Genomic DNA, 144,179 nt, shown 5'->3' with positions numbered 1-144,179 from the left:
CTTTGTCTCAGGATGACCAGTCAATAGAGTTGTATAGTTTTAATTTCATCTGAAGTGCAGTTGGGGACCAGGCAACAGAGTCGGAAGCTTTCCCCACCCCCTCTCCTTCATAGTTACTATGACCGTTATCTCAGTATTTTCAGGTTTTATTAAATCCCAAGAATGATATGACATAACATTACATTATGGCCAAATTTTTGAGTGCAATGTGGAGTTTTTAATTAAAAAAAAAAAAGTGAAATGAAGAGGTATGAAGATTAAAGTTTTACCTTCACTCACATAGAGTGTCTAAATGTGTAAGCTTGTGGGGAGTGGGGAGAAACACATTTTAATATAAAATTTTAGGTCCCTATCTTTGAACATCTGTTACTATGGCAACTGATTCAAATGCCGAAAAGACCAAAGTACTTAGGCAACTTAACTAGATGTTTTTGACAGTATGGGAACTAAATATATTTTTTAAAAACAGACACAGGTAGTCCCCGTTCAACTGACCTGGCTGACTCAGCGTGAGACATTGCTGTGACAACCAGAGGAACTGATCAAAGGAATATAGTTTAGAAGCTACAACTTCAGCCAGGAGAGCCGGCACTGGGGTGGCCTGTCTCTGTGTTGTCAGGAAGATTCCAGCTAGGTGGGGCCCATAGCAGCCCTGCTGAACACACGCGAGGGTGCTACCAGGTTTTTCTTCTGCACTTTTAAGCCACACATGAAGTGTCAGGTTAGCAGTTCCTGGGGCCCAAACAGGAAAAGCAAAAAGGGAATTTCTTAGCAGAAACACAGAATGCATCCTGCTGCAGTGGCTTCTTTTACTCATTGTGTTCAAAGTTGCTTTTTTTCTCCTTTGGGAAAATGATATAGACCTCCAGTCTTATCTTCCCATTCAGTTAGAATTGTAAACTCCTAGAATTATTTCTTATCATTAGTGCTTTAGGTCAAAAGTAGATAATAAAAGAAACTTTCTGGTGTTTTAAAGCAACAAGGTCCAGGTTCAGCAAACGTGGTGGTTCTTCAGTACATATTTGTGAACAAATTATTTGAAGAAAAATCACAAAAGGGAGAGGAGACGGCAGTCTCAGGGGCTCCTTCCCTCTGTTACACACAGACTTTTAGGCTTCTAAATGAAATCGCTTCCTCTGCACTGTGATTGGGTAAAGTGATCTTCTCACTATCCTGATGAAAAGATTAAAGCAGATGATGTTATTTTAAAAACAAGACCTACAAAACAAATGATCGAACAAAGGATTTTCCTAGATTGTTCTTTAATCAAGTAATATGTAAGAAGCACCCTCAAATTTTGGAGATATTTCTAAGAGAAAGAACACAGATGGGTTCAGATGGAAGAGGGATACCCCAATCCTGTTTCTAAGATCTGGTTGTAAACCTCAACCTTTAATCTTACTTGATTTTCATAGAAATACAGGCAGTACCACGAACCCAGGCAGATATTGGAGGAGGTGCTCAATGTTAATTTCCTTTAGGTTTGGTTAGTGGTTCTTTTTTTCTGTTGTCTGTGTTGCAAGAATGGTAAATAATGACTGAAAAGTCTTCTTTTCCTGGTGCAGTGAACACAGCAGTTCTATGGAGTTTTGATTTTAAATCTTAGTTTAATAAGTCAGGCATGGCAAGTTTCTACACCAGCTTTTGACAAGCGTGGAGAAACCTGTTTAACTTCCATAAAATGTCTTACAAATGTCCAAAGACTTTATATTCTAAGGGACTCTGTTCAGAGATATCAGTGACTACCATCAGATCCACCAGAAAAGGCAGGACAAATCCTGAATGATCTTGGTGACCCAGGTCTTCTCCTCCTTCTTGCTTGTGGGTTTTCAAGAATCACTATAAAATCAGAATCACTACAGAATGTTCTGGAAATGCATCATCCTGAGACAGGAGAAACTGGCTGGAACTGCCTGGGCAACTTCCTGGTCTCTCCTAGAGCAGAATGTCCTGCTTTGCGGGGGTGGGGTCTGTCAGTTGCAGGGAGATGAGTGGGATTGGTAGACAAGACTCCATCTGCCCTGGGAAGACTTTCTGAGCCTTGGAGGATCAGTCTAGACTTGACTAGACTTCTGTTAATCCTAAACTTCTGTTGCCCCCCTCTGTCTATGTGTGAGTAATGAAGTTGCTTAACTTAACTCGGGTGGGTGTTTTGTCGAACCCAGTTCATACGAGTGATAGGGTAACTGGTGTATGGTGAATGTGCCTCACGGCAAGAATATGTAGGCCTGGGATTCTTAGTCAGTGAAGTTAATCCTGGATGGAGGGAAAAAGAATACTGCTGCAAGTGACTGTTTTCAATCAAAAATAAGTAGATGTTTAAAAGTCTTCAGTTTATCTCCTGAAAAGTTAACCTGGATAGGATAACAATGAACAAGTTCACATATTTTTTCTACTGCTTTTTAGGGAGAGAAAGGACAAAAAATGAGAAGATAGGAGATTTAAATAAATATTGCTTTTGACCAGAATTTTGAAGTTCTTTGAAACTTAAGAATGTTATAAAGATATTTCTGCCTATGCAGAAATAATGCCTATCCTTAAAAACCGTATCACTCCAAAACAAGAATACAAGATCATTGCTTTATAAGCTTTATGCAGGTTATTCAGGAATGAGTTCAACTCAAAGAACATTTGTAGGTGAACTCAGTTCATTTTGAAATAGAAGTCTCCATGGCTTTCTTTCACACTGTTTCTGTACTTAGCCATTTGTTATTTTATAAAAGGAATAGAAAGATGGGAAAGACAGAGTCCTTCCCTCTGGAAATGAATGATCAAGTAGAAGGATTTCCTTGTTATTAGGTCAATGACTACTACATTCACTAGTAACAGTTACAATCCAGTGCTGTTCTAACTGCTTTGTGTGAGTTGACTTAGTCAATCCTCAGGAAAATCTATGAGGCAATACTAACTTGTAGTATCCCCATTGAAGGATGAGAAATGGAGACACTTACAAATGGTCAGAAGTCATTTATCTAGTAAATGGTAATGATGGGGTACCTAAGACAAGTCTGAGGCAAGTGCTGTTCCTACAGTCTTAAGGCTGTGGTGACATGCCGCGAATATGAAGGGGGAAAACTACTAATTTTAATTGGTGGGTGTGAATTGCAACAAAAACGAAGCTGTATCAAAATTAGGCCTTTGACATCTGGGTAATTTTTGATGACATTTCAGACATGTTACAGGAAGACAGATGCAGAAACTGGAAGTGGTGGGTCGGGAGTGAATTGTGAAGTGACCCTCAGCTACTCTTAGGAGGTCTGGTGGTGATAGGCAGGAAAGAGCTGGGACAGAAACCTGAGGTCCCTGAGGACTTTTTAGGATAGAGATTTAAGTATGTTTTTGGTTGAGGGGTATAGGAAAGAAAGACATATCAGAAATAAGGGAGAAATAACATATCTTCCAAATTGTGTTTCATAGTTTCCTGTTTTCCTCAACAGAGGATGATAAAGATTTAAAACATTTGTTTTGGACTTAAGATTATCATGGTGACAACTTGTTTCTTGTTTGCAATAAAAAAAAAAAAAAAAAAGATTATCATGGTGAATTTTGACCACTGTTCTGTTGTAATGAATGAAGTTCTCGGGACCCGTTGGGATGCTGATGTCTCTGGTTTCATGCAGTTAACGGTTCTTGCATTCTCCGAAATCTGTGGGGCTTGTGTTTCTAGAGGGTGGACAGAACACAACCTATAGGTCTCCCTCCTAAAATAAATCCTTAGAAGTTAAAGAAACATTATCAATATGCAATTGTCTTAGGAAATAAGGAGAATAGATTACAGAGGACCAGGTCAGGTAAGAATTCCAGAAAGAAGAAACTAGACAGGATCAGATTAGGGACACCAGCTCAGGACCCTCTCTGGTGGGGCGTGGCTATAGAAGTTGGGAGCCAGGTTGAGTCTAGGGTACTTAGATGAGATATCACAGTGACAGCATCCAGGTGGCTTAAAACTGGCATTTTTCTCTTCTTTCTTAGATCAGGCAGCAGTGGTAGGTCTGCCTCTACACAAGGACACTCAGGAAGGAGTTCTTGTTAGAGATACAAGGTGGTGACTAAGACAGAGGAATCTGTATGTTTAAGTGACCAAACTTTTGGCAGAACAGGTATAGAAAGAAGGTAGTGTAATAAGGAATCTAGATTACTAAGAAGAATGGAAAAATGTGGAATGAATGCTTAAAAAAATCATGTACGTGCACATATAAATCCACTGCATGGGACTTCACCTTTAAGTGGAAGTAAAAAGAGCCAAAAAATATCAATAAATGAAGAAAGTCTAGCAGAGTTGGCAAAGGAGAACAGAGGAGGGGAGAGAGGCTGGGACGGAAAGGGGCAGGGAAAGGGGACATCGTGAACTGAAGTAGGATTTCATTGATGGTTGAGTTTGTCAGGATGAAGCCAACTACCATGTTTGAATAGAAAGCTCTAGGAAAAAAGTCATTCAATATTTGAAGAAAGTTGCAACTAGGAAGATGTTAAAAAAACTTAATAAATTTTGGAAGAACTTATATCCAAGGAAACGAAGCTTTAAAGCAATGAGAGCAGGACCTTATAATACATATTAGAGACACAAGGGAGAAAATATTATTAGGGAGAAATCATGAAGAGTGGAAATTAATACCATAGAAAGCAAGCAGTTGTATTGAATTAAAGATTCAGACTTGTGAAAGAGGAAGACAACTGCAGAACCCTTGCCAAGGCTGGTAATAAGAGAAATAAAGACTAAATGAAAGAAAAAATCAAAGTGCAAATTAATATTATTGGGAATAAAAATAGGATGTAACTAGATACAGAAAGTAGAAGACTATAAGATAACAAAAATAACTTTATGTCAATAAATTCGATAAACAGGGAAAATGAAAAAACTCTAAACGAGATAACTTATAAAAACCTTTTACATAAATATAACTTTCCAGAAACCTTTACATAAAATACATAAGGAATAATCTAAGAAAAATAGAAAACCTGTCTGGTCATCAGAGAAAGTAAATAAATATAATAATAGATACTTTAGTTAAACCTTCCTAACTAGATTAAATAATAGGTTATTCCCATCTTATGCAAACTCCTCCAGAAAGTCTGAAATATTCCTCATATCAAGTTGATTGTAAATAATTTTTCCGTATTTCCAGTTCTTCACTCCTCTCTAAATCTATGCCATTTGCAATATGATTTTGTAGCTTCCCCCGCAAGAGGTGGAGTTTATTTCCTTAGTGCTTGCCTCTGGGCTGTTTCATGGCTTCTCCTGGTGACTAGAATGTGGGGGGACTGATGGGACTAGAAGTGTTGGCGTGCCAGTGGTCAGTCTGTGTTTTGGAGATCTTACGTGTTTCCAGGCCCTTGGAATTCTGACACTGTCCTGTGAACAAACCCAGTTAGCTGGTTGTAGTGGAAAGCATGAAACCCGGCCTCCCCACCATGTCAGGCCCTAGCCAAACAACGGCTAGGTGGGTGGACAAGGACCTCCCAGAAGAGCTGTTCCCTGCTGAAGACAGACCTACTTGTGACCTCAGAGAAGGTCATCTGTATCTGGCCTCCATCATGGAAACTTCCGGCCAATCCATGAACTCATGATTAGGAAGAAATGCTTGTTGTTTGAAGTCATTGTTTTTGGGGTAGTTTGTTACACAACAAAGGTTAACTGATAGAGAAATTGGTATCTAGAAATGCGGTGCTACCATAACGAAAACCCGAGCACCCTGGTGTTGTTTGTGCACTGGGCTATCAGTGGAGGCTGGGAATATGGAAGGCACGCTGGTGGCAGAACCTGGAAAAATGGAAAGAACACTGTTATTAGAGGCTGCAAAATGGTAACATAGGTAGTCAAACAAGAGGCAGCAGTATTTCCTGCTTTAACTTGGAAGAGGAAAAATAGACATAATGAACATTTGCATCTGGCTCAGTTGGTTTCCAGGAAGAATGCTGAAGGTGTCAGCTGACTGCCCCAATCTGTGGATGACACAGTATGGCAAGAAGGGGTCGAGTTTAAGAAAGAATTGACCAGTCTGTAGGCAAAATTTAGAAGCATAGGAAAAGACCAGAATTTTTTGGTTTAAAAAGTTAAATGGATCCTTTAGTCTATTTGGCAATGGATACTCAGAATGGAAGCTGGAGGCATAAATTCAAAATTGTACCTGTAGGACTATTTGTTAAGACTCCTGAAAGAATCCAGGGGATGCCTAGTAGATGCTTTAACTACACAAAGGGTCTTCTACCATTCTTGAGAACATCATCACATAGCAGTTGGACACCCCCAAAGTAGATGTCAGTGGAGAGAGAAAGGGTGGGGGGGGCGGATTCTGAAAAACAATTGTGGGTATGACATTTTTGGCAAATGCATTTGCATGGAGTCAGATTCATAAACACATCTGCTGAGTTCTTGAGTGAGTTGTAAAAGAAACGCTCCATCCATCAACCTGAAGGGAAGTAAACTGAGATGGAATGTATTTTGCCATGGCTTCTGGGCCCTCAATTTGCTACAGACAGGAACCAGGCTGACATAGTTACTCAGTGGCCAGTACAATCCATTTCTTTTTCAAAAGAGACCTAGACTGGTAATGAAAAAGGCATCACAACTCAGAGGGCACAACTGGGGACCATAAACAGGGGGTCACTCCCAGGACAAAACTGGACCTAATCCAGGGAATCTTCCCACTGGCAAGGGATGGTGAGGGTCCAGAATAGAGGTGGAGCATGAGCAGACCAGCCCAATGATGTCCCTCCCTCTCCCTCTGAATTTTTTATAAGGTTAGGATAATCAACATTGAAACCAATCAAAAGAAACTGAAAAGTTATAGAATAATTTCATGAACATTGATATAAAAATTTGATCAAAAATATTAGTGTACTGAATCCAGAATATTAAGTTTATCCCAATAAGGCAAGAATGACTTAATATCAGAAAATCAGTTAGTATATGATCTTGATATTAAAAGTTAAAAGGATAGTGCCGAAGAGGAAAGTTATAAGCCAGTCTCATAAATATTGATGCAAAAAATTCTGAATGCAAATCTTGTGAACCAAATCTATCACATAATCACATTAAATTTATTTTGGGAAAATAAAGGCAGATTAATATCTTTTACCACACAAAAGAATTAAGAGAGAAATCTAAATTTAGTATTTAATCTAAATATCAAGTCAGCATATGCAACTAATTAGTTTATATACTAGCAAAAACAAAGTTCAATGACACAATATACCATTTACAAAATCATTAAAAGAGCAAGAGATGGTTTTTATGAAATAAATTACAAATATTGATTGAGACACATCAAATAAAATTGAAACATAAAAAAACACAATGTGTTCATATTTGCACTATTATCATGATGGGCTTTCTTCCTGTTAATTTCAGAGTTGAGGCATTTCCACTTAAAAGCAATTTTTTTTTTTTTTTATAAAGAAACTAGAAAAGCATTCTAAAGTTTAGATGGGAGGACAAAAAGTCAGGAATGACTAAGATATTGTGGCATAAAAACATTGGGGAAAATTGCCTTATTAATAATAAGGGTTGTTACAGATGTATAGCAATTAAAGCATGAATATAGAGAAATACCTAATAAAATGGAAGATTGACCTGTAACTATGGAAACCTGATTTTTGATGGAGTTGGTATTACACAGCAAAGCACTGCAGAGAGCTGGCGTTACATGTGAACCACTTAGAACTTGTAGCAAGCACTATGAAAATGTTAGCTGCTGTTACTATGTTTTTGTTAGTATTATAGTTACTGCAGGTTGGTGATGAAGCCATGGACTAGTCTGTAAATATAGCTAGGACAACTGATTATCCCACAGAAAAATAAGAAAGTTGACTCTTACCTCACACCATACACAAACATCAATTCAGGAAGAATAAGAGGCTTACATATAAATGCAAATCTACAAATCTTTAAAAAGACAATGTAGAAAAGGACATCTTTTTGACCTTGAACTAGGAAAGATTTTCATAAATAAGACCCAAGGAGCACTCACCATAAAAGAAAAGTCTTAATTAAGAATTAGTCCTATTCATTCAGGTACCATAAGGGAAATGAAAGGTTCAAATGAGAGAAGATATTTGCAATGCATATAATACAGGAAAAATTAATATCCAGCAACTACCACAGTGAAAAAATTGGCAAAGGGTTAGCACAAGCCTTTTACAGACTAGCCTATGCCAATTAGAATATGATGATGCTTATCCTCATTACTAAATCACAGAAATATAAAATAAATTTTAAAGGAGAGAGCAATACAGATACCAAAACAAAACAACAACAACAACAAAACCCCATAAACCCCATGTTTGTAAGGATGTGGAGTAATTAGAACCAATACAAATTTGTACATCTCTTTTGAATAACAATTTGGTATTATACGGCCTATTTAAATATATGCATACTTTATGACCCATTAATTCCACTCCCAAATATACACCCAGGAGCCCCTTACATATGTACAAGGAGTTTATGGTCAAGTATACTTACAGAAGCTCTGCTCATAAGAGCAAAAATGAGCACATCCCCACTGGGGACCATGGAGTGAGAGCCTGGGATGCGACTCCACCTCTGCCTCCCAACAGCAGAACATCCCCCAGTCTCTCCTCATTTGCAAGGTGGAGGAAACATCAGACTTAGAAAGTGGTTGTGGAAAGTTAATGGATGTTGGCTAAGAAAACAAATGTGAAAATATCTAGCTGGAGTTCCTGACCGGGAACTCTTCCTGTATCAGTTTCCTCTTCCGTACTTTGTTGTTCTCTGTAGGATGAAATTGCTGACACCAATGAATCATAACAACAAGACGAGCAATAGGATTATCTTGACAAAATATTCAGTATAACTAACATCCTCTGCTTAGGTCTTTGAAAAATGAAGCTCATGCTGTTTGATACCAGCTTGATCCCCCCCCCTTTATTTATTTATTTTGTTCTTTTTAGTCATACATGACCGAAGAATGTATTTTGACATATCATACATACATGGAGTATAACTTCCCATTATTGTGGTTGTACATGATGTGGAGTCACACTGGTTGTGTATTCATACATGCATGTAGGAAAGTCATGCCCAATTCATTCTACTGTCTCCTATTTCCATCCCTCCTCCCTTCCCTTCATTCCCCTTTGTCTAATTCAGTGAACTTCTATTCCTCTCTTCCCCCTGCCTATTGTGAGTCAGCATTTACATATCAGAGAGAACATTAGGCCTTTGGTTTTTGGAGATTGGCTTATTTCACTTAGCCTGATAGTCTCCAGTTCCATCCATTTGCTGGCGAATGTCATAATTTCATTCTTCTTTGTGGCTGAGTAATATTCCATTGTGCATATGTACATTTTCTTTATTAATTCATCTGTTGAAGAGCATCCAGGTTGGTTCCATAGCTTAACCATTGTGAATTGAGCAGCTATAAACATGGAAGTATGCTGATTTTAAGTCCTTTGAGTATATGCTGAGGCGTGGAATAACTGGGTCAAATGGTGGTTCCATTCCAAGTTTTCTGAGGAATCTCTATACTGCTTTCCAGAGTGGTTGTACCAATTTGCAGTTCATCAGCAAAGTCTGAATGTACCCTTTTCCCTATATTCTTGTCAACATTTATTGTTCCTTGTATTTTTTTTTTTTTTTTTTTTTGGTACCAGGGATTGAACCCAGGGGCGCTTAACCACCGAGCCACACCCAGCCCTTTTTTATGTTTTATTTAGAGACAGGGTCTTGCTGAGTTGCTTAGGGCCTTGCTAAGTTGCTGAAGCTGGCTTTGAACTTATGATCCTCCTGCCTCAGCCTCCTGAGCCACTGGGATTACAGGCATGCACCACTGTGCTAGTGTTCCTTGTATTCTTGATAATTGCCATTCTGAGTGGAGTGAGATGGAATCTCAATGTAGTTCTAATTTGCATTTCTCTAATTGCTGGTGATGTTGAACACTTTTTCATATATTTGTTGAACGATTTAATTTCTTTTTCTGTGAGGTGTCTGTTCAGTTACTTTGCCCATTTATTGATTGGGTTATTTCTTTTTTATTGGTGTTAAGTTTTTGAGTTCTTTATATATAACCTGGAGGTTAATGCTCTATCTGAGATGCAGGTGGCAAAGATTTTCTCCCATTCTGTAGGCTCTCTCTTCACATTCTTGATTGTTTCCTTTGCTGTGAAGAAGTTTTTAGTTTGATACCATCCAGTTTATTGATTCTTGATTTTACTTCTTGTGCTTTAGGCATCTTGTTGAGGAATTTGGTTTTTTAAGCCCACATGATGGAGAGTTGGGCCTACTCTTTCTTCTAGTAGGTGCAGGGTCTCTGGTCTAATGCCTAGGTCCTTGATCCATGTTGAGTTGAGTTTTTTGCAGGGTGAAAGATAGGGGTCTAGTTTTGTTTTGTTACATATGGATTTCTAGTTTTCCCAACACCATTTGTTGAAGCAGATATTTTTTTTCCAGTGTATATTTATGGCAACTTTGTCTAGTATGAGATAACTGTATTTATGTGGGTTTGTCTCTGTGTATTTCTATTCTGTACCATTGGTCTTCATGTCTGTTTTGGTGCCAAGACCATGCCATTTTTGTTACTATAGCTCTGTAATATAGTTGAAAGTCTGGTATGTGATGCCTAATACTTCACTTTTCTCAATGATGATTGCTTTGACTACTCTGGGCGTCCTATTTTTCCAAATGAATTTCATGACTGCTTTTTCTATGTCTATGAAGAACATCATCAGAACCTTAATAGGAATTGCATTAAATCTGTATAGTGCTTTTGGTAGTATGGCCATTTTGACAATATTAATTCTGCCTATCCAAGAACAAGGGAGATCATTCCATCTCCTAAGGTCTTCTTCAATGTCTTTTTTAAAAGAGTTTTGTAGTTTTCATTGCAGAGGTCTTTTACTTCTTTTGTTAGATTGATCCCCAAATGTATATATTTTTGAGGCTGTTGTGAATGGGAGAGTTTTCCTAATTTCTCTTTGAGTTGATTCATTGATTTATGGGTGTTAATTTTATATCCTGCTACTTTGCTGAATTCACTTATGTGTTCTAAAAGTTTCCAAGTGGACTTTTTTGGGTCTTCTAAATGTGGAATCATGTTGTCAGCAAATAGGGATAGTTTGAGTTTCTTCTTTTCCTATTTGTTGATAGCAGCTTAATCTTATCTAGAAGTTGCTGGCCATTCACCTCCTCCCTGGTCTACAGCCTCAAGACTTTACTTTCCGGGGTGACTGTCTCCATTGGTCTGTAAGCTCCCTTTAGCATCTGTCCTGGTCACTACTACATTTTTAGCATCTAGGGCAAAACCTGGAACCTAATAAGCACTAAATAAATATTGGTTGAATGAGTGATTATGAATGAGAGAGAGAGGGAGAGAGAGAGAGAGAAATATGTATATATAATTTCCGAGGCAAATTCTCTATAAAACAATTACATTCCTTTACTCTTGAAGACATCTATTTTTCTTTAATTTATGTTCTCTTTCATTTTCTCTATAAAAAATTCATTTATAACGCATGGAAAGCGTGTGGTATGTGTCTGGCACACAGAAGGTGTTTAACGTATTTGTGTATTCAAGAAACTTATCTACATTGTTCCAATCACAAAGCACTGTGATTTGGTGTTTTGTTTAACAATGATAATTCAGCGTATATCAGGATGGGAATACAAACGTTTATGCTGGGACATTCAGGGAAATTGGTAGAGTGGAGGCTGGTTCCCATTACACCAGGAAGGGTTTTCCAAGGAAAGCCACCTTGTCATCAGCTCCTGAAGGTCTTGGGTGCCCAAACCAGCAATCTGGTCACTTGTACATCTGTGCTTTCCAGTGCTAGAAAATGTCATTGTCCACAAAACTGCCATCCCTGTGAGACTGTGAGACCAAAGAGTAGATGTGGGATCATCAATCACAATCCCTCCTTGCTTTTTTTTTCTTCAATATTTAACAAACATTATTTAAAAACATTGGGACTGGGCTAGGGTTGGTCTGCAGGCCACAGTCTGTTAACCTCGCTATAGGGAAAGAAAATACCATAAACATATGAAACTTCTGAAACTAATAACTTATTTAAAGAAATCCTACTTAGGAATTTAGTATCCTGAATAGATTTGGTTTTTTAATTTTTTAATTTTTTCTCATTAGTTGCACATGACAGTAAAATGCATTTATACATTTTGAGAGGTCATACATAAATGGAGTGTAATCTCTCATTTTTATGATTGTACATGTTGTAGGATCACATGGATCATGCAGTCATATATGTACATGAGGTAATAATGTCTGTTTCACTCTACTCTCCTTCCTACCCCCATCCCCTTCCCTCCCTTCACTCCCCTCTACCTAATCTAAACTAACTCTATTTTTCCCTATCTCCCCACCCCTTGCTTTTGTGAGGAAATGGAAGTTATGTGCATATTGGTTATGATTGATGGCTGGCATTATCTTATTGTGAAAATCTAGAGAACTGTGTATACCTAAGAGTTCATGTGACAGAACTTAATAATAAAAGCGATGATATAAGGTATTAACCTTGAAAGAGGTTAAGATGTGAAGGAGGAGGAAAAGGAGTGCATTGTGAAAATGTTAGTGAAAGTTTTTAAAGGTGATAACGAAGACTTTTGATTTTTAAGAAAGAAGAAAAGTCTTTAATGCATAACAAGTTCAAACTGGAATTCTATCTCTTCCTTTCCCAAAAGAAGTTTCTGTCATTTAGAGGACACATTTTCTGGTGTCACATCTTCCTGAAGACCTGGCTTGCTTTCACAGCCCCACCCTTAGCCCACCATTCCTGCTTCTGAGGGCTCTTCCATGGTGAGTCTCAGCCCGGGAGGCTGCTGCTTCAGTGTGGCAGGTATATCAAGATGTCTGAGTAAAAATAGGGGACAAATAGGCAGGAAGAGGTGACAAGTTTATAGTTACATATAAAAAGCATTTCTTAAAATAACCTAGTTTGAACTTGTTGCTTCACTTTTTCTTTTTAATGATCAAGTTTCAGTTTGAAGGTTTTGCATTTGGAGGAAAAAAACAATTCATCTCACCCATTCCTGTAAGATTTGATCCAAAAGCTTGAGCTCATATCAGTATTACCAGCGGAGTAGCATTAAACTGTCAGGTTATCTGGCAAAATGTAAATTTCCTCCTTTTCTATCCATTCTTCTGGAAGATGAACTTTACCCTGAACTTGGGTTTAGGGAGGGGCCACCTAAAGCCTCATGAGTTCTTTGGAAAAGTACAATATTTATGAGGAGTCTAAACTCTTGAAAGGAAACCATGTTGGCTTCTGACAGAGTAAAATCAATTGCTTTTCAATGAAAATTGATGCTGGCCAGAGTCAACTATTTGCTAAATATGTTATCTTGTCCCTTTTCCATAATAATTATGTTGCGCATTAACATTTTCAAATTCAAACATGGCAGAAACATGGTAAGATTTTACCCAGTGTCAGCATGGAGCAAGGAAGAATTTCTCACACGGGTTCTGTGGGCCTCTGTGTGGTAAGGGTGATCATTGGGACCATGTTGAAAATTTGAGAAACGCTGGGTAAAAGAAGTTAAACAGGTTGTTTCACTGTGGACCCTGGACTAAGCTAGTATACTCTGCGGTTCTCAAGAGGGAAACTGCAGTGTGCGTGGGTTGCTATCCATGCAGATTTGGCCTGATGACCTCATTTGACATGGAGTAGGCAGACCTGGGTTTCAATCCTGTGTCCTTTTGGGCAAATCACATTTCCGCTCTGAGCTCTGGTTCATCAATAAAGTGGGTCTAGCAACACACATCTTACGGGTCTGTAGTGAAGATCAAATAAGATAATCACATAAAACACTTGGTAGCGTTAGTTGCATAATAGTGTTTAATTTATGCCTCTATATTTGCTTTTGAAGTGAGTCTGCAGTGAAATACCTGGGTGTGCAGGACTGAGTCAGACGATGAAGCTCCTACTCCTCCTTAACGGAGTGACCTTACTAAGCCCCTTAACCAAGGGAATTGAGTTTTCAATGCCAACTTTTAAAAATCAAACAAATCCTCCCATAAAAAGCTGGGTGTTACCCTGCACACCTGTAACTCCAGTTGTTGGGGTCTTTGGCCCCCTTGCTGTTCTCAACCAGTGACAAGGGAAGGGGACACTCTCCAACAAGGCCAGACCGGGAAAGTTAGGGCCAACTGACCGCCTGCACCCAGCCCTCCGGGCGGAGGACAATCAGACACGTCAGGGAGACAGTCACAGCAGGAACTCGTTTATTGAGGAAGTCACACAGCTTTTATGTAGGGTGAAGGCCAGGTGGGAACCAATCAGCTTAAAGGTCAGCAAGGCACAGGGGTTCACGCAGGTGAGTCCCATAGGACTATATGGCAAGCAGGAGCTGATCCGTCGCTGAACTGTTGTTAACCAGTCCCTGATGGTGGTCTGATTTATGGTCATTAACCTTTGAAACCGCCTTTGAGCCTTGATCTTGCTCACTGGCCAGGGAGTAAGGAGTCAGCTTGAGTTAGTTAACGTGTCATTAGTCCCAACATTCAGCTACACAGGGGGCTAAGGCAGGAGGATCACAAGTTCAAGGTCAGCCTGGGCAACTTAGCCAGACCCTGTCTCAAAATAAAATAAAAAGGGCTGGGGGTATAGTTTTCTGGTAGAGCAACTTCCCTAGTAAATGTGAGGCCCCAGGTTCCATCCCCAGCACCACAAACAAATAAAAAACCCTGACATAGAGCATTTGTGGAGAATCAAGTTAGTTTTAAAACTATTATGGAAATCTCATACAACAGGTCATTTTATGCACAAATCTGTCATTGTCATTGATTGCTAAGGCTATCTATATCCATACCTAGATTTGCATCTCCATATTTTTACATTCTGACTAGGTTGTTATTAAGCTTAGCAAAATAAACAGCAGTTCATCAACACAATTAATGCTACTCCACATTTCTCTTTCTGAGATTGTTTAAAAAATGTCACATTTACATTTGGTAGGATCGAATCAAGATCAAAATGAGGTGCACATTCTGCATTTATTTTGTCTCAAGTTCACATTAATTTATAGCAATTTCCCTCCCCTCTCCAGAATAACCCATACCATGGTTTTGTTAGAAGAAAATGGGTCATTTCTTTGTGAAATGTGCCTTCCACCTCCCAGATTTTGCCAATTGCCACACCAGTGTACTATTAACTTGGTCTTTGTTCCCTTTATTTTTGTCAAGAGGTAGTTAAAGCTAGAGGTCCATTTAGATGCTGGTATAATTTCTTATGGGATATACCTCAAAGATGTTGCGATGTCCTTGTCACTGTCTCAAGGCACTTTGTTATCTACCACCCACATTTTATACATCTTGAGATGGAGCAGATGCAGTCAACATGACTCATTCTTTGTAAATTCCCCACCCACCATTCACTAATACGTTAGGATTCACATTTCATCATTGGCTTGATCCATTTTTGCATTAGGGTTTCCAAGATGGCTATTGCCTAATTCTGCCATTCTGTCTGAATTTATTAGGTATAGTATTTCCATAAGGAAGAACTTTCTGTCATCAACTATTTGACTACCTTGAAACACAGGAAACATAAAGACTTTCTCAGGGCTTTTTATTTAATAAGTATGTATTGGGTGCCAGCAAACATATCCATACCCTACTTTTGGAAAACTTTTGACTTGGATAATACAGTTGAGTCAACAATGACCTTGTGATGTGAGATATGAAGAATGTGCCTGGTTCTATGAGTCCTCTGGCTTTGGGCTGATTTGTTATGATTACTTTATCTATTTGTATAGTGGAGAGTGTGCTAGAGTTGCTGTTAGAAAATACCCCGGATTGGATGGCTTAAACAACAGAAAGGTGTTTTCGCACAGCTCCGGAGGCTAAAAAGTCCAGATCAAGGTGTCAGCAGGTTGATTTCTGTTGAGGCCCATCTCCTTGACCTGTAGATGATGGCCTTCTTGCTGTTTCCTCCTGTGGCCATCCCTCAGTGCATCCTGTGTCCTCATCTCCTCTTCCTATAGAGAGGATGATTGGATTAGGACCACCTATATGACTTCACTTAACCTAATTACTTCTTTAAGGACCTCTACTCCAAATGGTCACATTCTGAAGCAGTGGGGCTTTAGGACTTCGGCATGTGGATTTGGGGGAGCAGGGGACACAGTTTAACCCATAATAAATAATAAAGTTGAATATTTATCCATCATATCCCTTGCTAGACTGCAAATCTATTTAGAGAGCGGGAGCTTTCTTTGACACCTCAAAAATCCCTTAGCACACCTGACAGGGTTCCAGTAAGTTCCTATAAAGAGATTTTTAGAAAGTCAAATCATAACAGAAAAAAATCATTAAAAACTGGGTGGATGAGAGAATAATCATGCAGCTCTTATATCTGGAACCCTTTGATGGGCCAGGCTAAAGAGTGAATGTGTATATATTATGCTATTTCATCATGACAATGACTCTCAGAGTTGACTGTTGTTATTACTGCCATTTTCATTCCTCCTTGAATTTGTGAGGCAAGAGAGGCTAAGGTGTCTGGGTTACCAGACAAATAAGTGCAGGATGCAGAATTTGAATCCATAGCTCATGGTCTAACCCCAATATTTTGTTGACCATGATACAAAGGAAATTGTTTTATAAATGGCAGATGTCTTTAAAAGTTTCCTATTAATATGATTTGATGGAAATGACATGAACTCTAGCATGAAAATGGCCTCTATTTAATTTTCAACCCCATCCCTCCTAGCTGTGTAGTACTGGTCTCTTAATTCCTCTGAGCTGCCATTTTCCAATCAAGAAGATGGAAATGATGATATCTCCTAGTTGTGAGCAATTGGGAGATGTAATGTGGACACCCTGGCAATGTTTGAGAGATTCGTTTCTTGATAAATAGCAACTGATATTATCATCTCCTCATGGTTCCTGGACATATTTTTATGCTCAGTGACGTTCTTGTTAGATGCTGGGACTAGCCACCAAGGAAGGAAGACAAAGGGATGGTAGTAACAAGTTGTGTTGTTACTGTGGAGTCGAGAGATGCAGATCCAGCTTGTGGATTCATTTATTAGCTCATCTCCATGGCATTTACCGTATGTCCACAGTGAGTGACAACCAGATGGGGCACTGTCTACAAGCCCCACCGGTAGGTAATTACCTCCCTGGAGTCTGCCCTAGAAGGGCCTCACTTCCGTGGTGAAAGGTGTGGGTTTGTTAGTAGTAAGAAGAGTCACGATACTCTATTCATCCATTGCCAAAGTGACCTTAATATCATCCAATATGAAAAATTAAAATGAAAATATCAACCGGACAAACCCCTGGTGTCCTGCACTTACTTTGAAATCCACCTTCAGGTCAAGGAGTTGAATGAACTTTTATATTCAGCAGTGATGAAATTTTGCAATGGGTTATTTATAACTGTTGGTAGAACTATCCAGGATTATAATTCTCAGCTTGTTATCATTAGAGAGATGTGAGAGAGCTCCGACTTCATTTGGAATCTTAAATTGCCATAATTCTTTTTTTTGGAAACTCATTAAATTTTAACTAGATGCACGCTCTTTCTGCTCAACTTGGGGGGAAAAACATATTTTAGATATCTGTCAAGTCTGTTGTTGTGACTCATGGAAATGTGTCTAATTTTAAGCCTCAGAATGCTGATCCGCTTGGAGGAATGCTGCAAATGTCACTCGGTGAACACGCGGTGGGAACACATGTACAAATAGTGCAGAATCTTCAGAAGTTTCCTGGTGCATTAATACGGGAAGGCTTGATTTGGAAATTTCCCATTCAACTCGACTAAAGAGTTGGGGGGTGGGATGGGGAGAGAGAAACCACTTATCTTAAAGATTCATGATTCAAGCGCCTGATAGAATCTGCAGTTTCCATAGTGCTGGGCCCTAGATTTCCCTTTAATGTAATTAAGCCTCAAGATTTATGAATACAACAGGCCAGAACTTGATCCGTGTTCATTTTCAATTACTGCAGTGAAAGGGTTCTATCCAGATGTCTCTATTTACAGCATTCAGGCAGGCTGGACCCGGGGCCGAGGGGGGAGGGCCCACAAATTGTCACACTTGTTAATTCTTCACAGAGGATACTCAGCTGAGGTCCTGGCTTTGACCCTGTGACAAAAGGCTGGGGGCCCCGGGGCAAGGGCATCAATGCTTCCAGGGACAACATGGTGACCCATGGGGGTCACTCCCTCTGCTTTGTAGGTATTTGTGTAATAATGGGGTCCATTCCTTATTTTTATTTCTGTTACAGTTCTGGGGGCATCGAAGGGAAAAAAAAAACTGGCTCTGATGTGGATGTGAAAGACAAACATATATAATGAGAGCATCAAGTGTCCCCTGGCAACAGTAACCACGATAAAATGCTACAGGGGAAATACACAGAATGCAGTGACCCACATAATGGGGCCTATTTTGGAAGCATTGTTTTATTTTTCTTTTGAAGGGTGTTGTGTCTTTTTTTTTTTTTAATATTCTCAGGTCTGCAATTTAGTTTTGTTGGGATTATTGGAACACAAGTGTCTTTTCTCCTGCTACAGTTACAGTCTGATTTGTTTTGGAGGCACATTTTCAACCACCAGATACCCACCTGCTAGGACAGCCTGAAATATTCCATTTGATTCCCTTTATTTATTTATTTTTTCTTTAAAAAAATTTCTGGGCTTTCCATGGTCATTCTACAGGTTTCTTAGACATGTGCTAAGTGTTTTCTTACACGAATGTGGGCATTTGCATTGAGGTATCATTTTAAAAGGAAAATCCCACACAAAAGGCTTAAGAAATAAGAGCCCAGCAGGAGACGCAGACCCACTAATGAAATGTACCACATCCAGTAAAAAGCCCCAGATCCTACCGCACTGTTTCTCTGAGGCGTGTGTCTAGTCCATCATTTCATTTTCTCAACTCCCAGCCCAGAGTTGTTACCTTGTGAAAAAGAATGAATTGGGATATTGCTTTTGTGGAGCAATAACTGGCTGTTATATTCATGTGCGGCCCCATCAAATGGAATGGTCGGCCAATTCTCTTCCATTTCGGAAGGTTGTTTTCTTAAAAGTAGTGCAAATCTCCTCCTTGATTAGCCCCTTTAAATCAATTTTGGGTTTTTCTTCTTTGAGTCTTGACCTTTACAGGACTCAAATTCATTTCAGTGAATTTAAAGAGTTTTGAATAGAACAAGGGATCCTTCCAAAATAGAGCTTTCACTCAAATTTGTTCCATTCTTTCCTTTAGAGAGCACCCTTTTTTCTTTATTTAAGAAGCAATTTAATAATTCACTGGCAAATCTAATCAAGTTCGATACTTCTTCATAAATCGGTGTATCCCACTGCCGCCCATGAATGTGTTTTAGGTACAAATGACATCTTTTCTGGCCGTCTCACTTCATTCTTTGGAAGGTGGATAGGCCAGGCATATTGAAGTATTTTGCTGTTAGTCATCCTTTGGAAGGTGGTTGTCTGACAATTTTAGCAATTAATTTGTGTCTTTCGCAGAAAATTTTGTGTCGCCTTCAGGTCTTCATTCTTCAGTCAGAGGGAGTTATAGCCCAACAGTACACTTTGGAACCATTTCCCTGGAAAGTTGAAACAAAGCTACTGTATTGGAATATTAGGTTTTTTTTTTCCTCCAAGTTTTTCAAGTTTATTTAGTTCTTTTGCCACTTCTGGTTGGTAGATCATATTCACGTAGTAAATTTTGTTTTGCTAAGAATTCTTAGGTTTGCATTTATTTGTTCTTTCTTTTTGCCTCCTTACTTCTCTTCTGCATTCTTTTCCTCCCTCAGCCCCCACCCCCATATCCCCTTCACCCCCATTAACAGAGGAGGCACTAATGTGACACAGGTTGCAGAGAAAAATAAGAGAAGCTTCTTGGTCTCGGTCACCAGGATGTTATTCCCAACCACAAAGCCTTCTCATTTGATGCCCTGTAAATATTTCAGGGCACTTTTATAAGTAATTTGTATGATTTAGTACAAGACTTTGCAAATATTTTTGGAAATGTGTAGGAATAGGTTCAAAATCTTCTTACTTGAACTCTCATTATGGTATGCTTTCTGGAATGGGAGAGAAAGAGTGGAATTAGTGCTGTTTTGTTGGGGTTTATTTGAAACAATGGTTAACCCATTGGTTGTGTTGATCTATGATGCACAGCCTGCCCGAGAATCGGATGCAGGACTCTGGGAACCACTGCTTGCCAAAAGGTGGAGTTGTCACATAGTCAGTCCATAAGCAACCAAGGGGGGCACAGAGTGCAAGGGGGCAGCCCTGGAGGCTCATCATTAGTGTGTAATTTTGCAAAGATATTTGCATCAGTGTCTTCAAGCCGTGGCAAGAAAGTTCCCCAATGCATTGGTTGTTTTTGTTTGTATAAAGGATTCAGTTAGGAGGTACGGCCCAGCTAAGACAATGGAACTAAATTTTTTAACTATTAAGCCATAGACATTGGAAAATATTTACAATATAATGTTCCATGGAAAAATGTCTATGGTGATAAAACTATGTAAAATGTGTATTTATAAAGGACAGCAAAAAATTTTCCCTTTTACATTTCCCTGGTTTTGGAAAATGTAATTTTATATGATATATATTTAGTTACTGGTATTTGGTATTATATAATTTTGTGCAGTTAATAATAATTACAGTTTTTTTTTTTGCTAGAAATCTTCTGCACAAATTTAGTTTCATGGCAGAAAATTCTCTGTAAAAAGTTCCTGCACAGGAGACCTGGAGGGAATTAATATTAGGATTTGGATCCCAGGAGGTCAAATTATGGCAAGGTATCCACCAGAGGGAGCCAGGGGCAGAAATGACCACAGGGTGATGGTGAGCTGATAATCTCTGAACGGGCCAAAGGTGAAGTTGGGGAAGTCAAGTTCAGTTAAAGGAGTGGACCCAGGTCTGAAGGACTGGCATGAATGTTGAGAAGAATTGCAGAATTTGGAATTCAGACTGGAGGGCTCTGGACATGGGTCATTTGGAGAGTTGGAGCCATGGTGGTCTTTATAAGCATCCACAGCATGGTCCGCACTGCAGCAGACTGCATTACAGGAGAGGGCCAGGAAGTTAAGGGCTTCTCTTCTCTGAGATTTCCTTCCTCACTATTAATCTCTCCTGCGTCCTGCCTCTGACTCTTATCTATTTAGCTACATTCCTTCCACATCGAGGCCCAAGTGACCTTTCTAAAATGTGCCTTTGCTTAAGAATTCCCTCCTTTGCTTAAAAACTTCTGATGATTCCCCATTGCCTCCAGAAGGAACTTCAAACTCCTCTACGGGTTCTTAAGGTCCTTTTGTTGTCTAAACCCTGCTTCCTCTACACCTTGTATCAGCCACCAAACTCCCTTCCCTCGGTATAGAGCCATCTCACTGAACTTCTGGTAGCTCCTGGATGCACGGTCATCTCTCCAGCTACTGTGAGTGCAGTGCCCCTCCACCTGCGTCTGACCTCCTGTTCTCACCCATCCCCCATCAGGGTCCAAGTTTGGGTGGCACTTTCATGGTATCCCAAGACCAGGTTAGGTTAGGTGTCTTCCCTCTAGGACAGCTGTTGGGGACTCTTTAATCCTGGCTGGGCTCAGGAAGCACATGCGACATCCTTTTGTCATGGTTGATGTAAGCAAGCTGATAGTATGGCGAGAAAAGAAAACCAAAAAGCCCCAATCCCCCAATGATCTTCCTGAAACAGTTTACAGTAGAGTTTCTGGCCCCTGCTCAGCTGTTGGTTATAAACAACTAGTACTTACTGCATTAAGCACACAGGTCTGAGCCAGTCTCCTCCTCCTGTATCAAAGTAGCTGTTTGCGATTTGCTGCCTGTTGGAGATTAGACTATCTCCACATTGCATGTTGGATAAGAGCAGGTTACGTGGTCCTATTTAGGAAGAATGCATGCCTGTTGGTGTCTGACTTTCATGGCCCTTGTTTGGATATGAGGAAATCCGTGCTTAGGCATTAATGGCTCCAAAAATCTGGATTTTTTTTTTTTTTTCCAATGTGAAGTTTACTGCATTGAGAGAAAATATTTTCTAAGTCATTGAAAGGAGGAAATCTTCCAATATGTAGTACTTTAGAAATAGAACTGGGTTGAGGTTAATTTAAATACCATCTCTGTGTAAACTGTAGAATAACTATTTTAAATGGCTCTTGGTCATAAGGCAGGGGAACAAAGATATCTTTTAAAAATGTTTTTGTGAGCAAAGTTGGATTAGGCCAGAATCAGAGAACTAATTGAAGTTCTTTTCCAGAATTTTTTCTAGTGTCAACTGGCTTTGTAAAATGTGACTTCTGTTGTATGCATCTCATGTGAAGATATCATTCATACATTTGTTCATCCAACCATTGGATTATCCACTCCTTCATCCAGTTGTCTATTCATTCACCAACCTGCCACCCAGTCACCCATCGGTCTGATCTTTTTATCTCCCCTCTATTTCTGCACCCATCCCTTCATCTAGCCAGTAAATCTTGTGTAGCATCTCCCTAGTATAAGACATTTATTTACTAAGAATATTAAAATAAGCAAGATTGTCTGTCTTCCCAAAGTGCTTAAAGGTTAATATCAGTCTCTTGGATCATTAAGATGGCAGATAAGGAGGAAGGCCAATGACTGAGTGTGAATACTGACCTAAACCTGGGAAAGTTATATTCCACCTTCCAGAACTGGCATGTCCAGGTAGCTTTTATTAGTGAGATATGAAGGTTTGGGGGGAAGCCACAATTATTAAAGTCCAAGTTTAATAGGTAGGGAAGGATAGGCTCTTACTCTTAGTGAAAGTAGCATCAACATTAGAAACCAACCCACTCTCCTTGCAACAGACAAGTTGTGATATCTTTTGCACAATGACCATGAAAACCAATATTTAACTAGGTGACAGAGCTTGCTTTGAAAACAATGCTCAGGGTATAGAAGGCGAAAACAGAGGTGTAGAATTCTAATTCAGTTCTCAAGGTCACTGATTTGAAAGGAAATGAAATCAAAATCATGCAAAGTGTGGAACAAAAGATCCCATTCACCCAGTGGATAGAGTGGCAACGTCTATCCACCCAGGGCAAACATCCACCTTTGCATGTTCAGAACAGACCGCCTTAACTGCCTGCCTGGAGGAGTAAAGAGCCCTGGGCCCCAGCACCCTCAATCCTTGTTTGGGGTCGGTGGGTGCAGTGCTTCCTGCTTTCTTCAGCAGTAAGAGTATCTTATTTCTATGAACCCATCATTCCTGCCCCGTCTTGTTGAAAACCACCCATCTGAATCACCTTTCTGCAGAGATGCCCTCTGACGATCCCCGGCCAGCAACCTCCCAAGGAAGTGTGTGCATTTCTAATACATTGAGCTTGAGCCCAGACACATGCCACCCACTGCTCTTATTTCCTTTAAAGCACTAAAACTTGGTTTAGGGAAGGTTCTCTTCCGTGCCAAGAGTTTCATCAGCTCTAGGGATCATCTGAAAAACTCTGGGGATCACAACTCTTTTTTAAAAAAATCAACATTGCTTTAATGTAAAATTTTGTATTGTTTTCTATACATGTGCCCTTATTGGACAGCAGGATGTTTGAATATAATAAAGACAGGCAAACAAAATGACACCTCGCCACACACACATACACTGTCCACACAAAGGCCAATAAGAAAACACTTTGAAAAAAGACAAAGGTGTTCAGTAATCCCCTGCTAAATCATGTGGACCCATGTGAGAAGAAGGAGGAAACCTGCAAAGGCAGAGGGGTTTTCTCTTCTTGGAAACAGGAGGAAAAAAAAAAAAAAAAGAATAAAATTTGGCACTTTCTCAGTGTGGCAGCTGTGCCTGTCTGCACAAGAAAACACCATCAAGCAATTCGTGAATTCTTGTTAAATAATTGCTCTTCACGTAAGGTGACTATTGTGTTCTGTCCCTCATTATGAATATCTTGAAGTCTGATGTTCAGCACATTTAATCCTGTTCAAAACCAAATTAAAAAAAAAAAAACAAATTAAACACTGAAAGCATATGTTACTGTAAAGCTCCCGTCACAGACTGTCATATTTTGCAGAAGACTGTCCTGCAGCTGTCTTAAAATTATAAAGCAAAGAGCTGCTACATGCTTATGATGTGCCAGAGTCATATTAACTGATTTATGAACCAGAGTTAGGCAAATACAGTGGGAGAGGAATGAGCTTTGCATTCAGGGGGATCTGAGATGAGCCCCCAGGTCATTGCCTCTTACCAGATCTGGCATCTCACTGGATGTAGGATTCCTGATTTTCTAGATCATTCAGGCGATGACTCTTTGTCTGACCCTCCTCCAGGCAGGTATGACATTCTTGGGTGGTGCTTGAAGTGGAAGTCATTGAGGATTAACCTTCCTGATGGTTCTTATGTCCCAGTCCAGGGCTTTTTTCCTCAATAGCAGTGCTGACGTGTTTGAGGGCAGGTGAGACATTGTGAACAGGTTGTTAAATCATCACTGATTTCATCGACTTGACCAGAATCTCAAAGAAGAGAAAGAGCATGCAGTTCTTTTCAGACATTCATACAAATTTAAACAAGTTATTCTCTCTTACATATTATTTTCTTTACCCACTCTTTTGGCTCTTGTGAGGTCTATACCACACATGTCCAGGGAAACTTCCCAGGTCTGCCTGCTTTATGACTCTATCGTCATTGTACCTGGGGCCATATTTAATGCTAGCCATGAAGTCCTCTCTTGGGAGAAACCAAGTACAACAACTCTTAAGCTTCTGTGTGTTCAGGATCACATATGAATCACTCATTTAATTCCAGGAAAATATAAAAAACCTTTTTATTGGTACATATTAATCACACAGAATAGTGAGTTTCATTGCGCCATATTCATAATACGTCAACATAATATGATCAATTTTACTTCCTAGTACCTCTTCTTACCCTCTCCTCATGATCCCCTTCCTCTCCCTTCTCCATTCCTGATGTTCTTCGTCCCAGCTTCTACATAGGAGAGAAAACAGACAGTACTTGACTTTATGAGTCTGACTTCGCTTTACATAGTGTCCAGTTCTATCCGTTTTTCTACAAAGGACCTCATTTAGTTCTTCTTTATAGCTTGATAATATGCCATTGTGCATATACACCACATCTTCTTTATCCATTCATCTGACGGTGGACACCTAGGCTAATTCTATTACATTTTGTCGATATCATTTGGGATTAATGGACCTCCATAGTTTTCCACTGTTCTTGTATATTTTGTCCCTCATGTTTGGGGAGGGCTGCCTTTTCCTCAGATTGTTAAACTGGTGTATTTCTAAAACACAACTTTCACTTGATCATCTATGTATGTGTGTGTATACATCAGATTACATCTATATGTGTATCTGTAACTGTAAGTCGTACTTCACACTTTAATCCTCTAATCCCTCCTTCAGCAGACAGCGATTAAAAGGCCTAGCATATAGGAGATGCCTGGCAGCTCAGGTGTTTGATACATGGCTGCTCTTGTCATTATTTACTGAAGGTCACAAAACTGGCACAGGGAGGAGGGGAGGAAGGCAGCATGGGATGCTCGTAAGCCCGAGTGTCCCCAGTTTGCTCACAACTCTCCTACTGTGTGAAAGGGAACGTCAAGTTCGCTCTTTGCTGCGGGGAATTAGTCTCTCTCAAATTTTATTCCAGTTTATCTGACAAACGGCTTAGCACATGTTCGTATTAGGGTACCATTTATTTGGTTTAGTTGAGTTGAAATACTCTTAGTGTTTAGTCCAAGAAAACTAAATAAAAATGGTCTTGGTGTTCAACATAGTTTCCATTTTGATTTTGAACTATGACATTTTACTTCACTGATTCAAAGGTTAAAAATTTGGACTGGGTGAAAGTGTTAGTCTGCAGAAAGAGTTCCAGAGCACGGGCTTTATCCTGGTGTATCCGATGGTGTTTTGCTGCCTTGGTAACAAGTCCAGATGTAGCACACACCTGTGTTTTAAGTGTGGTCTACTTAATTACACTCTACAAACTGAGAGCACGGTAGTAGCAAGTGCTTGCTGCATAGGCCACTTGGTTTGTTACCAGGGGACACAATATTGAACTCCCTTTGATTTATATTTAGAGTGGAAGTAGGGATTCAAATAATCTTTTTTTTTTTTTTTTTTGAAGTTCATCTCTTTGGCTCTCTGTGCGTATATGTATGTGACTGTGATATATAATTGTCTTAGTATGTTCAGGCTGCTATAACAACATTACCTAGACAAGGTAATTTATAAACAACAAAAATGTATCGCTCATGGTACTGGAGGCTGGGACGTTCAATCAGCAGATTCAGTAACTACCAAGGGTTTGCTTTCTCTTTAAAGATGGTGCTTTCTCACCGTGTCCTCACATGGTGAAAGGGGCAAAGAAAAGCTCTCTCAGGACTCTTATAAGGCCACTAATCCCACTGATGAGGGCTCTGCTCTCACGGCCTGGTCACTCCCAAAAGTCCCACATCTTGATGCTAACACATTGGTTTTATAGATTTCATCACAAGAAGTTTAGAGAAAGAGAGACATTCTGACCATATTGATACTTGTCCATAAAGAATTTACTTTCTGTGATTTTATATTTGGGTGATGACTATATTTTCTGGAACCCAATGATACCATACCAATATGGAACAAAAGCAGAGGATTCTGGAAAGAATACATTGCTCTAGTTTTGTATAATAAAACTGACAGCAAGTCCTCCTTTGATCATTATTCCTTTGAAAGCTTTTGCATACTGAGAAATATTAATAAGATTAAATATAGCCTTATTAGAATAATGTTAATACTAAAAGAGATTGGGGTTTTTTTTGGATATGTAGCAAATTAATTAGTTACCTGTCAGCTTGATAGCACGGAGAAAGTTGGCAAATGAATCTGCAGATGTGCAATGCGCCACAGAGTGGAGGCCCAGGAAAGAGGCAAGTGCAGCCGTCTTGTTCTATATTTTATCTTAAAGGGAATTAAATGCAATATTAAAAGTTATTGGCATGTGCTGGGAAGCACACTGGACCCAGGTCTTGGTTCAAATCCCCCATATTTGGCAACTGAGTGTCCTTGGACCTGGCATCTTGTCTTTCCTGTGCTCTCCTCTGACTGGAGATCATAGTCCCTACTGCATACGACTGTAGAGATGTGCTCAGTAATGTCGACCCCTTATCTTCCCTTCTCACTGGTTTTCAAGAGGGTGAGTGGACAGAAATGTGCAGTCTTCTACTATTAACCTACTTGCCTGATTAGAAACAAAGGAGGTCAGCTGCTCAGGTCCCTAAGACTAGAGCTACTCTGGAAATAACTATTCTGTTTCCACCTGCTCTGTTCTCCCTACTATTCTGGTTGGAACAAAGTTGCAGTCCCAAATGATCTTACAGCTCTTTTCAAGTCATGACCTAGAGCAAAATTAGTAAATATGGGTATAGGTTCCCACGCACCCTGGGACTTGCTTGTGGCCATCCAGATAGCCATGCACAACTAGAATTAAAATTTGGGGCTCTGGGCCTCAAAGCTTATCTCCTTAGCTTAGGCTTTCAAATTTTTGTTTATGAAGAGATTGTCTCCCTGGAAGTGGGTGGCCACAGGGAAGAATGAATTTAGAATTTTTGAATTATCTGACTACAGACTGGATGTCAGTGGGTTGGAAGTGTGATGGGGATTCAGATATCGCTGGCATGTTGATCATGTGATCTTGAAGATGTCTTTTGGGCCCTGGATTCAAGATTATTTTTGCTGGGTCACTTAAATTTATAATTTCCTAAACATGGGATGTCTTAAGGAAGTAAGTTCCATGTCTGGGACTCCTTTGTAATTAAATATCCGAGACTTTGAAATCATTTGTCTTAATAAATTTCTGTCTGGTTTCCTTGAAAAACGTTGAGAACTTCTGGTGATATCCTTAGATGCTCATTCTAAGATTTGTTAGCAGACTTGTGAAAATTATGAAACTTGGAAAATAAGGATCATAAATATTTAATACTTTAAAGTCAGGGAGCTGCTAAAAGCATGACCGGACATACTTATTTTGGGGTAGAGAAGAAGAAATCCTATTCATGTGTATATATCCCTTTTGAAAAGGATCTATAAGAAAGTAAACAATTTAAGGTAATTCTAGCATGTGAGATTTCAGACCTGCACATCTGTCCATTTTTGACCACAATGAATGTTAAATAGATTTTCAAGTTTTTTTCTATGGGTATCAAAGTGATGTTCTTATTGAACCTTAAAAGCCATAGTGAGCCTCCCTTGTCTCCAGCCTCCCCCTTGCAGCGCCGTAAATCTAACTTCTGCCCGTCCCATTGTTCAGAAAAAAGCAGCCATATTGTCCTGATTGCTATTAAATTAAAGCAGAAAGGGAGAGACACAAACGTGGAAGCCCGTCTTACCAGCGGGGATACCACTATCTTTTATTTTGCATTTTGGGAGGGTCAGAAAGTCATGACAGGCATCTGACCTCTGATAACCTCTTTGATGCTTCTGTGTGCAGTTTTTTGGGGAAGAACTTAATTAAATACAATTGAATTTCCCTGCTAACATTGCCACTGAAAGAACTCTTTTTAGATGGCTCGGTGTTTGCTGGTGAGGAACAAACAAAGATGCTTCTTTTGTTCCTTAAAGAAAAGTTAGCATATGTTAGTTAAGGATTTGTGATTTCTTTTGACTAAGGCTGGTGGGTTTCTAAAAATTCAATGAGTCTTCTGAAATGGTAACCATGTCAAAAGATGAAATATGCAATTAACTCAAACCTTAACTCTTTGTAGTCCTGATATTTATCGCTAAAGTTAGGTTAATCACTGTAAGAGTCCATCCACACTTAAAAATCATGATCGTTGGATTTATAATGAAGTTGCTGATATTTGGCCATATGGAATACTACTTATCCATCTCCTGGATTTCCTAGCAACCAAAGGAAGAGAAGAGCTTCTAGCAGAAATATTTTGGTGTGTTTTTCTGCAAAACTGTTAACGTAGGAGTTAAAAAAGAATATGTAGCTTTGGTTTTGCACGGTTTACTGTGTGTTTCCAAGGTTGAACAAGGAACTTACCTATAAGTTATGCTTTAATAAAACAAGGAATAATTATATAAACATGTGGGTAAATCCATTTTCCCCTTGTCATCCTTGAGCTTCTGATATCAGTGGCTGACAATGAGAAATTGAGAAATCAATTTATAATCATGATACACACAAGGAATGAGTTATTTTATTCAGACTGGGGTCTTAGTACTGATTCGGTGGGGAATCAGGTTTACCTCTTTTTGGATTCAGAGAGTCTTTTAATCCTAGATGATTTTGTTTTCCTTGAAGAGAGGATTAGAATTAGGAACTGATGCTTTTGAATTTAAAGTTGACCATTGTGTGCGTTAAGCCTACTTCCTCACCTCCACACCCCCTTCCTCTGTGTCCCAGCTTTCCCAAATCTCTCTAATTATTTAGGGGGAGAAAAAGTCAACACTTGACCCCGCTGCCCTGTCTGGCTTCTGTCCCATCTCTTGTTCTCCATTCATGGCTGAACTCCTAAAGGTAGCGTGTACCATACCCACAGCCTGTATTTCCGCTTCACTCTCTTTCTGGAATCTGGTTTTTATGTTCACCCTTGTACTATGTACTCCAGCTGAAGTTGGTTACCGCCAGGGCCACCATGTGAGGTTGGAAGGCTTTGCCCTACACAAGGGTATTTACTGACCAAACCATGCCCTGTCATGGGGCTGTAGCTACCAAGAGAGGGTGCCATTTTATTTTATTTTTTTTCTTTTTAATTTTGTCCATAGAGGTCTCCATAGAACTAGCTGTGGCTTGGTCAACCAACTCGTTGGCTCACTTTCAGGTTTTCTGTCTGATCTTACTTTTAAAAATCTAGGCCTTTTATAAAAAGGCAATACATAGGCAGGGGCCCAAAGTAAAATCTTAGTTGTTTAGAGAGTTCCCAATTCTTTATCAATAGGAGATCTGCCTAAGGCCATTAAAATCCTCAGTTACCTGTGGATTGGGATAAATTGTTTCTCCCAGTAAATAAAGTACTAGTTGAGGGAAGTAAAGATAGAGGCTCAGATCTTTCTAGAAATGCAGCGCCAATCTCTTGTCTTGTTACTTGCTGCCACACACTTCATGTCTAGTCATTCTGAAATACTTACAGAAGACAATAGAACATTGGGAAAAGAATGCAGGCTTTACAACTGGGCAGCCTTATGTTGGAATAGCAACTCTGCCTCTTAATAGTGGTGTTGCCTTGGCCGCCATTAAATTCGCTGGGCTTCAGATTTCTTACCTACAAACTATGCAATGATAAAAATAGTCACTGTTCAATAGTCCTTTGGGGACTCAAAATCAGCACACTTCAGTGACACAGTCACTTCCATGTTTATAGCAGCTAATTTCACAATAACTAAGCTATGGAACCAACCTAGGTGCTCTTCAACAGATGAATGGATGAAGAAAATGTGGTATCTATGCACAATGGAATATCACTCAGCCATAATAAAGAGTGGCTATATGACTTTTGCTGGTACGATCTGGAGACTGTCATGCTAAGTGAAATAAACCAATCCCAAAATGCCAAAGTCCAAAAGTTCTTTCTGATATGCGGGTGCTAGTACACAACAAGGAGGGGAGGGAAGAATAGAAATTCATTGGATCAGACAAAGGGAATGAAGGGAAGTGGGGGATGGGAACGGGAAAGACAGTAGAATGAATTGGACGTGACTTTCCCATGCTCATATATGACTACACAACCAGTAAAACTCCACATCATGTGCAACCATAAGGATGGGATCCTAATTAGAGTAAGTTTTACTCCATGTAGTATAATATGACAAAATGCACTCTACTGTCATGTTTATCTAAAAAGCACAAATAAAAAATAGTCTCGTGATGGAGGATTAGGGGTGCTATTGTAGGGACACCCTACAATTGTGCCTGGCAGCAGCTGCCATGGGAGAATGTTCTTCCAGTCCATTTTCTGCTACTACACTTTCACTCCCCCTTTTGAGCTAGATACATAGTTTGCTCTTGTTTCAAAATTCAGCTCAACTGACATGGCTTCCAAGAAGTGGTTCCTGATGCTTCTCATTTGTCTGAACCTTCTTCAGCTTAGGTCTGGAGAGCAGATCCCCTGGTACCATACACCCCTCCTGCCCTGCACTTCAGGAGTCGTGGAGTCAAGAATGGACAACGAGAAGGGCTTCGAGGTAAGCCAGCGAGCAGGCATTTTCTTAAAAGGGAAAGTGAGAGAAAGATTCGGAACTCTGGTGAGCACGCCCAGGAGGGGCAAGAGTGCCATTTAAGTCTGGCAGCGATCCTCCTTTTAAAGGCAGATGAAAAGAAGCTGATAAGCTCCTCTTGATTGTGTGTGTGTGTGTGTTTTTTATTTTTTACAGACTGCGGTTTGATTCATTGTACACAAATGGGGTACATCATTTCGTTTCTATGATTGTGCACGATGTAGATTCATACCATTCGTGTAATCATACATGTACACAGAGTAATGATGTCTGTCTCAATCCACCATCTTTCATACCTCCTTCCCCTCTCATTTCCCTCTACGTAATCTAAAGTTCCTCCATTCTTCTCTCACCCCCCCCCCCATTATATATCATCATCCACTTATCAGGGAAAACATTCAGCCTTTGGGTTTTGGGGGATAGGATTATTTCACTTAGCATGATATTCTCCAATTCTATCCATTTATCTGCAAATGCCAAAATATTATTCTTTATGGCTGAATAATGTTCCACTGTGTATATATACCACCATTTCTTTATCTGTTCATCTGTTGAAGGGCATCTAGGTTGGTTCCACAATCTAGCTATTGTGAATTGAGTTGCTATAAACATTGATATGACTGAGTTACTGTTTTATGCTAATTTTAAGTCCTTTGGGTATAAACAGAGGAGTGAGATAACTGGCTCAAAAGGTGGGTCCTTGATTTTTTTTTTTTTTTGATATTGCAGTTGTGTCGGGCCTGATTATGGATTATGCAGTCACTTTCAGGAAGATGGAGATATGCCCTTTCTGGAAGCAGGAACTGTCTTATAACATGTAGGGACATGTTAAAGTGGCTGTCTACCTTCATTCTCCCTTCCCTACCTACTCTCTATCCTTTCTCTCTCTGCTGTGCTGGTGTCATGCTGGAGGATCCTTCCAGGGATTGTGCTGCATTTATTTTTGTGCCTTTGGTGTTGGGCATATTGCAAGGCATAGCAATAATTATTTCATAAATGGAATTGTCTTGATTTCAACAACTAGGCAAGAGAACAGAAAAGACTCAGCAAAGCTAGAGCAGCCAGGAAGCCCCCAGTTGCTTAGGAGTAGTGACTAGACACTTCCTTATGTACTCCATTTCTAGTGGATGTTCCTCGATTGCTTATTTGCTGGATGATGACACTTTCCAGGTCTGTCATTGGAGTGGAGCTGATCTACTTCCATGGCTTCAGTTACCCCTAGTCTTGATCTGAGGTCCTCTTTACATTAGTGATTTACTATAAGATGCGTGGATCAGTGCCTTGCTATCTGAGAAGCAGCACTGTCTGCAGCTTGTAAAAGCAGAGTCTCAGGACCACACAAGGCCTCCTGAGTTAGAATCTGTATTTGAACTAGTTGCCAGGTAACTTGAATGCACAATATAGCACTGGATTAGTAGCAGTTGCCTTTGAGAATAGTGGATCCCCTGAATTTCCTGATACAGAAATGTGTTTGTCTGTGAAGACTCAGGAAAAATTATTGGGACTGTTGCCAAGAGAAAGAAATAGTGCCCAGGTCCATAGATGGGATCTTGATCAGAATCAGGAAGGAATTCCCTGACCAAGGAAACTGCAAGAGAAATATCCCTTCTTTGTTAGAACTAAGTAGACGATCTGAGTATTTCCAAAAGGGTTCAAATAAGTGAGAAATGAGCTTAATATCTTGATCCTCTTCTTAGAAATAAAATAATTTATCTTTTTAAGAAGGGGACCCATCTTCCTAAAGAAATGCACTACTTCATCACAGCAAATAGGTTTTTTGTTGAATGCAGTAGCAGTCCAATGACTTAAGAGATGATTTCAAAAGCTATCTCCTGGTTTCCGTTCTCCCTTCCAATCCCAGAGGCAAAGCAAGTATTTGCTTTTAGCATAGTCTACACCCAAGCACTTTGTAAATGTTTCCACAAAGCCAGCTGCCCTTTGTGGATCCCCTGGGAACTTTTCTTTTGGTTACTAACCCTCGAGAGCCTGCAACCCCTTATATGCTATGGTATTTGCCTAATGGGAAGGGCTCATGAATCTTCAGGCCTTTTGGAGGAGGGCGATCAAGACTTTGACTCCATTTGAAAACCTCTGTCCTTTTGCTCAGACCTATGGGCTCATCTGAAGATTTTCTCCTGCAGCCTAATTATTTTTTTAGAACCCTAGGGGGGACTCCCTGACACATACACTTAAATAGTATCTCTCTAGCATTTCTCAGCTAAATATTATAAGATTAAACATTCTGAAAATATTACCTCATCTCCTGAAAGCTTCTGTGGAGTCTGCATGTATTTTGGGAGGAGCTGCCTCTGCGGACAATTTTGTGACCGCCAGGAGTTTTGTCTTTCTTTCCTTTGCTTTATCACCAGTTCAGCGAGGTTTTCTCTCCACATCCTTTTAAAAAACATCTACCTGATTCTCTTCCTTTTAAAAAACAGAGTCCCTGAAAGTGGAATGAAAGACTATGGTCTGGAGACCAAGTTGTGAGTGACAAAGCCCTGCACCAGGATGTGTGGTGGTCCAGGTACCTTACGTACGTTAGGTTTTTATTGTTCACGCAACTGGTAGATAGCTGGACATGTAAGCATGGTGGGCGTGCCTGTGAGCTTGCAGTGCACACCACCTGGTTTCACAGCTTTGTGTTACACAGAATTTTTCTTTTCTTTCTTTCTTTTTTTTTTTTTTTAATTGGCTGGGCTGTCCTAGTTTTGGGTAACTCGCCTCTTCTCAAACACACAGGCTGCAACTCTGATTTTTTTCATGGGACCTGAGTCCTGCTTGTCGTTTATACTTTTGCCTTTCTCTTTCATCAGAAGGAAAGAGAGGCTTCCATTATTATTATTATTATTTTAGAGCAAAGCACCTCAGGTTTATGTGGCGACTCTTGTGGCTTTCTAAATGCACTTGATTTAGCTTTCAATGTGTAATTACTGCCAAACAAGCTAATTGCTTTATAAGTGTCCAAAATTCCCTGGTTTAATTTTGCTTTCATTTACCAACCTTCATTATACATCCACTGTTCAACATAAACACAAATGATTGTTAATGAATGCCTAATGCCATATTCATTAGAAAATCAGGTTAATGACTGACAATGAATATCCCAGCTACTTTATTCTTTCAAGCCTTCTTTTTTTGCTTGTTGATTACAATAGCTTTTTTGTTTAAAAAGAAATTTCACCTGCATTTTAAAGTTCAAGGTAAAGCTTTCCTAAGGAATCAAATAACTCTAGTTTCTGATTTTTTTTCCTCCTGAAGATTCCTCTAGACTTATCAAATTATATACATTAGAAGATGCAGTTATTTGTTTGTCAACTGTAGCTCAATAAAGCTGTATAAATTTTAAAAAACAAGCCAATAGGGATGCATAAGATTTCCTTAGTCTATTGGCTACCATGAAGCCTTATTGTTTAGAAAGCAGAAATCTTACAACTGCTGTGTACGAATGTTCAAGTGGTGTACTGAACAACCTTAAAAGGTATTGTTTTTTCATCATGGTCTCTGAATGAACCCAAATGTTGTACCATCCATGATGTTCCCAGCTCTGAGCAGTGGTACTGAAGAGTTGCCATAGAACCTGTCAGCGCAGTGCAGAAGGGCTGGGATTCAGTGCTTTGTGCTGCCCACCGCAGGCACAGGTGACCTTGTTAGAAGACACTGGATCTGTGAAAGTGCACAGCTGGAGAGCGGGCAGGAGCCCACTGAGGGTGAGAACCCAGATTCAGGTTGTGGGCCGTGCCTGACTCCACCTGGTGATTCTGGCTTTCCAAATGAGATTCCTCTCCTTCCTGCACACAGGTGTTCGCTTTCCCAACAAACCAAATGGCTGCCTTTTGATGGTTGCATGTTCTCTTCAGCAGAGGGTGATGGGGTGGGACAGACACTCTGGGCACAGCACTGTCTTGCCACTGCACAGTTACGTGATGTCGGACAGTGTCTTCATCTGTCACGGGCGGATGTGGGGGATTTCGATCCCCTCGAGTTCTTCCACTCTGTGATTGCTTTTGGGATCTCAGCAGAGTTCACCTGCTTTCCTTAAGCCTGTTGATTGATGGTGCTTGGCAGCTATCTCTGCTTCAGAGGCTGAGAACTGAGAGGAGAGGTGGTGACAGGTTTGCCACTGTTGTATGACTTCTGCTTGTGTCCTTGCCTCCAGCCTGTTGGCCTTCCCAGGCTCGTCAAAGGCCACGTCATGATTTTAGCAAATGTCGGCAACAAAATGTCAAGGACCCTGAGCATTGTGACTAGGTAGGTAAAAGGTGTCAAATTTAAAGCCAGAAGTCTGAAAACAAATTCCAGTATTATCAAGGTTTGATATTTTAAGTCAAATGGCAAGGTTCTCTACCTTGGGCAGGTCCTTGGGGGAGCCTTGTCTGACCTCTCTGAGCATCATCTCTTATGTATCATGTATTTGTTTGGGTCTTGTAATGGTTAATTTGAATTGTCAACTTGGTTGGATTAAGAGATGCCCGTGATTAAGAGGCTTCTGGGTGTTTCAACAAGGGCATGTCTAGGAATGATTGGCATGTGGGATAGTGAACTGAAGTGGAGACCCTCCCTAAGTGTGGGCATCACTGCCCAATAGGCTGGTGGCTTGGATGGGATAAAAGCTGGAAGAACAAGGAAGCAGCTGCAGATGCAAGCTTGGCTCTTCTTGAACAGGTTGTTGATCGCTGCTTTGATTGTCTGAGGATATTGGACTCTCGCTTCTTCACTTTTCCAAAGTGGATTCTGCCAGTGATCCTCCAGGTAGTTTACAGAAGCCTTGGTCTCAGCCTAGGTTAGCACTGTTGATCCCCTTGTTCTGGGGCTTCTACCTCTTGGGCTGTGCAGCTACTAGTTCTTCCAGCTCTCCAGCTGCAGACAGCCATTGTGGACTATCCAACTTCTGGTCGTGAAGCCAATCTAATAAATCCCCTTTTTGTAATCATACTTCCTGTTGATTCTGTTCCTCTAGAGAACCCTGACTAATACAGGTCTCTGCTAATTCTGCGTAACAAACAGCTTCAAACTAGCATTCAACAAGAAGTATTCATTTCTCAATTGTGTTTGTGGGTCTGTGGGTTGACTTTGACTATATTTGGCAGAGCTGGGAGATTGACTCAGGCTATGGAAGGTACATCAAAGTCACGTGACAAAGAGTGTACATGTTTGATTCTACTTCATCCTATCAATCACGGTATTCTCAAAATTCTTTGTCTTTTGCCTTCATGTATTAACATGACACACAATGGTGTGTATCACAGTTGAAATTTTACATTTATTTATATGATTCTTTAGTTCCTACCTGCAGCTTGCTCTGGACTCTTGAAGGTGGTGGCTGTGTTTTGGGGTCACCATGGTTCTCTTCAGGTACTCAGTGAATGGATAGCCATTGTTGGGATCACTTACCTCTGATCTGCCTCAAAGCCATCGCAGGAATGAAAGTGAGCCTAATGCCTTGTTTCAACTTTTGCAGAAATTCTTTTGCTACCTTCCCATTGTGAACAGTGTGACCCTGTGGGAGAGAAACATATCACCTTCAAAGGTGAGTAAGCAGGGGTCCTATCATGCAGGGCTGCTTCCACGCTGCCGACCCTTTGGGTTCTGGTGCTGGATGCCTGAGATTTGTCCCTTCATGTCTTTTTGACACTATAACTTATAAAAGATTTATTTTTAAAAATCACGAAATAAGAAGGATGTTGAAAGACATCGTCTATAGTGCTTTGAATCCCCGTTTGAGAATCGTGCTATTTCTTTATTCTTTACATACAGATATGTATACTGAGAAAACCTGCATCACTCATCCAATAGCAGGACATACAGCGTATGGGGCACTTTGTTAGTGCATGTCTGTGGCCCAACATAGAGCAACTAGGATGAGCATCCTATCTTACTATAACCAATAAAAATAAAGAACTGGCTTCATCAGGAGAAGGATGAGCCGCCTGGCCTGTGTATACTGCTCTTTCCCATCTCACTTTCCACTCATTGGCTAATGATCTGCTCTTGGTGAGAGCCAAAGTGAATGTCTGTCCCTGCAATGAATATGTGAGTCTCTGTAAATGACTGCAATGTGCACATGGAGATGGTCGCCATGGCCGACTGGCCAGTCCAGTTGTCATGGAGCTGTGGTAGCTTCTCAGATTTAGTCCCACTGGAGCTTTGTTTACAAAAGCAGGATTGGGGGAAAAAAGAACCTTTCAGTCAATGCTGAAATTTACATACCAAGGGCTCTGATTACCTTTATTTCCTTCCTATTTACCATGAAGGGCTTTGCAATGTCTTCTAAAGAGGACCACATAACCCAGAGATACTGATGGAATCACTAAGTCTCAAGCATCCGGAGAGGAGGTGACTCCAAGTTAGATACTTTTATCTTCTCCAGCGTTCCCTTTCCAACATTTTTGAGGAGGTCAAGTTGCGGCTTGCTGAAAAGTAGTATAAGGTTACTTAAAATAGAATTCAAGAGTAGAAATCAAGAGATGTGGAAACTCACATTTTAAGTTGGAAGGAAAAGATCAAGTGTGGAAAAGATGAAAAACTTGGCCTAGTTTTAGAAAATATGACCTGGTTTCCTAGTGGTTTTTGCTCACTAAAGCAGAAGAATGTATCTAAATAAGGCACCTACACTACACTGTTTCATTATTAATCTTCCATTTGGACTTCAAGTAATTGGCCTCTAAGGATTCCATGCAGCTAAGGGATTCTGTGATTCCCAGCATGGACTGTTGGAGAGGGAAGGATACCAATGCATTCACCTTGTTGGAGCCATTTCATTGGGTGTCAAGGGCTCTGGAAGGCAAAGCTTCCTGAAAGAGGGCTACTGGCCCCTTCATTAGGAAAGGAGTGACAGAGGTGACAGAGTCAGATGTCATCAGCTTACACTGATACAGTGATATCATGCCTCTGGAACTTACCAACAAGTGACACCTGGGTCCCACTCTTCCTGTGACAGCTGAAGGGAGGAGAGGAACACAGTTCCATCCTATGTGCCATCAGAAATCCGGAAATTTCTATTGCCCCCCAAAAAGCATGCCAAGAGGGGTTTGTAGCTGAATCTTATTAAGACTTCAAGTGCCAGAGAATCCTAATCTAAAGAGAAAAAGCCACATAATTCAGTTTTTGAGGTTAGTAAACTTTGAGAAAAAATGAGAAACTAACTATGGATCAATCTAATTTGTGAAAAATATTAAATGAAGTGTTTGCAAAATACATTCAGTGGTGTATATAAGTAGAGTTAATTCTAGCGATGCAAAAATAGTGTAAGGTAAAAATAAATTTATGAAATGCCTATTAATAGACAAAGGGAGTAATTTATTAATATATATTAAGGGATGTTTGAACTTACTAGTGCTGGGAGAAATGCAGACAAAACCACAAAGATCATTTCACATCCGTGAGTTGACAAAGGCGTAGGGAAGTAAGACGTCTCACATGCTGTGCTGCAGAATCACCTTGGAGAGCATTTTCAAAATCGAACGTGGTTGTGGAATGCAAACACTTTTGACTCAATAATTTCCCCCGGGGTATGAAGTCAGAGACTGTACTCAGTGAAGACATGTAGAAGATGGCTTTCCAATGCATCAACTTTATACTGGGAAATTTATAAAGCATAAATGTCCATTGGTAGGAGAATGGATAAATACACTGCGGCATATTTATATACTGAACTATTGCAACTTGCTTAAAGGATGCATTGGAGTTATACGCACCATCAAGGATAAATTTTGGTGACTTAATGCTGAATGAAAACAAGTTAGAGAGTTAAATTTAACATGATAGATAATATTTTGGGGAGAAGTTTATGCTCCTTTGCTTTTCCCTCCCAGTTTAAAGTTATTTGAGATATAGATACACAGCCAGACAAAGGGTGGGAGAAATAAATTCCCCATCAAAGTTGGATTGAAGGATTTAATAAGGTCTCCAAAAATACAAACATGATACCATTCTTCTGCTCGCAAACCTCCAGCGGGCTCCAGTTTCACCGACGATCAAGTTCAGAGCCTTTCTTATGGCTTTGGGGGCTTCCTGGCCTCAGGGCTCATCCTGTTCTTGCAGCCCCTCTTCTGCCCAGCCCCCTCTGCATGCCTCCCTCCCAGGTCCTTTAGATTTGCTGTTCTGCCCACCTGGAATGTTTGGTTCTGCATCTACCTGGATGCTGTTCTGCATTTACCTGGAATGTTTGGTTAGTATTTTGCTCAGGTCTTCTTGCCTCAGAACCAGTAGAACCTGGTCTGATGGGGCATTCAGGGTTGCGGTCTTCCTAAGAATCTTGGCCTGGAATTGCTCATCAGCTAATTTGTGCCTAAATATTCAAAACAGTGGTGTCCAGCTTATAATTGCAAACTTTTAGCAACAATAAGAAAACCTGAGTGCCCATATTCAATATATTGTGCATGTATATCTACCACTCTACTCATTCGAATGTTAAGTGCTATATTATGTGTATGTTATAGACGTGAAATACACATCCCATTGAACTTAGAATACATGACAGTAGAAGTGAACATATTCTTTCATATCAAATCACGATGGTTTCATACTATTTTTAACTGGAATGACCAAAAAATTATACATGAAGGTCATTGTTAACAACAGTGAATATAAAGTCACATTTCCGTTACTCTTTTTACTATATTTCAAACATTAGGGACAAATTCTTAACAACTCATATAACACTGTCATCCTTCTCACCTTGTAATGGGGCAGATGAAGAAATCATACTAGAAGAGAGAGAAATATTGGCTCAGTGTTTTATTAACTGATGACTTCAATAATTTTAAATTCAATGGGATGTGCATTTTATATTTTCAATGGGATGTGTACTTAACACACATGCAGTATAGTTCATAACTTCATAAACAAATATTTACTGAGTGCTGCTGGTCCCAGCATGTTCGCTCCATGAGGGCGGGGCCCGGTGTGCCTCCCTTTCTGTCCTATTCCCATCTCCAGCAGAATGCCTGGCACAAAGGAGATGGTGACTTGGTATTTATTGAACCAATGAATGGACAAGTGGGACCCATGATAGGTGCCAGGTGTGCTCTGACAAGCCTCTGTCCCTGCCTCTCCACCGATGCTGAGCTCCACTTCCTGTAATGACTTGGTTCTGCTCTGGAAGCTCCCACGTCTGCACCAAAGCCCCCTCTGATCTTTGTTCCCCAGCCTGTGGTCCAGTACTGGATGTTTTTGCTCAGCTCCAGCTTGAAGTCAGCCTCAGTTGTTGGGTCCTTCTTGTGTACGGGGCTGGAAAGGGGACTCCGACTGTACCTCCCACTGAGCTGTCCAGTTGCACCACTTTCCAGGGCTTGCTTTCCTTTTGCTCTGTTGGATCCTTTCCTCATAGTATTGTTGAGAAGCAATTATTAGTATTCGTGGGGTAAAATAAAACACACCACATTTCTCTTTGGAAAGAATGATTTCGAGTAATTCTACATTTCAGATACATAGCCAATCAGTGATCCCATATTAAACATGTATTTTGAAATCTTGTGCCATTTAAGGTTTGCATACAAGTTGTGTTAGTGTGGGGAAAACACAGGAAAGTTGGTTAGAAGCTGCTTAGTAATGCTGGAATGCATCTTTTCCACAGCAAGTGTTAAAATGGACATTTAGAGGCATGAACCAAGAGGCTTCCATGCTTCGGGTGTTCTGAGGACCATTAGGGGTCAGATAAGTGTAGAGCTGTAGGTCATGTGACTCGTGTTCTAGAAAAGAGTGTCGTTTTCTTGGGTAGGTGTAAGTCAGTCAGATGTGGACAGGGAGACATTGTAAGATTTTTTTAAAATTCATTTTTATTGTAAACAAATGGGATACATCTTGTTTCTCTGTACATGAAGTAGAGGCATACCATTTGTGTAATCATACATTTACCTAGGGTAATAGTTTTTGATTCATTGTTATTTTTTTCCCTTCCCCTCCACCCCTCCCACCCCTCTTATCCTTCTATACAATCCCTCCTTCCTCCATTCTTGCCCCCCTCTAACCCCCCATTATGTGTCATCATTCGCTTATCAGTGAGATCATTTGTCCTTTGGTTTTTTTGAGATTGACTTATCTCACTTAGCATGATATTCCCCAATTTCATCCATTTGCCTGCAAATGCCATAAATTTATTATTTTTTTATGTCTGAGTAATATTCCATTGTATATATATACCACAGTTTCTTTATCCATTCATCAATTGAAGGGCATCTAGGTTGGTTCCACAATCTAGTTATTGTGAATCGAGTGGCTATGAACATTGTTCTGGCTGTATCTCTGTAGTATGCTGATTTTAAGTACATTTTAAGATCTTTATGAGAGTAATTTGAGAAGGAGAGTGTCTTCAAGACTTTCACATGAGCTCAACCTCAGTCCACTCTGAGTTCAGTAGGGAGTTAACGCCTCCTGTGGCCAAGGTGATCTGGGGACACTATTTATATAAAGAATGACCTCCAAAGATTTTGATAAATCTTCTCTTCTTTAGTATCCAATATGTGTGTCTTAAACAGGGGCGAATGTTCATTTGATTTGGCAAAACTAGTAATAATTGACCCAGATGATAGCTAGTAAGTCTGTGTCCTAAAGAAATGACACAAGGGTCATATTTGCATATCAGGGCAGGTCTCACTAGGGTTCCTTTGACCTCCTCTGCCTAGAATCACAGGCACAGAACTGGAAAGTGTTGCTTACTAGAGGTGGAACCATGGGCATTGCCTCCTGGATGAAGGTGATTGGTTTTGGTTTCTATCAGAATAATCTTGAGGGTTAAATGGCTCAATAAGTATTAGATGTTTCATCCATGCAACAAATTGTATTAAGTACCATGTATCCCAGGCATTATTTTAAGTATGTGGAAGTGAACAAAACAAAAAATCCTGACCTCATGGATCTTTCATCCCAGTGTGGGACCTGGATGATGAAGAGTTAAGTCAAATTGTGATAAGTACTGCAGAGGAAAAACAGGATAAGAACAGAAGGGCACATGCCATTGTCGATAGTGTATTAAGTAGGACTCTTACTTAAAAGCAAGAGAAGCTGACTCTAGTTAATCGATGAGAAGAGATTGAACAAAATAAGATGAAGTAGTTCATGATATCATTTGGAGAGTTACGGAATTAGAACTAAGGGTAGGCTTCCAGGAACAGGGTTCAGTGTTTCAAGAAGGAGCAAAAATGGCCTTAGTTAGATCAAAGATGTAAGAAGATATGGATACTGAGAAACCGGGAGGGCAGCTGGTATGACCACATGTTGCCTAGCTTCAGACGGGCCTCGTGACCTTGCTGGGCTGGACATCTTTGTCCACATCAAATTCCCTGGCAAATTTCCCACCTGCGTGCCCTCCTACCCTGAGTGAAACCTCTTCTGGGGTCAAAACTAATCGGGCAGCTTGTGGAAGGAAGAGGCATCCTCAGGGGAGGACCACATATTTCATTGATGGAAAGAAAAGGATGGAGTTGGTGAACTGTCTTTGGACAATCGAGAGAGTTTAGAAAAAAGACGTCAAATGCTTCTAGTACCTCAAAAAGAGTAACGAGGAAAAGAAAATCTAAAGTTATTCACCTGGACTCGATTCGTAGAAGTGAAAGATCCTTTTCCTCCTTTCGCTTGGGCTGCTTTCCCAGGGAGGACAGATCTTGAGAAGATACATCTAAGGATGGAAAACAGTGTCATGGTGGATCTGACTCCTAAATGATATTTTTCATATAGTCAAATCCCACTTCCACTCTCACATACACACGACGGGACAATCTGCAGTCTTCCCAGCCTTGCTTCTTAATCTTTCTCCACCCCTGTTCTAACCCTGTACTTTTCTACATAGTTCAGAGATGGGAAGGCGAGTACAATGCCCCTGGGCTCAGCTCCCTTCCCCAACAGCTCCTTTCAGGAGTTCCCAGGTCCTGCTCTAGCAAGAGGGGTTTGGGGAAGGTGAGGTAGTTCTCCTGGCTGGGTCAGGTTTCCAGAACTGAGCTACCTGGCAAAACTGTCTACTGCCTTTGTTTGAACCAGAGGCTGAACTCACGCCCCAGTCTGCTTATGTGGGGCCTGGGTCACCTGTCCTCCCAGAATCCTCTTGACCCCCAATCAAGACCACCCACCAGCTAGCTGCTCCTTGACCTTCGTCCATTCTGGTCCTAAGAGGAGGGAAGAAGGTGGCAGGCTTGACCAAGGTTAGGAAACCATGAGTGTTTTTTCAATGCTAGATCCTATGTACCAGAGATAATATAATAACGATTCCTGTTGTGTCCCTTTAGTCCTGTTTGAAATTCTGGCAGATCCTCAGCAATCTGAAACAACAGCAAAAGAAGTTAAATTTGGTGCATTCTTTCATTCCGGAATGTTTTGAAATATTTCAGGCACCTAGAGGTCTGGAGAAGACTATAAGCAACACTGGTGTATCTGTCATTCATCTTAAGAATCAGTATTTTACAGATAGGAATGCAGCAATTTTGCATGTGGGGAAGCAGCCCAGTTTCCCCACAGCTTACCAGTGGCCTGGGGCAGGGACCCAGAATTCCTTGCTTGATGCAGAATGGGTTGCAGTAAGGCTGACAGGAGAAGGCCTGGAAGTAGCCTGGCGTTTATATGCGGAAACTCCAAGCTGCACAGACCTCCAGGCTCAAGACCATAGCAGAACATCAGCAGCAGATGTGCCATAGTCTCTACCATCCTAAAGGTCCACTGGGACCAGTTACATCTGCTATGGAGGCAGCAGAAAAGGAGGTCACAACAGAAAGACCAGGCAGGAAGAGACTGTCCTATAGATGGCACTCAGAGTTATCACCACTTCCCAGGGCCGAGAAAAAAACACTTCTTCCTGCAAAGCTCCATCCCAGGGGAGGGAGCAGGGTGCATACTTCAGAGTAGAGGATGCTTTGAAAAAGACTTTGAACTTGGAAATGATTAGGTTAAATCCTGGACTGGCTGAGCAATTATCTAAGAGACAGTTTTAAACTTCCTAAGTTGCCTTGACATGTGAAGATAAATTGTTCACTGCAAGTTGAGTTTGAGCAAGAAAGTAAAAAAAAAGAAAAGAAACAGAGAGGGAAGGGAACCTAGAAAAGTGGAAGAGCAGCTTAGCACTCGGAGAAGGCGTGACTGCAGAGCTTAGACTTATTTTCTTCCATTTGTTTATTTGACAGCTGTTTTTCAGGTCCCTATAAACACTGGGCATTGTTGTAGATTCAGGAGATGACGGTGGGCCACCAGAGTGTACCTTTCAAGTCTTCGAGGGAGGAGATGAGGGTCAGTGCTCAGAGGTAGGGAGTCTGCACCAATTAGAAAATGGTGCCATTAGTGGAAGGGCATACCTTCTCCGGGATGATGCAGCACCAAGTCCTGGCACAGTCCTGATGAGTGGAATGTGGGCTTGAGGGCACCCCACCCTTGAGGCTCTTCCTGTTGGCAGGGCCCGACCTGCCCAGGCATGTGTGCAGGTCCTGGGGAAGCTAGACAATACAGTGAATAAGCAAAATATATGGTAGTTCATTGATGATAGGGAATCCAAAGGGGCTAGGTGTGTGTGTGCGTTGTGTGGGTTGGTGGTCCCTTTTAAAATATGGTGGTGATGGGAGACAAATAATTATGTTTAGTAAAGAGCTGAAAGAGATGAAGGATCAAGCCATAAAGATGTTTGGAGGATGGGTTTGAGGGAGGGGGAACAGCAAGCAGAAAATTCCCAAGACAACACTGCCCTGGGATATTGAAGGAACAGCAGAGGGGCAGGAGCAGAGTGGAGAGAGAGGAGATGAATTAAGAGAGGTAAGGGATACATCCCTCTTGCCTAAGACAGTTTGGGTTTATACCTGTTGTTCTAGAATAATTATTAGTGGGCTCCCCTTTCCCACTCAAAAATGTCCCCAAATGATCAAAGCCCTCGTGGATTTTCTAAAATATATAATGTACAGACTAGTCAGTTATGATTCAGTGTTGAAAACAAGCACTAATTTGTAACTCCGGTTTCAGGATCTGGAGTCCCAGATCCTGGTTAGCTTGGTGGGAAGTCACTGGAGACTGCTCTGAAGGGGATGTGGAGTTGTGGTTGGGCTGTGGGCTGCGGGATGTGACTTTGGCCTAACAGGACCCTTCGACATGACTTATTGGAGGTGGCAGAAGAACTCGGGGCTATTTCCCCTGGAATCAGGTTTCTGGTGCCCGGACAGCTGGCCTGGTCCTGGGTGCAGCTCCTGGAGGTCTCAACGCCACACTCCAGGGTGCACGTGGGTGCTCAGCCCACCTCAAAGATCGTTTGCTTCGTGAAGCTGCAGGACTAACGATGGGAGAAGTGAGCGCCATTTCAGTTGCTTCTGTCCTTGAGCAACCCCACCCTGCACTGCGGCGTGCTCGCTGGAGTTTGAATCATGCTGACCCTCTGTATCATAGACTCTCCTGTAATACCGGGATCAAAGGATCACACTGCAAATGATTTTGGGAAGGCTGCAAGTGGCAGAGAGCTGTGAGCACTCACCCAGGTTCTAGGAGCCTCATCCACCCACATGGACATGCCACCGATGGTGTGAGTTTTAGACCATAGAGATCTGGGAGAGGAGCCTAAGTCCTTATCAGTTAGCTGAAGATAACCTGGGCTCAGGCAGGATGGATATTCAGGAGACCAGTTCTCTGCCAGAGTAGAGTCTGGAATGATCAAGATGTGCTTGACTGTCTTCCAGACACTGAGCAATGTGATACCTGCTTTCAGCTGGCTACTTCTGATGGCTCGAGGGGCTGGGAACTAAAAAATGGTTGGGGACAGTGATGATATAGACAAATTTGGGACCAGACAGCCTAAGTTCAGGGTCCTGGCTTGGCCACTTTCTGCCCTGTGACTTCGGGAGATATCGTCTCATTTTGTAGACGTCACCTTCCTCATCTGCAAAACAGGGTCAGGTTAGCATGATATTCACAAGGTCGTCGTGAACATCAAGTGTGTTCGGTAAGAAATACCTCACGTTGCGCTGCCATTCATGTTAGCTCTTAATAGCATTTCTTTGACCTGATATCCTTTTTATTTCTCTCTCTCTCTCTCTCTCTCTCTTTTGTGGAGCTACTCCTTTTAGTGATTGGCATGCTGTAGTCTTTTTGCTTCAGGAAAAAGGTGAATTATTTCCCCTGAGGTTCTCTAAATCCATAAGCCAATGTGGTTTTAAGCCAAATATGTGGGTGGTCTCCAAGGCAAGCTTAGCTTTTATCTCAAGTTTTCATTTTCCTGTTAGGTATGGAGAAAACAAAACAAAGCTAAACTTGGTTAAATTTTAAAGTAATTAAACAAGTAAATGCATGTGTATTTTTATATATATACTATTTAAATTTGATTAGGCAAGCGAAATTTAGAACTGTGATAAACAGAAATGGATCATTCCAATAAAAATCAGGCAAAATTCTCTAATAAAGAAGATGACACCATTCTAATTTTTTAGAATCATTTAAAAACTTCATTGAGTATTATATGGATGTAGGTATGCATACTGTTCTACCTGAGTAGCTTTTTTTATGCTACTAATGGGTTACTTATCACACAAGAATGAGTACATCTCAAGGAAGAATATACTTGGATTCATTACTCATCATAAGTATAATTATTGTTTAACAATATTATGAAGGGCTGGTGATGAGATGCAGGTGTTTAAACACGCAGTGCCAATAGATTTGACACGCCATTCAGTTCCAGGCGTATACATTTTTAAAGGCTCTATTCACCAGGGGGACAATGAAGCCCACACAATGGTAAGTGTGTTTGCTGAAAACATGAAGTGACTGGTTAATTTCTAGTCTTTAGATTTTTCAAACGGGCTATTTTTTTCACCATTGAGTGTTCCTTAACTTACTAGTCTATACATTATATATTTTAGAATGGGAGATAAGACAGGGCTACATTGATAAAGTCTACCTATTGGGGGACTGCACACCACGTCTGAGTTTTGGAAGAAGCTGTGCACATTCAATTTCAGGGAGAGCAAACAAACTACACCCTGGGGACCTGAGGCTTTGACACATGTTTTTTATTTTTATTTTTTAACCTGGGATTACTGGTACTTAGGAAGCAGGTAGTCTAACCCTCTAGCCTCCAGATGAGGAAACTGAGGCCACAGAAGTTTTGCCTCCAGTCAAATGTGGGGCTCTAATGATCTGAACTCGTGATTTAATGTACCTAGTCACTCGACATGTCCTGTGCCAGGTTCTGTGTCTGTTCCCACACTCAGGATCACTGTGAAGTTCCTGGCCGTGGTTGGATTCTGCCCTTTGGTCCCCTTTTGGTGAACACTTTCCTTGACATATGTGTGTGAGTGTGCTGATGTTTCTGCAGCTTGTCTCGAGGAGTTTAAGGGTCAGAGAGGAGATGGTAGGAACCAAAGTTTACTATATGCTATAGACTTTACATGTGTTACCTTTGTTTAAAAAGTTATGAAGCCGGTGTTGCACCTAGTTGAAGGCCAGCTCCATCACTTGGTAAGATTCAGTATCTTTTAAGTGATGGTAGAGAAGATTTTTTTTCAACCACAGTTTAATACAGTGCCTGGCTGGCGCACAAACCACTTAAATTGCATGGAGTGAATGAGTAAAGGAATAACTGCTGAACTAGGTGGCTCCAAAGTTTCCTTCACTATATTTATAGTTGCTGTGTTGTATCTTCTAGGGCCAGAAACACTGCTTTTCTTTGAATATCACCTAGCATGGAAGAAGTTGTTTAATATCGTTTCCTTATGATGGCAATTAAATTGCCCAAAACTTAGAGTGCTTATGTAGCTGCTATTCTAGGATTTTTTTTTTGAGAACCATGAATGATGTACCTGTAAAATTAGTTTTGAAGTTGCCATTGGAATATCAAAGTACACATCAACACCTTAAGATAGTGTCTTGAGTTCCATTCAAAGTGCTAGGGTCATGAAGACTCAAGTTTATTAAATGATTTACATGGATACATGTTGTTTGCTTATTATCATAGCTTACATTGCTCTGGGGTAGGTACCTTATTATATTTCATTTTAGTCTGTGTAACAGAGTTTCAAAAATACATCCCTGTTTTAAGTAGATGAGAAAAACTGAATTCAAGAGTGATTAAGAGGCAGAATCCCATAACCCAGGTTGAACTGGTGCCTAATCTGCATCAGCTGTAGTTTATTAACACTCTCAGTTATTTGCTCACTTATTCATTTGTTCACTGATTCATTGATGTTTTTTTGAGAAATATACATTAGCTGTTATTATGTGAAACCACACCAGATAGACACAAATCAACATTTGCTGAAAGCTCATCTGTACTTCCTCATGTGTAAAGAAATACTGGCCTTTGAAAAGCAAAGGGGCTTTGTGTCTTGGACCTCCCGGTCATGCCTGGCCCTCATGAGGTTAATCCAGTAATGGGTACAGAAAAGAACTGAAAGAGTTCTAGAAAGGTTCCTGATGATTTTGGAAAGGACAGAAGCTACTAAGGGAAAGAAGAATATATAGGCAAGGCAGGAATTCGGGGAAGACCAGGGCGGGGGTGGACTGAACTTTGAAGGGACAGTTTTGGGAGAAGGAAGGAAGGGAGATGGTGGGAAGAGAAGAGGGATAGAGAGAGAACCATGTTATAAAGAGTGAGGTTTGGCCAAGTGCAGGGGCTCATGCCTGTAATCCCAGTGGCTCGGGAGCTGAGGCAGGAGGTTGGAGAGTTCAAAGTCAGCTTCAGCAACTTTAATGAGGCCCTACACAACTCAGCAAGACCCTGTCTCTAAATAAAATAAATATATAAATATATATGTATATGCATACATATCTATATATGTATGTATATATATATATATATAGGGGCTGGGGATATGGCTCAGTGGCTAAGCGTCCCTGGGTTCAATTCCTGGTACCAAAAAAAAAAAAAAAAAAAAAAAAAAAAAATAAGGTTTTAGGGAGAAAGGTGAAAGATGAGGAATTTCAGAGAGCATTGCTCTGTGCCATGAAAGGTAACACGTTCTAACGACTTCAGTAAAGGTTTTGACTGCTTTCTAACTGGGTTTTTGGAAGCAGGGCTTACTTTCTTTTAAATGTGGTACCCACCCTGATGTGAGCCATGAGGAAACAGCTTTATTTGGTTACACTGTCATCTCGTTTGTGTAAAAGAGAGTGCATGTCTTAGAGCAATACATATGTACCACAATTTCCTGAAAGCACCCAAGAACATTTTTAAATCTTAATTGCTTCTTGAGAGAAGTGAAATCTTGAAAGCTCTTCTATACTGTTTAAGACTTTTAGAATGAGCATTAAAAAAGAAAACATACTTTACTGATGTAGTTTGTATTTTTCATAAATAATTTCTCATTAACTGGAATAGCAATATTTCTCTTATGTGCAAGAGCTATGACCAAGAGATTATGTTCTTGCTTCAAATGTCTTTAAAAATATAGGATTTTGGGGAAAATTGCTTCCAATGCCTAATTTAAGTTGAAATAATAAGATTGAGACTCTTTGGCAGGAAAACAATTCCCAGACCAAAGGGAGGATCTAGATAAATCCCTGAGTGCATTACTTCCTCACAGTAGCTCTGGAGACGACCAGAGAGGACTCTTCCGCTTTCTAGTCGCAGACAGGATGTCAGGGCCTCCTAGCATTTGGGGTCTAGAAAACCAAGTGTGGAAACCAGCATCCCAGGCCCAGTGCCAAGCATCCTGGGGCCCAGGGGTCAAGGAGACTGTGGAGGGTCTGCTCCTTCCTGGTCCACTAGATGCTGCTTCCCGGTGGGGAATTTCCTCCCCACACAGCAAGGATCTGGTGGGATACCAGGTAGAACAAAATACCAAACCGAGACACCAGAAAATATACCCATGTGGGGATCTAAGCTGTCAGTGCTTAGTATTATTCTTTTCTTTGCATGAATTTCAAATGAGAGGGACAGAGAAGTTGGCCACTGGAGGTCAAAATATCAGATAGGCTGGGAATGTGATCTAGGAGCGTGGCAAAAGGCTTTCTATCCTGCCTCCCAGAATGGTAGACATTCCTGATCCACCAGGGCAGTATTCAGGAATCCCCCGCGTCCCTGTGGGGAGGTTCTTCACCTGATCAACTTACCTTAGGACTAAAGGCAGAAGGTAGACCCCAAAGACAATGGAGCCAAGGTTGCTTAGTTTTTCCCCCAAATTCCTTAACCAGGGAAAGCACTGTGCCTCAAGCAGTCCATAAGAAGGTAGGAGTGATTTGCAGGCAGGATTTTCTCTGTAGAGTAAAACTAGAAACTGTGTGTGTGTGTGTGTGTGTATGTGTTTGTGTGTGTGTATATATATATATATATATATTTTTTTTTTTTTTTTTTTTCCCTAACGAAAGTAAGGAAACTTTTAGGGGAAAAACCCAGACTGGTGGTTCAGAAATGGTGCCTGAGAACCAAGTCCTCTTATTCCGGCACCTGGAAGTGTCCTGCAAGCCCATACTCACCCTTGAAATAAAGCCAGTCAATTCTAGGCCTGACCCCTCCATCAAGCTCACTGTCACTGGGAGAAGCCCTGAATTCTTTCACAAGAGAATCACATCTGCAGAAAGAGAGAAGAAACTCATCAACCTTAGCTATTACTCAAAATATCAAGGACTTCCAGGATTCAGGGAAAGCCAATTACATAAAAGAGAAGGATCAAGAAGTTTGAACAGAGAAAGCAGCGTTGGAGGGCATCAACCTAATTCCAAAACCAGAAGCAAATTTTCCTTTTAAAAAGATGTCTAAGGAGTATCCTGTGGCGGGGGATTCTCAGAAAATCATAAACTAAGAACAGCTGGGTCCTTAAAAAAGAAGCAATCAACAAACAAAGAGTTCATGGAATGGAATATGTGATTGCTGAAAGTAAGAAGCTTTAGTAGAAGATTGTGAGAAGTCACAGAACATCTCCCAACAAGGGTGGAGCAAAAATTAAAAAAAACAAATGTATGAAAAATGCAAGAGGAAGTTAAGTCATGGGGAATCAGTGAAAAGGTAAGGGAAGTCAACATGAGCTCACGAGAGACCCACAGAGTGGATCTGGTCCGAAGCACCGAGGCATGTGAAGCAGGAGCCGGAGGAGCGTGGGAACCACAGTGCCGATCTCAGACCTCTGCTTCTTCCGTTAGAGGGTCCCGTGTCATGCCCCCTTCTACTCCTCCATCCTGGGCAAGGCCACGGGATCCATTCTGGACAGTCCAGAATTGGATTGGATTTTAGTTTTTGTTTTCCCTAGTAGAATTTATTTGATTTTAAATTCAGATACACAACCTAAAATTTCCCATCTTAACCATTTTTAGGTGTGTTAAGTATACACATTATTTTATACCAGATCCCCAGAAGGTTTTTGGTCTTATAAAATTGAGATTCCTCCCACCACACCACCTGGAACCCACCATTCTGCTTTTAGTTTGTGTGATTCCAACTATAAACCTATGCAAGAGGAATCTGACAAAATTTGTCTTTTTGTGACCATTATTTTATGAAGCATCAGGTCCCCAAGGTTCATCCATATTGAGCATGTGGCAGAATCTACTTCCTTTTTTTAAGACTGAATAATATTCCACTGCAAACATACAGTATTTTGTTTTTATATTCATTCAACAGTGAACATTCGAGTTGCTTCCACCTCTTGGCTATTATGAACTGCTATTAACATAGTTCTACAAATGTCTGAGACTCTCCTTTTTAATTCTTTTGAAAGTGGGATCGCTGGGTTATATAGTAATTCTGTTTTTTATTTTTAAATGATTTGCCATACTATTTTCCATAGTAGTGGTAACATTTTAGAATCCTACCAACTGGCCAAGGGTTCTAATATCTCCACATTCTCTGTAAAACCTGTTATTTTCTGTTTCTGTTTTGTTTTCTGTAGTGGTCATCTACTGGGTGTGAGGTAATATCTCATTTGGGCTTTGGTTTACATTTCTTCAGTGGTTAGTGTTGTTGAACAACTTTTCATATGCTTTCTAGTTATTTGTATAAACTATTTTGAGAAATATCCATTCAAGTCTTGTGCCTATTTTTAAATTAAATTATTTAATTTATGTTGATTTTTAGGAGTTCTTTACATAGTCTAGATGTTAAACTCATCAGATATTCGATTTGCAAATATTTTCTCCCATTTCATGGATTCTTTCACTCTGCCGATTATGTCCTTCGGTGCACTGAAGTTTTTAAGTTTGATGTGTCCCATTGTCTATATTTGCTTTTCTTGCCTTTATTTATTTCATCTCAGAAGTTATTGCCAATCCCGATACTACAATGTTTTTCCCTTATGATCTCTTCTAGGAGTTTTAGAGTTTTTGTTCTTTTATTGGTTCCTTTAATCTATATTTATTTAATTTTTGCATGTGGTGAAAAATAAGGTAAACTTAATCTTTCATATGTATGTATTCAGTTTTCCTAGCACTGTTTTTTAAAGAGTCATCTCTTTCTCATTAAGTGGTCATGATCACTGGACTATATGCAAAGTTTTGTTTCTGGGATACCTATTGCCTTCCATTGGTGTGCATGTCCATCTTTATGCCAGCACCACACTGTATTGATTACTATAGATTTGTAATATATCTTAAAATTAATATATGTGAGTCTTTTAAGTTTATTCCTCTTCTTCAAGATTTTTTTGGACTATTCAGTGTCTCTTGAGGTTCCATATGAATTTTAGGATGGATTTTTCCATGTTTGAAAATGGAAAAATGTTGGGATTTTAATAGAGGTTGCATTGAATCTGTCACTTGCTTTGAGTAGTACTGGTATCTTAACAATATTAAATCTTCTAGTTCATGAATATGGAATGCCTTTCAATTTATACTTGCATCCTTTAACTTTCTTTCTTCTTTTGCTGGTTATTAAACCCAGGGTCTTATGAATGCTAGACAAGAGTTTCACCATTGAGTCACCCCCCCATCCCCTCTTTAATTTCTTTGAACAATGTTTTGTCATTTCAGACTACAAATATTTTACCTCCTTGATTTGCTTCATTTATTAATATTTTATTATTTCCAGTGTTAGTAAGTAGAACTCTTTTCTTAATTTCCTTTTCAGATTGTTCATTATTAGTATATGGAAATGCAATTAATTTTTGCATGTTGAATTTACATCTGGAAACTAGCAGAATTTATTAGATTTTTGTGTGTAATCTTTTGGGTTGTCTATATATACAATCATATCACCAGTCAATTAAGATAATGTTACTCTTCCTTTCCAATTTATGTCTTTTTTTTTTCTTACCTAATTACTATACATAGGGTTTCCAATACCGTGTTGAATAGATGTGGTGAAAGCAGGCACCACTCTTGTGTCTGAACTTAAAAGAAAGGGTTTTAGTCTTTCACCATTGAGTATCCAGTTAGTTGTGGGCTTTTCATATATGACCTGCATTATGTAGAGGTAGTTTCCATCTATTCTTAGTTTGTTGAGTGTTTTTATCATGAAAGTTAATTGAATCTTGTCAAAAGTTTTTTGTTTGTTTCAGTTGAGAAAATCATGTGAATTTTGTTTTTCATTCTGTTAATGTGGTTTATTGCACTCATTGATTTTCATACATTGAACCATCCTTGCATTCCAGGAATAAATCCCACTTGCTTTTGATGTATAATACTTTCATTGTGCTATTGAGTTTGCTTTTGCTAATACTTTGTTGAAGATTTTTGCAGCAATATTGCTCAGGGAAAATGGTCTGTAGTTTTCTGGTAGTGTCTTTGTCTAGCTTTGGTATCAGGTTAATGCTGGTAGCTCACTTTGTTTCAAACAGAGTTGACATTCTGTTAGGAGGAAATCTTTAGTTTGGATCTTTGATTGCTAAATATCCAGTTCTAAATATTTGGCAAAAATACTACAAAAGTGTGAAAACTTTTGAGCTGCTTGGTACTGAATCATTATGTGTGATGTTGAACCATCAGTGGTGTGGAACTCTGAGCTCCCTCTTCAAATGCAAGTAGTCTCTCCCTATGGCTCCTTCCCACTCCTTAAGAGTTAATTGACTTTCAGTAGGTTTAGTTACTTTTAGCCATAATTTCTGCACCTGTAAAGTGAACACAGTATACTTTATGTCATGGTGTTGTGGCAAGCATTCAGTGAGTTGATGTAAACACCTAGTTTGAGTCACAGGGACCTCTGTACATTTCTGCTTTGTTTATTCTTCTTCTGTAGCATGTCCCACTAGAGTCAGAGAACTAGTAGAAGGACTAGGGCCATAGATGTTGGAGTTAGAAGATACACCATTTGTCATTTCTTTTTTCCTCAGAGTTTGCTTGCTATTGCCTTGACTATTTTGTACTCTGATCTTACTGCCTTAAGTATTTCCATAAACAGTCCCCATGAACACCCAAAGTCCCAAAGTCTAACATAAATTGTAAACCACAATTTCCTTCTGTAGTTGTTTGGTCAAAGTAGAAAAAAGAATCACTAATTTTTCAGTAAGATAGAAAGTAGAAACAAAGAAAAGCCATGATTCCATCTTTTAACCTAAGTTAAATAACATACAATAACTGATGAACAGATGGCACCTGCCACCAAACAATTAGTTATATCATGATTCACCGCCCTTGGGTGTATATAGAGAGAGCTGAGGCTTTCGGCCAGGCTATATTAAATCCTCTGCTTACTGTCATTGAATTGGTATAACTACTCAATTTTATAGGTGAAACAATGGAGGCAAGGAAAGGTGAAGCAATTTGCCCAGGTGGTAGACCCAGGGTTCCTCTTGGGCTTTGTAGCTGCAGCATTTGTGCTGTGGGCCGCTGCACAGATTGCCTCTCTGCCAGCACTGTTATCATTGTCCTATTTTAGCTGCTCTCCCCCTTTCCTCTCCTCCCTCAGATAAATCTAGACTGTAAATGTGAGTGAAAGGGAAGCACGAGGAAGCTCAGCATGTGCTAGCTATGAATTCTAAGAGCTTTACCTCTGATACCTTCACCTGTGAACCAAGGAGTCATAAGCCAGTTTAAACTAAAGCAAAGAGGTTTCCTTAGGGTGCGGAATAGATTTGCAAATCAGGACACGTTCTCAGTCAGACTGAACCAGCTATTCTGCTGAGAGAAGGTGGGCTTGGACTTGTATCAAGTCCAGCAGAGGGGAAACTCACTGAAGCAAATAAGGTGGGTTCCAAGTTTTGTAAGTCCATGTGAGTGTCCAAGTCAAGAGGAGAAACTGGCAATTCTCGAATCTTGCAAGATATTGTCAGATTCTGTGAAATGACTTCCTCTGGCAGATTCAGTTCTCTATCTGATGTAGGTGAGACAGTCTTCCTCCTCCATTAATCTGTAAGGCTCAGGAAAGGACTTTTGCTTTTTGTGTGTGACCATTCTGAAGCCATCTCAACTTTCCATTTTATCAGTCCTGTGCCCCTGACCTTTACCAACTGCCTGTCCTGTCGGGGTGTTCACTCCTGAGTAGTATTCCATCCTTCCCAAAATTTTTTCAATTCCCCATACTGTCTGAAGAACCATGGGAAGGAACGAGGCAGGGATGGGAATCTTTTCCCATTGGATTGCTGTTTGCAGAGAGAGCTCCGAGGTTGGGAGCTAATGGTCGGTTCCTGAGCCAGCAGGGTGTTACCTTCTGGTCTTCAACTGCCATTTCCTTCCCTTCAGGAGGGTGTCTGAGTGAGCCTGGCTCCCACACAAGCCACCTGAGTGTAAATGACTCTGGGAATCTTGATGGGAAAAATGATTTCAACTACAAGTTAGGCGTTGAGAGAGAAAACCAGCTCTAATGAAGAAGATGAATAATAGGACCAGGTGCCCTCGTTATACAATTTGAGGTGCTGGGAACCAGCTGGGAGAATTATTTTAACCTCATCTGCAAAATGTGGCAAACAAAATACTGATTTCACAAGCTTCTTATGAGAAGCCGATGAGTTAAAATATCTAGAGTGTTTCTAACAGGGCTTGGTCCGTCACAAGAACTCAATAACATATTAGCCACTGCTGGTACAAATGAGTAGGAAAACAAAAATTCACTGTTAAAGAAGTAAACATTTCAAGAATCAATAACTGGGATAGATTCAAACTAAAAAGCTTTCTCTCAGCAAAGGAAACTATCAGCAATGCAAAGAAGGAGCCTACAGAGTGGGAGAAAATCTTTGCCAATCATACTTCAGATACAGCACTAATCTCCAGAATCTATAAAGAACTCAAAAAACTCTACACCAAGAATGCAAATAATCCAATCGACAAATGGGCTAAGGAAATGAATAGACACTTCACAGAAGAAGATCTACAAGCAATCAACAAACATACAGAAAAATGTTCAACATCTCTAGTAATAAGAGAAATGCAAATCAAAACTATCCTAAGATTCCATCTCACCCCAATTAGAATGGCGATTATCAAGAATACAAGCAACAACAGGTGTTGGCGAGGATGTGGGGAGAAAGGTACACTCATACATTACTGGTGGGGCTGCAAATTAGTGCAGCCACTCTGGAAAGCAGTGTGGAGACTCCTTAGAAAACTTGGAATGGAACCACCATTTGACCCAGCTATCCCACTCCTTGGCCTGTACCCAAAGGACTTAAAATCAGCATATTACAGAGATACAGCCACATCAATGTTCATCGCTGCTCAGTTCACAATAGCCAGATTGTGGAACCAACCTAGATGTCCTTCAATTGATGAATGGATAAAGAAACTGTGGTATATATATACAATGGAATAATACTCAGCCATAAAGAATGATAAAATTATAGCATTTGCAGGCAAATGGATGAAATTGGAGAATATCATGCTAAGTGAGATAAGCCAATCTCAAAAAACCAAAGGACGAATGATATCGCTAATAAGTGGATGATGACACATAATGGGGGGTGGGAGGGGTTAGTGTTAGGGTTAGAGTTAGGGTTAGGGAGGGGGGCAAGAATGGAGGAAGGAAGGACTGTATAGAGGGAAAAGAGGGGTGGGAGGGGTGGGGGGAAGGGAAAAAATAACAGAATGAATCAAACAACATTACCCTATGTAAATTTATGATTACACAAATGGTATGCCTTTACGCCATGTACAAACAGAGAAACAACATGTATCCCATTTGTTTACAATAAAAAAAAAGAAGTAAACATTTATGGTCAAGGACAATCCTGATACCTTTCTCTTTGAAAAGCATTTGCTTCTTTCTGGTTTGGAGAATTGCCGCAAACTTACCTTCAGAATTTCCCAGCTTGACTTGATTTACTCTCATGATTAGATTTGGTTTTGTATACCTAAGTTCTAGCTCTTGCTTCACGTCCCTTTCCCACTCTGGGTTCCCAGCACTTATTCTCTGTGTTATGTGTCAGTGCTGCTTGCAGTTGGCAATGTCCACTCTGTCACTATCCTGCTTTTGCCCAGGAGTGCTTTTCCAGTTTCAGATTTTTCCTGGTGTTTGGTAGGAAACATTGTAAGCACTGCATTTATAGTCAATATCATCAGACTGAGAAGTAACAGTTTATGAAAGATAAAAATAAAATCTCATTACAGAAGCTTAGCATCTGTTTGTGCAATGACCTCAATAGGTAACTCTGAGTCCCTTTCAGTAAATTTCTTATTGAAATTCTGGTGGCTGTACTACTTACTTATTTGTTAGAAATAACTTTCACCAGAGGAAATTGGGCTGAAAACCTTGCCAGGCATATTTAACTTCTTGTCCTTTAAGAAATTATACTTTGATTTTGGAGGTTTGACTTAGCTAGATAATGAAATTATTGTGGTGGAAGAAGCCATAGAAATAATAAATACAGTAATTCTTCTTTGCCCATTGTGTGCTTTGGCTATTCATAAATTTTAGGGCCTGAGATATTAGATGCACTTACGTAAGGCCTCACGAACGGTAATTATCTTTTGACCAAAGAAAAAGCCCAAACGAATGCTAAGCTGCATTATCGCTTGGCTTCTGACATGAGCTGATAATCAGATTTTCTTGCTTAAACCCATGGTGCTCGAACAATGCTCCCCACTGTCCGTGCTTCCCGATATTACCCTTAATTAGAAAGAACAGAAACACAAATCTGAATTATTTCAAAATCTGGTTTCCATGGTCAGTGGTTTGAAGGGCTTAACTTTATTATACATAAACCTGGCTTTATTGGCTAATGAAATCTGAAATGCGAAGCCCTGGCTGGAAGCAGGGACCAGCCTCTGATGTTTACCCATCCAAATATCCAGTATGAGCAAAGTGTTTTGTAACAAATCATCGGATAATTGAATTATGATTCCTTTGTCCAAGTATGATTCCAAACCCCATCACTCAGGAGAACCTGGGAGGAACTTGAACTTGTGCTTTCTTGTTTCCGTTTCTATCTCGAGGGCTGTCAAGGAGATGTTGACCTATTTTACATTGGCTTCCATTTTTGGTCCTCCCCCACCCTTGACACACGGGGGCACACGTCTGGCAGTGTGTGATGGTCTGGCCCTGCACACTTACACGTTCTCAGTCTACTACTCCCAAATATTTACACAGGGCTCCCAGCAATATAGAATAATGCATGGGCTGACATCTGAGCGAGACAAATGACGAGAGGAGAGATCACTTGTAGTTTTATGTATGGTCTTTTAAAGAGAAGGTCTGTTGGGAAGGCTGCCTGACCCCATTTGGAAGGCCAATTAATAACCATGTGGAGATAGTAACTTTATTCTTCTCCTGGGAAACAACACAAGGAAAGAAGGACTGAGAACTGTGATCGTGTGTGTGGATGCCGATGGTGGGGACTAAGCGTCTCTGTGTACCCTGACCTCTTTTATTTTCTTCTTAATGTTTTGCTAAGACTCTCTTTTTTTCCCCCCTTGCAATCATATCTTTTCCTGTTATTTTTCATTGTCATTGCTATTTTCTTCTCACTCGTTTCCTCTCTACCTCTGTGCTAGGTGCTTTGCTGTTTCTTCCCCATTTAAACATGCCCAACAGGGACTGCTCTTGAATCCCACCTTCCGGATGAGGGCATTGAAGCTAGGTGCAGTGATTTTCCTAGGATCGCATATCCAGTGAATGCTGAGGCAGAATTACAACTCAGGAACTATTAATTCTAAATCTGTGGTCTCTGGTATGGTTATACTCTCTGCCAAACTGTATGTGAGCTTTTGTCAAATTATTTTCTTTGTTTTCATTGCAGTTGTGTTCATGGATGGGGGTAGAAGCCCCTTCCTTCTCAGTCACCAGGGTTCAGGCTGAATGTGCCTGGGGTCCAGGCTCCTGAGCTGTACGTGGTTGCTCCTAGGGCCAGATGTTTGCTTTATGTGGTGACAGGGGCATAAGAAGAGTGGCGTTTATGACTTCCATGGGGAGCAATCACAGACAGCAGTTGCCTGTGGTGTTCCTGCTAAAAGATATTAGGGAGATGCCTTTTGAAACAGCTGAATGGACACTGTTGAACCATGAGCTGGATTCTACAAGAAAAATAATCTAATCTAGACAGTGTAGACGAGAGGGGTGTCTCACCACATTCAGTATGGTAGACAGATCACACTTACATACCTCTGCCCCTCACCCAAGCCCAAGACCTCCGTGGTAGGACAGAGACTTCTAAATGTCGTACTGTAAATAGGCTACAGGGAAGTAGAGAGATGAATTATTTAGCCTTCTTAGTGGCCTTGTGGAGCCAGAACAGACCGGGCTGGTTGCCCTTGGCCCTGAGCGGCCTCATCTGTTTGCCCCAGTGGTTCCTACAAGAACTGTCCGTTTTTTATTGTCTCATGTGATTCTACAAAAGATGGAGAAGTGCTGCTTTAAAGCAACATTCATTCATGCTCAAGGATAAAGACAAAGAGAGGAGACCCAATCAGATGAGCAGTTCAATGATTTTTTTGAAAGCTGAGAAGTTGATTAAAAAGTAATAACTGACAGCAGAATGGAGTGACTCCAACACACGTTTACACAGGGGCCTGACTAGAAGTGAGTTCGTTTATGCTACCCCCAAGAAGCCTGGATTCTGAAGGTTCCCATACCCTCTAAATAGAGAATGGGTACAGGGGGCTGTTGAGAAGCAGGGTACAGAGTTCCCTTTCCTCTTGGCTCACCCTACAGGGTCAGGACAGAATTTAGTCTCTGGAAAAACTAAGATAGAAGACTCCCAACACAGGGATGACGAGGACACTCTAAATAGGGGTTTCTTGAAATTTTATCTAGTGGCCTGTGGGATCCTTAGGCCATTTCTTCCCGCTGTGTTCCCAGAATACTTTTGCAGCCTGACTTATCCCGGGCTGTTTATAAGCCAGGGAAATGTCTTTTGCATTTAGCCCTCAGGAATCTGTCACTGGAAAGACAGGTGCACTGTGAGACCCACTAGCCAATAACCCACCCAGTGAATCTGGAGCCAAGGCTGGCAGGTGCCATTACAGAGCAGCAGGTTGGTCTCAGCTCTCCAAGACCCTGGAGGGAAGCCTTTAACCTGCAATAAGCCAAAGCACACGAGGAGAGGAACTCAGAGGACATGGATGCAGAGAGCCAGACCATGCGAACAGAAGTCAACATACCAAGGCAAACCCAAATCCAGAATCAAGATAGAGAAACCAAAGAAGACAGAACAGCCATAAGGCGAGAGTAGGGTGGTATATTTAAAAAAGAAAAGAGATGCTCAGACCAAGAGATAACGTTGGAAATCAAATGTGTAATAAGCAAAATGTGTGATAAGCCATACGAGGTTGAGAAGATAAGGAAGTCCTTCTAAAGAGGAAAGAAAATGGAACAAAATGGAAGATGGAGTGGAAAGAGTGAAGGGGGGAGGGAGGGTGGGAGGGACAGAAAGCAAACAGAAGGTGGGAAATTATTTCCACCAAAAGAAGAAGAAGGAGAAGGAGAAGAACATTTCCTGAAACCACAAAACAGGAATTTCCAGGTTAAAGGACTTATTTGAATGTTAAGTATAATGAAAACAAACAAACAAACATCATAAAAAACCTCACACTAAGACACTTTACTATAACATTTATTTCAACTGTGACAGAGATCATAGAAATTGTCAAAGATGTATGACATCCCCGGACAGACAGCAGAAGAACATCAATCAGTAGGTTATCAGACGACATCAGTGTTTGATGCCAAAAGACAGAGAAATTCTAAAAAAAGTACACATACTGTACAGATAGTCTTCTAACTTGAGACCACATCTGATCAAAGGAAGATAGTAGATGGTGGATGTTATTATTTTCTTTCCAAGTGGCAAGATATTGATTAGTTTCTTTATTAAGCTTGGGTAGGAAGTGTTCTTTCAGGACAGAAGGGCCACTTTCAAAAACCAAAATCATTCATTTGTTTAAGAACTTTTGACCCCGTCCATGTGACTGTAAGAATTTAAGATTTAGTCTGAAAACTTATATAGATAGAATCAGGGCCAGGTCTGTAATTCATGCAGCCCAGTAGAAAATAAAATGCCAGATTCCTTGTGTAAAAAGCAGGAAATAGGACAGTTAATGGTAATAAGATATAAAGTTTATTTCCCTTAAAAATAAATTATTTATAAAATGTAATAGGGGTCATAGCAGTACATGAGTATCAATATGAACTTACAACCTGAAAAACTTCAGTCCCCTGCACTTCCTCCCCCCACTGATCTTTTTGTAATTTATTTATTGTGGATATACTTGATGTTGGTATTCACTGTGGTATATTCATGTAGGCACATATGGAAGTTGGGTAGGATTCATTTCACTGTTCTTCCCTTTTCCTGTCCCTCTTTCCTCCTCCTCCTCCTCAATTACCTTCATCTACTCCATGGATCTTTTTCTATTTTGATGCAATTCCTTCTCCCTTTGTTTTTCCTTTTAGAGCTGATTATTTTTGCAGAACAGTTTCTCTAAAAAGATTTAACTCTTCATACAAATTGGCTTTGTGTAAGTCCAAATTTACCTTCATTTAAATTTATGCAATGAAATTTTAATATTTCCTCTGACATTTCTTATAAGTTTTGACTCTTATAAGAAACTGAAAGTAGAGTCATGAATTGTCTTTCAGAACACCTGCTGCACCATCCTATGGAGATCTTCCTCCACGGAGTAGAGGGAGTCTGTTCCTTATACTTTGCCTTGCTAACATTGGTGACAACAAAATGCCTCTTTGTTTGAGGTATGAGGGTTTTATAGCAAGAATCATCTCTTTTATTTTTAGGATGAGTACATTACCTAGGATTTCTTTGTCCCAGTTGGTTGGAGAATGATGTCAACTAAGGCAAAGTGGGTATCTTCCTTATCCATATCATCCTTATCAGAACTGGTCACTTTTATCTGGAGTAAAATAAACTTCCATGAACATAGTCAGCTTTTTGAACCCTGATCTCACAAATATAGATCTATGGGCACCAGGAAGAATAAGCAAGAGAATGCAGCTCACCCAGTTCAAGATGTCTTATTAGAAAAGTGATTCAAAGTCAAGAGACATTTGCCTCCTGGTGGTAATATAGTTGCAGCAGCCCCAGCCTCTGTAATCTTTCACTGTCAAATCTCCATTCTGGAAGTGTCAACAAAATCTCAAAATACGACATGGGTTCCATCCCTGTTGTCAAAAGAAGATAATGTGCAGATGTGTTCAGGTCTTTGTATTTCTTTTATGCAAACTATATGAATCAAGAATTGGAGAAAAGTAGATCTCCAATTCCTGTACATGAAAATAAAGAGTATGTAGGGCAGTATCAAGTGACAAGAGTCCTTCCAAGTGGTGGCAGTAGTAGAGACTACAACTTTCTTTTCGAAAGAAAGAATTCCACTTAGGGTAAGAGAAGGGGCTAAAATTTCATACACAGGCTATGTTTCTCTGAAGTCAGTTTGGCATCTCCATTGATCAGCACTAAACTGATCAGCAGTTTATTTTATTGTAACTCTGTATTGCACACAGCTCAGTGGAAAAAGATTAAGAGCTATGATCAAGACCACACAGGGTATACTTGCACTACCTCACATAGATAATGATTCATATCAGAGAAATTATAATTTTATTCAACACTTATATCTGGACCCTGGGCTTAGTATTCTAAGTGGCCATTCTCAATCACCATTTGATTTTCCACTTGTTGAAATTCCAATCTTATTTCTTATTGTTTGGGTATGAATGTTCCAGGCATGGATGTTTCAGAAAAACCAATTTTTAAAGCTTTCTACCAACACCGAGACTAATGGAGACATTCACATGTACTTTGGGTCTGCATTATCAGATGAAACAAGTGCAGAAAGAGGACTCTAATTTCTTTTCCAGACTCCCCATGTCCTCTAATTGCAGTTGCTGTTGCTTCCTTTACACATTGCCAAGGGAGGAAGAAAATACACGTTCATTGGTGTATGGTTCCTAAAACCAGGCAAGGAAACCATGATGATCTTGGCAAACAAGCAATTGGAAAGTACAGGTGCTGGGAGCATGCACAGCCCCTGAATCAACAGGACTTGGGAGGAGAGAGGGCGAGATAACAAAGAAAGGTGCTTTTCATTCAGAGAAATTTATTTCTTTTAAATATTTGCAATCTGCAGCCGATAGCACACGGGGCCACTTGGCATTATTTCCTGACAAAGGGGAGGGCTGGGTGGTAATGAGCAGATGCTGGAGTGGCCTGTGGCGTGAGGTGCACCATTTGTCAAGAAGATCAATATTTGCAGTTCTTGTATCTTTGTGGGGAAAGTTTGCTCTTCTGAAAAAAAAAAAAAAAGGAAAAAAAGAAAAAAAAGGTGGGGGTTGTGCTTCATCGAAGAGGAAGGATTTGATGCAATCTGCACATCAACCCAAAGCTGCAGTCTTCAGAGAGGACTTTGTACCTGCTTCCCCTGCCCAATGGCGAACTGTTGTAAGGAGTGAAATCTACCAGCTAATGAGACGGCCTCTTTGCCTTTTCTTCTTTATATTTCCAGTTAAGTCCTACCTTGATAAAAGACACAATTTGAATACAATGCTGCATTTCAGAATGTTTTAACATAGATGGATTTTGTTCATTTTAAGTCCACATTATGGACAAAGCAGTCTGACTCACTTAGGAGGGACTCTGTTGGGCACTAGGGTGATTAAGATGAAGAATATGGTGGTTGCTGCCTTAGCTTTGGACACCTCCATTTCCCTGATTTGTCATACTTTGATCACAGAGGAGAGAGTTATATGAGTGTTCACCAGCCTCCTAGATGAGAGAAAGGATTTTATACTCGATCCTTTAGATCAAATCAAGGTCTACATCTTTAATATGCTTGGAGAACAAGCTGGGAGCCATGTCATAATTCAGATTCTGATTCAGTAAATGTAAGATGGAGCCAGAGGATCTCCATTTTTAACAGGATTCCAGATGACATGAGTGATACAGGGTCATATTTTGAATCAAAACAAACTGCGTATCACCTCCAGCAATCACTTGTGATGATGGTTAACATGTAGATCTCTAGGCTCCACCATAGGCATTTTGCACCCAAATTTACATTTTGACATGTTCTTCAGGTGATTTTTATGCATGGTAAAGTTTGAGAACCAATGTTTAAATGATGGGAAACCACTGAACATTATTAAGAAGGCAAGTCTCATGCTTAGACTTGGGTTTTAGAAAGAAACTGTGAAAAAGGGAATCCCATGGAGAGACCTCAAGATAGAAGGAAATGAAGGAAAAAGAATATTCATAACTTAGATATTATAACTGCTCACCTAGAGAAGATCTAGGCATGACCACCTTGGAAGTAATAGTTGAGGGCAGGAGTTATGACCCTTGATGGTCTGTGTTCAACCTTGTGTTCACTACTATGAGAATCCCATGGAAGTGAACTGCAAATAGGGTTGGGAGGCACAGCTAAAGGGTGCAGAGGACTGTAGAAGATGGAGAGGGTCTGGAGGGACTTGAGAGGTGGGACTGACAGCATTCTGTGTTGAGTGGATCTGGGGACTAAGTGGTGAAAGAAGAGGCCAAGGGTGACCTCTCCCATTCTGGTTTGAACATATGAATTGTTGGTTGAACCAACTAAGCCAAAGAGGTCATACGGTATGGGGTTAAGAATGTGATCTTTGGAAAGAGTGGATTTGAGGCTTATTTCCAACACTTACTACTTACCAAGTTTGGGTAAGTAACTGAGGTTTTCATCAGCAAAATGGGGATAATGGTTGTTGGGAGATAGCAGAGAGGGTATCACCCCAGTGTGTACAAAAAAAGTGGAGATGAGATTGGGACATGGACCATCATGATTTTGTAGTTCCTGCCCTCAACTCTTACCTCCAAGGTGTTCATGCATAGATATTCTCCAGGTGGGCAGTTGTGAAAACCAAGCCATGAATATTCTTTTTCCCTCATTTCTTTCTCTCTCAAGGTCTCTCTTATCACCTGTGGTACCTCTGTCCCTTAAAAATGGTAAAAATTCCCTTCCTTCCACTTCTCCTAGCTTATCTGTGATGATTTCTTAAAAAGACTTTACTCTATACCAAGAAAATAAAAATGAAACTCTGGCAGAAGGCGTTATAAAGGCATATAAAGTGCAGAGGTTTCTAATCCTTCCTCAGTCAATGTCTACTTTCCATCACTGGATCAACTGGTCTGGCTCACTCAACTCCTAGCTCTCTTTCTGTCATTTAAGTGATATGTATCTTTTGAAACTTCTAACCCTGCTTCCGTGGTGTGTAGTTATGGCAAAGGGAAATTCATACTCTGGGGCTGTCTTGGGATCCTCCCACTCAGCTCAAAGTTTCTGGCTGCAGACATAAGCTTTTTCCTCAGGGAACAGGTGAGGCTAGGTGAGTGATATGGCTATGTGAGTAACAGAATGAAAACCTCACACTTAGGTAAGATCCTGTCCTTCATGCAGGGATGGTTTGATCTCTTACAGGCCTAGCAAGTTAATTCTACCCTGAATACATACTAATCATAATCTCTAAACAATGTTGCCTATACAATAACATCCAATATCCTCTTAATAATATTCATGTGATATCCAAATCAATACTATCCCATCATATCCAAACAATAAAGATGGCACATGAACATTAGTGGGAAATTGCTGATGACTGTACATTTAGTAAGTTGTTTTTTAATTAAAATGAAACCCAATTGTCTTTTCTTGTGATCTTATTTCATGTTATTTATACAATACCTTTGTAGCTCCTTCTTCTCTTTATTTTCTGTTTTGGTTATTTCAAGGTGACAAAGTCTGACATGATAACCTCCATTTCCCACCTTCGGGCCCCTCCTTTATGTTGTTTCTCTCTACTTGGACACATAGCTGTTTGCTGGGCTCAGAATGACCTCCTCCCAAGACATCACATGGCTTCCCTTTCTTTGCCTGTGAGTCTGTGTTCCAATGGTACCCTATCAAAGAAGCCATTCTTTACTTTGTTATTTAAATTCCTTTCATAATTTCCCCAACCCCTTTAACCTTGTCTTTTCATTTACTTTAGCAACATAAAAATTACCATATGATACATTATAGATATATATATATTTTTGTCACCCTCCACTTAAATGTCTATTTCTTGAGGACAGGAACTTCATCTCTTACATCCCCAGTGTCTAGAAGACTGTCTGGTACACAGTATATAAACTCAATAAAGATATTTTGAATGAACAGAAAATATATTAATTAACCCTTTAATGAAATACCTAGGAAGGAAGTGCTTGCTTTAGGTAGCTTGAGTCAATTGCAATTGTTCTCAGGATTGCTTCATTTAAAGAGTAAAACAAATACTTAAAAGAGTTCACAGGAAATTAGGAGTTGTAAGTGGCATGGATTATTTTTGAAGTCACAGACCTAATTTTATATTGTTTATTTTTCTCTTCTATCTTATAGCCCAGACCTCAATATGAAAGAACTGTCTTTCCCTGCTCCAGATTCATAACTCACATGAAGAATTTCTCCAAATCTCATAAATATAGTAATCTACATTTTCCAGGTAAATTAAGAATTAAGCTCAAGAAAGACTGGGGTTTCCAAAGAAACTCTGGAATTATGGGTAAGAATCATAGCGACCTTATTTGCAATCACTTGAGCCATACTCCAAAAGGGCAACAAGAGGGAATTCATTGGGGTATACAGTTGGTAAATCCAAAGGGTACACTGGCTCAGCAGGGCTGGATCCAGGATTCACTGTTCTTATGATTTTACATCTCTCTTTTTAAATTGGCTCGATTCTCATGTTGGGTTCATTTTCGGAAAGGATAACAAGAATGTGCCCTGGCAGCCAAGGGCACAGTTTATAACCTCAAAAGTAAAGAAGCCCTCTCTTGCCCTTGGTAATGGTTGTCACATCTTTCCCAAGACTGCATTGTCCAAATTTGGTGCTCCTGAGTCTGAGAGAATGAAGGGTATCACATGGGCCACAACAGCTGCATTTAAATTATAAAAATGTATGTGTGTGTGTGTGTGTGTGTGTGTGTATGTGAGAGAGAGAGAGAGAGAGAGAGAGAGAGAGAGAGAGAGAGAGAGAGAAATGGAAGGATGGTTTTCCAAAGTAGATTGATACGGTGCAAGAAAAAGAGTATCACTTTGTATCAAGCCAGAAAGGTGTGTGGTTATGTTGGTTATCTTCTACACAATACAGGCACCTGAGTTCATTATGACGCCTGGGACTCTCTATAAACTGCACTTGGATAACCATTTCGCTGACCTGAAAGGGGAAATGCATTTTCATGTTCAACTTACTATCTAAGATAAAGTGAAAATTTTAAGACAATTATAAAGCAGTAACTGCCATTGCACTTGGAGAACGTATTATTTTACTCTTTTTAAATTTTAGAGTGTTTTATTTATTCACTTAAACTTATCTCTTAATAATGTTCATTAATATGCTTGGATGTTATATGCTTGGGATCAGACTATTGGAAGATTCAATGGTTTTATTAGTTTTATAATAGTTTCAATGTGGATGATATAAGTTTAATGGAGTCTTTTAAGAACACATTGTAACATACGCTCAACCTCGTTTCTGTTTAATGAAACAGGAAAAGCTTGAGGGGAGAATACATTCACATGGTTCAAGAAACAAAACTAGAAAGCTATGCAGCGGAGAGTTTTGACCCCCACCCCAATCCATTCTGCTCATCTCCTTTCTCTTTCATGGAAGCACTTTCAGCATTTTCTAGAGAATCCTTCGGCACTTCCTCTGAACAAATGCAAGTGCATATGATAAATACGGGTGTGCAGGTGGGCAGGCATCATCTGCACCTAGCTGGCTTCACTTCATACTGCATCTTGGAGCTCTCTCACATCAGTTCATTAAGAAGTTCTGCATGCATTTTTCCCTCAATTTCAGTCGTAGGCTTTCTGGTATACCTTAATTCATTCAGCACCAGTGATTCCTTAAACTGAACCAATACACTTGGGTGCTCCATATTCATGGGTCCTATATCCATGGGTTCAACCAACTGCAGATCAATATCGTGAATAGACCTATAATGGGTGCATCCACACTGAGCACCGGGGGACTTTTGTTCTTACCATTATTATTTTATGTAAGGGACTTAAACATGCTCAGATTTTGGTACATGCTGAGGGAGGTTTTGACAACAATCCCCTGTGGAAAATGAGGGATGACTAACATAGATTTCATATTTTAGGGTTTCGATGGCATGTATTAAAAATGGATTTTGACCTAACCCACTTTTGTTAGTGTTATAGAAAAAGGCATGACTCCAGTCAATTGATGTAATTCAAGAAAAGTGAATGCTGACTTCTTAATTCTTCTCTAGATACTGAGGGGGGCTGGTAGAGTGCTTGCCAAGCATGTGTGAGGCCCTGGGTTTGATTCCCAGCACTGAAAAAATAAGTAAATAAATAAGTGAAACATTAACAATAGCTACTATTAATGTCTGAAAAATGTCTGACTTCAAGATTCAGTATATCAGGGTGTTTAGAGTTGAGATTATGGTTATCACTTGGAGAAATGTCATGGTTTAAGATTATACAACTTGCTCTGATAGCTCTAAATTCCTACATATTTATCTAACATTTGGAGACATGGAGGCTACAGGCATGAGGGGATTTGACAGGGCATTTATGGTAGCACTAGAAAGTAAGCAGGGACTCTCTGGGCATGAGGGGCTCACTGGTGTGTAAGTGGCCCTCATTTTTCAGACACATGGGCAGCATTTTTGTTCTGGGAACCATTTCTGGATAGAAACAGAGTCCTGTCAATAGTAAAAAGAATTATGATTGGGGTGAGGCACCTGGAAGGAGGGAAGAGCCACAGCTAGGTTGGTTGCTAGGCAATGGGGAACCATTACAATTTTTTAAAGCAGAGAAGTGATGTAATTCAATTGTATCCAGCAGCAGTTAAAGATAGTGATGGAGAGGACCAGATTGTAGGTGGAAAACTACTTTTGAGACTATTATAATCATGAGAGTAAAAGACAATAAGGCATGAAGATGTCAGTGAAGTTAGAGGAAAAGGAATGAGTAGGAGAGATATTTAGCAGGTAATGCTCACAGGACATGATAATGGACTAAAGATGAGGATTGAGGGAGAAGGTTGACCTGGGTAGCATTTATGTATCCATTAAATCATTCAACAAAGGGTGATTGAGCATCTGTTAAGTGGCGGGTACCATGTTAGCTTTTGAAGGCACAGAAGTGGATAAGACAGATGAGGTTCCTGTCCTTTTGAAATGGCACCAATTAATAAGTAAATGAATAATCAAGATGACTGCAGATGGTAATAAGAGCTATGAAGAAAAGAAGTGGGTGTTTTCTCATGCACCTTCATAAGGAGCGCCTCCCGAAATCCAGTCCTTGACAACTGCCAATTTGTTTAATACCGTCATAGTTTTGCCATTTCCAGAATGTCCTCTAAGGGGAGTCATATGATATGTAATTTCCTAAGTCTCTTTCCGTTAGTATAATTCATTTGAGATGCATTTTATTGTGAGTAGTATTCCATTGTATGCATTTATAATGGTTTGTTTATCCATACATCAGTTAAAACATGGAAGTTGTTTCAGACATTGGAAAACCTTTTAGGAAATTTTGTCAAGATGATTGAAATAATTATTCTATGTCTTAATTGTGATAATGGTTACAAAGCTACATGTTTGAGGAAACTCACAGCTGGACACTAAAAGGTGAATTCTACTCCATATAAATTTTGCTTTAACAAATCTTAACATTAGAATAGCTTACCTATCAAACATTTTTTTTTAAAAAGATAAAAAAAAAAAGATGAGAAAAAATAAATTAATGAGAGTAACCCAGGGAACAGAAGATTGGGCCTATTTAAATGTGGAGGTCAGGGAAGACCTCTCTGAGGAGTTGACATTCAGCCCGAGATATGTGTATTTGGTGTGTTTGGAGAAGAGAAAAGAGATGAGTGCATCCAGAAGGAAGAAAAGAGTAGTATGAATTCCGAGACAAAACAAGCAGGTTCCAGATGAGGAAGAACTTTCTAGGTTAGAATGAAGAGTTTTAAATTTTATCCTACATTCAAGGGGAAGCCATTGGAGATTTTAGGTAGAACTGTAACTCTTCTCATTTACTTTTAAAAATTATCACACTAACATTGTTTGGATAATTAATTGTAGAGGGGTACAAATGAGAAAGCAGGGAAACTAGTGTGAAAGTCCAAATGGAAGAGAAAGGGGTCCAAGTGAAGCTGATGTTGGAGAAGAAGGAGATGAGTGGGTGGTGTTGGACCTCATTTTTAGATGGATAAGACCAGCAAGCCTTGCTCATGGTTAAGATAGATGGGTAAGGGAAAGGTAGGAATCCAGGACAAGTCCTGATCTTTAGCTTGAAGAGATAGGGTAATGGTTTTTCCATTTACTGGGTTGGAGAATTACTGAGTCAGGATCTGTTTTATAGAAGAAAATAGTGTTGAGTAAGACATGGTGTCACCCTCCCCTCACTGCCCAGACTCAGTCACAAAGTCTGAGCTGCTATTTGGATCCATCACTCTTATCCCTGAAATGGCTTTTCCCAGATGCAGTCCTGTTATCTCTCAAAAACCCCCAGTAATCTCATGTCCCTGAGATGGCTCTAATTTCTATTCTGTTTAGAACTTGGCTAAGCGAAAAGTCATGAAATCGTAAACATAGCCACGAAAACTCATTTCCTTCTTGAAAGTGACCCCTCAAAATGTGTTTTCCTACACCTCCCATCGGGAGGAGGAGTTTAGTTCTCCACCCCTTGAATCTCAGCTTAGCTGTATGACCCATTTGGGCCAATGGGGCATTTGAAAATATTATATGAATAGACAATTTCAAAGGGCTTGTGAACTGAGGCTTGCACATGTCACTGCTGGAAACATTTCCATCATTCTATGAATGTACCCAGGCTAAAGTGCTGGATGATAAGACATGAGCTGGTCACCCCCAGCTGACAGCAGATGGTGTGTGTGAGGGTCCTCTACATTAGTGAGTTTGACTATGGTGGACCTAAAAGAGGATGAGTTCATCCTAAAGTATCAAGCTCAAGGTGAGCTGACTCCAAGCAGAACTGCCCAGCCAATCCACAGAGTCATGGGAAGAAATATGTATATGTGTATCTATATATTATTTACACATATATATTAGTTACATATACACCTAGACATGTATATACATGATATATAAATAAATATATGTATGTATTTGTTGAAAACCTAGTTAAATTCTGGCATGGTCATTGTACAGAAAAACTAAGTGATATGCCACCCAGAGTTTCAATGGTGGTAAAGAGTCTCAGGCTGACTTCTGCCCATGTCAAGTCTCTGGATAACTTTATCACCTTTCCTTATTTGCAAATGAATAGTAGAACAAGACTGCACATAAGCAGATAATGTCACAGACCACATTCAACAACACTTACTAATAACCTATTTCACTCTGGGTACTCTGTTAGGTGTCTGGGGATGCACAAATACATTTATCAGGGTGATTGTCCCTGGAGAGGGAGTTGAGAATTTTCATGAAGAACAAGGTAGCTGACTGACAATGAGTTCCACAAATATTTATTAAATGCTTACTCCACACCAAGCACTGTGCTAGGTACTGGGAGTAGCCCTTAGAAAAATAGGGACAAATTCTTACAGGGGTTGGGGAATATAAAATTGTTTCTATCAAGGAAATCTCATAAATTGTGAGTATTTTTATGAACGACATCAGCCAGGTGACCTCAGAATGTCACATGGGAGGTGTCCTTGGTGCTGTCCTCAGATTTTATAGTAGATATGGGACCGCAACTTGGAGAAGGTGGAAGGATGGGCAGCAGGGGGTGATATGGTGAGCTGGGATCCGTTCACCTGGCCTGGCCTAATCTCACTTGAAAGCCACAATCTGTGGAATGGAGAGCGAAGCTCTTCTCAGGTGCACAGATATGCTTTGGGAAGGTTTTTGAGATTCTTACTATGTCCTACCATTCTGTTGGCAGTAAGAGTAAGCTCAGCTCAATTCATTCTCTGGAAAAATCTCCCAAAGGTCAGAGACCCTTGTGTTATAGACCACAGAGGTTTCCTAGAGAAGACTCATTTCTGCTTTTCTCAGGTAGGATAAAAAGAGATGAAATGGCTTGGTAATGTCTAAGTTGGTTCACACATACCACACGGTGCTTTTGAGTTACACTATGAGCAACTGAAGGCGGGCGAGGCCTGACTGGGCCTTGCTGGGCAGCATCCTCTGTTTCCCTGAAGATTTTGTGTCCTTTCTTGGGCATATCTGAAGGCTCACACTAAAGCTTGTGAGGAAGCTCTCACATTCTGACAGAGTTCTCTCAGGGTACTCATCCTCATGGAGAAATGGTTCCCACTGGAACCTTGAATAATATGTCTCTACCCTTCTCACCACTTTCTTGCAAAGAGCTTGGGGTGGGATTTGCCATCTCATTCCTGGGTGAAAACCACTTTTCATGCGTTGACAGAAATCTGCGTTTGGTGGTGGGGGGGGTGCAGTTTCAAGTTGTTCAGCTTTTGGGGGGAAATGATGCAAATACAAACCCAGAGCTTAGTTCTTGGGAAATTCAGGAAGTGTCTCCCAGAAGGGGAGGGGAGGACGTTTGTCAAAGTGCCTATGCTGCTGGTCCTCATGTGAATGCTCTTTCTCCTTTGTTCCTGCCAGACTCCTAAGAATAAAACTCAAACACAAAGCAAAGGAGGAACCGGCCAGTGAATGCCACAGTGTTTTCTAATCCATGTGGATCAAAATCACGCAAGTTTTGATTCTGTAAAGAATCTTCCTTAGCATGCTGGATTAATCACATGGATTAATAAAACAGTCGCCTTCGCTCCCTGGTGCCCTCTAGCCTTTGTGTTTGCCCCCTCCGTCTCCCTTTCTGTGAATTCTATGAAACTCTGCTGGAACAAAGGAGTGGTGTTCTCTGAGTAACATGGCAGTTGGGCCAGTGGTCCACCCCTCTGGAAGGTAGGCTTCCTGAATTTCTCGGCATGCAGAGCTCTTGTTTGTGCCTGTGTGGTAACTTCTGTGCCATGGGGAAAAACTCAGGGTGTCTTTAGGGACTTACATTTTGTAGAGTTTTGCTGGAAGCAAAAAAGTAGCACATGCCAAGAAGAGCAGAGTCTCCGTGGATGCCATCTAAAGACCTGGGCCAGGTGGGTGCATGTATGTCTCAACTCTATCGAGCCTGTTTAAGCCCACACCTCCCTGTTTTCCAGGATAAGACGAGTAGGTCTTTGTCTCATTCAACAACAATAATAACTAACATTCATTGAATTTGACTATGTGCCAGGCATTGTTTAAATCCTCAGAGGAGCCATATGGGACAGACATGTTATTATCTCCATTTTCTGGCAAGATAACCAGGATCAGGAATGGTCAGTATCTTACTGGATTTCACGCTACTGTTAAGTGGCAGAGTTGAGGCAACTTAGACCTGAACCCTGGCTGCTGTTCTCTCTTGCCTGAAGCCTGGCTGTTAAGCCTTGTTTAATTGTGCCTTCAAAAATTTGACACATGCTCCCAGCCTGTGTTTCAGTGTTTCTTAATGCCTTGTGCCTTCTTCAAATGGATAAGTAATGCGGCAGATAAGTTCCTCTTTTAGCCCAGAGTTGTTGTTATTTATAAGCTCAAAAACCTTTATTCTAAACCTCACAGGGAAAAAAATAGCATAGAGGAAGAAGTGGATGGAGAATAAGAGAGGGGCTAAAATCAGGGGCAAAGAAACATTTCATTTTTATTTTGTTTTCATTTTCTTAGTCTTTCTCCTGCATGACACTGTCCTCCCTTAGACTCCCTCCATGTGAGAATCCTTTCACCTGAGCTCACTTGGATTCCTAAATTCGGGAGCAAAGAAGAATGCTGCTCTTCGTTAGTTGCTTGGTCTTCCTTATGCATTTTGGGGCAATTGGAAGTGAGGAACTAGAAAAACTGAAGAATCAAAATATAAAATAAAATAGAATAAAAATAAAATGAATGCTAAGAGTAAGAGAAGAAAAAGAATAATGTCAAGTGGGACAAAAAGGAAGAATGAGGGAGCCTGTGGTGCCAAATGGGTGTGAAGGAGGGCAAGAGAATCGGGGGTAGAATAGAAAGCAGAGGAAGGGGAAGGAGATAAGGGAGGGAGCAGAAAGGTTGGGGTTAGGAAGGATTTGCCTTATGAATCTAAACCTTCTCCAATATTTCCTCAGTAGACTGAAATTAAGATTTAAAGTGATCTTTAATTATTTTTGGATGCCAGTTTAAACTTATTTTATTAAGTCAAGATGGGCCACAAATGGGGTCCTCTCCTTAGAGATTACACATCTTAAGATTTCCAGGATATGTGTACACACGCTGCCTATATCTTCTTGGTCCAACTTGAACTCCATCACTTAAATATGCAAGAAATGCCACTTGCTTCTCTTTGGACATGTGATATATTTATTAATGTTTTATTCAAAATAATACTCACTGAGATGGGGATATGGCTCAGTTGGTAGAGTGCGTGCCTCCAAAGCACAAGGCCATGGGTTTAATCCCCAGCACTGCAAAATAATGCTCCCTGAATGTCTACTCTGTCAAAACGATGGAGTGAGCACAGCATGGTCCTTGTCTTCGGAGAGCTTATTTTCTAGGGGACAAAGCAGAAACTAAACCATTAAGTATATGAACAGTGCAAGTACAGACTGTAAAAAGTACGACGAAGGAAGTAAACTTAAAGCAACTCCCTGCGAAAATGACAGGTAAATTTGGATCTATAAAATGAGGATTCAATTAAATAAACTCTGGAAGGAAAGAAAGGTGAGTCCTTAATTTTTAGGGAAATGCCTAGGAAATATATTTCCAATAAGATTTCTTTACATCCATTTTGAAAATCAAAGTATTGAGAGAGATCAATTGAATTTACCTAATCTGAACAACAGAGAAAAAACACTTAAAAAAAGAAAAAGAAAACATTATGGAGGATGTGTGGGACCATAGCAAAAATGCTAACGTGTGTTATTGGAGTTCCAGAAGGAGAGTAGAGAGAGGGACTGATAACGTATGTGAAGAAATAATAGCTGAAAATTGCCTAAATTTGGTTAAAGACATAAACCCACATATTCAAACAGCTAAATGAGTCCCAAATAAGATGAATGCAATGAAATCTATGCCAAAAGACACATTATAATAAAACTTCTGAAAATTAAGGATAAAATCAAGGTGTTTTGTTGCCCTTGAATTCCTGATATAAATAAGTAAATGAAGATTTAGTGTTTGGTTGGAAATTATCTCATAACTGGTTGTATCAGTGAGAGTCCAGCCAGAAACTTTTGGCTTACTTTCAAAAGGGTTCTGCAGGAAATAATTTAATGAAGGGATAACATGAAGGGAGGTGGAGAGGATTTCATCATGGGTTGGTGAAATATTTAGGACTAGTAAGAGTGGGAGGCCATTACTATTTCTAAATGTTTCTAGCAGCACAGCTGGGTCACACAGTTGACTGCCTGACTGGAATTAGGTGGTAGAGAAGGTGACCTTAACTGTGGCAAGACAAGGAGGGAGCAGGAGGAGAAAGAACAGACACCTTTTCTCTTCTTCTCTTCCAACCCTCTAATCTCCTCTCAGTGCCTCAATTATCTAAGCCCAATTGGGAGCCATGGGGAATGGGGCTTAGGTGACATATTCCATAGAGACAAGTCTTCTGAGGCACAGATCCTGCTGGAAAAGAATAGAAAGTAGCTGTGGGAGGCGCAGTGGAAAATGGAGAATAATCAGCACCTAATTAGAAGTAAAAACTTAGGTTCCATAGTGAGGAAGTCTGGTTTGGGCAAGTCACCCAAATTCCTTGGGCTAAAAATTACTCCTGTTTGTATAAAGACATGGGACTAGATAATCTCTAATATTATCTTTTAATTCTAAGAAATATCCTATTTAGATATTTCTTGTCAATGCTCTGGCACCTGGTATCTGGGTTTCAGTTAATCCAGAACCTTAAGCTCTAGGTGCTTCCAGACTATACTAAATATTCCATTAGAAATTCTCAATTGATCTTTCATTTCTTTCAAGTTAATAAATGTTCTCCATTTCCTTTGTAGAATATTCAGACACTCATAGCACAGTGGGGAGGGATAAGCTATTCTGTGTTCTGCCTAACTGGTCCTGAGTGGTATATTTGCCAGGAGTAAACTGTCTACTCCTGAACCATTCATGACAGTTGTATTTGTTATGATCGCATAACAGATATTAGATGACTGGAAAACTTATTTGAAAATTAATTCAAGTACTTCAGAAATATTTGCTAAATTGGGTTTAAATTAATTTAATTTCAAACTTTTGTAAGAATTTAGAATTAATTACTAATATCTAGAAAAAAATTGCATTCAAAAATTTTTTAAATACTTCATTCAACTTTAGGAAATGGAAATCAGCAATTATTACTATGCAATTGTGGACATGCATTATGAATGCTATATTTTCAAGAAAGGAAACTCAAACTCCATCTATAGGCATATGTTCAAAGATAAGTCATTATAAAACTCTCTATAAAAAATGTGGTAAAATGCACATACATATGTTTTAATTTAAAATATTTAGATATTTTTGCTGCATTAATTTTTAATTAACTGACCATTTTTTGATCACAAATTACAAGAGGGCTTATACTAGTCTTGATCTTTAGCATGGTAACCACTGCTAAACTTTTCTTATAACTCAATAAAAATAGCATCCTTTTTAAAGACACCATAGGACTTAAGTAATTACTTCTGAGTCTGGGTTAGTGTATTACATTGAACTAGGTCATTCTTTTCGATCCTAATGCATTATGTCTTAAAAGTGTGAATCCATGCTTACTCAAGAAATGTGGGGTTGCCCTGAAGTATGAATTAATCATTACCAAAGAACATCTATTAGGTGGAATGACATTTGCTATTAAATATCATTCGAGTATTGAATCCAGAGCTTCCTCCATAGACATATACTTTTAAAATAAACTCTTCTTGAGGAATAGTCCTTATGTTGTTTTCATTGTGCATGAGAAGTCCTTGGCTTAGTACCTGGCCTTGGAGAGGGATCACTGAATATTGCTTTGTCATGACATCTGTCACTTCAAATATTGAATACACTCTGCTATCTTCCCCAGATACTAAGAGACAGAAGAGCTCTAAGAACTGTTTCTTTGTGCTTCTATGTAAAACTGGGTTTGATGGGGATATTTGAAGGGACAAGGAAAGGGCTGTGGCTAGTTTCAGGAATTTGTTGTTTCTATGCTATATGATTTCTAGTTTTCTGAGAAATCCCATGTTATGTAAAATCATGTGCAAAAGTAGGAAAAATCAGATGGGGCTGATTAATCATCACATGTGCATCTTTGAAATACCTCAAAATAATAACAATCCCAATGAAAGTTTTGGCTAAAAAGTATGCTGAGTTTCTCATAAAGACCAGTACAGTACATGCTTTGAGTCCTTTTAAGGAGATAAATGTAGGGAAGTATGTGAAGGTTTTAGGCTGCCCGAGTTTTGGAGGCCAGGGCAAAGGTAGAAAGATTTGGAGGACTGGCACATGGCTTTGGAGGATAGATCCCCTCGGTCTAGTTGATTTGAGAAGAAAGTGGTGGTGGGTGGTCATGGACAACCATTCCTCTGGCAACCGTTGTGTTCTGCTGTGGCAGGGCAAGTTCCATTTGGTGACTCTCACTGGTGGTTCAAACCTCAAGACAGTGAGAAAAATTACATATGAAAAATGTGACTTTCAAACTACTGCATTGTACTGATGGTTTCTCTTATTTACCAGTGATGAACTAGTTTGCTTGACAGAAACACATATTGTAACTGGAAGTATTTGAGAAATTCAAGTGATATTTACTTGTTTACCATGATCCATCTGCTCTTAGATTATGCTTTTTAGGAAGAAATGAAGTTGCTATTCCACAAGATATTAATAGTAGAATACTGTTAGTACACTATGTGGCTAATGTACATATTTGAAGAGTTGACATAAAAGCAGGGGCTACAAGTTATGTCTGGTGGGCTGTGATTTCTTCTAATATTGAAAAGATTAAATAGAAGCAATGATAAGTATTTTTTATTGAACATTTGTGTCTTTAACTCTGCTCAGCTCTTTGCATGTGTTAGCTTATTTAATTACCACATAACTTCTCCTCTGCAACTGTTCCTAAAGTCAACGTTTCAGACTCTGATTTTGACCTCAGAATCATCTCTTAACTAACCATTATACTACGGTCTTCAGCATATGATGGGGTAGACTACCTTGTCAGCTCCCAGAGACACTTTTCAGAGGGACAAAATCCACCTTAATTTCATTTTAGTGCATGACAAGACTTGCCCATCTTGAGATCAGAGACATATTTACCTTTTCTCCTAAGAAAAGATATGAATCTCTATACTTTTTTCTTTTCATGGTAACATGGTGGACAATAGTAGGGTCATTATCTTAGTCACTACCCTGAACATTTTCCAGAATATTCCCCAATCTACTTCTATGATCGGAAAATTTGTGAAAAAGTGTATTTTGAGACTTTCTTTTGTAAAACAATAAGCTTAATGAACTATGCTTATTCCCAATGCTGCCTAACTCCTCAATCTTTATGTAATTTAGAATTTGGATACTTTCAATGAAAATTTTAAAGAAGCACATTTACTTGATATATTTTATGATCCCTTGCATATCATAAGAAAGCATTTTTCAATTGTCTTGCTACGTGAATGAAGACTTAATGAGAACTAAAATTATTTGGTGTATGTAGATGATTGTCCATTGTCTCTAGCATTTAAAATTGCATACAAAGAAGCATGGTACCAACCTTATTTTTGTACCGAGGTAGACATTTTAAACTTTTCTTCTTGAATAGTTGCATAGTTTTTCTTCTTTTTGTTTCAAAGTTTTTCTTTCTGAAGAAAGACCAACTTTTTTTTTTAGCACAAGCCAATATATAAATTTTAAATTAATTTTACTCAAAACACAGTGAGCTCTTCAGCTTTGAATTCTCAAGACTTACTTTTCATGTCAGTTATTTTTTTGAAATAACATCTTTGCTTATTGCTTAGATTACAGTTGTTCTTTGGTTTTAGTCAGATTTGTTCTTTGGTTTTAGTCAGTTTTTTTTTTTTTTTTTTTCTGCTGTGATCAAAAGATCTGACAAGAACAATTAGAGGAGAAAACGTTTATTTGGGTGCTCACACTTTCAGGGGTCTTAATCCATAGACTTGTTGTTCTGGGCTGGAGAGGAGGCAGAACATCATGGCGGAAGGGTATGGTGAAGGAAAGAAACTGAGAAATGGCACCAGGAAGCAGAGAGACAGAGTTCCTCACCAGGGACAAAATATAAACCCCAAAGGCACGCCCACAATGACCCCCACCTCCTCCAGCCACAGCCTACCTGCCTAAGGTTAAAACCCAGTCAAACCCTCTGGGGGATTAAGGCACTGATTAGGTTAAGGCTCTGTTCTTGTCAGTTTTCTTGCTACTGTGACTAAAGGACCCGACCAGCACAATTGGAAGGGAGAAAAGGTTTATTTGAGGGCTCACAGTTTCAGAGGTTTTAGTCCATAGAAGGAGGCTCCATTTCTTGGGGCTTGAGGAGAGACTGAGCATTGAGGCCGGAGAGTGTGGAGAAGAGAAGCAGCTCACATCATGGTGATCAGAAAGCAGGCAGAGAAAGACTGCACTCACCAGATACAAATGCATACCCCATAGCCAGGCCCCCAGTGAGCCACCTCCTCCAGCCACACCCCACCTGCCTCCAGTCACCACCAAGTTAATCCCATCAGAGGTCCATCCACTGATTAGGTCAAAGCTATGACCCAATCATTTCTCCTCTGAACTTCCTGCATTGTCTTACATGTGAGCTTTTGGGGGGTGCCACATCTAAACCATAACAGGCTCTCATAACCCAATCATTCCATCTCTAAACTTTCTTGCCTTGTCTCACACATAAGTTCTGGGGGGACACCTCATATCCAAACCATAGCATCTTTCCCTAGGTTCTCCTAGGAGCTCCTACATTTCTTAGGTTTCATTTTTACTTGCCCTCATCTTCCCTCCATATTTGCTGCTATTTCCTGGTTTCTATCTCTTTGGCCTGTTTTCTTCATTAAGGATGAGCTTCTCAAGCTGCACATCAGGATCTGTCAAATGTAGCAGAGGCTGCTGCAGCCAGTGTGGAGGCCCCACTCTTGTCTAGTCTCCCCACCTTAGAAGATGGTCCTGTGTTCCAGGAGCTCCAGTGTGTTCTCTGGTGTATCACCTTTAGTGAGCACTGTTCTGAGAGCCCTCAGCTGACTTCCCCTCAGAACTCAAGGACTTCAGCAGGTTACATGTGCTCCTATAAACTAGACATGGTAAGAGCAAAAAGAAAATCCCCAGTAGGGATTTTCTCCTGAGCTGGGAATAGGGCTCCTTCCATGAGTTATGGATACCTGAACAAAGATGGCTTCCATTTGCAGAAAACACGGTTTCTATTTGCACCAATCGCATCTGCCGTACCCACCTAACGAGGATTCCATTTGTTTGTGTGTGTGTGTGTTGGTTATTGCATGTACTCATCCATTTTGCCTTTGGACATTTAATTTCCTTGCAATTGTTCCTTATCTCACCTTGGTCTGTTTTGTCTCTGCTTACTGGTTTTGCTGCTCATCTTGTTTTTAATCATCTAAAGCTCTTGTCCTTTCATCTTATCCTGTTCTTTTGTGGGGTTCTGCTCCTATTCAGTAAGGTTATGTCTATTTTACTCCATTAAGGATTCCAAACTGTTTCCCTAAAATGCCCCAAATGACAGGTTGCAGGAGGTTTTTCTGAGTCTTTGGGATGATGTATTCTCCTCCCCAGTTTGATGTCTGTATATCTATATATGTCTATTTATATGTATATAATATACCTATATAAATATAATACATATATATTGTACATATTAAATTTATGTATAGCATTATATAAATTAGAACTCTTTCCTCTTGTAGTGAGCAGTCTCTCTGGGCTTTGTGTTTTCTAGAGGATATGCAGAGCAGGTATTTGTTTATTGTCCATTGGAAGGTACTTTGCAGGTCTATGGCCAGCACTATTCCCAGGGTTCAGCCTATAGTCTCACGAGAAGGCAGATCTTCTTCCAGTGTCTGGTTTTCTAGTACCCACACATTGTAAGAGGGGCTACAACTCCTGTAAACATTTGTTACCTTGAGGCTCTTCACCCACCTAACATTTTACATTGAGGGTTTCTGATTGCTGGAACAGACTATGCAACAGCCATTATCCTTGCTTCTTCATGTGAACGGGCAGGACTTGAGGGCAGGGATTATGGTAGTATGTGACCTTCCTTAAAAAGTCAGTGTATTTAATCACAGGGTGGCTATGCTTTTTTATGTTTCTTTTTGCCCACCAATTCATGCTCTCTGGGGCCTGAGAGTGGGCAGCGGGGCGGGGTAAAAACTCTTCCTCCTGCTCTTCAGTCAGTTGGGACGCCTTAGTTAATCATTCAGAGTATGACTGTGGACCCAGCGGTTATGATCACTCCAACTGCTAATGACCTGGGTTAACCCTCGAAAACTCAGCTGAAACTCATACTCAAACTCATATGTTCACTGTATTTGGAAGTGGGTGTCTTTGGGACATACTTAGAATTAATGAAGTCATGAGGGTGGAGTCCTCATGATTCCATTAGTAGTTTTATAAGGAGAGGAAGAAAGACCCAAATTATTAAGCTTGCTCTGGGTATATGATGCCCTGTGCCCCCTTGAGACTTTGCAGAGAACTCCATCAGCAAGAAGGTCATTTCCAGCTGCATCCTGGATTTCTCAGCTTTCACAACCTTTAGTTGAATAAGCTTTTTTTTTTTTTTTAAGAATTACCAAGCCTATATTATTCAGTTATAGCAACAAAGAACTGATTAGGACACCAACACATTCTTCATAGAAGTTCCTCAATTCACAATAGCTAGATTGTGGAACCAACCTAAATGCCCTTCAGCAGATGAATGGATAAAGAAACTGTGGTCTGTATACATAGTGGAATATTATTCAGCCATAAAGAAGAATAATACTATGGCATTTGCAGATAAAAGGATGGAATTGGAGAATATCAGGCTAAGTGAAATAAGCCAATCCCAAAAAACCAAAGGCTGAATGTTTTCCCTGATAAGTGGATAATGATATATAATGGGGGTGGGAGGGTTGGGGATGAGAAAAGAATGGAGGAATTTTAGATTACATAGAGGGAAATGAGAGAGGGGGTAAAAAAATGGTGGAATGAGACAGACGTTATTACCCTATGTACATGTATGATTACACGAATGGTATGAATCTACATTGTGCACAACCATAGAAACGAAAAGATGTACCCTGTTTGTGTACAATGAATCAAAATGCAGTCTGTAAAAATAAAAAAAAAAATAAAAAGTTCACCACATATCTCTTAGCATTTAGGAAAAAGAAGGGAAAAGCTGTTTTAGTCAGCTATTTTGCTGCTGTGAATAAAGAGACCCAACCAGCACAATTATAGAGGAGGAAGAGTTTATTTGAGGGCTCACGGTTTCAGAGGTCTTAGCCCAGAGAAGGCTGGCTCCATTCCTTGGGGCAGAACATCATGGTGGAAGATGTGGCAGAGGGAAGCAGCTCACATCAGGAAGCAGAGAGAGAGAGAGAGAGAGACTCGACTCAGCAGATACAAATATATACCCAAAGCCACACCCCAATTCCCACTTCCTCCAGCCACACCTGCCACTTCAGTTACCACTTGGTTAATCTCTATCAGGAGATTAATTCACTGTTTGGGTTGAGACTCTCACAACCCAATCATTTCTCCTCTGAACCTTCTTGCTTTGTCTCACACATGAGCTTTCGGGGGACACCTCACATCCAAACCACAACAGAAGCTAAACCTAGGAAAGGTGACTAGTCATTCACAATGCTCTAGTAACGGACTCCCACTTGGCATTGTTGGCTTTATGGAATTTTTGCCACGTCTGCATTTCGCAGCATCCGCTTATGGAAGACTGGGTGGGCTATGGTGTCAGCTCTGGGAGGGGCTGACCACAGGCTGTTCAGCTTGTCTCATCATTTGGTAAATCACTTCTTTTGTGAACAATAAGCTTATTCACACTGTCCTTCACCATTAAGACTTAGGCTAAGACTACATAGATGAGCAAGAGTGCATTCGTTTATATTATGTAGTCTGAAACTTGTTTTTACTTATAATACCTCATGAACTAGTCTTTACTTCAACTTGCAGTTCTGTCAAGAGACTACTGAACTTTCTCGTAGAATTTACAAGACGATTGACCCATGAGATTTGGGTGTAGACAGAAAGTCTATTGAGGGATTCTGCCCAGGATGACCAACTCATTGGAAACCGATAATCTATGTAGGAGTGTCACATGAAGTCACACTGGGGCTTCTACAGAGGAATTAAAACTCTTCTCTGCTAGCTACCAGTGACCCACTTTATTTGATACTCTAAGTATGGCAGAGATGATTTTGAAAAAGAAGGCTCTCTTACATGTTAAATAACTTGATTTGGCTGTTGTACAATGTATACCTATATCAAAACACCATGTGGAACACCATCACTACCTATAATTCAATTTACATGCAGTTAAGTGGTAGTGTTATGGTGTTGGTTCATTCATACACTACAGTTATGTGATATAATGAATTAATATGGGGTTAACTTGTTCATTGTAGCAGTAATACTGTTATTGATTTAAAGATTTAGCCTTTGACCAGTTCTAATTTAATATTTAAATGGCATGTAGTTAATGAAGGTGATTATATTCAAAACTGTTGAGGATTGTTATCTACATCTATCTGAAAACAAAAAAAAATGTTTCTTCCTATGAGTTTTCTTGTAATTAACATTGGAGGATCGAAATTAACAGAGCATGTTGGATTTCTATCATTATACTCCAGGAAGTATGGGAAATGGAGGGAGAAGTTCTATGATCCTCATAACTTCACAAAATTTGCTATTTCTAAGACTTATCTGGGCTCTCCTTTTGTGCATAGTTATTACGGAGTTGCAATCTCTAGTGTATATACCATTTTATATTTTTCTGTAATTTACCATTACATCACTTCAGTTCAATAAACTTACTTTCCTACATTTTCTTTTAATTGCTCAATAATATTATGTGCTGTTGAATTAACTGTCATTGAATTAAACATTTCTTTCTTGTGGTACATTTAGGTTGTTTAATTTTTTTTTCCTTTCATGAATAACTATAAACATGTCTTTAAAGAATCCAAGAATTACACTGAAATAAACTATTGCTCTTGTTGCATATTTAAGAGGAACATCAGCAAAAAATAGCCTTAGCTCAGCATCCACATTTGACAAATTTCTGTACAGAGGTGGATGTAATTTCATAATTTTATGATTAACCAGTTTTAATCTGCAAAAGTGATGATAGTAAAGGTGCTGCCAAGTCCTGGATGGCCCTTGGCTAATGATGATAAAGAAGATGATGATGGTGGTAATGATAATGACATCATCAACAGCAATAATAGTGATAAAATATTTATTGAGCTCTTGCTATGTGCCAAGAACTCCTCTAAGTGCTTTGTGTGTATTAACTCATGTGATCCTCAGCAACCCTGTGAGTAAGGTACTCTATCTCCATTTTGTAGAAGAGAATACATACAGAGAGTTAAGTAATTCCTAATTATTATGGAACTAATATGTCCTTTCCCTTTTGATTTATGTCCATGATTGTGCTAACTGCTTTGCCAGTATCTTTTCATTAAATTCTCCCCAAATACTTACAAAGAGTGTAATTAACACTTCCAATTGCACATACAAAATGTTTGAAGCCAAAGAGAAAGCCAAGTGACTGAGGTCACAGTGCGTGTGAAGATCAGAGACTAAAGTCTTAGCTACCAAACTGGACTGCCATTCTGGAAACTAAATCGAGTGAAGTGAAATGATTTTCCCAGAGGTCCCTCACGAGCAGTAGCCAATTGTAGACTAAAACCTATGCCCCTTCTCCTAGGTTAATGTCCTTTCCAACACAGAGTTCTGATTTTGATTATTTTTTGCATTGCCTTTTTCCAGGGCTGCTTTTCCCCCTCCCTCTCTCTCTGTCACAGTCTTCTCTTTCTGTAGACCATGTTTCTCTTTTCTTCTTTTATGCAGACTCTCAAGGTCAGTCACTCTTGTGGACAGTTGCCTTGTCCTTTTCCAAACTTTCCAGGTAGTGGATAGCCCCATTAGGCTCTGTGTTGAGGCAGGAGGTGACATGATACGAAACTGTGGGTGGGTCACTTTCTCCAAGAAGGGGACACCAGCAGCAAAGCAGGGATTGACATGTCATTACTGAAATTTTATTCCAGTGTGGGCTTGTTTTTATAGAAAGATGTGGGAAATGCACATATAAGCTTTCGATCTCAGTTTTCTTTTTATCTTTTTGAAATTTAAAGGAGCGAATTCACAAGCTCTCTGGTTAAGTTTGTTTAAGTGTCTTCTTGGTCTCTATTACGGGGTATTAACACTAAGGGGCAGAATGAAGGATTAGATGAGAATTTGCATTTAGGACACCAGGAACAGTGCGTGGCACACAGTAGGTGCTCAGTGCGTTTCCCCATTCCCCTCTCTTTGAGATCATTCTGTAATGAGATCTATTAAAGCATTATTCTTTGTCTATCTCTTTGAGAGTAAGGTAATAATATATCCCAAACTAAAATGTGACAAGAGATGAAATCTGACAATTACTTGGTATCTTTACATTGCTTTAGGTGTCAGAAAATTGAGACTTCTGTTAAAAGGTTGAGGATCTTATCAAGTGTTTTGATGTGTGTGCTAAGTCCTTGGGTTTTGTCATGTGCCAGAAATATCCAACTTAGCACCTCTCCACCTGGAAGGTCTGTAAATATACAGGTGGGTCTGCAAATTGATCAACTTGGATATGTTCTGCCTGTCTGTCTGTGTGTCTATCTATCAATCAATCTATCCATCTATCCCTCCATCCTGTCATCTCTTAATCAAGATTCCCCAGAGAAACAGAACAGTAGAAGATATACGAGGAGATTTATTATGGGAATTGGCTCACATGATTCTGGAGGCTGGGAAGTCCCAAGACTGTTCCCTGCAAGCTGGAGAACCAGGAAAGCGGTGGTATAATTCAGTCAGTATCTGAAAAGCTGAGAACCAGGGGAGACAATGGTGTAGCTCACAGCTGAGACCAAGGTCAAGGGGTGGAGGAGGGAGCTGGTGTGAATCCCAGAGTCCAAGGCCTACAACCAGGAGCTGCGGTGTCCAGTTGTGGGAGAGGTAGGTTATCTCAGTTCAAGCAGACAGAGCAAACTTGTCCTCCCTTTGATTTTGTTGTTTTATCCTTTTCTTATGAATTGAATGATACCTATTCACATGGCCGAGGCTGAACTTCTTTACTCAGACTCCTGATTCAAATGTGAGTCTTTCCCGGAAACAACCTTGTAGACACCCAGAAGTAACATTTCACCAACTACTTGAGCATCTCTTCGTCAAATTGATCCATAAAATCAACACTCTATCATCTTTGCTTTCTCTCTACCTATCATCTACCTATTTGCTTATTTGAAATACTGTTTATATTACATATCCAATGGACACATGGCAGGTAGTAGACATTTTAGAACAAGAAAAAACAAAACCATTCCTTCAGAATGATGACTGTAATAGGAAGTACTTACCCTCTAAGTCTGAAGGGGGGGGGTCTTTCTTTTTTAAAAATGTAAAATAGGCATAAGTTAGGCACTTTAACTTTTTGAGGTATAATTAGCATAAAACAAATTGTAGACATATAAGTCACAGAAATATGACAGGTTTGGACATGTGTACACATCCATGGAACCATCACCACAAGATTGGGAACCCGTCCACTGCCCCCCAGAGTTTAGTCATTTGTCTTTGAAATTCCTCCTCCTCCTTCCATCCTCCAGTGTAAAAATGGGAAGGAGCGAAGGCATGGGGGACAAAGAAAAACACTCGGGGAAGCTCTTGCCTTGAGCAAGGCTCTAGAAAGAAATATGATCTGCAAGAAGAGCATCTCTGGAAGGGAGGAAATGGATCAGAGGAATCACAGGTGACCCGGACACCTTTTTTCAGGCTTCCTGAGCAGCATAGAGGCCCAGAAATCAGAGGTAGCTCTAAGCTGTCCCGAGAAGATGTGCCTTTCAATTGCATACATACAGCAGGAAAGAGAGAATCTGTAAAAGGTTGAGATCCGGGTGTTGGAGAGAGACCGGGAGCAGACAGATCTTCAGAAGGAAACTGGAAACGTGGGATTGCTTCATAGTCCTGCTAGAGGGACAGGCAAAACTTAGAGAGAGAGTATACAAGAAGAGACGTTCAAGGTTCCTGAGGGTCGCTAGCCTCATGGAGCAATTGAAATGTCAGTGAATTAAAATCAAGTAAACTTTAATACTCAGTTCTTCAAGTGTTTACTAGCCACTGGGGGATAGTGTCCACTGTTTCAGATTACTATCACTTCCTTCTACAAGTTTGGTGGTAAAGGAAAAGGCAGCTATATCAGCCAGTAATATTAGGGCGAAGAGGAGTCATTTGTAGGGATGGAAGAAGAGATCAAAATTTCTAATAGAACGTGGACAGTGAACACAACATGGTCAGAAGTGTCAGGGAATGAAATAAGGGGGCCGGGTGACGCTGGTAGTGTCTTAGAAAGAAAAGAGGACAGGAAGGAAACAGAGGTGGGAGGGGCGTGAGGGGTTCAGCCTGTGTCCTCAGTCTTAGGAGCGGCGTGAAGTCCTTCTGGGCATGGAGATGGTTTGTGGGCCACTGTGGTAAGTCAACAAGAGGTGAAGTGTGCGGGCTGAGGAGTTTAAGTGTGGCACTCCCTACCAACAAAATGTGGGCTTTTAAATGAGCCTTCTGGAGACACTATTTTAACCCTGACCATGAATAGGTATAAGGATAAAAATTTGGGGGTAAACCTGTAAGAAGGCCAAGTAAAGACACAATTTGAAAGAGGGTGGGAGACTTTATCCCGTACCTCAGCTTACCTTCCCGGGTGGAGAGCCCACTCCACCCTCCGTAGAATGAACCCTGATTGTCATCGGCGGCTTACCCAATTAGCTAATTTGAAGCACAGCTGCATTTTGCAGGGGAATATTCAGAGACTCATTTTATCAAAGCAGCCATTTAGCCATTGATTGGGGAAGCTAGGGGTGGGGTGAGCCTGGGGGATAAGGAGAAGAACATGAGCTCAGATCAGTACAAAGTGCCAGGGTGCGTGTGGATTATTAGATGATGCGCAGCTAGAGGGATATGGTCTATGTGATAAGCCGTATCTTCTGTTAAAATCCCCTGCCCGCCAGATTTCCTGTCTGCTCCTCCTCACAATCTCAGAGCCTTGTCGCCAGTCCTCCAGCTGGGATTTCTAAGCTGCCAGACAGGAGCAAACTTTTCAGCTGTGCACAAAGGGCCTAAGATATCGCCCAGGACAGACGACCTCTGAAAACGGTTACTTCCTCATTGCCTGGAAACTTTTTGTTTTGGTTTCTCCTCGAATACATTTCTTGACACAAAGCCAATCAGAACAGTGACCCCGCTTTAACAAGATTTCGACCACCTCAGCACAACTGAACTGCGACTTTGCGGGATGACATTTTGGGCTCTGCTTCCTCCACGAGCAGTTTTGCTGGGGACGCTCCCTTGCTGCCACCCTATCCCTTGAAGGGCTGTTTCTGGAATCGAGTTTGATGCCCATCAAGAGATGAAGGTCTGATTCCAGAGATCTGAGAATCCTTTATTATTTCCCTCGGTGTGGGAAGCAAAAGCAAACCTGTTTCTAATGACGGTTTGCACCATGAAGAAAGCCACTTGAAGCTGCTTATTTTTCCTGCGGATGCAGTTTTAGTGTCTTATGCGTGGAAAGAGAGCTTTGCTTAAAATAAGAGGGTAGACCCGCCATCAGCTGCCCCTGTCTTCCAAGACAGTGTTTATTCACAGTTCTTTAAAATCTGAAGCTCTTGTGCATTCAGTAGATTTGGGGCTTGAGGATATGTTCCTTGACCATGACTCCAAAATAGCCACTTTTTATAGATATTCTGCTGTGCCAGGTGTCACAGTAAGCAGTTTGTCCAACCTACCGATTAAGCCACCAAATGATGTAAAAGAGGGATACTTTTCTCCCCTCCTCCACCTCTGTAAACAGCAGAGGAAACTGAGGGTTGGGAGAATGGAGAGGGAGTTCGTCAATGTGAAGCTTGGAATGAAGGCCCGGATGTATCATTTCCAAATTTTGCTGTTGTTCCCCAATTTTCTGGCTGCAAAGAAAACACCAGAAGAGTTGCTGCAGACCCAAATGGAGCATGTTTCTTTCATATTTAGAATCTTTGAGCAGAAAGACATAATCATTGTGTGCACAGGCCAGTGGTAGTCAGAGGGACAATTATAATTAAATGAAATTGAAGATGCTACCAGGTGCTATGTTCATTATCACCTCACAATATCCGTGGCCAAGACCACCAAAACCGGACCTAGGAAATGCCTGTGGTTCCTGGGCTGGTCTCTTATTTAAGGTCGTTTCAAGTATTTATGGCACAAATACTTGTTGGAAGTTCATGTAGTGTATCCCTAACACCTGCTGGGAAATGAGCCCTAGGTACTGATGTAATGGGGTGAGTAAAACAGAAACAATCTTATCCTCCGTGAGTTTATAGTCCAGACAGCAATGCAGGTGTTATTCTGATTGATTACAAGTATAAGAAGAAAATAACAGTTATCCTTGTGTCTGGCCCTAATTCGCATTTTGCGTGTGGGATTCCGCCGGGCTGTCTCATTAAGTCAGCACCCCTCTGCTGATTTATTCTGGCAAGGCATTCAGTTTTCCAGCCACAAATGGGAGGGAGGATCTGTGGGGGAGTCTGCCATGGTACGATGGTCTGCAAACTGAAGATATTTGAGAACCACTGACCTATAGCAAGATTCTTTGAGAATTGTATTAGAGAACATTTCAATTCCCCATCTCTTTTTCTCAGGGTTCATATGTCTGCATGCAGAGAATGTAAAGGCCAAGGTCACAAAGCAGTGAGCTTGGAAACTTGTGTGGGGCTGTCAGTGTTGCCTTGTTCTGGAAAATGCAAAAATGGATGGAAACTTTTTGATCGGGCCCCATAGATGTTGAGCAAATGTTTATTTTCTGACTGCGTGAAGACCTTTCCCTCTTGAGAGAAATGATCTGCCTTTAAAGGCTTCTATTCTGGGGATAGTGAACTTGAAATCTTAACTGGGTTCTTCAATCTTCAAGCTAAAAGCATCCTGTGTATTTTCAGGTGGAGCAAAGAGATAAGTGTTTGTTTAAAGAGGCCAAATAGCATCTGGCTTGAGAACAGGACACTAATGGAATCCCCTATACATTCAGACTCACCTTTCATGCATCATAACAGAAAACATCCTTTTACTGAGCCCCGAAGTCTCAATATTCATATGAACTGAATTCATTATTTTGAGAAAAAGATTAAAGCCATTTTATTAAAAGAAAGACATTTGGTTGCGAAATCTGGGTGTCACCCATTGGGTTACAGCCTTTAAAAAAAAAAATACAGTTTGATCCTAAATGCTGTGGACTACAGACTGTCACCTACTTGAAAAGGGGGCAAAGCAAAGGGGACAGAGCTTGAAGCTGGAAAAGAAAAAAAAAAAAGTCCCAACTTGTGTTAATGTATAGGCATTCAGCTCCCACTGTTCATTAACACACATATTGCTCACGCTTGGCAATGAGGCGGACATTTTTCTTGAGTGGGGTCGAAAAACTAATTATTCGCCATATGGTGGTTGGCTCAGCAACAATTACTGAAGCCGTGGAAGCAAAGGGAAGTTGGCCGAGAGATTTCTTTGGGCAGTTTGCACAGCTCTGACTCTCTTGACATATGCCATTCATGTGGCCTCTGGAGAACAGATGGGCCAGGCTGGGAACGCAGGGGAAATCATGGCTGGGACCTAGTGGCAGCCCCTGTCTCTTTATCCTTCAGAATGACTTGGAGTCACATGGCATGTGAAAATAACAAGTAGGGGATTGTACTCGGAGGATTTCCCTGCCTTCTTTTATAAAGCCACAGCGTAATTTCGACTGCCTTTTCGTATTTTGTTTATTAAAGGGATCAGGGGTTTAGATGAAAGAGATTCCTTGGTTGTGGGTAGGGTCTGGCCTATGCCAATGACACTTGCTCATTGTCAGCAGGCAAAATGCTGGCAGTTTGATAAGGGATAAGAAAATAGAGGGGGGTTTTTAAATTAAAATTTAAATTACTCCTTATTTGTTCTCTTCCTGTTTGTAAATCTCACATAGGCAAGTTAAGATACGAGCTGGTTTAGATTTAGAATACTCCAACCTTCTGAAATGAGTTCATGTGATTTTTTTTTTTCTTTCTTTTCTTGTTCTCCAGAGAGTCTGATGCAGGAAAACTGAGAGTAATATAAATATTGTATGGGCACAACTTGGGTGCTTTTTGGATTTGACATTGGAAGAAAATGGAAAGAGGTGAAAGTTGCCAATTAGAGATTAACTAGGCATTTATATGCATAAAAATTTGATTAAGCTAAAATTGTTCACACTCAGCAACTTAAATTTTAATTAAGGAGCAGTCGCTTAAAGTTGGGGCACTGGAGTTAGGGCTCCGGGCAGCTACTGATGCTGCTGTTATATGGTTGGTGCTTATAGGGAATATGAGACTCTGTTCGTGGCCTTCACTCTCCAGGTTGGCCTCCACTCTCCAGTTGGCCTCCAAAGCTGACTCCCCACAGAGGGAGCATCCTGGATGCCAGGGACAGCGTTCCCATTTTGTGTGCTTTTAAAAGTGTACAGGCTCGGGGATTTGAGATTCAAGTATAGTGTATTTTGAAATTCTACCCCTGAAAATTTGGTCCTAGTACAAAATAATATTGAAAGCAGACCCTGGGAATTTTTCATCTTGTCTTGGATGGGAAGATCTGAGTTTTTAGAGCCTGCGAGAGTTTCCTTACTCTATCTGAGAAAGGAAAAATGGTTTTTCATTCTTCATTTCTTCCTTGACTTTGAAATTCAGTTTTGACTTTTGGAAGTCTCCCAGAGCTTAACTCTTTTGAAAATGAAGGTATGTTTTCTAAAGAGTGTTTCATGGCTCCTTATTATGTGAACGAAAGTCGGATGAAATTCTGGTTTCTGAGTATTATGGTTTGTATATGAGGTGTCCCCAATAAGTTCACGTGTTAGGCACTGCAGCAACGTTCAGAGGTGGAGAGATTAGATCATGAGGGCTACCATCTCGTCAGTGGATTAATCCACTTGGTGGATTCGCAATTTGAATGTAGTGGGAGGTGGTAACTCTAGGCAAGGGGGGTCATGGTTGAAAGAAATAGGTATCTGGGATTGTGCCTTTGGGGACTATATCTTGTCCCTGGTTTCTTCCCCAGGCCCTTTTCCCTGCTTTTTGGCTGCCATGAGCTCAGTAGTCTTCCTCTTCCACACCTTTCTGCCATAATATTCTGACTTACCTCAGACCCAGAGCAATGGAGTCAGTTGACCTTGAACTGAACCTCTGAAACCATGAGCCCAAATAAACTTTTCCTCCCCTAAGTTGTTATTGTTGGGTGTTTTGGTCACAGTGACAAGAAGCTGACAAACACACCGATAATAATAATGACGGACATTTATTGAGCACTTACAATGTGATAAACGCTCTAAGAAAACTTTATACATATTATCTCACATAATCATCACAACTCCACACGAAGGCCCAGAGAAAGTAATAATTTGTCTGAGGTCACAAAACCAGGAAGTGATTAGAAAAACAATCCAGACCCAGGTTTGTTTGATTTCAAAGCCTCTCATCTCAGTCACTATTTTCTATTTTCTCTTTTCTCAAGAAATGTGGTGGTATTAGGACTTGTGGCAAAGAGACCTACTCAGATTGCCATTGAGTGCACATCTATCGCTCTCCTCTCAAATTTGTGCAGATTCCTTTATGGCCTGATGTGAAAAGAATAATCAGCATCTCTCATGAGTGTACCTTCCTTCCTGAAGTTCCTCTCTTTGTGTACCAAGCCCGCTGACTTGCATGTTACGCAGCCTAGTGTGGCTTCCTGAATGTGGCTTCAATTCTCCAAACAGAGAGGTAATCCTGTCAGCAATCCAGGGTCAGCAAACTTTTTCATAAAGTTCCAAGATAGTAAGTATGTTAGAGGTTGCAGTTGTGGTCTGTAAAATTACTTACATCTTAATCATATCTATAAAGATATTTTTTCCAAACAAGGTCACATTCACAGCTACCAGCGGTTGGAATTTAACAAATCTTTTGTGGAAACAGACACAATTCAATCCACAACAGCTAGAAGGGGGCAGGCCTACTGAGGGTGCAGTGGCAGATGGGCCCGGCACACTCTTGCCTTTAAGGAATCTCCATGGAATGGAGACAGACAAGTTCATAAACAGAATAGTTTCAGACACAGTGAGAGCAATTTAAAAAATCAAACAATGTTACAATATAAGACTCAGGTGGTTTTGTGGCCGGTACAGTCTGTTGAGAACTTTCTTTTAATTAATCAATTATTCATTTATGTTTTACAGACTACATTTTGATTCATTGGTCACAAATGGAGTACATCATTTGGTTTCTATGGTTATGCATGACGTAGATTCATACCATTCATGTAATCATACATGTACACAGGGTAATGATGTCTCTCTCATTCCACCATATTTCATAACCCCCCCCCATTTCCTTCTACATAATCTAAAATTCCTCCATTCTTTTTTCACTCCCCCCCATTATATACAATAGCTAGATTGTGGAACCAACCTAGATGCCCTTCAACAGATGGATAAAGAAACTGTGGTATACATACACGGTGGAATATTATTCAGCCATAAAGAAGAATAATATTATGGCATTTGCAAATAAATGGATGGAATTGGAGAATATCAGGCTAGGTGAAATAAGCCAACCCCAAAATATCAAAGGCCGAATGTTGAGAACTCTTAAATGGCTAAGTCAGCAATCTCCCTCTGCTGTTCCCAGTCTCCCATTTCAAATGCACCTTGTACTCCACCCTCCAGGGAACTGGTTCCAAACACTGGCTTCACCTGACTCATATGTCTTTGGGAAACAGATGACAAAGTGAGTGAGCCAGATACGGTGAAAGACTTTCATAGAGGGAGAGTATGTTTTCTGTTGCTTACATTAATGGCGCTTCTATTTATAAATAGAACTATCAAGTAAAACGTTGGAAGTTAATAGAAATAGTTGGAATTGAGATACTAGAATTGTTGAGCTTGAGTACTTTCTTAATTGATGGCTGTTTTTAAGCTGACTATGAAAATGTAATAGCTTACTCCCTCTGAAAATTTGTTTCTTGTTTCTAAAGTGCTGTCCCTTTTTTAGATTAACATTTTAATTTACATTATGATTAAAATTTAAAGTTACCTAAAAACTTAAATAAAATTCAAATTAAATTTAGGAACTTGGAGCAAGTTATTTTAAAAGAAAGGTTCAGTTTTGTTATGAACGAAATGGGATATTTATAAGGATTCAACAAGATACTGCATGCACATTGCTAAGCCCAGAGTGATGAACCTATTAAACTGAGACAGAGTGATGTCTCAGTAAACCATAAGTCCACAGTTTAAACAGGGCACTCTCTTTTTATTTATTAATTTAGTTTTATTTTTACAGACTGGATTTTGATTCATTGTACACAAATGGGGTACAACTTTTCGTTTCTATGGTTGTATACTTTGTAGATTCACACTTCATTATACTTCCTTTTGTTTAAACTGTTTGCATTCACATGCTCTTAATTTTTGCTTTTATGTATTTCCTAGATTTCTCTCATCCTAATTTCTGTTAATCGAGATATCTTAATCTATTTTCTGTTGCTATAACAAAATACTTGAGACCCAGTAATTTATAAAGAGTAAAGGTTTATTTAGTTCATGATCCCGGAGGCTGAGACTTCTAAGAGCATGGCACCAGCATCTGGTAAGGACCTTCTCACTGTGCTATTATAGCAGAGCAGAGGGCATTGCGGGGTGAGGGAGATCAAGTGTGCCGACTGGGGTCCTTCATGGGGCCCCACTCTCCTGACCTCGTCTGATTCTAAGTGCCTCCTAAAGGCCCCACTCCCAAATACCACTAATGTATGAATTTGGAAATTTAAGTTTCCAACACATGGACTTTTGGGGATGCATTTAAACCATAGCAGGGACCCTCTCAGATTTCTCTACTGTGGTGCATTTACCCCATTCTCCCTGCATTCTACACAGAATCAATCCTTCCTTGTCTTAACTCTGCACAGGAGTTCATGCCTCCTGCCTATGCTGCCGTGTGGCTCCTCCCCTTTGGGCAAGGACCATAAATGCCTGCTTTCCTACACCCTCCCAGTGCCTGCCTGGCTCAGGCCTGCGCACCTCCAGCCTCTGGCCACACTCTGTGCTTGCTTCTCTTCCTGTCCTTTCCCCCTCAGTCTTGCTTCTAGTCTCCAGCCTCCGGTCTTTCATGGTGCAGTCCCGCTACACCGTGACCCTTGCCACCCTTCACCTGAGTGAACTGGGCCACAGGCTCCCCCTTTGCTCCCCTCTGACTCCCTGGACTTGCCTTTCCGCATGGCGCCAGAGTCGCTGTCCTTGAACCATACTGTAGGCTCAAGGAGAGCAGAGCCTGGTCCAGCCCTACCACCTAACTGCCACTCAGATGATTGATGAAGGAAGGAAGAAATGAATGTTTCCTTGCAGTTCAAGTAGTTGATGATGGACTCAGTATCAATCATAAAGTGCCATATCTTTTATGTAGAGAATTGACTTATTTTATTAAGGAAGAGCCATGAGTTAGCAAGTGTGACCTTGGCTATCATTCCAGGTTCCTTAATCATTTTTGGTTGCCTTCTGTACCTAAATATGTTACCTATAATGATGGACTTCAATTCCACTTGCATTGTCAGGTATTTTCTCTGTGTTAGAACTATGTTTGTAGCCGTGGTCCAGATATGCTAGCCATATTCTCTCTGTAGTGTTCCGTAGCCAAATCTAGTCCTCACTTGTACTGGTTTGCCTAGAAAAACAGTTTACAAAAGAAAAGGGAAAAAAAAATCACCAGAAAGAAAATGTAAGTATTTAGGTATTAGGTTTTTGTTTGTTTTTGTTTTGAAAACAAGCAACTTACTTGCTTCTGTTTATGCTATCTGCTTGGCTCCCTAGATATCTGAGATTGCAACTCCTGGTCTACAGCTTGGGGCAAGCTGTTTGAACATGAAGCATTATGTGAGAATAAGACCAGTAAATTCCAAGGTTTACCAGGAACTTTCTTCCATGTTGTCTGATTCCTGAGCTGAATGAAACAGTTGTTCTTGTTTATAGGTAATTTCAACAGAGCTCAGAGAATTTTCTTTTCCTCCACCTGCAGTGGATGAGTTCATGTTCATCCCCAGGTTTAGTTATACCCCAATAGTCATAAGTGAGGTCGAGGGCTATTGTTCAAAACATTCACTGCCCTCATTGTGGGAGGATTTGACTTCTTGGCTTCATTGACATCAGGCTTGGCCATGGGACTTTGCCTAGCAAAGTCTGAACAGAAATGTATCCCTTCTGAGCAGAAGCAGTGAGAACCACATTCTTTCCACTTTTGCTTTAAGACCAGCGGTATCCCACATTAGGACTGCTCCTTGCACATGAGGCCCATGGTGAAGATTATGTGGAACAGAACTGAGGCCAACTTGCTAATGAACATGAATTGTGAATGGTGATAATTATTGTATGTTTCAGTTAACTATTGAGATTTCGGACTTATTTGTCATTGCAACAAAACCTAACCTTAAACTGACTGATATGTACAGCTTGCAAAATTAGATGCTAGATGATTTCTCATCAGCAGTATGATCTAGAAAAGTGATTTGGAGAATTATAATATCTATATTGACCAAAGCAATCTGGCATTAACTTAAGGCAAAAATAGGCAACTGTAGCAGAAATGCAAGGTACCAGTGCCTTCTTCCAACTATCTTGAGCCATGCAACCTCGTGCACCTTAGCTTTTCTGAAGCTCAGTTCTCTCTTCTGTAAAATGGGAATATTATTGCCACTGACTCTGTGTCACAGAACTACCCCCATGAAAGCTTTTGTTATGATAGATGGTGATATTTTTACCAATCCTCGTCCCTCTAGACTGAAGCCTGTAGAAGATGGAGATTGCGCTTCATTGTTGCATTGCTCTGACACAATTCCTTGCAAAGAATAGGTGTTAAGAAATTAATTTTTGGATGACCTTGTAAGTCCTCTTTGAGAGTGAATGATGCCTTCTCAGGCATCATCTCAAAGACCTTCTTAATATGTGGTGGTTACATCGTGGCAGGAAGCTAATTGTACTCTCACTGGGCACACCCAGGAGCGTGTACTTTGGTTCATTTTGTAGAATGGAAATGCTGGAGTTTGGGAGTAGTCGGGGGTCACTAACTCTTCCATCCCTCTAATTCAGAGTAGGTGCAAGAATCCAGAGTAGGCCTGGGGAGATAGCTCAACTGGTAGAGTGCTCGCCTCGCAAGCACAAGGCCCTGAGTTTGATCCCCAGTACTGCAAAAAAAAAAAAAAAAAAAAAAAAAAAAAAGAATCCAGAGTAGGATCAAAGCCTCAGTTTGCCAAATAGTAGTGAAATTGGGTGTTGTGGGGGGGAAATGGCAGCTTTGGTTGGCAAGCTCACAGCATGGTGACTGGAATACCAGGTGAGTCTGCCCTGCATGACAGCAGACAAGTAAGAAAGTAGAACTGCAACAGAACCCATAAAGCCTGTGATCCTGCTTGCAGGTTTTTGATTTCTGGAGTTGATAATCTTATTTTGGGGAGAGCAGTGTGTAAGAAAGGGAACTGCTGAAACCTTGACACCGGGTTCCTTCTACACTTAATTTTTTATCTTATTTACTTCATTTCCATTGTCTAAAATTAAGTGTAGAAGGAACCCAGTGTCAAGGTTTATCTCCTCTGCATGTTTTTTTCTTCTTTCCTCAATCAGACTATTCTGAAGGACATGAACTATAATTGAATTATTTTTGTGTTCCCAGTATTTGGCACAGTACCTGAACATCAGAGGTACCCTATTACTGTTTCCAATTTAGAAATGGTCAAGAAACACCAAATAGGTCTATCTCTCGCTACTTTAATTCCTACCTTTGGAAGAGTCTTTGGACTGGTCTCTCCCATCTGCACACGGAACAGACTCCCTTCCTCATTCATTCACTTTCTTCCGCAGCAAGGTTTGCAACTCCTGGAGGGGAAGCCCAGTTCTCTGAGAGGCAACCCATTCTACCATTGGCCACCTGCATTGGAAATTTCTAGAGAATGAAAGCATGTCGTCTGATGACTGCATCATCGACCTTAACTTCATCTTCTAGAGTGGCAGACACTAGAGGTGGTTTCTCATTAAGTGTTGAGTGTCACTATGCACCATGTACTTACCTCCACAACTTATGTTCTCCAGACTGATTTCACCTCCCTTTTTAATACTGTATTTCTTTAAGTGCGGTCCTAAGTGTTTTCAGTCATACAGGACACCCAGTTGATTCTTCAAATAATCTTTTACTATAAGCATATTCCGTGCCATATCTCATTGTTTATCTGGGATCCAAGTTTAACTTGGTGTCCTATAGTTTCATTAGCTTTTACTATTCCAGACACTAGTCTAGGCAGTCCACAGGAATGCCAAAGGTCCTGCCTTACGGAGCGTGAGCTTTAGTGGGGCAGCAAGACAGTGAACAAGTAACCAAATATAACATCATTTCAGTGGTAAGTCCTCTGAAGAGAGTTAAGGAAAAGGCAGAGCAATATAATTAAGAGGTGTCCAAGGACAGCCTCTGTAAGGACATTTATGTAGAGTCTGAGGGATAAAAGAGGTTGCACCAGTGTCCAGGTTTGGAGAAACAGCATTCGGAGCGGGGCAGGCTTGGCGTGGTCAAGAGGTAGGAAGAACTCCAGTGTGGCTGGAGTGGAGTGCAAAGGTGGAGGTTGGTGAGGGAGAGAAGCAGAGAGGTGGAAGGGTCTCCCTGACGTCAGGCCTCGTGGCCATAATAAGAAAATTTGTCTTCTCTGTAAATGCGATGGGAAGCTGTTGGAAGTTTGTGTGAGGAAGTAGCAAGACCTGATTTTACTTTTAAAAGGATCCCTCTGGTGGCTCCAGGGAGAATAGACTGATGTGTCAAAGAGTGGACACATGGCCCGGATTGTGGGGCTATTGCTCAAGTCCCGGCTCCACGCTCTACAACCTGTTCATGTCCTGCTGAGCTGCTTCCAGTTCTTTCGAAAGCACTGTAGCGTGATGGGGAAGGAGGATGGGCTCTGAGGCCACATGGCCTGGGGTTGGAATCGGGACTCTGCCAATTAGGACCCGTGGGATGTTAGCCAGGACTCTAACCACTGTGGGTCGAACGAGAAGGTTATAATGACCTCATCCAATTATTTTTGTGGAGAAATTAAATTTGTTAATATAAGTAAAATGCTTTGAACATTTCCTAGCACATCAAAGAACTTAATACATGTAGACATTATTTTCTTTGAGCATAACATTTTTTTTTTTTTGGCCAGAGAATGCAATTGTCCATTTTTTCCATCCATTGGGCTATATTTTTGTTAACCTTTCATGCTTTGTGTTGTCATAGAACATATTATTATTCCTCCCCGTTATTTCTGCTATTTTCTGTTGAGCTAAACAAGTCCCAAGTCCAGCCCAGATTAAGGGGAAGGGAGGCAGAGTCTATCTTGATATAGGATAATGTCACATTGAAAGGGAGGAGTGCAGAATTGGGACCGGTTTTGCAACCTGCGACCACACGTGCCCTGAGATCTATTGCCTGCTAAAGCACACACTCTCAAGGGACCTTTTCCTAAGACAGCTTCGGCATTGTGTCATGGCCTTCAACTTGGTTTTCTAAGACTCGGCCCTTCTCTTGTGCAAAATACTGGCTGTTCTCCTGGGCAAATGCGACATCTTCTAAATGGAAAAGTTGCTAAATGTATTCTGAGTGGTTGGAAACGTCAGAAGGGTTGTGAGAAGGGAACCTGTACTTGGGTGGACACAGGCTCTGAGCCATCATTACTTCTCAGTGGAGGAAACTGCTTGGATGCTAGATCTGAGCAGCGTGGGGCCAGGGGCTGGAGGTCTGCATGCATCAGATGCTTTTGATGCTGTCATTCTTGCTTTGCTACAGAGTGTCCCTCAACAAGGGAGTCCCTCCCTCTGCCCATGAATAAGGCCAGCCTGCCAACACCAGTTCTAGCTGTGAACATGAAATCAGCCCTTCTATGGCCTCCAAAGGGTAGTCCCAGAGGCCTAAATTTAATTTTCATGCATATTTGTCTCCTCCTTCTACTTTGTGCAAACACTACTTCGCCACCAATGCAGGCGCCAACTGTTTTGTTCGGATAATTGCTTGAAGTCAACCCCAAACTACAGGGAGCGCCCTTTTGTAGAAAGCACATTTTGGTTAATTTCGAGTTAATCAGATTATATCTCCCTTCGGCACTTCCTTTAGGGTATGGGCGATGATTTCTGTACACATTTGATTCATTCTGAAACAGTGCAACACCCAAGTGATGTTGAGTTGGTCGAAATGAGCAAAGAAGATGGGAACTTTGCAGCCCATGGGCCATCCTTCCACGTCTCTTTTCCTCCCAAGTAATTCTCTATTCTTGCTACAATCATCTGACCTCGAGTGGAGGTTTGAGGTCATTATAGAATTGAGGGGACAAGGGAAAATGGACTCTTGCAAAACAGAGCTCTTATTTTTATGGAAATGAGTAGGAACTCTGAAGTAATGATGAGACATATGGAAAAGTATAAAATATGAACAGAACATTTAAAAATAGACAGCTCTCAGAACTGCTCCATATGGTCCGGTAATATTTAAGGTAACAGAAAATATTGGCAGCTGCAAGTTTTCATTCCTGGGTCCGGGACTCAGTTCACAAAATGATGTTTTCCAATTTGTCTTGAAGAATGCTTGCTTTGTCTACCTCCTGGCTCTAATGCTTTTAGTGATAGGGAGACAATTAAATTAATAAGTTATTAATTAAGATCTCCAATTTTCATGAATTGTATCTCATTCTTAATGAAGTGATAAATTACTCATAAAATTATCATCATCTCTCTTGCTAGCCTACTGAGTCAATAGTTATGAAAAGTGTTAGAGTCTATTTGCAGTTTATGAGTTCTGAATACTACAGCATCTGATTTTGGTTTCTGAGTTCTGAAAATTACCGCATCAGGGTATTGCAAGTGCTTATAATTGAAACAAATAAAAAATTACACAGGACATTAAAAGGACAACTTCTCAAACCACAGTTGACGTACATATACCTCTAATGCTGTTCAACAACCACATATAAAGAAGTACACAGAAACTCACAAACTTTGAAGAGGATTTACTCATTTTTACAATAGTATTTAAGAAGATTTGGGAAAATGAGATGTGGAACACCAAAGAGTTTTGTTCTTTAGAACTCCTTATAGACAGAATGAAATCTCAATATACTTTGTGTCCAATGGGGAATAAAGATAATATTTAATTCACCAAATATGAAGCCAAGTCAGGTTGAATGATTACATCGTGATGTGTTACATGCCAGACTTCTCAAAAGAGAATGCTTCTTTTTAATATCCTGGGCTGGGGCATAAAGCAATATCTTTGGACACTGGTTTTGTTTTTTTCTTAATTTATATCATGTTTGAATTTTGAAAGTGAGATAGAAATAGGAAAGAGAAGAACATATGCCCCCCCATAAATTTAATAAATCTATTTTTGTATGTTCAACAGAATCTCTGCCTTGCTGATAATGAGCATCAAAAGTCCCAATCTTATTTACTCCTGTTTTTAAGTTTGTAAACCCTGCTTGTATTTTCACCATTCCACTCTATTGACATTCGTTTCTTCATTTTATTTTATCTGCACACTCCTGATCAGCCAGCTTCATTTTTTTTTTTTTTTCTATTGCTAAACTGTACTTTTTTTTTTTTTTTTTGGCTGAATCTACTGGCTGTTTGGCTTTGTGTAGACAGAGCCACACTGTAAGTTGGCCCCCTAATTCAATAATTCACCATGAAGACTGGTTTTTATCCTCCTTGTGTTGAACAGGCATCTAATCAACCATTAATTTCCTTTTTGTTGGATGAACATAATAACTATTTCTGTCTTTCTTTCTGATGAGAAACAGACACTGAGAGGATTAGGGGCTGCCCTAAGTCAGGAAAGGAGGTTCTAGAATTCAACCACAGGAGTTGTTCCTAGAGGATTCAGGAGTATGAAGTGGAAAAAGGTCAGAATTTGTGGGAAAAAGAGATGGAGAAGAATAAATGGCTATATGAATTTTGGGTGTAGGACATCATTTTGTCCTTTAAAGTCATAATAGAATTGAAGACTATTTCTATCCATCAGAAACTAGGTAATTTTGGACAAGTAACTTACTTTCTCTTAGCCTGTTCCTTCTTCACCTGTAGCATGGGACAAACAGAGTAAAAATGAATGATACTTTACAAATCAGTAGGAAATATGTAATTATACATTATGGTTACCTGGGGCCTTGTCATTATCATTCCTTGTTTTTTTAATTCAATAAGAGGTGGTAATGCATTTTACCATATTTAGGAGAATGAAGAGTTTTCATAACTTATCCAAACATCTTTTCCAAAGCACTCCATTTATTTAAGAGGAAAGAAAATGACAAGAGCATTCTCCTGAATTTAGACATTCGTGGTGGCAAGATGAGTTTAGACTTTTAAAGAAATGTAGCTTCAGTAAGTTAAATACAATCATAAGAATGAGTTTTATTAAAGCCATTTTGATTAGTCATCACAAAGATGATTGGAGATACTTTGGTAAAAAAGGCAGGATGGTGCTGGGCACAGTAGGCACACACCTGTGATCCCAACAGCTCAGGAGGCTGAGGCAGGAGGATCTCAAGGTCAAAGCCAACCTCAGCAAAAGTGAGGCACTAAGCAACTCAGGGAGACCCTGTCTCTAAATAAATACAAAATAGGGTTGGGGACGTGGCTCAGTGGTCAAGTACCCGTGAGTTCAATCCCAGACACCCTCCCCCCCCAAAAAAAAGGAAGGATAGTTTCTACATGGAATTTATAGGGTGAGGTGGACCTCAGGGATCCTTCATCTGTGCCTCTCATTTTTCCTGCATGTCATCTTCTTTTCCTCATTTTGGTCTCTTCAGTTAAGACTGAAACGTGGTTTCCGATAGCTCCCAGCTCATATCTCACAATATCTACCTTCAGAAAGAACTAAGATGTAGTCTCTGAGGTCCTAAGAACAAAAGCCCATCTGATTGTCCAAGTATGGGTTGATTACATAAACCCTGGCCGGTCAGGCATGATTTTCTCATCGTAATTAGAGAGAGAATATAAGAGTAAGGAAGAAGTAAGGAAGCTCTCATTTAAATCACTTAGAATTACAGGATCATTGGCTGTAGAAAAGGTGTGTGTGTGTGTGTGTGTGTGTGTGTGTGTGTAGACATAATAAAACAAGATTACCACAGCAGTTTAATAAATCATTGGCAACAAGAGATTTTTTAAAACAATTGCTTAAATTCTTAGAATGGTAATTTTTGTCTGTTAATGCATTTACTTAGCAAATATTTGTTTTAATACTCAAGAGTACAGCATGCAGGTACTAAGCTAGATTCAGAAACCTATAAGCTGTGTATTCATTCCTTTAATAAGTAATTTTTTTAAACACAAAAGGACTTACCTAAGGCATTCAATTATAACATGTCCGGTGAGAACATTCTGAAGAGCCATTCAGAAGACAGTTAAATTGGTGTGAGCATGAGAAGCAGGAGAAGGTTTCATGAAAAGCATGTACTTACCGTGGGCCCTGAAGACAATAGGATGTGAACAGGTAGAGAATTTTCTAGGTGGAGAACATTCTAGGTGGAGTAAATGTGCAAAGGTAGAAAGCGGGATTTGATGTCAATACAAGTAGATGAAATTTTGGAAACACCATTATTTAGAGTGATTTTGTCTGATATATTATTTATACAGCTAATTTGCTTTAAAATATTTTCTTCAAAGATAGTTAAAAAGTTGCTTTCTTCCTATCCTTTATCTAATTATGCTTTGCTCTGAAATAGTGGAACATAAATGAATGCAGCTGTATTGTAGTCATTTGGTGTTCTCTTTATAGTATAATGTTGTAGTTTAGATCAAAAGCTCACATGTGAGACAATGCAAGAGAGTTCAGAGGTGAAATGATTGGGTTTTGAAAACATTAACCTAATCATTGTGTTAATCCACTTGAATGGATCAACTGGGTGGTGACTGTAGGCAGGTAGGGTGTGGCTGGAAGAGGTGGGTCACTGGGGGCATGCCTTTAGGGTATATATTTTGTGAGTTGAGTTTGGTCTCTCTCCCTGCCTCCCGGTGCCATGTTCTGAGCTGCTTTCCTCCATCATACTCTGCTGCCATTATGTCCTGCCTCACCTTAGGCCCCAAGGAGTGGAGTTGACTGTCTATGAACTGAGACCTCTACAACTGTGAGCCCCATAATAAACTTTTCCTCTGTAATGGTTCTTGTCACATCTTTTAGTCACAGTGGTTAAAAAGATGAAACAAAACTAAACAAAGCAAAAAACTGACTAAAAATATATATAATAAATACAAATTGCTCTAATGTTGGTTCCGTTCTTCATGTGCCTGAGAATTTCTTTCATTTAACGGAAACTTATTTTGAGTCAAGAGGTGATAGATGTAGGTCATATTTTACTTTTGAAAGTTAGTATTCATGTAAAAATATTTGTGGAGCACCTACAATAGTGAAATAGACATATCCTGCCTTTTGCCTCCTGGAGTTTGGAGTGATTTTGAAGACGAGATCATTAAATAAGCAAGGTCCAATGTTGAATGTTATGATAAAGCAAGTCTAAGGAACTGTGGAAACAACAACCAAAAGATCCAAGCTGTTCAGAGGTTGGGAGTAGAAATAGACTAGAGGAAGCAAGACCGTGGAAAATATCATAGGCCGAAAGAAAATGCTGCATGTCAAGAGAGTATGCATTATCCATAGAACCGAAGGGAGCTCTCGCCTACCTTCTTCCCCACCAGCCCCTCCTGTTACAGCAGAGCCAGAGTGAGGAGCTCAAATACATGCTCATTCTCTGTCTTTCTCTGCTTAGCTATTGTTTCGGATCTCTTAAATAGAAAAAAAGTTCCAACTTTTTATAAAAGACAGTGTTTAATAACCAGAACCTCATATCTCTGCACAGAACACAGAACTGTCTCTCATCAAGGTTGCCAAGTGAGAGCTTGTTAGCTGTGCTTAGGTTTGATATTAAATGCATGTGGCACCATTTAGTTCCATGTTTTGCTTTGTAGAGCCTTTAACAAAAACACAGTGTGGTCAATAAGCCCAGGCCTCCGAGTTCTCTTGTACCCCCTTATATGAACAGTCTAGGTCTTACTATTAGAATTTTCATGGACTTGTTGGTCTTTACCATTAACACCAGTCGGGACTCAGAGGTGTTGAAATATGTGGTTTCTTTCCAGTGTGGCATGTCTGTTAGACGGAGATGCCATTTGGTCTAATGACTACATGTGATTACATTAATATTTTAATTGGGTTGCCTGGTTATTCTAACCCCCTGTGGCCTCGAGGTATATTCCTTAAAACCCATCTCTCTCCATCATGTCTGCTGCTGCTTCAAAGAAGTGAAAGGATGTCTGTTTGAAGAGGAGCTCATCGCTCAAGATCATGTGCCCCTCCGTGTCAGCTGCCAGCCTATTACATTTATTTGGACGACAGTAGGTTCTGACAGAACTTATAAAGTTCTCTTTCTTGGCTGTGAAATATGATGGATGTGCCATACTGGTGACCTTTACACAAGGCCACATGTTAATATTCAGGACCTCCCTTTTGTTGGCCTTGAACAATGGCTTCATTAAGAAAGCTGGGTTTGCCAATATGCCCTCTGTTAGGATGCGGGACCACTCCTGATTGGTCACCAGGAAGTATCATGTGCCTTTGATGGAAATGACATGGAAGATGTATGGTCAAAGTGCTGTGCTCAGCACCACTGCTGTGCAGAGGAGAAAACCACTATGACCCAAATAGCCCTTCACTCAAACAATGTCGCACCAACCAAAGACAACATATTGGGAAGAAAAATGCTTGTAAACGGCGTGTGTGAGAAGATGTATTGGCCCGACGGCCATAGGGCAATCTTTGAACTATTGAAATCTTTAGAAATATTGTTTGGTTCTGAAACAATACTTACAAACCTAATTAATCAAGCATAGATGGTTTATTTTCAGGCTTTCCATAGTGTGTTGCTTTAAGGCAAGAATGGGGTCTGTCGGGTCCTTTTTGCTGTTTCTCTGAGGCACGCAAAAACTCAGCATGGGGATTCATGTTCATACAAGCAGCAGCAGCTCTAAATTTTAAAATAATATCTGTGTAGATCTCTCTGGTGATTCCTTCAACAAAGGCCAGGGGTGTCAGGAGCCCGGAATCCTTTTGCAACCGTTTCTGACTCTATGTATGACTTTTTTCCACCCTTCTCCTTATTTTATTCGTTTATTTGTGGAACCATTTTAGGAAGATCATCAGTCCTGTTGAATTCTGTCCTTTGAGTGGAAAACACTTTAGTTTTTCTTTTATGGAATAAATGTAATGAGGGATTGGTTTTCTGAATATATGCCACAGAACCAGGTGATTTTAAATGTTCATGCAGACAGCCTTATTTTCCAATCTTGGTATCACATTTTAAAATAATCCTTGAGAAACTGTGCATCCTCAAGTGGGAAGGGTGAGATTCAGCAATCGTTTCACATAAGAAGGCTGAGGTGCTGTCTGAAAAATAACAGAGGCAGGAAGCAGAAGGCTTTTGTGTTTCAAGCCAGCTATGGTTGAAATAAGTTAATCATTTAGATGAAAGAATCTTCCAAGTACTTAATTGCATGCAAAATAGCACTTGGCAGAGAGTTTTAGCAAGATGTGAAATATTACTGTGGGTCATGGCAGTTGAATTGTGTGAGTACAATCCCTGAAGGTCAACTCCTGGTTACTCATTTAGAGGCAGATTATTGACTCTGTGGATTACCCTGGTGCTCCCCACTGTGTCCACCCGGTTATGTCACTGTTCTCCAGCTGGTTAGAGCTCAGAGCAGGAGAAAGGAAAGGGGCTTAGACCCAGACAGCAAACGGACAACTTGTAAGCCCTTTGGATGGAAGATTGGGTGGGAGGAGAGAAGCTCAGATTCATTCTGTATCAGGAAAATACTGATTAAAACCACAATGTCGTACCATTTTATACCCACCAGAATGGAAAAAAAAAAATGGAAAAATCAGGCAGTCGCAAGTGTTGGCAAGATTGTGAAACAGCCACAAGCTGGTGGGAGTGCAAACTGGTGTGAACACTTTGGAAAAGTGAGTGTTCTATAACAGTGAAGATACACATACCCCATAACTTGGCTTTTCCACTCCTAATGAAACTAGAATATGTGCACAAAAACACATGTACAAGAATGTTCATAACAACCTTGTTTATCATGTTAAAAGAAAAACAAAAACTAAATTGGGCTTCACTCCTCTGTCCATCAATAAGAGAATGGATGAATCAGTTAAGGATATTCATATAATAAAATTGGTATCTGGCATTATATATTCTCTTCAAATTATATGTATGTGTGTAGTCTTTTGTATGTATGATGTTGTGATATAAGGAATTGCTTATTTTGGCTACTTTTGTCATACAAAATGATCACATAAAAATAATTTGAAAATGGTTCAAGATAGTTATGGAAACTAAGTACTTGGACAGGTACAGGATTTGTAGGGTTGGAGAAGGTTTTAGGGATCATTTTTATTCCTCTGCAGGTGGGCAATCCTCTGTCTGCAGATCCATGGTTTATTCAGTGAATCAATGAGTCCACTATAACCAAATGCTCAGGCTGTCAGGCCAGTCTTCTTTAAATCATGTTTGAAATATGTCTAGAAGTGTGCCAATGAAACATCCCAGCATGCATCTGTGTCGAGATGGAGATTTTCTGTGATTTAATAGCACTAAAGGCTGATGGTGTCATGGGAAGAGGTTTGCTGAGGAAAGAGGGTGAACTGCATTTGAAAGTGCTGCCTCTACCTTCTGGTACAGGTGAGAGGCTGACACCACGTGTCCCTTCACTAGGCAGAGGAGGTGATCCAGTGGTATTATGAGAAGGAGTATCCTCCTCTCCATAGGCAGGGACCCTCATCCTCAGCAGAACACCTGAGCTACGACAAATGTCTGCTCTGCTTGTGGTCACTTCACTGTTCCACATTCGTGGTAGGTACCACTGGTGCCCCATGAACTCAACACAGCCCTGGAACTCTTCTGAAAGTACTGGTGCCACAACCAAGTTTGAGGGACTCTGAGACAAAACTGGCTTGCAGTTCTTGGTAGGGGACAAGACACTCTGGTTACTAGAGCTGGAACAGTGGTGACGATGAGCTGGCATTGTGGGCCAATCTCTGAGGAAAGAGAAGTGTTAACCCAGGCAACTCTGCAGAAGGGGAGGGTGGAGGTGAAGAGGTAGCCATGGGAAGGGTAACTCTGGCATGCTGAAGAGCATCCACCAGAGAGGTGAACATTCATTTGTTCTTCCCAAGGTACATTTCTGAGTGTCTACTCTGTATCAGGTGCTTGCAGTGTGATTCAGTGATGGAACTTGTCCTCAGAGGGCATTAAGCTTGTAAGCAATTATTTACCATTATGGTTTAGATATGAGGTGTCCCCCAAAAGCTCATGCGTGAGACAATGCAAAAAAGCTTAGAGGTGAAATGATTGGATCAGGAGAGCCTTAACCCAATCAGCACGTTAATCTGGTGATAGGATCTAGGTGGCTACTGTTGGCAGGTATGGTGTGGTTGGAGAAAGTGGTTCATTGGAGATGCCTTTGAGGTATATATTTTGTCTGTGGTGAGGCTCTCTGCTTCCTAATTGCCATGTCCTGAGATGCTTTCCTCCACCACATCCTTCTGCCATAATGTTCTGCCTTACCTGGGGTCCAGAGCAACAAAGTCAGCCATCTATGGACTGAGACCTCTGAAATTGTGAGCCCCAAATAAACTTTTCCTGTAAAATTGCTCTTATCAGGTCTTTTGGTTGCAGCTGAGTAAACTACATACATATTACGTTGCTGTGTTAGTTGAAGAAAAATAAAGTAGTGGAGTCATGAACGTGGTACAGGAGTCCATTTTGCATCAAAGAGGCTTCTTTAAGATCAATTGAGAATGAGGAAAAGACTTTATTGTATTTACTCCTTCTCCAAGTTCTCCCTTTATTTGTGTGGATCTGAACTTATGACCTATATTGTTTTCCTCCTCCCTAAAGATTTCTTTTTAAAAACATTTCTTGCAGAACAGGTCTGCTGGAAATGAATCCCCACCCCACTTTTTTTTTTTGCCTGTTTCTCTTTATCCTCTACTGTTGAAGGATAACTTTTCTGGATGTAGAACTATGGGTTTTTTGATTTTTCTTTTTTGTCTTTCAGCATTTTAGGTATTTATTCCACCCCTTCTTTGCTTGCATGACTTCTAATGAGAAGTCTATTGTAATTATTTTTAATATTTAATTTAAATTGGGAAATACACCTAGTGTAGATATATATATATATATATATTTGTAAAATGATGTTTTGAAATATATATAATTGTGAATAGATCAATTGAATGAATTAACTTATGCATTACCTCACATACTTACCCTGTGTTATAGTGAGAAAATAGAATCTACTTTCTTTTTAAAAAATATTTTTAGCTCTATATGGACATAATATCTACAATCCCAGCCCCAGAATCCACTTTCTTAGTAATTTTCAAAATTTAATACGTTGTTACATTATTATGAGCTACAGCTGCCATGTTGTACAATAGATATCTTGCTATAATGCTTATCTTTGCTCCTCCTGAAGGTGCATGTTTTCCCCTCCCACTCCTTCTATCCAAATTTCCTCTCTGTGTTTGGTTTTCTGCAGTTTGAATATGATATGCATAGATGTAGGATGGGTTTTTTTGGTTTTGTTTTGATTTTGCACTTCCTACTTGATGGTCTCTGATCTGTCTGGATCTATTATATGTCATTAATTTTAGAAAGTTCTCAGCCATAACTACTTCAATTATTTCTTCTGCTCCATTCTCTCTCTTTTCTCCTTCTGGTATTCCAGTTATGTGTATGTAATTGTAAAATCATCCCACAGTTCTTGCATGTTCTCTTCTTTTATTCTCTTTCTTTTGAAAAATTCCCCTCTCTCTTTGCATTTTACTTTGAGGAGTTCCCATTGACTGATCTTCAAATTCACTGATTTTTTGATTTTGGCCACATCCAATCTATTGATGGGTTCATCTAAGGTCTGCTTCATTTCTGTTTCAGTGGGTTTTTTAAATTGCACCATTTATTTTTTATTCTTTCTTAAGAGTTTTCTTCTCTGTATACCTTGCCCATCTGTTCTTTCATGTTTTGTATTTTTTTCCACTGGAGTTCATATTAATCATAGTTATTTTCCTTCTAGTATGAGACTTTCTTATGTTACAGAAAATGCTCTGTGCATATTTTACAATGATTATTCTTCCCTTCTTCCTGTCAGACCCATGAAAATATACTTTTTTTCTCAGATCTTCACCTTGAGAAACTGGTGAGTTCCTTGAAGCAAAGCCTACCAAAATGTGGGGATCATTTAAAATTGATCCACAGAAACTTCTCGCTCTCAAGTTCATGGACACCATTCCTCTAGCAATTCATCCAATTTACTATTTAAACATTCCTACCAATTTATGACTCCAGAGGTACCTTCTCCTGGTAAACCCATCTTAGTTTGACTTTGTGGGATTCCCTTTAGGCCCAGATTTTGTGGGTAGAAGTTGGTTTGGAAAACTTAAATTTTCTGATGAGTCTAAGAAAAGTCATTAGCTACTTAGTTTGTTCAGTTCTTTCTTGTTGCTTGGATAGATGTGTCAATTGCTGAATTGTTTATATTTCAGAAGTCCACCTCATTAATTTTCCCCAATGACCTTGTTGTCCTAATCCCCATGTTATGGGTGAGGAAAATCAATACCTGATTGTCTAGCTCTTAACCACTATTCAAAACTACCACGCACATCCAAGTCACCCATCTCTCTCCACTGGATGGCTGGATGGCTGCCAGATGCCTTCTGCCTGGCTTCCATTCTTGTCCCCTTCTACTCATTTTCCCTTTTAGAACTTAGTTAAAGGCAAATGCTGCCATCATCATTCATCTATGTGAAACTTCTAGTAGGTTTCCATCGCATGCCGTGCCACCTCTGGAGACCTCACCTGCCCCTTTCCTCTTGACTTAGCCCTCAGGGCTGCTCTTGATCCTAGGAACGCACTCAGTCCTTGTCAGGCATGTTCTTTTCCTCAACTCCTGAAATGAATCAACTGTTTTGAGTCTTCAGATCCGTTTCAGATGAAATGTTACCTCCACATGCATCTCTATCTTAGCCCCTTTTTTCCCTTTGATCTCACTCACTGCTGTTGATTACCATCTATTCATGACTTACTCTTCTTGTATTCCCCAATATAGTGTAAGTTCCCTGAGGGCAGGGGTCATATGTGCCTTATTCTATTGTATCCTAGGGATACAGGGTACAGGGTAAGACATAGTAGGTGTTCAAGAAATGGTTTTGAATGAATACATAAAACAAAGTAAGCTCTGAATGGATAAAAAATATGTCATTGCCATATGAATCTTTATTGCTGAAAGTAGTCATTCAGAAGCTGTAGAGGAAATGAGGAAGGAATATTTTGAGCAAATAACAATAATAAAAACTAAGTCATGTGAGTTCTTCCTATATGAGCCGGTGTTTTGTTACTCTGTCTGGAACACCTGACAAGAACAACTTAGAGAAGGAAAACTTTATTTTGTTTCAGCAGTTCACAGTTTCAGAAGTTCAGTCCATGATTGGCTGACTCCATTGCTCTAGGCCCAAAGTGAGGCAGAACATCATGGCGGGAGGGCACGGTGGAGGAAAGCACTCTACTCATGGAGGCTGGGAAGACAGGGAAGATGAATCCTTCCAGGGTACTCCCAGTGACCCACCTCCTCTAACCATGCCCCACCTACCTAACAATTACCGCCTAGTTACTCCATTCATAACTAGGATGGACCAATTAGTTTACAGCTCTCATAATCTAATCATTTACCTCTGAATATTCCTGCATTAATGTGGGAGCTTTGAGGGGGACACTTCATATTTCCAAACCATAACATGATCTGAGCTTTTATTTCTTAACTCATTTAATCTGCTTCCTAACTCTGTAGGTAATACATTTGTTTTATTTCATGAGGAAATTTTAATGGAGAAAATGGAGAAAATGGGGAAAATGAAGCACAGTGAATTTAAATAACTTGTCTTAAGTAACACAACCAAGTCAAGCATAGCTCTGACTCAAGTACTCTGGATTTAGAGCTTGTGCACGTGGCCTCTCAGCTCTCCCACCTCCCAGGACTTGGTGCACTGGGACTCCTCTCTTGGACTCAACCCTATGAACTTAAAACTAACTCTTGCTCCACAGCTTGGAGAAAAGGTGAGTGGGAGGTCACAGACTTCATTAAAACCCATTATGTAACCTAAGAATAAAATTGGGCAAAACAGGAGTTTTTAGCATGAATGGAAGATCTATTTAGGGCTGATATTTGAATTTGGATGTAAGGAGATGGAATCAATTAGGTTTAGCACTATTTGTGCCTAAAGAACAAAATTAGTTTTGGGGAATTGATTGTTTTATTTCTCCTTCTAGAAGAGTCACCTTTCCACTCTGTCTCTTCTATTATCTCCTGTTTCTAACTCTAGCATATTCATGTTATGAAAAGCCAAAGATGTATTTTGGGCTATAAAGGAGTGAACACAATGCTCTCTGGATCTCAGTGGTACTAAACATGGAGGAGTTAACATATCTATCTTTTTCTATTGAATTAAAAATGCATGCATCAGCATCTGCCATGATTTATCATGAACTACTTTACAACTCAAAGGGAATGAGAAGCTGTTTCTGTAAACTACATTCGGCCCTGAAGTTTATTTTGTCTTGAAATCTCCTGTCTGCCACAGTGTTATTTCAAATAAAATTAGCAACAGATGGAAGATCTATACTGCAAAATAAAAGGCAGGGTTGTTTTTGCATTAAGAGAACTTACACGTTTTTAATTTGGGAAAGTTTTTCAAATAGCAACAGCAAAATAAGTGTCTCCATGGTTAAGACACATTGGCCCTTACTTCGGTGTACTAGCCATCTTGAAGATGCCATTTCTGCTTCTGTGCATTAGAAGTAATCCTGACAGCATTTTCTGTGGACTAAGACTTGGGCAGTAGGGCAAGGGCCTGCCCACTGGCCAGTGGCCAATGCCCAATATTTGTTAGCTGCTCTTCATGGGTGCTTCATCCATCTCAGTTCATGGAAGTCACATGTACCTCTCACATCCCTGGCATTGATTGTGTAGTAGGCAAACACAATTTCTGCAGAATTCCAAGTCCTGGGTCCCAATCCTAGTTTGACTAGTGGTAAAGACAAGATGCTTACTCTGTTTGGGTCTTGGTTTCTTCCTCAATAAAATGAGTAAGTCAGAGAGTTTTGTGTTTACTTATGTGAAAACAAAGAGAATATAAAGGAAGATGAAAGTTGCAAAAGGGAATATACTACTGGATTCTGAAATGAGGACCATCTGTTGAGAGAGATCAGGGTAGAAAGACACTAATGACTCTATAGCTCATGTTCATGATTGTTTGCCTGAATAAGAGTACTGGACCCTGCTGAATGACTGAGACCAGGGACTCTCCACCCTGATGACACATTTTAATCACTGAAGGGCTTACAAAGTATAAATATTTGAGTGTCACTCTAACTAGGCATGGGTGGGATCATGTGCCTGTGTTTTTAAAAGCATGTCAGGTATTGTCTAATGTGCAGCCAAGGCCATGAAATGTTGAATTAGACTGAGGAGAAGTGTAACCTCACAAGAAGGACTGGACTTTAAGTCATGAGCATGAGTTTTGGCTCAAGATTTGTCACCATCTTGAATGAAAATTTGAAAAACTAAAAAAAAAAAAAATTCCTTTGGAGATTACAAAAGCATTTTCCATTTCTCAAAGTCTGTTTCTGATTATTTAATACCACAACGACTGATGGTTATCAATTCAGGCAACCTGGTAGTGGTACCACAGAGGAAACCAGAAATTCATTGAAGAGTCTGAAACTGGAAGGATTCATTTTTACCGCACTGAAATTCATTTTGGTTGATTTAGTCTTAAAATAATTACTTCTATTGGCCTGGATAAATTTTCATCACTGGAGTAGTACCTAGTATATGGTAGATAATCAATAAATATTGGTTGTTAAATAATTAAATAAATAAGCATAATCACCATCTGTCCTAAAATCATACACATTGGTTTTGCTTGTTTACTATGCTTGTGTACACACACACACACACACACACACACACACATACATACATACATATGCACACAGGGATCCCATTATTTCGCAAATATGAAGTTACTTCTTGCTCTTCTGGCAAGACATGAAATCTTTGATACAGAAGTTTGAGGCTCTAGTCTCCGGGGGATACTAATATGTTATCCCCAGGAGATATTATAACAGAAGTGTATGTTGAAGGTGATGGGACTCAGCCTCAGATAGCCTTTAAGGCCTCTTTGAATTCCTCACTTCTGGGATATAAAGATACATGAAGAGCCTCAGGCCTTCCATTCTCTTGCCAGTGTTTGAACACCTGAACAAGGGTGGATCAAAGGCCGTTGGTTCTAGTGACCTTTTCCTTTGGGATCGTGAGATCCAGTGCTACTATTTTGAAGGATTCTGGATGTTTCTCTGCATTTGGGAAGATTTAATAAATTTGTGTACCATTTGAAATCATGGGCTTTAGAATTAAATGAGAAAATCAAATAAAATGAAAAGGAGAAGCTCAATCTGAGGTATTAGAGGTAGACCAGATTTCTAGAGCTCTAAGACCTGCTGTGCTCAGGGCTCGCAAATGCACTTGCATTGTTCCAGGCTGAATATTTATAAATCCGTGTTCTGAGGTGAAGATGTTACGAAAGGAAGTAAATGACAATGTGGCTTTTATACAGTTGGCCTTGGGTCAAAAACACAAACTGGTGGGCCTGTGATTATTTGATGAGCAGTTGTGTTTTGTGTATTTCACACCATGTGTTTTAAAAGACTGAATAGTCACCACCATTTTAAAATCAGAAGCTTTTGCATACATAAAAAGATTCTGTTTCTCCTGAAAATCTATCTATGCTAGACCCATATTTCCTTATGGCCATAAAGAACAGAATCAGAAGGCACTGGGGCCCTTCTAATGTGACATGTAGTTCCAGAATATCCTACTTGGCCCTTCTCTCATTATGGTGATCTGCCTGGCCTCTGGAGGTGTTGGTTTTAACGTCCTCTGCAGACATGGCGGTATTTTAGGAGTATGTCCTGGCACCCAGCATGACTAGGACCCTCTTTGTCACTGCTATAATTTTTTTTTTCCACAGAGTAAAACTCAAGACAGCCAACATCATCTTCTCCCATTCTACGCCTCTTACATCCTGGGTTTTTCTCTTTTCTATCCCCCAAATCTGAATACTTTTTACTTTTAGTAAAAAGGATGGTTATGAATAATTGCTCTTGGACAACATTGCAAATTGGCGGTCTTCTGGTTTAATGGTCTTCTAGGGCTGCTACAGCAAAGCACCACAAACTGTGTGGCTGGAAATAATGAAAGTTAATTTTCTTACAGTTCTGAGACCAGAAGTCCAGACTCTAGGTGTTAGCAGCATTGGTTCTGTCGGAGGTTCTGAGGGAAAACCTGTTCATTGCCTTTCTCTTAGCTGCTGGTGGTTGCCGGTAATCGTTGACATTTCTTGGCTTTGACATTCCTCTGTCTCCCTCCTCCTGTGGGTCTTCCTGTGCCTGATCTCTGTTCTCTCTTCTCCTATGGATACTATTCATATTGGATTAAGGACTATGCCATGATGATCTCATGTCAATTACATCTGCAAATATCCTATTTCCAAATAAGGTCATATTCACAGATACAGATGATTAGGATTTGAACATTTCTTTAGGGGACACAGTTAAACCCATAAAAATCTAGGTCAGTTGGTCATATAACTACAGACCCAAATACCTCCTATCTTTAATTTGTCCACACTAGTCTGCTCGACACCCTACCCAGTCAAATCTGGAACTTTCTCCTTCCTCATCCTGCTCCCTCCATGGAAGATCTCATTCCATGTCAGTATTAGGTGATTAAATAAGTGCACAGTAGGAATGTTAAACCACATTAACTCTCTAAAGTTTATCTTCATTGTTGAATTAAGGGTATTTTCTGGATCATAAGAGTAATGCAAATTTGGTGTATAAAATTTGAACATTATAAGAAAATTTCAAAGTTTGAATTAGACCACTGAGAAACAACTCTTAATTTGGTTCATTTTCTTCCAGATTTTATTCTTTTCATTTTAAAAATAAAAGTGGTATAATTTTGTATCTTTATACTTAATAAGTATTTTTCCATATAAACTATTTTACTATGTAATAATGTTAATTTTAAAAATTTATTGCTTTCTATATACCAAGTATACCCTAAACACTTACCTAATCTGTTCTTTAAAATATTCCTAAGAGGTAAGTACGATTATGCCATTTTAAGAATGAGGAGGGAAAAACTAAGGACATTGTTCCCCTAGAGCTACACAGCTGTAATCTGTAGAATTCAGGATTCAAACCTAGCTCACCAAAGTTCAGAACTTGCACTGACACTTATCTTAGAAATGAGTCAGGATTCATTTTCTGTTTACATGGAAAAGGGAATCTCAGAAAGACTTGGATTTGGTAATAAAATAAAGGCAAATAAATCATCTCCTCTCATCAACTTCACTATACTCCTCACTCCCCAAAAGACCTTAGTGCTTTCAAATCCTAAGCCTATATTCTCCCTCCTTCTCACACCCTCACACCATCCAGTTGTATAATCCAGAAAATTATTCTCCCCTCTTTCTGTCTGTCTCCTCCCTCCATAACCCACCCATTGCCAATTGGCTAAGGAGCCAGCGTTGGTTCTTGATATCTCTTTAAGCTCTCTTCTCCCTATGCCTTCCAGACCACCATCCTCTGTGACAGGGAAACCTGGCGTTGCATTGGTTCTGTTTGTTAGTATCTTTGACTATTGGGAATTCTTTCTTTGTTTATTTTCTATCAAAGAGTGAGCAATGTAGCTACGGATGGTCTGAGTTGCCACAATAGCTATCAGTTTCTCAAGGGGAGTAATCAGGGTAAAGGAACTCACCTCAGTTGCTGGATAAGAATTAAAGTGGGAAGTACCATTTTTCACTGGCTTCTTCACAATATTCTAGAACAGTTTTAAGTCACTGTTTTTGTCTTCTGATGGCATCCAGGAGAGTCTTGAGAATCAGGGCTGGACTATGGGGCTGAGAGATCTAAATTCAAGTTCTAACTCTGCTAATTAGTATTTGGGCCAGCTTGAACCAGCTACTTGTTCTAAGTCTATGTTGGGTTATTTTAACAAATGATCACAAGCAAAGTGATCTAAAACAGGAGCAATGTATTCCTTTGGTTCTGGAGACTGGAAGTTGGAAACGAGGTATTGGCATGGCTGCGTGTCCTCCTGAGCTTCCAGGGGAGGAGTCTTCCTTGTCTCTTCTGGTAACCCCAAGTGTTCCTGGGCTTTTGGCAGCACATCTGTGGTCTCTGCCTCCATCTTCACTTGGCTTCTTTCCATGTATGATGTATTTACATGTGTGTGTGCTAGTTTTCTCCTGAGGATAAGAAAGGTGAACCTTAATCCAGTATGACCTTGTCTGAACCTGATTCCTTCTTCAAAGACTTTCTTCCTAGACAAGGTCACACGCACAGGTCCTGCGGGTTACGACTTCAACAGGTCTTCTGAGGGAGACATGATTCAACTCTTAAGCCTCAAACTGGCTCCCTGACCTGTAAAATGGAGATAATAATCCCTGCTAGCTTTGGCTTTTGCGAGGACTGAATGATAAGCATGAGGAGAATCTCACAAGGTGCTGCAATATAGCTTGACTTCAGCAAAAGTATTCTCAGCCCTTTACCTTCTTCTCCATACCTCCTCTTTTTCTCCCATGCAGATACCTTGGTCTCTGTTTTGGCCATTTCTTTTTGCTCAGGGTAGAAGCGTAAAACAAACAAATATTCACATATGACCTGATTTCATCCTTTCTGCCATTAATCCAGAAGGTGATAATGAAGTGCATTCTTTCCAACTAATGTATTTCCCTTTTACAATACTTCCAGAAAGAACCCAGAGTCCAATGGCATGTAAAAGACTTCTTCATACTTGCCAGTACATCATCCCCAGGTCTTCTGTGAGCACAGATTCTTTTGAAGAAGAAAGCTGCAGAGAAGCCTGTTCCACCCCAGTGTCATCTGGTGAAAGGGATGAGGATTCACTGAGTTTCACTCTCAGAGAGAAAGTTCAAAAGAGAGTCAGCAAAACACCCAAGCAGGCCTGGAGCAGCCCATTTTTGGAAACCAAAATGGCAAATAAACCCAGTCGACCACACTCGGAACAACCTATGTACTTGGAGACCGCAATTAGGCACATGAGACTTCAAAACCAGTCTTGGTGCAATTCCCAGGGAAATTCTGGTAAGTATCACCTGGTTCCTAGCTTTTCCTTTTTAATCACAACCTACCACCTTTTGATTTCCATATAAACAAAAAAAAGTAATTGAACCACTGGCAGATCATATCCTAGAAAGTATAATAAGAACTGTATCAGTCAGTCCTTAATGAGAGTCTACTTTTTATATTGCTGTTGTATTGGAGGAGAGAACATGTTTGAACTGATGACAGGTGATTTGATGATTCAGGTGTCGTACCAGATAATAATGGCAGTTATTATCATCATCCCAGCCCAATTTATTAAACTCTAATCATATGCTAGACTTTGTGCTGAGCATTTTACATTATTTTATATAACACTTAGGCAGAAAGTATTATTATTATTATGATTCCTATTTTACAATTAAGGAAGCCATGAATTCACAGTGTAGGGCAATGGGTATGATAATGAAGTGCCTTGAAATCATATGTCATAGTAAGAAAAATCATTAAAAATAAAGGAAATGAACCAGAAGGAAAGGACTTTGAAGCAGGAAGAGCTTGGTCCAAGCCTCCGGTGTCTCCCATTTCAGTTTGTAGTCATAACAAAGTCCCCCTATGTTCCTTAGCTGCTACTTTTTTTCCCTCTGTAAACTAATGACAATTACTACTTTGAAAAGCTGTTGTAATTAGAGGATTGATATAAATAAAGTTCCCTGAAAATAGTAGGGACTGAATGATGGTGAGGATGGTGGTGTTTCTGATGCTGGAGGAGAGAAAAAAGAAAGGGACACGTGCCTGTCTACAAATATCTAGGCGCTTTCAAGTAGAAGGATTAGGCTGATATAATGTAGTCTTTTTTTCTTTTAAGGGAATTTTTGAGGTAGATTTAACTCCAAATATTTGCACAGTTTTTTAGAGTTGACTCAAAGAAGAGAGGGATGAATTTTGACTTAATATGAAGGAGATCTTTCTTTGAACTGGACAAAATGTACTGCTTGGGCAGAAGAGCTAACTAAGGCAGGGGTCTGGGAGACCTGCTGTCAGAGATACTGAGTCAGAGATTCCTCTATTTCTGGCAGGCTGGGGTTGATGGTGGGATGCAGAGAAGCTAGTTGATTGACACGATTTGAGTCTTGCAATGTACGAGGCAAAGCACTAAAATCTGACTGTACATCTTCAAGTTTAATCTATATGATCCTCCTCAGAAAGGAACTGTTATTTTCTCATGGTTACGATGCAGAATCTGAGAGAGGTTCTGTGATTTCAGGGCTGAAGCAAGAATTTCAGTCTTTCATTCAACTCTGGGTCAGAGTATCCTTATAGTATGGTTCTAAATAGAACAGCAGTGGTTTTTGGTATTGAGGTCTCACCATGTACTTAATGCTTAACATTTTATCTTTTTCTTCCCTCACTTACTTAACTAGTTTCCTTTTTCATTTTTTAAAAAGCCTTCAGTGAAATATTACCTACTTGGGTATTTTCTAATCTCCTGTCTTGCTTTGTTTTTCTTCATGGGTTTTTATTACCAGTGGACATTATAAATTTGTTTATTTGCTTATTTATGAGTCTTCTTCCTTCTTTAGGGATCTTGTCTGTCTTATTTCCTTCTGAATCTCTAATGTCCATTTTACTGCCAGGCATATATCAGGCATTCAAATATTAACGAATTAATAAGTGAATGAACAAATTTAGTCTCATTGTGAATTAGGTAATGTGATATCCATGTTTTGTGTAAAAACAGAGATGCTTAACCCAGGTGATATGCCAGGAATAATTCTGACCCTAGATCCTTGTTTTTTCATTAAACTACACTGACCTTATAAGGCAGTTTGCTGCAAAATGCATCATTACTGAAGTACTTTGAGGGAAGGAAATTCTATTCTTTGACTTAAGACAGAGACAGCATTTTAGTCATGTTCTGTTGCTCCAAATTCCAGAGTTCTATCCATATTCTCTGGTGGATTCTTCTTGCACTGAATATTGATGACAGTGAATGGATCATCTACCCAGGATGGAAATCCAAATAAGCAACTATTAACTTTTTACAAAGTGATGAGTTTGAAAGTGTTGGAATGTCATTCCATCTTTATTTTCAGGAAATAATTCTCACTTTGGACAAATCAGATTCACTAATTCCCCCCACCCTGCGTTTGACTTATGTATGTTGAGTGTATCCAATGCATATCAGGCATAGGACAATGTATAATGAACTAAATTGAATTACTTAGGGATATACTGACTGTATGACATCCATTGTTAGGAAGATATTGTGTATTTCAAATTTTAACATATTTTTGAATTTGCAAGTGATCCTGTGAGTTTTTCAAATAGTCTAGACATCTACATGTCATTCAAAGCCCTTTAAAAACTTATTAAAAGTGATTTGAAGCATGTGAATTATTGAATTATTATCTTAACTCATTACTGAAGAATTAGCCTTTAATTTTTTTTGTGGAAGTTAAGAGGCAGAATTTCTCAAAAACTTCAAAATTACACACACACCTGCATAAAAATGCAGGTGTGTGTGTGTGTGTGTGTGTGTGTATTGCTTTATAGTCTTGGCTGCATTTTTAAAAAAGTAGCAGATCTTACATGTGACAAAATGATTTGACTGGGTAACAACAACAAAAAGCTTTATTAGTGTTAGTGTGTACGTGTGTGTTGTGTAGACAGCTGTAGGTTAGTCCACTGTTTAATTTTCAACTGGTCTACAATTTCGAATAAAATCCATGAATAACTTCCTCTTGGGTCTTTAAAAATCATCAGTTGTCAGCCTAAATGGGCCACAGACCCTTTTATTTTTGCATGACATCTCACTCCTTTGTAATAGTAAGTTCCCATTCCTCAACTGTTCCCAAATTTAGAAGTTGATGCTCTATTTTAGTCACCAATTCGTCCCCTCTCCCCTTAGAAGTTTTGAAAAATTATCTTGAAACAAGGTTTTCTGAAAAATTTGTCAAAATTATTTTGGAGTGGGGGAGGTGCTTTCAAGCATCAGGAAAGGAATAGACAACGCTTTGGATTTTTGTTTTTTGCTTTTTTCTTAAAGACACTGGAGGGGAGGAAGCGCCTGAAGGTAGCGCCCGGGGACTTTCCTTTCTCTCCGCACTGCAAGCTTCCAATTCTAGCATCGCGTTGGCGGGGAGCTTGCGGCTGGCGGTCCCGCACTCCCGCCCTCCTTTGCCTTCCAGGTCTGGCCCAGAGACCTTTCACCGCCATCGGCCTGTGCAGGACCGAGCCCCGCTCCGCGCAGCAGAGCGCAGGGTGGAGTTCCTCGGAGTCCAAGCTGGAGGAGACGGGAGACTCCAAGGCACACCCAGATTTCCAAAAAGAGCTCTTAGTCGCTCCCGGAAATGCAGTCGGAAGAAGCGCGGTTGCCATGGCACCGGAGATGCTCCCCAAGCATCCTCATCTCCCGGAGGAGAGGAGGCTGCGGGCAGACGCCTCCCTCTCGGGCAATCTGGCGGAGGAGCCCCTTCCTCGGTTCGCGGGTGCTTTCACCCATTTCCACTCCAAGAGATTAATAAAGGTTTGCGACGCGGCGCCCCCGCGCCCGCCCCGGCGTTTCCATACGGCCTGTTCACAGGCTCTTCCGAGGCCGGTGGTGAATGCTCACTTGCATTGACCGCTGCGAGGGAATTGTTCGGCGGCCGCGGCCGGTCTTCAAATCAATGCCTGCCCAGAACAACGGGAAGGGCCTCAGATGTACTGGTTTCCACAGAACCATTGTTAGGCTTTTGTGAAGCATTTTTGAACCTAATAAATAATGTCAAAAGTCTCTATCGCAGCCAAAAATGTTCCTTTTGAAGCATTTCTAATAGTATTTTTGTTCTGCAGTGTCTCCCAGTGTTACAAAGAATTCGTGCCGCACAATAGGGATGGGGTACACCGCGTGCCACTTTGCGACGTGCCTACCCGGATTGCAAGGGTCCATCTCTTTGTTTGGCTTTTGCAGGTAACCGGTTTCACTGGCCAACTTCGGCTCTGGTTTAAGGATGTTTTCTAAGGGCCTTTAGAATTTCTAAACAGAGGGTTGAAGAACACAACTGAATATCTGTAATTTAATAGTTCACATGAAATTTGATTATTCCCAATGTGCCTAGGGAAATTCTTCAGGCAATATTCGGCTTTTTATGGCAGAAACCTGAAGCTGGATCTTGAACTGAGACCTTGAAACACTTGGAAGTAGGTTTAATGTAAAAAAAAAAAAAAAAAAAATTCAACTTCATAATTTGTAGTTGCAAACACCAGCGGCTCACTGAATGTGTTATCAAGATGATCTTTCTTAGCAACAGGGTTAACTTAATATCTAAACGTAGCAGCTTTTCATCATGTTGTAATGCTGAGACCAACTTAACCAAATGATTTTATGGGATTAGTTTTTTTTCTTTTAGTGTGGCATTTTATTTTCCTTTTCAAATGTTCAGAGAGAAACAGGAATCAATGTAAAGAGTAGATCATATGCAGTTCTGTATTCAAGTTTCTTGTTATTTCCTGCAGGCTTGAATTATAGAGTTCAAATTTAAAATCTTGATGAATTACATTGTTTTTGCTTCCAAATTTATACATTTGATATATATTTACATAATTTATGTATAATGTATATATAAATATATGTATGTATGTGTATATATATATAAGTATATATGATGGCTATATTATATATACAATCTATATGGTATATATTGTATGTATATATGTGTGTGTGTATAGATATGATGTCTACATTTAAGACATCATCATGTTTCAAGTCTAAATTTAAGTCTCAGAGATTCAGTAGGAATGGAATATTATGAAAATTTGTATGTCCTTATATGTAGGAATTTGTTTAGTTCTTTGAAAACTGTTTAATTTCTTTAAATAGTAGCATTCTCTAAGATAGTTTAAAGAAAAGTGATACACCCAAACTTTAGAGCTTTGCTGGTTCTAGATTAATATGGGTTTACAGTATGACTTTTACTTTTATTATTGTTTGCTAACAGTTTTGTTATAAGAGAATGGACAGGTTATTAATGGTGATTTCTGGAGTTCCCCAAGTATATAATGGCATCTGCTCACCAGAGTTCATGTAACAATGGTAAGTTCAGCTTCACGTCATCAGATTGGGGAGAGGTATATGGGCAAATTGATTCTATTTATGTAGACTTTTGATCCTGGGATATTTAAATTTGCTCTTTAATTATGAGTTGGAACAATGATTTTTTTTTCAGGACAAGAAATCATTGCTTTAGGTGATTCTGAAACAACCAAAACTTCAGACAGGTCAGTTTCAAGAACAGAAAAATGTATTTGATAGAGTAGATGGATTTCCTCAGCTGTAGAAATGCAAATTAGTGAATTTATTGACAGTGTATTATAGAAGAAGCAGGTCTGTTCACAATTGAGAAAAGTGATGCAGGCCAAAGATATAAACTGTGTGATACATCATATTCTAAAGCAGTTTTCCAAAGTGTGTTCCATAGAAACTATTACTGGAAGGACGTTGTGAGATGGGGATTCTATAGAAAAACACATGTGAGAGATGAGGTCCACCATGCTCTCTCTTACAATAATACATTAGACCTCTGAGAATTTCCACAATGAAAAATCCAATAAATTCTATTTAACCCAACTATTCCTGATTTTATTTAATCAAGGAACCCTGATGTGTGTTTGTGTGTGTGTGTGTGTGTGTGTGTGTGTGTATGTTTGTACACATCTTTGTATTTTTTAAAAATAACACCTGTCAGTGTCTTGCAGCATTACTGTCCTGTGGAACACACTTGAGAAAATGGTTGAGAAAACATTGTTCAAAAGTCTATGCTAATTGATGATGATGGGGGGTGGCTAGGGAAGAATAGGGTTTCTTTAGGTAGAGGGGAGTGAAGGGAGGGGAGGGGGCATGGGGGTATGAAGAAGAGCAGAATGAATCAGACGTTTTCACCCCATGTACATATATAACTGTACGACTAGTGGGATTCTACACCATATATAACCAGAAGAATGTGAAACTATACTCCACATCAAAATGCCTTCTACTGTCATGTATAACTAATTAAAACAAATAAAAAATTAAAAATAAAGGGTTTTGCTGCTAAAACAAACAAACATAGAAGTCTATGCTGAATATACCAAGTCTGTGAACACTGGCTAGGGTTCAAAGTAAGGATGTCTTCTTAAATAAGTGAAGTAAGAATCAGAACTCAGAAAGAAGCCTTTCAAGATCCCCTTCTTCTCTGGAGAAGTGAAATGAGCTGCTCCTGGGTGGTTGTCCTTATTCTGGGTGCTCGTGGCTGGGAGAAAGTCAGCTGGTCCATTTCTGACCAGCAGCCTGCCATGCTGAGACAGTGATGCACGAGTGGCCGAGAGTGACTTAGGATTGTGGGCTGAGGGCATGCAGGGCCTTCTGAATGATCGTACTAAAACTCAGAACAAAGGCAAATGCAGTTAAATCTTTCCCAAGGTTATTATTTCTGGAAACATTGCTGAATTAAACAGTCATAATTGAGGATGAATCAATTTCGGGGAATAAACAACATGTGCTTATTTATAGCACAGACAGTGAGGACGGGAATCAGGTCCTATGGTGGGAAATGATTGTTGTGTAGGTTCTGCTTTCAGCTTTTACTTCTTCAGGGGTATGTGATTTCATTATAATACATTTATTATCACATACTCTAAGTGTCTCCTAAGGAACATGATATGTCACTTTATGGAAAAAATATTTTTCTGAAAATGCATTGAAAAATAGACATAGATAAATGTAAAATATTGGTGCACTGAAGAAACTACATATTTAAGACAATCTCCGGTTAATAATGTTTTCAGGTGTAGAATGCTTTTATAATACAAAATAAATGGTAATTACAGTTAGCTAGTATTTATTGTGTATTATATACTAGGGACTGTGATAAGCATTTTGTGTGTATTAATTCATTTATTTCTCACAATAATTCATGAAGTAGTTATTATTACCTCAGTTACATACATGAGGAAGCCTCATTTTTAATGATGATTACATATACATATAGACATACATATAATAGATATATACACAAATAAGCTTAAAACTCTTATTGTGTAATATAAATTTTTACTTTATATACAAATATGTATTACATATGATGTTATAAAGCTGGGAAATATGTACATATGAATATGCATGTGCATTCCACCAACTTTTATAAATAAAATTTTATTACATGCTGTTGGTGCCTATGTGAGGTGAGTGTTATAGTTTGGATCTGGAATGTTCCTGAGAAGTGCATATGTTAAAGACCATGCAGCAATGTGCATTTGGGGCTTTTAGGCAGTGGGTGGATCCTGAGGGCTATAACCTCACCAGCAGGTCAGTCCATTTGCCGGATTAATAATTTGAATGGACTAGTGAGTGGTAACTGTAGGCAGTGGTGGGGTGGGCATGGCTGAAGGAAGTAACTGGGGGGATGCCCTTGGGGACTCTATCTTGCCCTTCCTTCTTCCCCTCTCTTCCTCTGCTTCATGGCTACCACATGCTGAGCAGCTTTCCTCCATTGATGGTGCCTATCGCCATGATGTTCTGCTTTGCCTCAGGCCCTAAGCAATGGAGCCAGCCAAGCATGGGCGGAAACCTCTGAAACTGTGAGCCAAAATAAACCTTTCTTCCTCTAAGTTGTTTATGACAGGTATTTTGGTCATAGCAACAGACAGCTGACTAACAGTGAGTACTGAAACTCTACTATGTGTCTTCACTCTCGAAAGCATGGTAGACAATGGGAAGTGATCATGTGGGTTGACCACAAATAGTATGTTTGAACTCTTTGGAGAGCAAAACAAGAATCAAGATTATTTTCACCTAATTCTTTTTGTTTGAAAAGACATCAACCCTGTGAATAAAGGCTCAGAAGACAAGGGAGGGGAAGGTGGCGTCAGGTTTATGAAACATGGCAACACTTTCCAAGGTTTTTGAAGTTGATCAATATCAAACTTGCGAGGGGGCAGGGTGGCATTATGGAAACAGCTAAGGGACTGGGTCTGACCCAGATCTGAAAAGTCAGGAAAGTGTTGGCTACTGTGACCAGACCTGGGTGTCAGTTCCACCATCTGACCAAAATTTCTTCACTGTTAAATTGGAGTGAAATATTTTTTTTTCTGCAAGGGATAATTTGAGGACCAAAATATTTACCATCAAATAAAAGCATTTAGAAAAGTGAGAGTAGCATGCAAGTGCAAATCATAATTTTAGGACTAACATGAATAATCGTTAGTATATACACTTGCAGAGGCAAGAGTTTTTGTATACCACATCGCTGACCTTCACCACCGACTTCATGAAGTCAGCAGTATTATCCCATTTACCAATAGAGAAACTAAAACATAGACAAAGCCATATGGCCCATGATCCTCCCTGCAACCATGCTTATAAACATTATGCTACAAGAGCCCATACAAAGAAAATTCTATATTTCACAACAATGCATGTCATTGATAAATTAACAGATGAATCATTGCAAACCTTGGATTTGAAAAGTTCATTTTAGAGTACAGAAAGGCAGGTGGCATTCTCCAAATGTGATTTTGTAGCCCAACTCTGTAAAAGAACCCGAAACTCCACAGACATGGGAAAGACAAGGCAGTACTCCTGTGAGTATCATTGTGGTATTAAGGATCTGAAGTCATGTGAGGATCCAGGAAAGAGGTTACTGTCAGGGAAAGAGTTGATATTAAGAAAAATGCCCCAGAATTCTTAGAATGTGTGGTGTCCTTCCTACACAGTCCAAGACCTTCGTGAAATATGATTTTCTTCATCAGGGCTTGTCCACGGTCTTTGCTGTGTCTAGGCGCCCATTCCCATTGAGTCCTCTGTGTCCTCTCTGCTTTGCTTTCCCTCTGCTAGGGGAATCAATCTGATCTTGTAAGTCAGGAGCATGGGATCAACCCCGAAGTGTTGACTGGGTTTTTTCTATCTGAAGTAGTTCGTCGTGAGGGATTTGAGAATTGTGGTTCAACTTGACTTGCATTTATTTTCACCATATACCAGGTATTGGCCTTGGTCCTGGGAATGTTGACTCAAAAGGACACAATCCTTCTTGACAAGCTTAGCCTGTAAGGCTTAGTTCTGTCATTTATTCATGCTACAATGCTTATTGAATACCCACAATATGCTAGCCACCTTTTTTTTTTTTTTTTTGGCCAGGGATAAAGCAGTGAAGATTCATTGTGGTCAAGTAAATCTAGGTTGACATTAAATAATGACACAATAATGTTCAGGGCTGTAATCCTTTAATATCAATTCTGAAATCTCAAATCTTGGAAAACCAAAAGCTCATTTGGCATCAATTATGAGCCAAACCAAAGAGAGACTATCAATAGTCTTTATCTCATTCAGCGTGAATGTTCATGTTTTTTATTAAATATTTTTTTAGTTGTTGATGAACCTTTATTTTTTATTTATTTATTTATTTATATGTGGAGCTGAGAATCGAACCCAGGGCCTCACACATGCTAGGTGAGTGCTCTACCACTGAGCCGCAACCACAGCCCCTGTCCATGTATTTTGATGAAGATGTGTTAATATGTTTGATTGTGGGCTTGAATAGTGTTAAACAATGCACAAGATGCACAATTTATTCTCCATTATCTAATATTGTAGTTTATTGGGAATAATGTGAAAAAATTCTAAACGCCATCCAAACTCAACTGACCCAGACAGTTTTATAAAAAGGATTTTGATTTTGATGTTTAAATTTAAGTGCAGTGGAAATTTAGAGAAGGGAGAGAACAGTTTGGGTTGAAATAACCAGAGGAAACTTCCAGAGGCAGAATTTGAGCTTGGTTTTGGAAAGCAGAGGATTTGAAAGGGCAAATAGTGGGTAGAGAGGGAAATGCCAACCAGGTGCAAATCAACTGCTATAGAATCTGAAACTTACACATTTTGAAGAGGTCTCTTCAAGGAAGAGGATAACAAATTGATGAATATGGTTAAGTAGAGAGACTTGGAAGGGTGCTTACAGATGGAGGATCCTGAAGATTAAGTTTCATTTGTTTCCTCATGAATTCATTTTTGTTCAAGATCAATAGCGGGGCTAATTTGTTCTATAAGTAGAACGTACTTGATGATTATAAATAATAAACATGAATGTTGTCACATGGGGTAAAGAAGAGGAGATGGTTTCCTGGGTATGGGCGGAGGTGACTCACTCATCTTTTTGAATTGTTTGGGATTTCACAATTTGACAACAAACACAGTCAACTGATACTAGTTTGTGTGGCTTTGGGAAAAGGGTCCAAATAATTTTTAAAGAATGAATCCAACTGTGAGTATATTTTGGAATGTAAGGCTTTTATCAATTTTTTCATGTTTGATTCAATAATCAGTTGCTGAAATTTAAAGATTTGTCAATCATAAATTCCTTACTATTGATAAATGAAAAGCTCTTCAAAGAAGAGAAAGCTGCATTTCATTTTGAGTCTTACCTTTTTAGATGACATTTGGGGACAGCTTATCTTTAGGTCTCAGGAGATGAATTTGAATTTTAGCAGATGCAACACATACACGTACACACACGAATTAAACCTAAGGGTATTGTATCATGGAACTATGTCCCCAGCACTTTTCATTTTTTATTTGAGGCTGGCGTTGAACTTGTGATCCTCCTGCCTCAGTCTCCTGAGTAACTGGTATTACTATGGCATGAGCTCAGAATATTTTTTAAGATAAATACTTTATGATTATAAGGGAAATTTCAATTACTAATACTTTCATGAAAAGTTTTCCAAAGATATCCACAATCATTATTTTCACTCATACAAACAATGCTGACAGTCAATGTGTATCAAGTACCTAAGATGTGCCAAACACTGCTTTTTTAAATTGCAGCATCCCTGCTTCCTCCCCTGCCACACTTTTTAATCTTTTGTATTTATTGATTCATTGATTTTTTTTTGCCACAGAAGTTTTTGCCATTGTTTCTGACTTGTTTACTTTGATAGAGCAGATTTATTATATTGACATACCATACGAGTCACCTATTAAAACTGAAAAATAATTCATTAGATTTTAGCATATTCCCATATGTGTGCGACCCTCACCGAAGTCCAGCTTGCATTTTATCTGCTCAGGGAGAAGCCCTGTATTCTTTAACTGTCACCCTACTTTCCTCCCCACCCTTACACCCTAAAAAAGCACGCACCTGCTGTCTCTGGAGATTTCCCTATTCTGGACATGGAGTGGAACTCTATAATGTATGCTCTTTTGTGACTGACCTCTTTCATTTAACATAATTGTTCAAGATTCATAAACACGTGTTACATAGTGTGCCAGTAATTCCTTTAGATGGTGAGATGGCATTCCATTGCACGGACACACCGCATCTTGCTCATCCGTTCATCTGTTGGCGGATTGGAATTGTTTCCACCTTTAGACTATTGTCAGGAATGCTGTTGCAAACATCTGTGCCCAGCGTTTGTGTAGACAAAGGTCTTCTTTTCCCCTGGATGCAGTGTCTTCTTTGTTCCTCACAATACGCTGTGGCATGTTGCCATTACCCCCTTGTACACAAGAAGAAACAGAATAGAGAGGTGATGTTACTTGTCCAAAGTCATGTGGCCGAGCTGGGCCCTACACCCAGGCTGGCTGATTCACATTTACTGTGCTGCTTTGCTCTGTGTCAGTGTCTCTTGGATGGCTTTCTAAGTTTTCTTTATTAGGGATATCTAAGAAATTATGCACACGTGCACACACACACACACAGAGACCACTATTCAAATGGCTGGTTCACTCCCCAGCCATTTGCCAGTCATCGACTAAATATTACACAGATTTCCTAAAGTGTATCCAGAAAACAAAATCCTGAAAAAAATATAATGACTCATGTGGACTTAGCATCCCTTGCATATATTGATATCACTTTTTAAAATCATATTTTCTCACTTGCACTTGTCTTTCCAATCCATAGTGTGGCTGGGCTTTTGGAATGGCAAAAAAAAAAAAACCCATTGCCTAAACTGTCTATTAACCGATGCTCTTGAGGTCAGTCCCCTCCCCCCTTAACCCTTCTTTGGGGTGAAATCAGAAATCAGTATTGCGTGTTAGTTCCTTCCTTCCCACACCTCCTCTAGGTTAGAGTTGAATTCTTTGAGATCGAGATTTTTTTGTGTGTGTGTGACTTTAACAATGTTCTCTTCACATGTCCTTGCATAGGCCCAACAATTGCTTGTTGACCCATTTTAACCTCTTTTGAGCGTCATCTTCAAAGTGTAACTGTCCTTGACAATGAAAGAGACCTTCCTATTGTCTGGTCCTTCCAGGCAATCTTAGCATGGAGCTCAATGGCTTTCAGATGGAGGAGTTGGCTAGAGGAAGGAGACAAAGTAAGCTGTTGTTCCTGGGTGACTTTTCTAAAGTTCTCCTTTTCTCTCTTAGAATGGTGCATTTCTATAGACGATGACAGACGTTTTGACAGGTGCAATATGCTTTGAACTGTTGTGTCCGATAATTCTTTTGTCTTGGGTTTTCCCAGCAGAGTGGTACATCTGAAGATGCTGATATGCATATTGTTTGGTGTTCATTTAGTGTGCTGAAGCCTTCCTTCTTGCTTTCTCTCCACCTCTCTCTTTAGGCACTTTGCACGCACGTCACTAACACAGATGGGAAGGCAGGCATTAGTGCAGGAACCCCTCCCCTCCTACCCACCCCCCCTTTTTTAAAAAAAAAATGGAAATCCCTTCTTGAATAGTTTTCTCCTTTTTTTAAAAAAAAAGGAAGGGAAGAACAAAAAATTACCAAGAGGCATAAAGAAGCGGAAATTATATATGGCCTAATAACACAATGACAATTGTTTGCATTTTGGAGTGTACCCTTGCATATATTTTGCTTAGCACATCCACATATAGAACTCTTTTTGTAAACATGAACTTGTACCACACCTAGAGTTCTATAAACACTGATTTCCCCTCACCACAAAGAATTGTGGGTATTTTGCAATATCAACAGTCATTGTTATAGAGAATTTTTATTGTACCCTAATTTAATTAAACATTTTACTATTTTGAAGCATTTTAGTTGCAAATTTCATTACAGTAAGTATTTTTTTGCAATGAATATAATACATTTTACACCTTTGTTTTGTACTCTTCTGATTATTCTGTTAATTACTAAATGTGGAGGTACCTGTCAAGATACAAAAAAAAAAAAAATAAAACTTTTGACATCTTTTGCCCACGTCTAGAAAGTTTGCTAAGTATTTCATCTAACCTGCTCTCTGACTTGTAGAACTTAAGGAAAAATGATGATATCAGTTAGAAAAGACTTAGCCTAAACCAAAAATGGACACGGAGATTCTGAATTAAATCATTTTGCCTCTTCATGTTGGTCACGATGAATTAGATATACATAGATTTTTTTGGCTTTGGTATCAATGTGGTAAAATTTTCATCTGAAAAATCAGAGTTTCTCTTTGAGAACTAAAACTTGGGGTTTTCAAGTATATAGTGGAATAGCACTTGTTTCATATAGAAAATGATATGGAAATAGAACCTTAACTGACCCAGTTTGCTTCTCTGACCTTTCGTCTATTTCTTTTAAACGTGGTTGTTACCTGACACCTTGTTCTAAGCATGACTAAAGAGAACAGATTGAACCAAAATAACAGGGACATGTTTATAAAGTAAAATAAATAAAAATTGCCTTGCTCCTTGTTACAATTCTACGTTTTTACTTCAATTTTTATTTTTCCATATTACTAAGAAAATTCTAAAATTTGAAGAAGTACAAACTAATAAGGAGTTTGGGATTAGGAGTTTTGCTAATGTAAGAAATGATTATGAAAGAGTTTGAATAATAATAATTATTATTATTATTAATATTATTATTTGGTGGTACTGGGGATGGAACCCGGGGCCTCACCCAGGCTGGGCAAGCACCCCACCACTGAGCAGCATCCTCAGCCCGTAAAGGGGATTTTGAGATGTTTACTTATCTATCTTTCAGAACCTTCTAAAGCCACCCTGAGAGGCTGGGGTCGTGGCTTAGTGGTAGAGCGCTTGCCCAGCAAGCATGTGTGAGGCACTGGGTTCCATTCTCAGTACCACATATAAATAACGGAGTAAAATAAAGCCACTCTGATTTATAAATAGAGGGAAAGTCAATGCAGAGAACCTTTTCCAAGTCTGACATGCTGAGATCTGGTTTCCAGAGGGTGTAAAAAGATAGCGTGGGTGATGGAAAATGATGAAATATTTTTAGTCTGAGTGAAAAGAAAAAAGATTAAATGCTTATTGAAAATGACAGGTGAAAGGACTTGCAAATTTCAAATATAGTTACGTTAAACTAGATAAGGCAATCAATGCTTGTTTCTAACTTGGTTCCTCTTCTTGAACCTTGTGATGATCATGCCTGGTTATCTTGGGCCCCCCGCGCCCCCCACACCTGGCTTCCCTGGCTCTAGAGTTTCCACTTTGTTTTCCTCAGAACTCTCCAGAGTCCGCAATGAGCCCTTGATGTGAAAGGTCAAGGTAGGCTGTGAATTCTGCCAGGTTCCAAAGCTGTGCGTGCTCCAGGGTCCGCAGCAGGACCCTGGGAGCGTGAGCAGCGCGGGTCACGTGGTCCGCTGACCCCTCTCTGGGTTTCGTGACTCTCTGCCTAGTAACAAGTGATTAATGGTGGATGGTAACTTTGAGAGCAGGTCTCCTCAGGTCCCCTGAGTTAGAAGACTTCCTCATTATCTTAGGCCTTTTCACTGGAAATTTTACTCACAAATTAGGTTGAACAGAGTCTTCTCAAAGAAAATTATTTTCGGTATTTGGTCATCGGGGAGCAGAAGGCTCACGGTCATTGACTGCATTGAGGAAGGGTCGGGAGGCGAGCGTTGATTGAAAACCCGGGATGGTCCAGGCTTCCCCCTCCTCGGCTCCAGGCCTGGGGTTTCAGAATTGGCAGGGCGACCAGAACTATCACTTATCACTTCCAACTGACTTTTCCCCACCAAAAGTGGTGGAGTGCTTTGGAATTTTCCATGTTGAATTGGGGTAGAGGTTATGAGCACATTTGTTTATTGAGCTTTCACATTCAATGGCCATCTGGATCCATGGCATGCACTGCTGCCTGCCTAGCCAGTGTCTAATCTCCCCTTTTTATGAACAGAACCCCTGTTTTATTGAGGACAGCAATATGCTGGGTTAAAAACATTTCATCTTGGTACTTCCTTGGAACTACAGTAACTGTGTTAACCTGCTTTGGTCACCAGGTTATAAACCGAACTCTGCTGGGGTATCTGTAGGCAAGGGATGTCAGTCAGAGCGGTGGGTGGGTTTCCCTGAGGGTGGGGGAATGGCTATTGGATGCATGTGCTCAGTATTTCACTTCCAGTTCATTCCCCTTTTCCACCAGTTTGCCTCAAGTCAATATCAGAGTTCTCAGGGAGGGACAATACTTGTTAGCAAAACATCATTTCTCTGTTTCCAAATTGAAACAAAGCCCATGGCTGCCCTGAATAAAAATTCCAGATAGTTATTTATAACTACAGGAGTTTTAAAGTTTCAAAAATATAAGAAACCCTCACCATTTCATTTAATGTACAAGGGGAAAGCTCTCTTTAGGATTCCCAAGGTGTCAAGGTTTAGGAGAGAGAACTTTTCTCACAAGCCCTTGATGAGATTCTGTCATTCAAAAGTTCTTTCTCATCCCCAAATCAGGTCTTCCCGGAAGGTGTCACAAAGCTTTCATGCTATTTTCTGTCTCTTGATAATGAGAATAGCTTTTCACAAAATGTGTATTGTGTTGACTCTGAATATTGTTTCATTTGTGGAGTTACTTTCTCTTGCTCAGTCTTGAGTTTCTCTTGCTCAGTTTTCCGGATCTGAAGGAAGATACGTTGTTCACTCACTTAGTTCTTTTACAAAATATTATTGAGCAGTTACTATGTCCTAAGAAAGGTGTTGGGTATCAGGAGTGTCTAGTGCAAAGACATTCTCTATCTCCTTAAGGACTTTCTACCAGTGAGAGGGGGGTACATGAGACTGTCAGAGAGCATAGTAGGAAAAAACTTTGCTCAGAGTCCAAAGAAAAAGAAGGATAAGGGAGGTGTATTTGAGGTGTGAGCATGGCAGGTCCAAGACTCTGGAGAACAAAGATACTGATGGGTTGGGGCCAGTGTGTCTGGAGCCCAGTGGGTATGGGCATTGTGGTCAGAGATGAGACTGGACAAGTTAGTGGAGGCCAGACTGTGAGGACCTGGAGGCCAGAGTAAGGATTTTGATCTCCTCCTGACAGTGATGAAAAGCCCTTGAAGCGTTTTCTGTAGACAGATGTACTCTGAAGTCAGAACAGAGAGCACATGGGAGTAGAAGCAGGATGTGTCTTTGGAGGCCATTCAACTGTGGTGCCCAGGATGTGGTAGTAATTTGGAGTAAGATCTCAGTTGAGGTACCAAGTGTAAGTTTATGACTATGTGGTCTCCAATTCAGTTTTAATGTCACTCTAGGGAGCCTGCCTGGCCTCTCTCTTTCACTCCTGTCCCCAGCGAGGTTATGTTAGTGGCCTTCTCTGTAGAAGAACAGTCTGGTGCTTAGACTTTGGGGCACTTGTCACAGAGCTGAATTGTAGACTTCCCTTTCCAGCAAGGGTGACCTGCAAGTCACTTTCCATTCCTGGTGCCATCCCCCTCTGTGGGTGCCTGTGGTGGAGTAAATAGGATGACATTGGTAAGGCTCTTATCACCTACTTGCTGCTCAGAGTAAAAGGCCCAGTGACACACAGCCTCCTGAGGCATATCAGTCACTGCATTTGACTCCTTGCCTGCCTCTGTGCCCTGCTGTCAGAGCCTGGAGAGAGGAGAACGTGCCTCTTGTCTGTCATTTCAGAGAACAGGCCCTGTGGTCAGCCTGGATGTGAACCCCTGCTCATCCCCTGACTGTCTGTATGACCCGGGTCAGTTACTTAACCTGTCAAAGCCTCCATTTCCCCGCATAATGTAGCTCAGAGTGGTACCCACTTCCTAGATTTGCTGTAAGAACTGAATGATATTGTCAAGGACTCGATAAATTAGCACAATGTGCACATTCAGTGTTATTATTAGTAGCAGTGTTGTTAAAATCCCAATGCTTTTATCGGTGTCCAGGAAACAGATGGAAGTCAATACATATTTCCTGATCAATGAATGGAGCTATCTGACGTTTTTTTCCTGTGATGTACTTGTCCTCCTGGTCTGGGTCCCTCTGTTTTCTATCTGCCTTCCCTGCCATTAGCCTCAACCCAACATGAAAACAGGAAATCTCTTCGTGTCTATGTGCACGACTTGCGGTGTCTGTGGTGTAACGTCCTGTCTTGCAGCACAGCAGGAACAACGCTGGCCTGGCCTGCCCGCGCTCAGACCCGGAAGAAGTTCAAGCTGCAGTTCAGAAGAAATAAAGTCATCTCTAGCCAAACACCTGTCATGATGCTGACCTCTCGTTCCCATCTCTCATGACACTTTTTCTTTCTGATGGAAACAGGGAATCACCAGGGATGGAGGGGAGTTCTTGTGGAAATTGATTTTTAGTAGTTTCCCTGTCTTCCAGCTATTCCTTCCAAATGTGTCCTCGCCTGTTTTTATTTTATTAATATGTTTAGTTATATAAAAGGTATAACAAATATATACATAAATAAGTATATAGCTAGAAACCTATATTTAAGAGCTTTACTGGGGCATAATTGGTTAAAAATCTGCGTATTTAATGTGTATAGCTTGATGGGTTAGAACATAAACATACCTCTGTGACACCATTACAACAATCAAGGTGACAGACATCTATCACCTCCAAAAGTCTTCCTGTCCGTGTGTGTGTGTGTGTGTGTGTGTGTGTGTGTGTGTGGTGGGGGTGCGGTGGTAAGGATGCTTAACTTGAAATCTTCCCCCTGAACAAAGTTTTAAGTATACGATGACATATTGTTAACTGTAGGTATTCTTTAGAACTTATTCATCTTGTGTAACTGAAACTTTATTCCCATTGACAATGGAATATTATTTAGTTTTAAGAAAGAAGGAAGTGCTGGGCGCAGTGGCACACACCTGCAATTCCAGTGGCTCAGGAGGCTGGGGCAGGAGGATCGCAAGTTCAAAGCCAGCCTCAGCAAAAGTTAGGTGCTAAGCAATTCAGTGAGATCCTGTCTCTAAATAAAATACAAAATAGAGCTGAGGATGTGGCTCAGTGGTCGAGTAACCTTGAGTTCTATCCTCAGTATCCCTTCCCTCAGAAAAAGAAGAAAGTCTCATCAGATGTGATAACAGGAATGAACCTGGAGGGCAATGTTCTGTGAAATAACCCAGGACAAATATTGCAGCAATCCTGCTTATATAAGGTAACTAAAATAATTAAGCTCATACAAGAAGAGATTAGGATGGTGGCTTCCAGGAGCTTGGAGGAAAGGGAAATAGGGAGTCATCATATGCGAACTTATGGAGCCTTGACTCTCAGGAACACATTGGTGGTTGTAAAACCAAGAAAAGCCATTGGGTTTTTTTTTTTTTTTTTTTTTTTCTTTAGGAATAGCCATTAGGTTTCTTTGGAGGACAGTCCTGAAGCCCTGAATGTGTTTCCCCACTTAGAGTCTCTGAAATGCCCAGTGAGCAGCCAAAGAGGAGCCTGCCATGGTCACGCTAATCTCTCCGGGGCATTGTTTCCTATCAGCACATTCCAAGGTGTGGTGGGGCAAGTCACCCATGCCCTGACTGGTGGTCCTACATGCCCAGCCAGAGCCCAGTGTGCAAGTAGACACCAGTCATCCACACTTACCAAACTCTCCTCTGCACCTCTTCACGTGTCTGCCACTTTCCTTCCACATGACTGGACAGACCCCAGGCTTCGGAGTCACATAATGCTTAGACCACGATATTATCATCTTGGGTTATTTGTGTTTTCTTATTTTTTTTTTTCTGTCTTGTTGGAGAAAAGAAAAAAAAGATGATTTTTAAAAGTGAATTTTCTTCCACAGGAGGAAAATATAATTTCTAAAAGCACATTTTGAAAAACGACTAGTTGCATTTTCCTTTACCATAGGAAAAGACCTAGTTAATAATCAGGAATGTTTCTGAGGCTTCCCGTGGAAGTATTTCCCATTTTTGCATTTGGTCATATGATAGCTAATTTTATGTGTCAACTTGGCAGGGCCATGGCCCACAGATATTTGGTCAAACATGTCTGGGTACTATTATGAGGGTATTTTGAAAAACATGAAATTAACATTTAAATCAGTAGATTTTGAGTGAAACAGATTATCTTCCTTAATGTAAATGAGTCTTATCCAATGAACTGAAGGTGGAAAGAAAAAGATTGACTCTTCCAGGGAGGAGCAAACTCTCCAAAGATGGCCCTCACACCTGAGCTGCAGCGTCAGCCCTTCCCTGGGTCTTCAGCGAGCTGGTTTCTCCTGCAGATTTTGGTCTTGCCAACCTCCATAATTGCAAGACTCAATTCTTTTAAAAGCCCCCATCTCTCTACCTGTCTTTGTCTCTGTTATCTCTCTCTGTCTTCTTGTCCTTATCTTGTTATGGTTTGAATCTGGAATGTCCCCAAAGGCTCAGTGCTGAAGGGTTGGTCCCCAGTTCATCCATGTTCAGAGGTGGAACTTTCGGGAAGTAACTGGATCGTGAGGGCTCTGACCTCATCAATGGATTAATCCACTGAGGGATTCATAATCTGATGGCATTCTTGAGAGATGTTGGAAGCACTAGGAGGTGGGGCCTAGCTGGAGGACGTGGGGCCCTAGAGGCAGGTCTTGGAAGGGTGTGTCTGGTCCTTGGTCCCTTGCTCTCTCTCTTTCCCGTCTTCATGAGCTGAGCAACTCTGCTCCACCACACCCTCTCTGCTGTGAAGCTTTGCCTCACCACAAGCCCACAGCGACGGAGCCAGCTGACCATGGACTGAAATCTCTGAAACTCCAAGCCAAAATCAATCTTTCTTCCTCTTAGTTGGTTTTTCAAGTATTTTTTTTTTAGACCAATGCAAAGCTGACTAACACAGTGTCTCTCTCTGTCTCTGTCTCCCTGACTCTGGCTATCTTCCTGTTGTCTCTTTCTCTTCCTCAATAGATGGATACTTTTGGTTCTGTGTCTCTTGGCTAGTGAAGGTAGGAGCAAACTTCTTAGCCTTTTGATTCTTCGGGGGAGTTTCTGTAATCTATCACAAACCAGAGTTAGTTGATCCTTTAAAGTAGTAAATTAATGAGTCAGATCTTTCTGAGATGGCAGGATGCTGAATGTGGTGGTAGTAGAGTGGGTCTGACTTTTGTTAAGAGATGAGAATTCCTTTCAGTTTATGGTCCAGAATAACTGCATGAAAAGTTGTTATTGAACATGAAAACATTACGGACAAAAATCTGTTGAAAGTATAAACTGTCACCAATAAAACAAGTCCTTGGAAATTACTGACCTAGTTAAGATGCTTTTCAGAGTTCCATATCTGCTTTCTAAGCTCACTCTCTTGTTTATGCTGCCAGTACAGTGAGATTTGTGCAGAGCAACTGAATGGTTCAGTCAGCAAACATCAGGTCAGTCATGGGCTGGTTCTTATTGAGCGTCTATTCAATAAGATCACGGTTGGTATTGCTGTCACAATGACATTAAAATGATTTATAATCCTCTTTACTTTTCTAGGGAATAGAAAAGGAAACAATTACAGTTATGAACTTTACTAGTGTAGTAATATGCTCTTTAAAAGTGACATTTCATACAGAAATATATGCATTTTTAATTCAGCAAATGACCTTAAGTATGTCACATAAATTCATTGATGTGGTATTGAAAAATATTTTAAGATGCTTGGTCATAACTAATACTGAATTCAAGTTTGGCTGCCTCTGAGCTACAATCGTGCTATCCATTGGTTCAAACTATCAGGTGACTCAGGAATGTCTTGGAAAGATCTTCTTTTCTTTTTTCTTTCTTATAAATTATCATTTTTTGTATTATAAATTATCATTTTTTAGTATCTAATATTGTGAATTCTGCTTTTCTAATTTTTGTATATATTTAACTTTTTATTTTTTCTTTAATCAAACAGCTCAGGTGTTTTTCTTTCTCTAAAGGCTTTTATTTGGGGTATATTTGTTTTTTAACAGTGTACTTTTTCTGTTTCTTTAATTTCTAAGCAAGATCTTATGGGAGATAAATCAGTACTCTCTTGTGAAGAGTATAGTGTACTTAATGCCTCTTAACTTCCTTATTCTTTTGTTGACAAATGTAACATGTAGGTAATCGATAATGTTCCAGTGAATTAAAAGAGGAAACTGATGGTCAGACTTAAGCCTAACTGGAATTCTGGAAACCTGCTGGGGTCAAATCTACCTCAACTCAGTCAGGCACAGCAGACCTATGACCCAGTCTACAAAACAGAGGTTTATTGTTGTTGGACACTGTTACTGGGGATTGTTTGTTACAAAGCATTATCACAGAAAGCCTAATGCATATGACTAAAATGGTTTTTTACTGTGTTCCAGAAACTTCTTGGCATCCCTGATAACTTTCTTTTCCCTGATTCTGAAAAAAAAAAAAAAAAAAAATCACAAGAGCCAGCAGTTATGCGCTGTTACCTTGAGGAATGAGTACTGCTTGTGGGATTTTGCTACTGTAAGTTACTGATCTTTTGGTTGATTTTATATGCAGAAATCTCTTTAACCTTGATTAGTCTTAATAGTGTTTTACATTTTTTGAGTTTTATTATAAATCATTATATCACTTAATAATGACAGTTTTGTCTTTTCTCTTTTAGTCTTTTTATCTAATTTGTTTTTAAAAACTTATAAAACTAGCACCAATTGTAATCCTGTTCCAAGTACCATTAACAATTGACCTAAATGTAATACTAATTACATTTCTAGTAGGAGGATGAAAGGACTAAATCAAACTAATCTACAAAAAATCCTAGCCTATTATTTGCACAAATAGACTGATTGGTAGTCATCCTAATCTCCAATGGATATGTGGTCAGCCATCATTAAATTATACAGGATAATAAATGATCACTCCTACATAGTGAAAGTTCACAAAATCAAAGATTTATTCTCAACATCTTTACCTATCAACAGCAAGTTGGTTATGATTGGCAGCAGCGGCTTGGTCTCCTTTCTTCTGGGATCCAGATAGAAGAAGCTACCGGCTCACAGAGGGAAAGAGCAATGTCAGAACCACATGGAAATTCTTTTTTGTTGTTGTTGTTGTTTCTTTTTTTAATTATTATTATTTTGATTCATTGTACACAAATGAGGTACAAGTTTCATTTCTCTGGTTGTACACGAAGTAGAGTCACACCATTTGTGTAATCATACATGTACCTAGGGTAATGAGGTTTGTCTCATTCCATTATCTTTCCTTCCCCCCATCCCCTCTCCAACCCTCATTTCCCTCTACACAATTCATCCTTCCTCCATTCTTCCCTTCCCCCCTCCCCCCACATTATGTATCATCATCCATTTATCAGAGAAAACATTCAGCTTTTGGTTTTTTAAGATTGGCTTATCTTACTTGGCATGATATTTTCCAACTCCATCCATTTACCTGCAAATGCCATAATTTCATTCTTATTTATGGCTGGATAATATCCCATCATGTATATATACCACAGTTTTTTAATCTATTCATCTATTGAAGGGCATCTAGGTTGGTTCCACAATCTACCTATTGTGAATTGAGCAGCTATAAACATCGATGTGGCTGTGTTACTATAGTATGCTGATTTTAAGTTCTTTAGGTGTAGGCCAAAGAGTGGGATAGCTGGTATTTTCCTTAGACCATTTATTGATTGGGTTATTTGTATTCTTGGTGTAAAGTTTTTTGTGTACTTTATAAATTCTGGAGATTAGTGCTCTATCTGACGTGCATGTGGCAAAGATTTTCTCCCACTCTGTAGGCTCTCTCTTTACATTATTGATTGTTTCCTTTGTTGAGAAAAAGCTTTTTAGTTTGAATCTATCCCATTTATTGATTCCTACTTTTATTTCTTATGCTTTGGGAATCTCGTTAAGGAAGTCTGATCCTAAGCCAACATGATGAAGATTTGGGCCTACTTTGTCTTCTGTTTGGTGCAGAATTTCTAGTCTAATTCCTAGGTCCTTGATCCATTTTGAGTTGAGTTTTGCATAGGGTGAGAGATAGGGGTTTAATTTCATTTTGCCACAAATGGATTTCCAGTTTTCCTGGCACCACTTGTTGAAGAGGCTATCTTTTCTCCGTTGTATGTTTTTGGCTCCTTTGTCTAGTATGAGGTAACTATATTTATGTGGGTTCTCTCTGTGTCTTCTATTCTGTACCATTGGTATACTTATCTACTTTGGTGCCAATACCATGCCATTTTTGTTACTATTGCTTTGTAGTATAGTTGACGGTCTGGTATTGTGATACTTCCTGTATCACTCTTCCTGCTCAGGATTGCTTTGACTAAGAGACCCCCAGAAGGGTCTCTTATTCTTCCAAATGAATTTCATGATTGCTTTCTCTATTTCTAGGTATGTCATTGGAATTTTAATTGGAATTGCATTGAATTTGTATAGTGCTTTTGGTAGTGTGGCCATTTTGACAATATCACCTATTCATGCTCAAATCACTAGGAAAAATAGGAATATACCTATCTATGCTAAGTCCATGGCCAACATCATCCTAAATGGAGAAAAACTGAAAGCATTCCCTCTAAAAACTGGAACAAGGAAGGGGTGCCTTCTTTCATCACTTCTATTCAACATCGTCCTTGAAACTCTAGCCAGAGCAATTAGACAGACCAAAGAAATTAAGTGGATACGAATAGGAAAAGAAGAACTCAGACTATCACTGTTTGCCTACAACATGATTCTATATTTAGAGGATCCAGAAAACTTCTAGAACTCATAAATGAATTTTGCAAATTAGCAGGTATAAAATCAACACTCATAAATCTAATGCATTTCTATTCATAAGTGATGAATACTATGAAAGAGAAACTAGGAAAACTACCCCATTCACAATAGCCTAAAAAAATAAAATAAAATACTTGGAACTCAATCTAACAAAAGAGGTGAAAGATCTCTACAATGAGAACTACATAACGCTAAAGAAAAAATTAAAGAAAACCTTAGAAGATGGAAAGATCTCCCACATGGGAACTCTTAAAGCTGCTTCCTGGATGTGGATTGTTGAACTTGAGCAACGGAGTAGCAAGCTCTATGGGTAGAATGCCAAGGTGAACTCTCTAGAGAGGGACCTGGTGCAGAGGACAGGGCGTACTTAGAGCAATGTAATTTTCCACAAAAACTATGAAAAATAATAATGATCAGAGTGGTCATCATTTTTTGGAATCTTAAATAAAATAAGTAAAATACTTGTTTTTTTGATGGGTATGTGTTATTATATTGTAGAGCTTCTATCTGTAGTTTTAAAATTTAAAAAATATATTACCTTGGCATTAACATTAATTAAAAGATTTTTCCCTATATCTACTGAGATTTTCTTCTTTAGTCCACTAATGTGAATTGAATGGAATAGGAAAAAAAATATTTGTCTGTCTTGTTTTCCTGGGATCAATCAATCAAACAAATAAAAAAACCCAGATCTACTGGATCATGATGTATTTTTTAAAATATTCTATTTGATTCAGGTAGCTAATAATTTTTTTTCATCTATTTTATTGAATGAAGTTGAACTATACTTCTCTTTTTATATGTCTTTACCTAGTTTGGGTTTAAATTCATAGCCTCATAAAATCCCAAACTGGCCTGTTTTATAATTTTTTTCTTAATTTTGCAACAATTCATCTAAGATCAGAATTATCTTGGAAATTTGGTCCAAAACTATCTGAGTCTAGAACTTCTAGGGGAGGAGATGAAAAGGATCTTAAGCGCATGATTTCAATTTCTTTAATAAGTTGGTGCGTTTAAGTTTCTGGTCTCTTCAATGCCAATGTTGACTTTTTACATTTTTCTCCAAATCTCAATGGGCTTAATATAGGTTTTGAGATTATTTGTGTCTGGTTATTTATGATTTTTTTATAGTTTTAAATGAATGGTTGTAAGTTGGATGTAGTGGTGCACATCTGAAACCCCAGCTCCTCAGGAGGCAGAGGCAGGAGGATGGCAAATTCAAGACCAGCCTGGACAACTTAGTGAACACTTATCTCAAAATAAAAGACAAAACAGACTTGAGGTCAGTGGTAGAGTGTCCCTGGGTTCAATCCCCAGTGCTCAAAAAAAAAGTTCAATTTGTTTTTCTTAATATCAACCTGTTTTCTTTCCTTTTCGTCAGACTTTCTACATAATCACCATCCAGAAACTTGAAGATTAGTTACTCATAGAAACAATGTCTCCTGTGTTGATTTTTTAAAAATTATTTATTTATTTTTTACAGACTGCATTTTGATTCATTGTACACAT

The 144,179-nt window shown here is 39.9% G+C and overlaps 1 protein-coding gene across 1 annotated transcript; it reads left to right on the top strand.

The window, feature by feature from the left end:
* Positions 1 to 30,979: 30,979 nt before the first annotated feature.
* On the top strand, positions 30,980 to 122,477 carry C4H12orf42 (chromosome 4 C12orf42 homolog). The gene is made up of 3 exons (XM_047547872.1): positions 30,980 to 31,082; positions 118,541 to 118,894; positions 122,044 to 122,477. Exons 2-3 carry the CDS (start codon positions 118,558 to 118,560, stop codon positions 122,475 to 122,477), a joined length of 771 nt encoding a protein of 256 aa, XP_047403828.1. The 5' UTR covers positions 30,980 to 31,082; positions 118,541 to 118,557.
* The last annotated feature ends 21,702 nt before the right edge of the window (positions 122,478 to 144,179 follow it).

Source organism: Sciurus carolinensis, chromosome 4 (assembly GCF_902686445.1).
Source record: "Sciurus carolinensis chromosome 4, mSciCar1.2, whole genome shotgun sequence".
NCBI classification, from domain to species: Eukaryota; Metazoa; Chordata; class Mammalia; order Rodentia; family Sciuridae; genus Sciurus; species Sciurus carolinensis.
Note: the sequence above shows the minus strand (reverse complement) of the source record. Positions and strands in the feature narration are given on the sequence as shown.

Coding starts and splice junctions, on each gene's coding strand:
- C4H12orf42 (XM_047547872.1), top strand. CDS start 118,558: ATGGCATGTAAAAGACTTCTTCATACTTGCCAGTACATCATCCCCAGG. Junction 118,895..122,043: donor CAATTCCCAGGGAAATTCTG/GTAAGTATCACC, acceptor TTTGCCTTCCAG/GTCTGGCCCAGAGACCTTTC.